Here is a 144,179-nt window from a genome sequence, read left to right on the forward strand (position 1 = left end):
GGAAAGTAGAATTACGAAGTGGGGCAGTGTCGTGTGAAACTGGGATAAATATTAATTGAAGTGGGAAAGCTGAAAGTGATAATGTTGTGACTATTCTCTGTGTAGTATTTCATGTCGTAGTGTGGTGTATGTCATGTAATTTGGGTATGTGTGGTTTGCATGGGAGAGTAGCAAGGTAGTTTCAAAAGATTAGTGGGTTATGCTTGTTCCTTCGGTACTGCTCGGTCTGGAGGAAAGTTTCGTGATGATGATTGTGAGAGTCGAAGTGTGAGAAATAATAAAAGATCCACCATCCTATCCAGAAAGTGCACTGTAGCGTTAAATAATTACGAGACCATAATATAGAGATTCACCAATGTAAAGCCATGCCCACTGGACGGAATTTCTCATGTGTTATTGTTGTAGGTTATAGAATTTGTGTGTTTAGGTTAGAGAATTTATCGGAATAAATAAGATAGTGAAAAGAAAAAGATTGGTGGACTTTTCCTTCGAATTGTATGTTGTCATAATGTCCCGAATTTATAATGTGTGGGCCATTCGTATTCAGTGCGGTGGCCACGTGTTGACGAAAGCCGTTAAATAAAAAAGAAAGAAAATGTGGTATTGCCAGTGCGTAGTGTACAGTCAGAGTTCTGTAAATTACTGATAGTCAGATGCGTGTTTCCGTTGCGTATTAATCATATAGGAGGATAACTTGTAACTTAAGTGTGAGTACTAGAGTTCATGTTACTCGATAAATAAGAATGAATCCACTCGCTTGGCAGACCACTCATCTTGCAGGCCTGACTGCTTGATGCCACAGTATGAGCAAGGCATGTGGGTGCCTCTCATTTGAAATGAAAGTTTTGGCAACTGCACGTCGCACGAGTTGTGATGGAGTTAAAGCTTGTTGCGTGGAATCGCTGCATAAGAAAAAAAAAAGAAACAAGTTTCGATTCGTGACAGGATGAAGAAAAGACGTCAGCTCAGTTGCTCAGCATCTTTGCTGAAATAATTTATAACGGAAAATCCAAGAAGTTCTTTTAATTATCTTAGAATGTAACCAGAACTGTTCAGGTTTCTTCTAAATAGAGTTAATTACTCCATAAGGAATAAAGGTACTGTAATGCATGAAGCCCTATCGCCAGAACTGACGTTACATATCATATTACGTGCATTACAATCGAGAACACTAGGCATGCTATAGGGTAAGGTTTTAGTTGGTGATGACGCTATTTCATTAACACATATTGTTATTAACATTAACAGTAATAATTATTAACATCAGCAACAATAATTATTCGAAGCAGACCGCATTAAGAAGAGAATGGTCTGCAAACTAATCTCATGAAGATAGATCTGTACAGTGGCAAAATTTCAAAATTCTAACATATGTGAATGGGGAGCACTGCAGTAACGTTTTAAACAGATGAATATTGAATAAAGAATGCAGCTTCTTCAATTGGTATAGCCTTCCGTCCTGTCAACAATATTCCTTAACAAAGAGTTGGCCAACTTGGCCGTCTTGTAGACGAGAGCATTGCCACAGCTAGAATTACACTTGCTTGTATTTCTCTTAATTCAGTTGTATATGTGCTGCTAACTCAATAACTTTTGCCCTACACTTCAGATATTGTCAACGCATCTATGTTATGATCGCACATGACGGTCCCAGCGGCAGCAATATGTTGCTTATTTTTTGTAATCGGCGTCACTGAAATCCCACAAACACCTATGCAAAACATAGATATCCAAAAAGCGAACATTATTCTCCGTTCCCCACTTCATATTTCAGTTTGGCTACACTCTACGAACACACATAACCTCAAAACTCATGCAACTAGTGTCGCCAAAGTTGTTTAGTTTCACCAACGAGTTGCACAAACGCGTGGCGCGCATGCGCAGTGGCCGGTAGCGCAGTTGCCTGCAAGCTAGTGTCGTCGTGTAAACTAGGCTTTACGTCTCTTCACGGACAACGCAATGGCCGACGGCCTACACTTAGCGACCGAGGAGCAGCAGCGTTTGCGTAGAGTTGTCAGAGCTAACAGACAAGCGACACTGTGTGAAATAACTGCAGAAATCTATTTCGGACGCAACGCGAACGTGGCCGTTATGACAGTGCGACGAAATTTTCCGTTAATGGTCTTCGGCAGCAGACGACTGACGCGGGTACTTTTGCGAACAGCACGGCATCGCCTGCAGCCCCTCTCCTGGTCTCGTGTCCGTATCAGGTGCACCCTAGGCGACTAGAAAACTGTGGCCGGGTCAGATGAGTCCCGATTTCACTCGGTAACAGCTGACGGTAGGTTTCGAGTGTAGCGCAGATCCCACGAAGCCATGGACACTGGTAGTCAACGAGGCACTGTTAACGCGGCGTGGACTGGATCCTCTGGCCCACTTAAAACAATCATTGGCTGGGAATGGTTATTTTCGACTTCTTGGGGAACATTTGCAGCCATTCATGGACTTCATGTTTTCAAACAGCGAAGAAATTTTTATGGATGGCAATCCGCCATGTCACCGGGCCACAACTGTTCGCAATTGCTTTGAAGAATATTCCGGATAATTCGAGCGAATCAACAGGCCGCCTTCATCACCTGACATGCGTCCCATCGAACATCTATAGGACATAATCTAGAGGTCAGTTCATGAACAAAAACCTGCACCGACAACTCTTTCGCTGTTGTGGATGGCTGTAGAGGCAGCTCGCCTCAATATTTCTGCAGGGAAATACCAGCGACTTGTTGAGCCCATGCCACGTCGAGTTGCTGCACTGCACCGGTCAAAAGGAGGTCCGACACGATATTCGGAGATATCCCATGACTTTTGTCACCTCATCGTTTGTGGATATTGTCTGCGCCGGCCGGGGTGGCCGAGCGGTTCTAGGCGCTACAGTCTGGAACCGCGCGACCGCTACGGTCGCAGGTTCGAATCCTGCCTCGGGCATGTATGTGTCTGATGTCCTTAGGTTAGTTAGGTTTAAGTAGTTCTAAGTTCTAGGGGACTGATGACCTCAGAAGTTAAGTCCCATAGTGCTCAGAGCCATTTGAACGATTTGATATTGTCTGCAAAATGTGTTGCAAATAGAATTAGTAGCAAAGAAGTTATAATGCTGATTTTTTACTGGATAAACATCGAAAATATACACTGCACAACATAATTAAAGGTTCATCTTTTCGTAACCGCGTAATTGTCTCCCTCGCGACCCATAAGTTTGGTTCAAAATGGCTCTAAGCACTATGGGACTTAACATCTGAGGCCATCAATCCCCTAAGCTTAGAACTACTTCAACCTAACTAACCTAAGGACATGACACACAACTTTGCCCGAAGCAGGATTCGAACCTTAGACGGTAGCAGCCGCGTGGTTCCGAACTGAAGCACCTAGAACCGCTCGGCCACAGCGGCCAGCCATTGGTTTTTAATTTCGCTCAAGATGTCAACAACATCCCTCTGTAATGGTGCAAAAGCATGGGGCCCTGGAAAGCCGCCCTAGGGCTAGATAACGCCTCAAACAAGGTGTCGATACATGCGAGGAAAGACCACAGCTGAGAAGTTCCTGTGAACTGTACATTCGTACGAATCTTACCACAGTTCTCTCGCAAAGCCCTTGTGAACGTATCGCACTGTGGCGGGTGGGCAACCCCTTCGACGCCCCGGTCCGGCACAAATTTTTATTGTCGTCATTCCATTCTACAGCTGATGGTAGTCTTTATTCGCAATTGCGAATTGATCTGATGTGCCCCTTATATGGGATATGCCTTCCTTCAGGCGCTATAGCAGCTACGAGGCTGAAACTTCGTCGGCGTTTCTGACAGATTCATTTTTAACTGCTCAACAAAGGAGCGTTGGTGGCACCGAGGGTGTTGTCGAATTGGAGGCTCTTAGGGGGACCCTTTGCCATTTTATTCACGCACATGTTAATATTGTACCTCTCCGTGATCACGCCACGGGAGGGTGTGAAACAGGCCCGAAAAAGCTTAAAACACTTTGCTGCTTCGAATCATTTTGAGGTTTTAGTCGAATGGTTTTGACCGTTCCCTGGTGGCTCCACCCTCTATACCGGAGCAAAAACTGCGGTCGCACTACACTGCAAAGTGTAATGGTACTTGAATCTCGATACCAGCTATATTCTACTGTGTTTCTGTGAAGTAGTTAACATATTTCTGAGACAACATTCAGATTTGATTTGATTAATGTAGAGGTACTATGATACATCGATGTGTTTATATTGCAATGATATTATTCGTATGTGTATTCTTTCTTTTGTCACTATGATCTTTGATATACTTGTAACTCTGATTTTTGGGCGCGTAAGCGGTTATTAGTTAGAGAGTCGGACCTTGAGAAAGTCAAGTCGTGGGCGTCATGTTGAAAAGACGCATATTGTAGTTAGCTTATAAAATGTGAGGAAGATGTTTTCAAGTATGTTTTATAATGTGATGTTTTGTGTGTTACGTGACATTGCAGCAAAAGCAATTCGAAGTGCTGATTATTTTTTACATCACCATTGTGCTAACTTTGAAGAATGGTTTGTGAAGCGCATCAACAAAACTTTTGAATATAGCGGAATAAAACCTAGGCCTCTCTGCATCCGAGCTTGGAATCATAACCACCTAGATTTTCGACGATTGAGCCATGATTTTACAACGAGACCAGCGTGGGAAACACGAAAAGATGAGTGCCTAGTTTATTCATTATTACATGAAATGACTTTATTAACTGTGCTCTAATGACACCTGCCACATAATAACTTTGTTGTTGCCCGAAAATGCAGTATTTAGCAGCGTGAGCAACACCGTAATCATTATTAAATTTTGACCTTTGTTGTGGCAGGGTTGTTAGAAAAGGGATGCGATCACGTTCAGTGGGTCTACTGTCCCACGATGTACTTAGAGCTGGGTTGAACCGACTATGAGATGGCACCATTGTCGAATGTTATCGAGAACGTCGTCGTATTGCTCATGTGTGTGTGTGTGTTGGGGCTTATGGGCGCTCAACATCGAGGTCATCAGCGCCCGTATTGCTCATGTAAGAGCGAACTCTCGTTTTCGACCGCGAAATGTGTGGGACTGAAGGCCCCAAGGGATGGGATGGTTTCATCGACACCCTTAATGCCACCCCTTCATGCCTTTTCGTGTCGATTCTGAGCGGCTGTGGCTTTTAAACGTTTTCCTCGGCCACCCACAAGAAAACCGTGTGACTTGAACGCTGGGTGTCGCGGTTCTGACCTCCACCGCAGAGGCGTCGAAAGGATGGTTGAAATACGACCTTCCCGTAGTGTGACGCGTCCGCGACAGCGTTCGGCAGAATAGTGGTGAAATTTGCTGACAATGTGAAATGATTAACGCGCTTTACACATAACATGAACGTCTGAGCTCCGGTATTTTCTTCGCCTGTGTCGACATCTTGCTGTTTGTAGCGTCGTCAAAGCCGAGGACGAAGTCACAGGGTGGCACACCTCAGTACCATTACAGAGAAAAGCTGTAGGTACCAAATTTCAAGCTTATGAGTCGCAAATGAAGACAATTACGGGGTTTCGAAAAAGTGATTATTTGTGTTGCGCAGTGTAGTAAACGATAAACTTTTTTCCTTTCATTATTTTGTGTGTGTGGGGGGGGGGGGGGGGAGGGATGTCAGGGAGAAATTTTTTTTGTAAAGGTTTGAAATTATGTGTTAAGTTTATTGGAAGTTGCTACTTGCTCTCAGTCTGAAAAACTGGATGAATACAGTCTCGTTAATTTGCGCGTCGTGAGTTACACTTCCTCAAGGCGTATCTGTAACTGATGTCTTATTGTGTTCAACCTTTAATATGACCGTGCACCATGAACCATGTACCATAAACCGCATCTGCCGTTTACTAATAAAGGTTGGTCCAACGTCTGTTTTGTTAGTTATTTCCTTTGCTGACGGACTACAATTCCTGAGGATTCTTCCCACGGGGTTCTCAGTCTGGAATCTGTCTCACCTCCAATTAACAGCTCCGAACGTGTGCTTCAGGGTATTTGATGGATGTGACTGCTTCCAGTGACTGTTCTACAATCGTGTAACCATACAATGAAGGGTAGTTTTGTCTATTTATGCGCATTGCGTTACATCTATTTATTTTGAGGGTCAATTGCGAATTCCTGCGCATTTCGCTACAATTTGCTAGGGTCGCGACTTCTCTGTGTACAACAGCATCACCTGCGAAAAGTATCATGGAACATTATCTACTAGGTCATTTATTTACATTGTGAAAAGCAAGTGTCCTACCAACCCGAATGGCCACCCGCGTTAGTACGGTGCTTCCAAGATCGCTGGCTCCGAATCTAATGCGTCCAATAGATTAACGACGAGGGCCGGTCTGCTGGCCAGCCCAGATGTGGTTTTTAGGCGGTTTTCAACATCCGGTTAGGTGAATACACGGCTGGTAAACATGTCCTGGCTCAGCTAGGAGAAATGTTTACAAAATATAGAACAAGGGGGAGTAGGACTCGCGCTCTGTGGGTCAAGTTTAATACATAGATGATAATAATAATAATTTCGTTTGGCTCAAAGGCCTGGTGCAAGCCTCTGTATTGGACGCCACTTCGGTCACTTTTGCGTCCCTAACTTAGCCCAGATATCCAAGTGGATAAAGAGAACCCATGGAATATTAGGTAAGTGTTGTGTCTGGTGGCTCCTCGCATCGTCGAGAGGTGAAGGCTAGGTAAAAACGAAGACTGAGAAATCCATGGTTCGACCAAGATTCGAGCCAGCGACGTCTCGGGTTCGAGAGTTTCGCTTTATCGCTGAAAACAATGATAGTTTGTTAACGGCGCAGAGGGAGTTTCGATGTTTTTGTAATTTAGGACGTCATTATACCGTTCCGTCGAAACACGCGATAAGATGTTGGATTAATAACGTTGAAGAGACTGAATCTGCCCTCAAGAAGAAACCAACGGGACGACCAAGTGTGCGTTCTCCAGCGAACATTGATGTTGTACGCGAGTCTGTCTTACGGAGCCCTCGGCGTTCAATCCGTAAGCAAGCAGCAGCGGTTGGAATGTCCCGGGAGAGTGTTCGCAGAATTCTTCATCTTGACTTAAAATTTCATCTGTACAAACTACAGACGGTGCAACAATTGAAGAACAACGATTACCGGCTACCATTAGGATTCTGTTAGCAAATGATAACAAAAATAAACAAAGACGATGAATTTCTAAACAAGTTGTGGATGTCAGATGAGGCATATTTTAATCTCACAGGTTGTGTGAATAAACAGATCACCGTTAAAAGGCAAACACAAATCCTAATGATGTTCAATGAGGAATCTCTACAGCAGGTATCACGAATGTATTCGTACAGAAGGACGCCATCTAAAGGACGTAATTTTTTAAAAATGATAAATGCATCAATGTTTCGTAAATGGCAAAGTTGTAAGGTTTCAATTACTATGAATGCAATTTCTTTCCTTCATCACTTCTAGTTTTATTGGATTGTGGAAATGTTCCGTTTTTCTGTGTCACTCTGTATGTACATCGTTCATATATAGGTTCTGCTGAGAGAGTTTGCGAGTATCAAAATATTTCGTCCTGACTTGGCATCGACATATCTTCTTTACTGATGCACCTGTTTTTGCTCCTGTACTCTTTATCGGTGCTACGGATATTTTATTTAGCAAGTTTCACAAATCTGACAAACGAGTGTGGAGTTGTATTATTATAATTGGAACAGTTCTCAGTATGTCCATGAGACCGATGTTTAATTATTTTTATGGGAGATCTGAGAATCAGACGATGACAGTTAGTTACTGTCGAAAGTGGCCATGAGATAAACTATTTCACATCATGCGATTTTGGCTACTAATAGTATAATTACAATATTAGACTGCCCCAACGACATGTGTAAGTTGTACAAAGTATGTGACATATATGGTCATATCTTTTGATTGCATTGACTTAGAAGCTTGCTTTTCTTATATCGCCTAGGGACCGTAGACCTCAGTACCTGACATAAATTTAAATTTGATACCTGTAACCACTCTCGAGAAAAAGAGGTCTTCACAGTTGGACAGACAGGTAGACTGACAACAAAGTGATCCTATATGGATGCCGCTTTCACCGAACGAGGTACAGCACCCTTAAAAGGTTCGAACTCTTTCACATGGAATAACACGACGCAGATAGGGTTGGTACACTAAATCCGGGAGGATGACGGGACGTAGGACATCCGGCCACCCTCTACTACTAACACTGCCAAATCCGTAAATTAACTTTTATTTATTTATTGTCAAATTATAGACCTGTTACCTGATGTTTAAAACAGGTCGTACATATTACAATTTTAGTTTTTCATCTTTAAATGTTGTAGATGTAAATTAACATGTTGGCACCTTGAAGATACGGGACAAAAGCAATAAAATAAGATGAAAGGGGCAGATGAGAAGTAATGGTCCTGTAGGCCCGCCCGGATAGCCGCGCGGTCTAACGCGCTGCTTCCCGAGCGGGAAGGCGTGCCGGTCCCCGGCACAAATCCGCCTGTCGGATTAGTGTCGAGTTCCAGTGTGCCAGCCAGCCTGTGGATGGTGTTTAAGGTAGTTTTCCATCTACCTCGGCGAATGCGGGCTGGTTCTCCTTATTCCGCCTCAGTTACACTATGTTGGCGATTGTTGCACAAACACTGTCTCCACATACACGTACACCTGTACACCATAATTACTCTACCACGCAAACATCTGGGGTTATTCAAATAACTTACGGGTGACGTCGTCGACCACCGCCGATATTTTGACAAGAGCACAACCTGCCATTCTCAAGGCACAACTGCAAGGAGGAAGCAATGTGCAAGGGAATTTAATACCTCGGTTCACAGAGGAGAAACAAGGAAGATACCACACACAGAACAAGTAACCGCAGAGTCAACACACAACCGAAGATAACCAACATCGGAAATATCGATAGTGACTATTAATCAACAGGTGAGGTAGCACTAATTCTGTCCCTCTGTTTTTTGATGAGAGACGGATCCGGATTCAAAGCAACATTTAAACAAAATCCACCATCTCTGTTTATAAGGTTGCTTGACAGTTTTATTTCAACAGCTTCCTTAATGACTCTATCCCAATAGCTGGACGTGCAAGCCAGAATCTACGTGTTGTTGTATTCCATAGGATGACCGGTGCCAAGGCAATGTTCTGCAATAGCTTATGTTCAATACGCCCGTCTTCCACAGTCCTGATTGTCTGACCAATATATGACATGCCACAACTGCAAGGAATATAATAGACACCAGCCTTACGCAAACCAAGATCATCTTTTACGGACGCCAACAGGGCCTTAATCTTAGAAGGTGGTCGAAAAACACATTTCACATCATATTTCCGCAAAATACGGCCAATCCTGTTGGAAATGCTTACTGCGTAAGGCAAAAAGGCCGTAGACTCAGGTGCCACTTCGTTGCTATCGTCACTCACCCGTTGCACAGAAGGCTGATAGTGCAACGCACGTTTGATCTGCTAACCGAGGTGAACCGAGGTATTAAAATCCCTTGCACATTGCTTCCTCCTTGCAGTTGTGCCTTGAGAATGGCAGGGTGTGCTTCTGTCGTAATATCGGCGGTGGTCGACGACGTAACCTGGAAGCAAACCCGTAAGTTAAAACCTTCCTGGCAGATTAAAACTGTGTGCCGGACCGAGACTCGAACTCGAGACCTTTGCTTTCGCGGGCAAGTGCTCTACCAAATGAGCTACCGAAGCACGACTCACGCCCCGTCCTCACAGCTTTACTTCTGCCAGTATCTCGTGTCCTACCTACCAGGCAAAGGTCCCGAGTTCGAATCTCGGTCCGGCACACAGTTTTAATCTGTCAGGAAGTTTCATATCAGCGCACACTCCGCTGCAGAGTGAAAAATCTCATTCTGGAAACATATCCCAGGCTGTGGCTAAGTCATGTCTCCGCAATATCCTTTCTTTGAGGAGTGCTAGTTCTGCAAGGTTCGCAGGAGAGCTTCTATAAAGTTTGGAAGGTAAGAGACGAGATACTGGCAGAAGTAAAGCTGTGAGGACGGGGCGTGAGTCGTGCTTGGGTAGCTCAGTTGGTAGAGCACTTGCCAGCGAAAGGCAAAGGTCCCGAGTTAGAGTCTCGGTCCCTCACACAGTTTTAATCTGCCAGGAAGTTTCATATCAGCGCACACACTGCTGCAGAGCGAAAATCTCATTCTGGAAACCCGTAAGTTATTTGAACATTCAATTCGCCGAGAAAAGTTAAGGTCTCACATCTGGGGTTATACTTGTCTGGTATGAGACTTTCCCGGGGGGAGGGGGGTTCCACTGGGGACCGAATCGCACAATAATCATGGGTTCGGTGTGGGGCGGCGGTGGGGTGGGTGGACTGCTGTGGCCTGTTGTCGAGTTGTGAACCGCTGAGGGCTACGGCGGGACGAAGCCTCTCCGTCGTTTCTAGGTCCCCGGTTTAAATGCACAACACACACAATGGTCCTTTAATACTCCCTTGAATTGGTGCACAACCGAAGTTACTTTTAATCTGAAGACTTCTCTTCGTTAAGAATGACAAGCTGTGTTGTGCTTGCTAGAAACTGTTCAATCAAACAGCTGGTCTCTGATATCCTGTACGCCCGTATTTTGTTATTTATGTAGCAGTGCGGTTGTTGGTCTCTTGAATGAATGGAACACACTGTGCTTTGCACGATCATTGGTTTCGGAACACTTGTAGCTTCCTACAGAGAGAATTTTCGGTCTGCAGCAATGTCGTAGGTCAATAGCTAGGTAGTCTTTAACTATATATACGAACTCTATATATAGTTAAACTATATATAAAGTTCACGACGAAGGCCAATGGCTGGGTAGCCATTAACTATATATATATATATATAGTTCAATATATAGTTTAACTATATATATATATATATATATATATATATATATATATATATATATATATATAGTTTAACTATATGTTGAGTTCATATATATAGTTAAAGACTACCCAGCCATTGACCTTCGTCTGTGCGAATGCGCACAGGTTGCCCGAACTCTTACGGGAATCGCCAAAGTGTGCACGAGTAATGAGTGGATGGGCAAAAATCTATTAGGTACATTACATATGTAGAATTGTGGACAGTTGGGAATGTGGTTGTCACGGGAAGCGTGCAAGGGATAAGTCCCTGCAGTCGCGCTATTCATCTGTCTCCTCGGTAGCTCAGATGGATAGAGCGTCTACCATGTAAGCAGGAGATCCCGGGTTCGAGTCCCGATCGGGCCACACATTTTCAGCTGTCTCCATTGAGGTATATCAACAACACCTATCGGCAGCTGAGGGTTTCAATTAATTATCATTTATTCTAGAGAAGCTGCACGGTCATCAATGGTATTTGTTCTTCATATATAATGTCGTATGTATTTGCGTGATGCCTGAGTGGGGTTGAGTAATTTTGTGTCCGCTGTGCTTACCTTAGAGGCAGCTGCCGTGTGCTGGGCTCTCACGGCTGGTGGCCCATTATGCCGCAGGCTGTGCTGGGTGGTTTCGGTGGCGGCGTGCGCCGCGACGGCCGGCCTGCTGGTGTCTGCCACGTGGCGCCGCTACGGCGACTCTCCCACCGTGACGCAGGTGGCCGACACCGGCTACCCGCTGCACCTCGTGCCCTTCCCGGCCGTCACCGTATGCCCGCCAACCAGCGCCTTCAAGGGCGCCGGCGAGGAGCTGCTGGCCAGGTTGGTACAGAGCACTGAAGGCTGAACCACAGGCTAAATCAACAACAAAAACATAGTTGTCACCATCCGAGTCAGTGTGACTTACAAGGGGAGGCCACGACGTTTGGATTTACTGCAAACTTCGTACACTCGTAGTACTCCATTAGGACAACAAAATGTGTAAGCAGTAGCGCGTACTTCTCAAGCGTTATTGAGAAGATCGCAAGATAATTTCGGTCGTCAAATATATACCTGTGCGTGGCAATTTTTACCATGAAGCGGCGGCAGACGAGTGGTTAGCGTTCAAGCCCCTGTAATCGCTGGGTCGCTGGATCGAGTCCCGTTCGTCAGTTTTTTTTATTCCTAACAGTCATTTTGCCAGCCGGAGTGGTCGAACGGTTCTAGGCGCTACAGTCTGGAACCGCGCGACCGCTACGGTCGCAGGTTCGAATCCTGCCTCGGGCATGGCTGTGTGTGATGTCCTTAGGTTAGTTACGTTTAAGTAGTTCTTAGTTCTAGGGGATTTATGACCTCAGAAGTTGAGTCCCATAGTGCTCAGAGCCACTTTTTGAACAGTCATTTTCTTTATTATTTACATTACAATTGATATAATGGGAAAAATACGTGTAATCGGATGAACTTTTATTAAATTTACAATTTTATTTGGCAGTCTACAAACTTTTACTATTACAAATAATATAATATTCATAACTATTGACTAGTGAACAAACAAACGCATAAAAGTGATACTGAAAATGTATGCTTGTTCGTGTCTTCAAAGTTGATCGTATTTAATCGAAAGAGAACGAGAAATTGCTTCTCGTGAATACGCTATTAAAATACAGTCGATACTACATGACCAACTATCAGCGCCGATATTTAAGGAAATGCTGCGTTATGCATGGTTTGCTTCCAAATTATCGTCTGAAAGAGATGTTTTTGAAAATGGCTCTGAGCACTATGGGACTTAACATCTATGGTCATCAGTCCCCTAGAACTTAGAACTACTTAAACCTAACTAACCTAAGGCCATCACACAACACCCAGCCATCACGAGGCAGAGAAAATCCCTGACCCCGCCGGGAATCGAACCCGGAAACCCGGGCGTGGGAAGCGAGAACGCTACCGCACGACCACGAGATGCGGGCATTTTTGAAAATATTAACGAGGTTTGTTTTTCCACGGAAAAACCTGAAAAGACCTTGCGTATGCAGAAACATAGCATTTATTCAATGCAAAAATGGTTCAAATGGCTCTGAGCAGTATGGGACTTAACATCTGTGGTCATCAGTCCCCTACAACTTAGAACTACTTAAACCTAACTAACCTAAGGACATCACACACATCCATGCCCGAGGCAGGATTCGAACCTGCGACGGCAGCGGTCACGCGGTTCCAGACTGAAGCGCCTAGAACCGCACGGCCACACCGGCCGACTATTCAATGCAGCTGGTGCCGTTTAACTTCATGTTTTCCCTGTTTTTACGAAAAATACCATCCTGCAACTTGTAATGTCGAAAGCGACGATTAATACTACATCTTTCGAAAGCCGTCTGTGCCGCTCAAAACTTGGGGGTAACAAGTCGTTTCGGGCTCCTTCCAGGTATAATGGATTTCTCAAATTACGAACAAGCACACATTTTCAGTATCACTTTTGAGTTTGGTCGTTTACAAGTCGATAGTTATGAATATTATATTATTAGTAATGGTAAAAATTTATACACTGCCGAATAACATTGTAAATTTAATAAAAGTTCATCCGATTACACGTATTTTTCCCATTATATCAATTGTAATATAAATAGTAAACAAAATGACTGTTGAAAAAAAAAACTGATGAACGGGACTCGATCCAGCGACCCAATGATTACAGGGGCTTCAACGCTAACCACTCGTCTGCCGCCGCTTCAGGGTAAAATTGGCCACACAGATATATATTTGACGACCGAAATTATCTTGCGATTTTCTCAATAACGCCTGAGAAGTACGCGCTACTGCTTACACATTTTGTTGTCCTCATGGAGTACTACGAGTGTACGAAGTTTGCAGTAAATCCGCGTTCCACACTTCGTGGTCTCCCCTTGTCAGTTCCACGTAATATCAGATTCTGAGAGTTTGTCAGCTTATTTAGATTACATTAGATATACTTTTCGCTCCAGTAGTCTCCATACGCTCTATTCACGAACAGATGAACGAATGCTCCCGAGTTTTGGATCGGGAGAAGTCGATCGACCTCAGCCCGCTCATGTATTGTGTCTCGCTGTTGCCAGTCTCAGGGATCTAATGCAGAACCTTCCGTATGTATCCATTGTGAAACGACTGTTGTTGTGTGTAGGGTCGCAAATTTATACCTCTCTTGATGAGTGACGAAGTGATTCGTAGCCAACACGGGCAGCGCCAGATACTCTTTCCACTCCTCGGTGAAGGGCAAAAGGTAGTACTTTACGGAATGGAGCTAAATAATTGCTCCACCCCCTCTCTTTCAGCTGATGAGATGAATAGTGACTGCAAAAAAAGGATAAATTTTAATTCCAGTTTTTCAGTTCGACTGTGTTTTGAAATCGCCCTCACCTTTGTCTGAATTAAAGTCGTAATATTGTTTGTGTATTTATAGGCACAGTTATTTATTGCAGAATCTCCTGATAGTGTTTCCCTGTCAAAGAGACGTTGCAAGAGGTGGGACTGACACTTTGAAACCAAATAGGCGGTTCCCAGGATGAGATTTCCACTCTGCGCTGATATGAAACTTAATGGCAGATTAAAACTGTGCCGGTCCGACTCTCCAACTCCGGACCTCTGCCTTTCGCGGGTAAATGCTCTACCATATGAGCTACCCAAGCACGACTCACGCCCCGTCCTCACAGCTTTACTTCCGCCAGTACCTCGTCTCCTACTTTCCAAATTTCACTGGCGGAGGTAAAGCTGTGAGGACGGGGCGTGAGTCGTGCTTGGGTAGCTCAGATGGTAGAGCGCTTGCCCGCGAAAGGCAGAGGTCCCGTGTTCGAGTCTCGGTCCGGCACACAGGTTTAATCTGCCAGGAAGTTTTAAATGGACGGTTGTGTAGGTTAGGGTCCAAAGTATTATATCACTCCCTGCAGTCATTTACCCTGACCCTCATTTGCAAGTAATCAACAAAAATGAATTTATTCCGATCAGCTGGATGACTAATAGATGAAATCATTATCGATATTCGTGGAGCGGACAGTAGCAAAGATGCACAGACGAAAAAGATGAGCGATTTGACTCCACTTATAGTTCAGCATTACGTATGTGAATAAATGTTCAAAATTTTAATCATCCTTTTTGTTGCGGCAGTGTAAATTTCACTACTGGCTGCTTTAAATTCGAACTGTCAGTCAGAACTGATACAGAACGACCAGTAACAAACACCATAACTCAACAAGAAACTATCAATTTCGATTTCACGAATCCTGTAAGGTTTGTTACTACCGTGTTTCACTTTTTGCTTTGGTAGAAGAGCAATGTGTAACAGCTGACAGATGGTACGGCGGCCAGCAGATCGGCAGATGGCACTCTCAACGCCTCCGGGAGCTTGCAACGGGCGCCCAATACGTAATGCAAAACATTATTTTTCACGCCCGATTTCGGTTAAAAAAACGCAGAATTTGTTGTGGGACATCGTGGTATACTCCCGATTCAGTCGCTATAGTTTCATGAAGTTGCAGTAGGCTCTATACATAGCCTTCAAAATGGGGACTGTAATGGAGGTGCGTTCCAAGCAGAGAGCTGTCACTGAGTTTCTTTTGTCGGAAAATCAGAGCATTGCAGATATTCACAGGCGCTTGCACAATGTTTACGGAGACCTGGCAGTGAGCAAAAGCACATTGAGTCGTTGGGCGAGGCGTCTGTCAACATCGCAACAAGATCACGCAAACCTGCCTGATCTCCGACTTGCCGGCCGACCGCACACAACTGTGATTCCTGCAGTGTTGGAACGTGCGGACACTCTCATTCAGCTACATCTACATGATTACTCTGCAATTCACATTTAAGTGCTTGGCAGAGGGTTCATCGAACCACAATCATACTATCTCTCTACCATTCCACTCCCAAACAGCGCGCGGGAAAAACGAATATCTAAACCTTTATGTTCGAGCTCTGATTTCTCTTATTTTATTTTGATGATCATTCCTACCTATGTAGGTTGGGCTCAACAAAATATCTTCGCATTCGGAAGAGAAAGTTGGTGACTGAAATTTCGTAAATAGATCTTGCCGTGACGAAAAACGTCTTTGCTTTAATGACTTCCATCCCAACTCGCGTATCATATCTGCCACACTCTCTCCCCTATTACGTGATAATACAGAACGAGCAGCCCTTTTTTGCACCCTTTCGATGTCCTCCGTCAATCCCACCTGGTAAGGATCCCACACCGCGCAGCAATATTCTAACATAGGACGAACGAGTGTAGTGTAAGCTGTCTCTTTAGTGGACTTGTTGCATCTTCTAAGTGTCCTGCCAATGAAACGCAACCTTTGGCTCGCCTTCCCCACAATGTTATCTATGTGGTCTTTCCAACCTTGAGAATTGTACTATTTATCGAGTAATCGAATTCCAACGGATTTCTTTTGGAACTCACGTGGATCACCTCACACTTTTCGTTATTTAGCGTCAACTGCCACCTACCACACAGTACAGCAATCTTTTCTAAATCGCTTTGAGACTGATACTGGTCTTCGGATGACCTTACTAGACGGTAAATTACAGCATCATCTGCGAACAACCTAAGAGAACTGCTCAGATTGTCACCCAGGTCATTTATATAGATCAGGAACAGCAGAGATCCCAGGACGATTCCCTGGGGAACACCTGATATCACTTCAGTTTTATTCGATGATTTGCCGTCTATTACTACGAACTGCGACCTTCCTGACAGGAAATCACGAATCCAGTCGCACAACTGAGACAATACCCCATAGGCCCGCAGCTTGATTAGAAGTCGCTTGTGAGGAACGGTGTCAAAAGCTTTCCGGAAATCTAGAAATACGGAATCAACTTGAGATCCCCTCTCGATAGCGGCCATTACTTCGTGCGAATAAAGAGCTAGCTGCGTTGCACAAGAACGATGTTTTCTGAAACCATGCTGATAACGTATCAATAGATCGTTCCCTTCGAGGTGATTCATAATGTTTGAATACAGTATATGCTCCATAACCGTACTGCAAACCGACGTCAATGATATGGGTCTGTAGTTCGATGGATTACTCCTACTACCCTTCTTAAACACTGGTGCGACCTGCGCAATTTTCCAATCTGTAGGTACAGATCTATCGGTGAGCGAGCGGTTGTATATGATTGCTAAATAGGGATCTATTGTATCAGCGTAATCTGAAAGGAACCTAATCGGTATACAATCTGGACCTGAAGACTTGCCCATATCAAGCGATTTGAGTTGCTTCGCAACCCCTAAGGTATCTACTTCTAAGAAACTCATGCTAGCAGCTGTTCGTGTTTCAAATTCTGGAATATTCCATTCGTCTTCCCTGGTGAAGGAATTTCGGAAAACTGCGTTCAATAACTCCGCTTTAGCGGCACAGTCGTCGGTAACAGTACCATCGGCACTGCGCAGCGAAGGTATTGACTGCGTCTTGCCGCTTGTGTACTTTACATACGACCAGAATTTCTTCGGATTTTCTACCAAATTTCGAGACAATGTTTCGTTGTGGAGCCTATTAAAGGCATCTCGCATTGAAGTCCGTGCCAAATTTCTCGAGTCTGTAAAATTTAGCCAATCTTCGGGATTTCGCGTTCTTCTGAACTTCGCATGCTTTTTCCGTTGCCTCTGCAACAGCGTTCTGACCTGTTTTGTGTACCATGGGGGATCAGTTCCATCTCTTACCAATTTATGAGGTATGAATCTCTCAATTGCTGTTGCTACTATATCTCTGAGCCACATCTCGTCTACATTTGCATAGTCAGTTCGGAAGGAATGGAGATTGTCTCTTAGGAAGGCTTCTAGTGACACTTTATCCGCTTTTTTAAATAAAATTATTTTGCGCTTGTTTCTGGTGGATTTGGAAGAAACGGCATTGAGCCTAGCTACAACGACCTTGTGATCACTAATCCCTGCATCAGTCATGATGCTCTCTATTAGCTCTGGATTGTTTGTGGCTAAGAGGTCGAGTGTGTTTTCGCAACCATTTACAATTCGCGTGGGTTCGTGGACTAACTGCTCGAAATAATTTTCGGACAAAGCATTTAGGACAATCTCGGAAGATGTTTTCTGCCTACCACCGGTTTTGAACAAGTATTTTTGCCAACATATCGAGGGAAGGTTGAAGTCCCCACCAACTATAACCGTATGAGTGGGGTAGTTATTTGTTACGAGACTCAAATTTTCTCTGAACTGTTCAGCAACTAAATCATCGGAGTCTGGGGGTCCGTAGAAGGAGCCAATTATTAACTTAGTTCGGCTGTTAAGTATAACCTCCACCCATACCAATTCGCACGGAGTATCTACTTCGACTTCACTACAAGATAAACCACTACTGACAGACACAAACACTCCACCACCAATTCTGCCTAATCTATCTTTCCTGAACACCGTCTGAGACTTCGTAAAAATTTCAGGCTTTAGCCAGCTTTCTATACCTATAACGATTTCAGCTTCTGTGCTTTCTATTAGCGCTTGAAGCTCAGGGATTTTCCCAGCACAACTACAACAATTTACAACTACAATTCCGTCTGTTCCTTGATCCAAGCATGTCCTGTATTTGCCATGCACCCTTTGAGATTGCAGCCCACCCCGTACTTTCCCGAGGCCTTCTAACCTAAAAAATTGCCCAGTCCACGCCACACAGCCTCCGCTACCCGTGTAGCCGCCAGCTGAGTGTAGTGCACTCCTGACCTATTCAGCGGAACCCGAAATCCCACCACCTTATGGCGCAAGTCAAGGAATCTGCAGCCAACACGGTCGCAAAACCGTCTGAACCTCTGATTCAGACCCTCCACCCGGCTCTGCCCCAAAGGTCCGCAGTCGGTTCTGTCAACGATGCTGCAGATGGTGAGCTCTGCCTTCATCTCGTAAGCAAGACCGGCAGCCTTCACCAAATCAGATAGCCGCTGGAATCCAGAGAGAATTTCCTCAGATCCAAAGCTACACACATCATTAGTGCCGACATGTGCCACCACCACCTGCAGCTGGCTGCACCCTGTGCTCTTCATGGCATCCGGAAGGACCCTTTCCACATCAGGAATGACTCCACCCGGAATGCACACGGAGTGCACACTGGATTTCTTCCCCTCCTTAGCTGCCATATCCCTAAGGGGCCCCATTACGTGTCTAACATTGGAGCTCCCAACTACCAATAAGCCCACCAGAGCTTGAAGGCTGAGAATCATCCTCTGAAACAGGGCAGGCAGCTGCATCTGGCTCAACCAGAAACAGTACCTGAAACCTGTTTGTCAGACGCACCGGGGAGGCTTTCTGATCAGCCTCCGGGGACGTCTTTCGCTGCCTGCCACGCCTTGGAACGACTTCCCAATCAACCACAGGCGAGGGCTCAGCCCCACTGCGGGCAGCAACTGGGGCAACCACAGCGGCAGACCGATCTGGGGACAGACGGGACGAGGTTGACATCCCCGTGATACCCAAGTCCGGCTCCCCACAGTGGTGCCCATTGGCAACAGCCTCAAGCTACGCGACCGAAGTCAGCGCCGCCTGCAGCTGTGAGTGAAGGGATGCCAACTCAGCCCTCATCTGAACACAGCAATCACAGTCCCTGTCCATTCTAATCGAGGAGAGTGACGGATCGTAGTCAAACAGCTCGCTGTACAACTGGTCTTCTCTGTTAGTAGTGCTGACACACACGTCTGCCAGTTGGGGTTCTCAAAGGCATGTGGCTACTTGGTCCATAACATTGTCACAAGTGGTGAAACATGGGTTCATCGCTTCGAACTGGAAACAAAACGGCAGTGTGTGGAGTGGCGCCACACCATCACTCCTCCGAAGAAAAAATTCAAAGCCGCACCCTCACATTAATGGTGACAGTCTTCTGGGAATCTGAACGGGTTTTTCTGTTTGAAGTCCTCCCTCACAACTCTAAAGTGTGTAGTGCTACCCCTAGGAAACTGAAGAAACGACTTCAGCGCGTCCCCACAAAAATTCAAACGAACTTCTTCCCCATAACAATTCAAGGCCTCACCCAAATCTGCGCACCCAAGAGGTACTCACAAAACTTCGTCATCCACATTACAGTCCAGATCTCGCACCTTTCGATTTCCATCTGTTTGGCCAGATGAAGGATGCACTCCACGAGAAATAGCACTTGGATGATGGGGAGGTTATTGATGCAGCAAGACGTTGTCTTCGACGTCAACTAGTAATGTGGCATAAGGCCATCGCATTGAACAGAGGTTAGGCTGAAAAATTGGATTTTGTAGCCAAAAGAGTGGGAAATAACATGGTGTATTGGAATCCTGAATAAAACCAAATTGCTTTCAGAAAAAAGTCTCGCATTACGTTTTGAACACCCCTTGTAAACCGATATATGAGCCCAAGTCTAGTGCCGGTACTGTGTGACGTAAGCAACGCTTCTTCTCCCCGCACGCCCGTCTACCACGGTCAACCAATGTGTTGGCAGTCAGTGGGAGGAACCTGATTCTTCCGCTCCCTGCATCCCGCCTCAGAATTCGTTCTTAACCTTGCAAATAAACTGCAGTAGGGGAATCCTCAGGATGTAGAAAATGATAGAAAACAAGGATACGAAAGAAATATTTACAAAGAAAAGATGTACTAATATATCTTCAATAAATACCATCTAAAGCCGTCCTCAGTAATATGGAATAAGTCAAAAAATCTTAAACATATTTTCATTTAAAAGACAAAAACAAACTTCTCACAAAACATGTAAATGTTCAATACACTGTGGTGCGTGTAATAATTCTTAGGCTGTTGCAGCCACGCAGCATGAAATAGCAAACTCGTTTTACAACACTTATTTACGTTGAGCACATTATTCCACTGAATTTGTACAATAGTAACACTGTATGTAATACTCGAATTATTTGATATTAATGATAACATACATATATCAGCCAGTTCTGTTAAGAAATGGAGTAGAAGGAGTTGGCCACCATTAAATCCTTTAGGTTTCCCTTAAAGTGAACTTTATTAGTAGTTAATCTTTTTATGTCTGCTGGAAAGTTATCAGAAATGTGTATTCCTGAATAATGAACACCTTTCTGGACAAAAGTAACTGTTTTTAAATCTATGTGAAAGTTGTTTCCATAACTAGTGTTGATTCCATAAAGTGAACTATTGGTTTTAAAAAGAGATGTGTTTTTAACGATGAATTTCACTATCTGACGTTGTCCTAAGAAGCTGAAAGCCAGTTCGTGACCAAATAAACATCAATATAATTTTGCTGAACATTTGGTAAGTGCTTCATATTTATATTATATTAGGAAGCAGTAGTCAGTATCCAGAGTTCCCTGAACAGGACTCTGCACGACTTTTCTTGCGTTCACACCAAAAGTAAGGTGTATTATACGTTTATAGATTCAGAAAACTTTAGTTGATGAGCTACCTCGAGAAAAATGTTTGTGTATGACTTTATGGACTGAAAGTAAGCAAAATAATCTATCTTTTTTATATGTATGTTAACAGTGTCACCTACCTCTAAGTCACCCTTAAGCGAGAATGGTTATGGTGAAAGATAGATCAGATTCTCATTGCACTATCGACGAACCGTGAATCGTATGAGTGACGAAAATAACGAGGTGACACCAGAGTATACGGCCTTTTGGTCTTACGCAGGTAGCATTTCCAAGAGGATTGGTCGCAGTCTGCGCAGGCACGGTGTGAAGTGTGTTTTTCGACCACACTCTGAGATAGCGCTCGTTTAGCGTCTGCCAAGGACGATCTTGGTTTGTGTAAAGCGGATGTCTACCAAAAATGTAAACGTCGTGTGACTAGGGCCTCCCGTCGGGTAGACCGTTCGCCGGGTGTAAGTCTTTCGATTTGACGCCACTTCGGCGACTTGCGCGTTGATGGAGATGAAATGATGATGATTAAGACAACACCCAGTCCCTGAGCGAAGAAAATCTCCGACGCAGCCGGGAATCGAACCCGGGCCTTTAGGATTGACATTCTGTTGCGCTGACCTCTTTTTTTTTAATTTTTTATTTTTTTTATTTTATTTTTTTAAACACTCAGCTACCGGTTGCGGACGGATGTCTACTGCATCCCATATAGTAGTGGCACGCCATACTTTCGACAGACCATCAGGACCGTGAGGGATCGGTTATGAAGCGTAAGTGTTCCATACCCTTGCAACAGCCGATAAAATCTGTTGTTGCAGAACATTGCCTTTATACCGGTCATCCTACGAAATATAGCGACATGGAGATTGTGATGTTCGCTTACAGCTATTAGGATATTGTTACTAAGGAAACAGTTGAGATTAAATTAGGTGATGACCACACAATTAATAGAGACGAGGGTTTCTGCTTAAATTCTATTTGGCATCCGGCTCTTTCCCTGGTCAAACATAAGAGGGACAGAATTAATGCTACTGCCCTCCAACTGGTAATTAATATTCGCTATTAACAACTTTTGACATTGGTCACCTTGGCTGTATGGTAGCTCCAGTTGTTTACGGTGTGTGTGTGTTGTCTTTCTGTAAATGTCTTATTATGTTTCTTGGTTGGCGTAGCCCCGCCTACCCAGGCGGTACTCTCTAGTTGCATTTGTGCCTTGAAAATTACGGGAGTTAAGCTGTCAAAATATCTGCAGTTGCCGAAGACGTCACCCGCCTGCATTCCCGTAACTTGTTTCAACAACAACAAAAATTATTTACTATCAGTTTTCATCACAAAGGCCATTGTCAGGTACCATAAAATATTAACCAAATGCTGTGTTTGTCACAAAAGACGCTCATATGCCTATCATAGCTGCGATCTAGTATGTTCTTTCATCAGTGGTTATGACTGTTATATCCTAGCCAGTAATGGCAACCGAGCCCGCTGCCAAAAAGGTTGGCAGCATCAAAGTCCGGACGCCGTCCGCGTAAGCAGCGCCAGCGATACAGGAAATCGCCGCAAGTCTGCGCGCGCCACCGCTGGCTTCTGGTTTCTTAAGCGCTGGAGTCGCGAGCGCTAGGACAGTTCTGGATTCGCCGCTCAGTTGTAGACTCGCCACCGAATTGTGTACTTGCTAGTCAGTTGTGTGTTCATCGCAGCAGAGTTGTTGTTTGTCGTCAGCCGACGCTGACCTAGCCGCTCCGACTCGAACTAGACAGATATCTGTAGACCATGTTCACCACTGTGTTCTGTATCGTCGTTAATAAAGATAAGTACCGACTTTCATTTAATCCAAGTGTTTGGGTTTTCATCTTTCTGTTCACTGTTCCAGCGGACCGGTCGGCCCGCTATTAAAAGTGTGGCGGTGACTTCGTAGGCCGTTTCTACAGCGAAGTGTTGTCGCTACGAAGGCCGTCACAAAACTGGCGACGAGGACTTCCGAACTCGTGTGCAGGGCTGGTTCAACTGGTTTCTTGAGATAGAATTTTGGGGGCTGGTTTAATTTGTGTTCACTATGTCTGCCGAATTACAACAGTTGATCTTGTTACAGAGTCGGCAAATACAAAATCTGGTGGAAGCAATCGCCAAACAAGCGGCTAATCCACCACCACACAAGGAACAAGCACAGGCAGCACCGCCTTTTCGTGCTTTTGAGGCATCACGAGAAGAATGGCAAGAATATTTCGCGCAGTTGCAGGCGCACATGTCAGTCTACAAAATCACAGGTAATGAGCGGCAGCTTTATTTAATTTCCACTGCAGGCGTGGAAGTCTATAGACTACTTTGTAATTTGTTCCCGGAATCCAAGCCAGAAGCTTTAGACTATGACGTTGTTGTTAACAAGCTTGCTGAGTATTTCGAGTCGCGAGTTCATGTGGCAGCAGCTAGATTCAAGTTCTTCAGATTAAAGAAACTGCCACATCAATCTAATAAACAGTGGTTAACAGATTTACGGGGCCTCACCCGTCAGTGCCGATTTAATTGTGTGTGTGGAGCTTCCTACAGTGATGTCATGTTACGCGACGCTATTACTCAAAACATTGCAGATTCTCGTATTCGTGCTGCTATCTTAAAGTTGCCTGACCCGTCATTAGAGACTGTGATGAACATTATTGAAGCCCAAGATACTTTTGACTATGCTGAGTGTGAGTTAGATCAGGCATGTACACTCCTGGAAATTGAAATAAGAACACCGTGAATTCATTGTCCCAGGAAGGGGAAACTTTATTGACACATTCCTGGGGTCAGATACATCACATGATCACACTGACAGAACCACAGGCACATAGACACAGGCAACAGAGCATGCACAATGTCGGCACTAGTACAGTGTATATCCACCTTTCGCAGCAATGCAGGCTGCTATTCTCCCATGGAGACGATCGTAGAGATGCTGGATGTAGTCCTGTGGAACGGCTTGCCATGCCATTTCCACCTGGCGCCTCAGTTGGACCAGCGTTCGTGCTGGACGTGCAGACCGCGTGAGACGACGCTTCATCCAGTCCCAAACATGCTCAATGGGGGACAGATCCGGAGATCTTGCTGGCCAGGGTAGTTGACGTACACCTTCTAGAGCACGTTGGGTGGCACGGGATACATGCGGACGTGCATTGTCCTGTTGGAACAGCAAGTTCCCTTGCCGGTCTAGGAATGGTAGAACGATGGGTTCGATGACGGTTTGGATGTACCGTGCACTATTCAGTGTCCCCTCGACGATCACCAGTGGTGTACGGCCAGTGTAGGAGATCGCTCCCCACACCATGATGCCGGGTGTTGGCCCTGTGTGCCTCGGTCGTATGCAGTCCTGATTGTGGCGCTCACCTGTACGGCGCCAAACACGCATACGACCATCATTGGCACCAAGGCAGAAGCGACTCTCATCGCTGAAGACGACACGTCTCCATTCGTCCCTCCATTCACGCCTGTCGCGACACCACTGGAGGCGGGCTGCACGATGTTGGGGCGTGAGCGGAAGACGGCCTAACGGTGTGCGGTACCGTAGCCCAGCTTCATGGAGACGGTTGCGAATGGTCCTCGCCGATACCCCAGGAGCAACAGTGTCCCTAATTTGCTGGGAAGTGGCGGTGCGGTCCCCTACGGCACTGCGTAGGATCCTACGGTCTTGGCGTGCATCCGTGCGTCGCTGCGGTCCGGTCCCAGGTCGACGGGCACGTGCACCTTCCGCCGACCACTGGCGACAACATCGATGTACTATGGAGACCTCACGCCCCACGTGTTGAGCAATTCGGCGGTACGTCCACCCGGCCTCCCGCATGCCCACTATACGCCCTCGCTCAAAGTCCGTCAACTGCACATACGGTTCACGTCCACGCTGTCGCGGCATGCTACCAGTGTTAAAGACTGCGATGGAGCTCCGTATGCTACGGCAAACTGGTTGACACTGACGGCGGCGGTGCACAAATGCTGCGCAGCTAGCGCCATTCGACGGCCAACACCGCGGTTCCTGGTGTGTCCGCTGTGCCGTGCGTGTGATCATTGCTTGTACAGCCCTCTCGCAGTGTCCGGAGCAAGTATGGTGGGTCTGACACACCGGTGTTAATGTGTTCTTTTTTCCATTTCCAGGAGTGTATTTCTCAAATTGCCTGTGCTAAGCAAGTTATGTCACGCCCGCGGCCCCACCGGCAGAGTCAGACTGTAAACACTAGCCCGCCGTCATTGTACATGGATCGGCATTGATAAGCAGATTACGCAGATGTCTACAGATTGTTCGACGTGTGCCGAACACCAAGCTGCTCCGCCTCAACGCTATTTTGAGTGGGCACGCCCTGCCGGTCCCTGGCAGCGAGTACATATTGATTTCGCTGGTCCATATTGGAATTCTCGTTGGCTCATCGTGATAGATGCATTTAGTAATTTTCCGTTTGTTGTGCCCATGCAGTCTACAACGTCTGCACAAACTATACAGGCGTTGACTTCAATTTTTTGTATTGAGGGTCTTCCAGAAGTTTTAGTGCTGAATTTGAAAGTTTTTGTTCTGCCAATGGCATTCGCCATGTTCTTACTCCGCCGTTCCACCCTCAATCGAATGGTGCAGCGGAACGTTTTGTACGCACGTTCAAGGATCATATGGGCCGCCTTCGTGCTAAGCACTCTCGTCAGCAGGCCCTCATCACGTTCCTGTCGTCGTACCGGACCACGCCACGCGACGACCCTTCGCCTGCGGAGCTTCTCCACGGCCGTCGTCATCGCACCCTACTACGGTTGTTGCACCCCCCGGATCGACCCGCCGCTTCTGAGCATCGCACGCGTTTTCAGCGCAACGACGCCGTTTTTTTCAGAGTTTATCACGGTCGCCGTCGTTGGGAACGTGGTACCGTGATAAGTGTCCAGGGTCGCGGTTTTTATACTGTTCAAGGTGCTACTGGGGTGCACAGGAGGCATCAGAACCAGTTGCGCCGCGCTGGCCGCCCGGATTCTGCCGCTCGTTCTTTGTCCACAGATTTGGTCCGCGGCGGGTTCCAGCCGCGCCTTCCAACTTCGCTGCCGCACCCAGGGCAGCAGCAGCAGCCGTCGCCGCTACCACGCCGACAGCCCGTCCCGTTGATGCCTCCCGCGCAGCTTCATACGGGAGCGCCCCGGGTGGTCGCTCCGGCGCCTGCGGTCCCTCTTCAGTCGCCACCGCCTTCGGAGCTGATGGACGTCGACCCCTCAGCCGGGCCGCCTTCCCAAGCGGTGGCTGTGCAGCCTGTACTGCAGCCGCTTTCCTTGGGCACCCCCAAGGAGTCTGACACCGCAGCGCCTTGTCCGGCGCCCACTCAGCAGCCGTCGACGCAGCGTCAGGAGACGCTGCCTCTCTTCGTGGGTCCCGACGCCCCGTCGCGTCCAGTACCAGAAGCTGCGCCCGTGGTCACAGGCGTGCACCCTGACCTCGGTTTTCAGTCGGTGTTTCCCGAGGCCCCGCGCAGCCAATGCTGGGGTGCGGACCGGGGACTGCCACCGACAACATTCTCCGCCCCGGTCTCTTCTGCTACGTCTGCGGCCAGACCCCTCCCCCGCCGTCGACGCTCGCCACGTCATTATTCAACGACGGTGCGGCGATTTGGGGGGGGAGGAGTGTTATATCCTAGCCAGTAATGCCAACCGAGCCCGCTGCCAAAAAGGTTGGCAGCATCAAAGTCCGGACGTCGTCCGCGTAAGCAGCGCCAGCGATACAGGAAATCGCCGCAAGTCTGCGCGCGCCACCGCTGGCTTCTGGTTTCTTAAGCGCTGGAGTCGCGAGCGCTAGGACAGTTCTGGATTCGCCGCTCAGTTGTAGACTCGCCACCGAATTGTGTACTTGCTAGTCAGTTGTGTGTTCATCGCAGCAGAGTTGTTGTTTGTCGTCAGCCGACGCTGACCTAGCCGCTCCGACTCGAACTAGACAGATTTCTGTAGACCATGTTCACCACTGTGTTCTGTATCGTCGTTAATAAAGATAAGTACCGACTTTCATTTAATCTGAGTGTTTGGGTTTTCATCTTTCTGTTCACTGTTCCAGCGGACCGGTCGGCCCGCTATTAAAAGTGTGGCGGTGACTTCGTAGGCCGTTTCTACAGCGAAGTGTTGTCGCTACGAAGGCCGTCACAAAAATGACTATAATAGAACCCCACATGCCATACTTTAAAAGCAGGAAAATGCTCCTGTCAAAGTACAAAAAAAGGCGAATAGGCTCCTGTATAAAAGATTGCCTGAAAAATGGAGTACCAGCTGCCTCACTCTATCTTCCTCAGCGCCTTTAAAAATTTTCCCAAAAATTTTGGCATGCGAACATATTCGTGCTATTTTTAACATGCAGTTCACCTCTTACACCCACAAGCTCCCCTAACTGTAGCTCACTCACACCCACTATTCCATCGCTGTAAGTCGCTCGTACCCATCCATTCCCATTTGCCCATTCTCACTCACTCATACAGTCCAACTCTTGTCATTAATTCTTTGTGTCTCTCTGTCACTCTCTCCTGTTTCACAGCCAAAGTCTCCTTCGTTCTGTACTACTACTACTACTACTACTACTACTACTACTATTATTACTACTGTCTCCTCTCACTGTTACTATCTCCTTCTTACTCTCTCTTACTGCTACTACCTCATTCATTCCTTCCCACTGCTGTTCTCTCTTCTTACTGTCACTATCTCTCTCTTTCTTGTTGTCATTGTCATAAATTCTGTCTCTCATTATCACTGGCTCTCACTCACTTCCAGTTTCTCATTCCCTTTACTCCTTTCCCACTGGCAGTATCTCCTTCACTCTTTTTCTGACAGTTTTCTATCACTATCAACTACGTTCCACTACGACTGTGTCCCTCTCTTTCTCACACACTACCATTGTCTTCTTCGCTGCTTCTACACCACAACATCTGTCTACTATCTATTAATCAATTATTTATTACTTTCCCGTCTCTTCCCCATTGCCACTACGAGGTGCGGCTAGAAAAAAACCGGACTGATGCTGGAAAAAACATTTATTTACAATTATTTACAATTTCATGTTATCTCCTTCAATGTACTCTCCTCCTCGGTCTCTACACCGCTCCATACGAATTTTCCACTGTTCATAGCAATGCTGCAGATCATTTTCGGTATGTCCATACATTACTTCCGTCGCTTTTTCTTTTACTGCTTCAACAGTCTCAAATCTAGTTCCTTTCAAAGCTGACTTGACTTTAGGGAAAAGAAAAAAGTCACAGGGGGCCAAATCAGGTGAGTAGGGTGGATGATCTAAGATGGGAATGTTGTGTTTTGCCAAAAACGTCTTCACTGACAACGCACTGTGAGCTGGGGCATTGTCTTGGTGAAGGATCCATGACTTTTTTCTCCACAAATCGTTCCGTTTTCTCCGTACTCGCTCACGTAGGGTAGCCAGGACGCTAATGTAGTAATGCTGATTCACTGTTTGTCCCTCTGGTACCCAATCAATGTGCACAATCCCTTTGATGTCAAAAAAAACAATCATCGTTGCCTTGAATTTCGATTTTGACATTCGTGCTTTTTTTTGTCGTGGAGAACCAGGAGTTTTCCAATGCATCGATTGGCGTTTAGTTTCGGGATCGTAAGTAAAAAACCACGATTCATCGCAAGTAATAACATTTTGTAAGAAGGTGGGATCACTTTCAATGTTTTCCAGGATGTCAGAACAAATCATTCTTCGGCGTTCCTTCTGTTCAGTTGTGAGACACTTTGGAACCATTTTTGAACACACTTTGTTCATGTTGAAACTTTCATGAAGAATCTGCCTAACACTTTCCTTGTCAACTCCTGTTAACTCAGACACTGCTCTGATTGTTAAACGGCGATCTTGTCGAACAAGTTTACCGATTTTTTCAATGTTTGCATCAGTTTTTGCTGACAATGGTCTGCCAGTGCGAGTGTCATCACTGGTGTCTTCGCGGCCATCTTTAAATCGTTTAAACCACTCAAACACTTGTGTTCGCGATAAACAATCATCGCCGTACACTTGTTGTAACATTACAAACGTTTCACTTGCAGATTTTCTTAGTTTGAAACAAAATTTGATGTTAACACGCTGTTCTTTCTGTACACTCAACATTTTCCGACGCACAGACAAAACGTCAACCACTTAAAACAGACGCCACGGGCAGACTGAGTGCAGGAGGCAGATGAAACTCGAGCAGTAGGCGGAGCGAGAGTCACGTGACAGGCCACGCGACTTTCAGCCTTATTGCATTCGTTTTATTGTTTCATCAGTACTAGTCCGGTTTTTTTCTAGCCACACCTCGTATATCCTCTCTCAAAACAAAAAATTGCAAATCGCATGTCCGCCTGCTTAGCTGGGTGGTAACGTACTCGCCTCCCATGCAAGCGGGCACGGGTTGCAGATTTTCTCCGCTCGGGGACTGGGTGTTGTGTTGTCGTCATCATCATTTCATCCTCATCACCGGCGCGCAAGTCGCCCAATGTGGCGTCACCTGAAATAAGACTTGCACTTGGTGGCCGAATTTCTCCGGATGGGGCCTCCCGACCACCGATACTATACGCTCATTTCATTTCATGTTTGCATGCCAAATTTTTTGCGAACTTTTTAAAGACGCTGAGGAAGGTAGAATGAGGCATCTGGTACTCCATTTTTCAGTCAGAGTCTTTTAAACAAGAGTGTATTCGCCTTTTTTTGTGCTCCTATTGGAGCATTTTTCCGCTGGTTCCCTTCTTTTCCCTGCCACATAAGGGCATGTCACTCATATGAAAAGAACATTGTGGGTCAGTGAAATTTTGATAGTTTACTTTTGTGAAATTGAAATACCACAAAATTAATTTTACACGTCAGACCGGATTTTACGTGTACAAAAATTTTGCATGTGCTTCAGTTCTAGAACATAGGGTTGATGATAATGGAGACACATTACAGCATTTTCTCCGTGCCTGTCACTTTATAAACTACGTTTCCGCCTCACACCGATTTTACGTGCTATTTTAAGTGTACAAGCAGGGTAACTGTGAACCTCTATATCCTGCAAACGGATAAAGATAGTAAGAAAATTTTCAAGGCCGTTCGATATCGGGATCTTAGGAATATATCGTAAAAATTTCAGGCAATTTGCTTTGCGTAGCCGTCTTGGAATCAGCAGCTCAGTTTTGGTATGAAAAAATGGTAACAAACCCATTTTTGGGGGTTTTCTAAGGAACCAACCATGAAATAATGGTGCGTCCATAAGCCTATTAAGGTTAACAATGCTGAACTTGTATTTTGTGATGCGCGATGATGATTTATTCCATGGAAAGTGGCAGTAAATATATTTTTTAGTCGCTCAATCCGTTAATTTGTGAAAAGGCCTTTCTTTAATTTCGTGTCTGATTTTTAAATTTCCTTACAAATTACTTAGTTCTTGGTCCCTTTTTTGTTCAGTTTGCAGGTCGTCTTGTTAACGATGACGTTCGTCAAATATTTACCACCTTTGGGGCACCAACTGAATAAAATACACTGAAAACACTCGTTGCTTTCGTGCACTGTTTTTCCAGGCAGAAAATTGACGTTTGCATGTGCGTCACAGAACGGTGCGCAAGCATGTTTATCCTTCTGCTTGTTTATTCAAAAAGCATCTCATTCAGCCTTACTAGGCCTAGTGGATTCCGTTCCAGATCACCCCGCCCCAGAAGGCTATGACGTGCTCTACACTTGCACTTCGGCAGTCATTCATGCTAACCATTAGACGACGAAGAAAGCTTCTTACGTAGTAATATTCTAGTGCAACAATACGCATAACGTCTTTTATTTTTATTTTTTCGCACCTTAAATTATCGGCTTACAGTGGTTTGTTACCATTCTTGATCAGTTCCTACACTCTGTTAATATTTTTATTCCAACACAGAAACCACGACAACACCAAGTGTAATTGCTTCTGCATATTCTGAACCTTTCAGCGTCAGTTAAACTGTTCTTGCATACCATAATACATGCCACGCTACTTTGTCTTTTTTGTGGTAAACGTCTTCCATGGATTTCGCCAGTACCAATTCAATAGCCGGCCGCTGTGGTCTAGCGGTTCTAGCCGCTCAGTCCCGAAGCGCGCGACTGCTACGGTCGTAGGTTCGAATCCTGCCTCGGGCATGGATGTGTGTGATGTCCTTAGGTTAGTTAGGTTTAAGTAGTTCTAAGTCGTAGGGGACTGATGACCACAGATGTTAAGTCCCATAGTGCTCAGAGCCATTTGAACCATTTGAACCAATTCAATAGCCGTTATTTTGCATGGTGCCTGGAAAACTTTAATTATAACGTTCTATTTGAACATATTCCTTCCTTCGAACATACAGTACGTCGTAATATTTTTTCCTGAATAGCGGAATTCTTTCACTTCTGCTAGCACTGCGTCATTCCACATTTTTATGTGTGTAGGAAGTAACCGTTCTCCTGTCTACTAATTTTCATTGCCGTCTCCATACATTTGTTCAGTCTTACTCCACATTCTATGATAAAAGTGCTGTCCATTTGTTTCAGTAAGACTTCTAAGCTTTCATTATTTCCGGCTAGATGGGTTACATCGTCTACTAACGTTAGCACTTTGTCTATTTCCGTAGCACATCCAATTTTTCCTAAAATTTTTCTTCATTTATTCAGTTTCTTCTTCGAGGTACACTTTAAAGAATAATATTGGCGAACAGCAATCCTTCTTTCTTAACGTAACCTTCTCGTTCTTGCATTAAGCTTTTGTATAGCTTATTTACGCTGATAATGAATACCACTTTTAGGTTTCATGTACGTGCAGGCTACTGGGTCAGAAGAAACTGGATAAGTCAGAAATTTTAATTTTTTCCAATCGATTCACTACTTGATCACAGTGTCAGTGTAAAACAATGTACAAAGATTATAAGAAAGAAAATAGCATTTAAAATGCGAGCAGTTGCACTGCATTATTTTAGAAGAGTAGAAAATGACGTGGAAGACGTATATTGGCATTCCAAAAATATACATCTTTTTTTTACATTTCTTCTCTTTCACGTTTCTAGATTTCGAAGTCTTTTATTACGACTGAATGTTGTAATTTCGTAATTCAGTCTGAAAGTGGAATTCGCTTGTGACGTAGGGACTGAGAAGATTTCATTATCACAGACAGACGAAACTGGCTAATATGTTGGTTAAAATTGAATGAATATTTAACAGAAGAGATGTACACAATGTCGATAGTTTGTTTCCAGGTCTAAATTCGGGTAAAGAGTTGTGATAACAGACAGCCTATCAAAGAAAGTGAGACGCCAAGAAGACACGGTCATATACCAGTGTAACTTGGGCATGTAAATGATTAGAGTTGCTGTTCTCTGCGGCAGGTAGAACGGTCCCCAGAAGGCATTAGTGTTGCTACCATGCTCGATAGGACATACGAGGGGCGTGAACAGTGTTAGGTGTTGAGTGATCTCTGTGAAAGACAGAGGTGCAGTGTCCTCATGTGAGGCAGTGTTTTCGGCGGTTGACAGTTTGAAAGGGATCTCATTGTAGGCCTCTGTATGGACAACTGGCCAAATCGTGAAATTTCCCAATTTGTGGGGCATTCGGATGTGGCAATGGCCCAATGTTGGGCTGCATGGGAATGTAAGGGCAGTCATACTCGTCGCCAAAGTTCCATTCAATCATGTCTAGCTTTCACAAGAGAAGATCGCCATGTTATGTACCAGCCCCTTCACATCTGAACCTGACAAATAAGAACAAATAATGGACTTTCTGCAGTGTTCTCGATACTCCTGGTGCCGTAGTGCGGGGAACTGCCTGGGATAGAGGGAACTCCGACGGAGCGACGATACGTCACGGATATGCGACAGTGTTGTGGAGCCATTTTTCAGCAGAACAATGCGCGTCTACACAGGGCACGTGTCTCTATGATCTGCCTGCGTGACGTTGAGGTACTCCCGTGACAAGCAAGGTCCCCAGGTCTGTCCGAGATATAACACGTTTGGGACCAGCTGCTCCAGTGCCAGTATTCAAAATAAAGAGGAGCAGCTAAAACAGTCGTGAACGACCTTGCCTCGGGAGAGGCTACAAAGGCTGTGCGACACTCTTCACAATCGATTCAATGCGTGCATCCAGGCCACAGTTGTGCGGCGGCATACTAATACATGCGCTCATACTACCAAGTGCTTTGTAAATCTGACTATTTTGTATTCACTGAAATATCAACACACTTCCTGAGAGGAAGTGTGATGATATTTCAGTGAATACGAAATAGTCAGATTTACGAAGCACTTGGTAGTATGAGCACATGTATTACTATGCCACTAATCGATTGGGAAGAGTGTCGCACAGCCTTTGTACCTCTCCCGAGGCAAGGTCGTGCACGACTGTAAAGTTTCATTTCGTTTCCTTCCCCCCCCCCCCCCCCCCCCCCTCCTTCCTGGCTGCTTCACTTCTTTTTGTCAGACAGTGTAAAGTTTAAATGATGCAGCGAGTAACTAAACACATTTCGTAGGAGTTGATGTCCATTCCGTATGACTAACTGATTCTAAACCACTCAAAATGCTTCGAAAATAATTGCCGGCCGCGGTGGTCTCGCGGTTCTAGGCGCGCAGTCCGGAGCCGTGCGACTGCTACGGTCGCAGGTTCGAATCCTGCCTCGGGCATGGATGTGTGTGATGTTCTTAGGTTAGTTAGGTTTAAGCAGTTCTAAGTTCTAGGGGACTGATAACCACAGCAGTTGAGTCCCATAGTGCTCAGAGCCATTTGAACCATTTTTTTTTTTTTTGCTTCGAAAATAATTGAAAAAAAGTCCTTTCTTCAAAATATGAAATCAGTCTAGTGGCCATGGAGAAATCAGCGGAACACAGAGGCGGCTGCAGTAATTGATGATCGTTATTTTGACAACTTACCAGAAATGTCACAGTGAATTTCATAAACTTGAAGTTTTTTGTAGACCCTGTGACGAGCGATTTGTATAATTGTCGAAGAAATTCCATCAATTACGGCAGTGAGATAATGAGCTAGAAACTAACGAAAATTGTTATCGAACTTCCGGCTAACGAGTCACTAATTCTTAAATCGTTATCATATTTCAGTAATTGCTCTTCATGGAATCCTGTGTCACGATTTTGTTGCGCTAACTGACTGTCCATCGCACCGGGATAGTTATCGATCTACAAAAATTTCTCTTATTTTACTGTCAAATATCGCGATATTTATAGAAATGTGCAACTGTTAGTTCCCGCTCGGCGAGGTTTTTCTTGTCTTCAAGACAAGATTCTTCTTCTTCTTCTTCTTCTTCTTCTTCGCGGATGGATCACTTAGGGCAACGCATAATCAACCTTTGTTGGCCTTCCTTTTCGCCCAGTATTCCTTCATAAGCAACGAATGGGCTAGCTTTCGTTGCGTAGATCACGTATGTGGGTTAGTGTTTCTCTCTTCTTCCTCAAAACCCCGTGTGTTTGTGATTTTTCTGATCTCATTTTTGTCATGTAGATTTGGAGACCCTAATTCTCCCAAGTCTTTTTCCGTCTGTTTGTACCAGTTCGGTCTTGTAGTTTTGTTCTTTAAAAATGTATGGATTTTGTGCGTTAAGATTTAGTGTCTCAGATGCGTAGAGAGCTTCGGGTTTAATTACTGTTGTGTTTTGTCGTATTTTGCAGTACCACGAGAGACTCTTTTTGTTGTAAACGTTTTTTGTTAACTGAAAGGCCGTCTCCATTTTCTGGACTCTTGATCTGACAGATTTCTTTTCATTACAATTTTCTGCAATCCATTCTCCTAAATATTTAAATTCTTTTACTCGAGAGATGTAGTTATTACCAATTTTGAGATCAGAAGGTGCATCTTTGATGTCAGTCACAAATTTTGTTTTTTCAAATGAAATTTGTGATCCTATTTTTGCTGCCTGCTCTTGTAATAATTCTAGCTGTTTCTGTGCATCGGTAATGTCTTGGGCGATCAGTGCCATGTCGTCAGCAAATGCTAAACAGTCTAATTCTATGCCCTTACTTTTTATTGTTATTTTGTATAACATACTAGTACGGTAACATAGCTTTGAACAATATATAATCTTGATGCTATTACAGACCGTTCATTTCTAAGCATTATAGAATGTTAATATTTTCAGACTTTATCTCTGTCTGTTCATCTAGAAATTTTTTTCGTCCGGTTTTCAGTAAACATCCCTCCTGATTCCGGAGAGCTTTGATCTGACTGCCTCTCAATTATGTAATTTTTATATCCAAATGAAGGGTGGCGTGTTAGTAAAGGCACTGGGGTTGTATTCAGAAGGACCAGGGTTAAATACCCCATCCGAGAATCCAGATGACAGTCTCCTATTGCTTCTTTCAATCAGAGTGAATGCTGGCGTAGTTCTATCCCTATCTCGGCCCTATTTGATCTCTAATGACCTCGCCACCGACGGGCCATTAAACATTAACTTCCCTTTCTGCTTCAGATATGTCTCCATCAGATAGACTTTTTCTCGTCTCATCACAAGTTTACTGTCGCAAAGAAGGATGGGGACAGCAAACATTTAAACATCAAAGACGAAGAATTTCTTTGAGAAGAAATCTAATTTAACATGTTTTATGTCCGAAGCTTGGACGGTAGTCTGTATTGCACGCAATAAGTGATGGTTTCACAGTTAGTTTGACAAATAATATTTATAGCAGTCTCACCAGTGGAAAGTTAAGTTCCACGTAAGAAAATGATAACAGAAATGATCGTCCTTGATCAACATGAACGTAGCAACATCAAGAGTTTGTCGTGATCTGGATCGTGATGTAGACCGTGACAAAATCACTGCTGCGCGACTATACTGAATCCCCGGGGTCCAAGGCAGAGTGCTGATAGCTTCTGGGAGGCGTAGCGGAGCGACGCGGCGCGGTGCAGAGTCGGCTGTACACCAACCGATGAGACGCCGAAGGCGAAAGGCGGGAGTGGTTCAAAATGGTTCTGAGCACTATGGGACTCAACTGCTGAGGTCATTAGTCCCCTAGAACTTAGAACTAGTTAAACCTAACTAACCTAATGACATCACAAACATCCATGCCCGAGGCAGGATTCGAACCTGCGACCGTAGCGGTCTCGCGGTTTCAGGCTGCAGCGCCTTTAACCGCACGGCCACTTCGGCCGGCAAAGGCGGGAGTGGCCTGGAACGAAGCTACGACTGCAACTCGCCGCTGGGGCCAAGCAAGCATCTTCTCTAGGCGAAATTGCCCTGTACTGATGGTGCACTGTTTACCGGGTGGGTATTGCCTGCTATTCCGTGTGATATTGTTTAGTTGTTGCTTCTCATGTTTGAATATGTCTGCGTCGTGCCAGGAATTATATTTCACTGGAAGGTCAGCTTCTTGTGGCGCCAATGTCTCTCAAACCGGGCAACGGGTTGCTTGTAGCAGTCGGCAGCGCCGTTCAAATGGTTCAAATGGCTCTGAGCACTATGGGACTCAACTGCTGAGGTCATTAGTCCCCTAGAACTTAGAACTAGTTAAACCTAACTAACCTAAGGACATCACAAACATCCATGCCCGAGGCAGGATTCGAACCTGCGACCGTAGAGGTCTTGCGGTTCCAGACTGCAGCGCCTTTAACCGCACGGCCACTTCGGCCGGCTGCAGCGCCGTTGCACCTTCCGAGCGAGGGAAGTTCTCGTCTTTCGTAGAGTCCCACTACATGCTCTTTAAATCTGTCAAGCACGATTTCCTTACCAGCTGCATCGTGTAAGTACGCCACTGGGAAGTTTTTCTGGACTTTTGTAAGACGTCGTGGTCTCCTGACCTTCATTGCTTACATATTCCGCCCTCACAATTATATTCCGCACATCAAGACGCTTCATTCGAACCGGAACTCGATAAGATAGTCAATGTTGTATGAATTCATGTAAACGATACGCAAATAACAAGTGCACACCGGGGTTGAAATACTCGAGGCTGGCGTCCACACATACATTCCAGACACGACGGTCACAGGAGCCTTTAGTTCGAGAGAGGCAGACCACACACCGGGAGGCCGGTCCCTTCAGAGGACGAGTCAACCTCGGCCGCCCGTGGAGCAGACACCGTCTGCCCGAGTAAAAGGGGGAATGACCCCGTGTTCGGCTTAAAAGCAAATTCCGCTACATTGTGTGGGAGCGTCCAACCTACGCATTCTTTACACATAGCACGCAGTTTCAGAGATTTTCACACGGATACAGCAATCGCCAAACGCTGATACTACAGATTTCCAGCTAGTCGCCTTAAACGAAACGTCATTCTCCCGTTTTAGAAGAGCAATGCTAATTGGCAGACGATATTTCTGACGCCTTGAGCTGAAGGAGTAATGGAAGAGACCAAAAGATATACCACTTCACCTCTGGCGTGGAGACGCGCTGTTCCGTTGTCGCTCTTGGAGTGAGGAACAAGTCTCTCCTCAGTACTTCACTGGGAGAGCACCTCTGTCGAGAGCGAATCGAAGTGCTACTCTATATTGAGTCCTTGCGATTAAGTGTTGTTCACTGTGTTGGCCGACACACTTATTGTGCGGTGTGAACGGACAGAGTTATAGTTGAACGCCTATGAGCGAATTTTTGAGTGGCATCGTGGTGGACTGGTTATCTGACCGGTGTACCACGCCAAAAGTTAGACTAGGGGCGAATAGGAATCCTTGACTTCATCAAGGCGTAGGGAGAGTTTGATTTGCGAAGGTCAATCCAGATAGAACGAGAGTTATCTTATTTGTCAGCAGCGAGCAGCGCAGACAGCAGTCATGGCAGCTTACGGTATTGTGCTCTACAGCCATTTCGAGCCCCATATTTCCTCCACAACAGTACACTTCACTGCATTTCACACACGACAGCTTTGACCGTACCTAGCAACATTCTAAAGGATAACTATTCAAGTTGAGTAGGCGTGCCTCTCAGCCATTCTGCCAAGTCAATAACAATCTTAAACTTTGTATAGAAATTTCATTAGCGAATCCTATCCTTGAGAGGTAACTTTACATTCCGAAATGAACCAGGATATAACTTGTTCAATTTATAACTAAAAGTGCCATTGTGATTTCTCAGAATTTTTGCAAAATAAATAATAATTTTCGTTAGTTTCATGTTCTTCTTCACTAACTAGCACTACTCCAATACCCAAGTATCCCACTAGTTACGTAAGAAATTTTGTGACTTTTTGTGTCATTTCCTTACATCGGACGACTCCAGAAGATATTTATTGCTGAAAGTTTTTCAGGCATTTCTCTTTAGAACGTTAGGAGCGTCTGTCTGACTTCTGTAGTAGTGTGGGGGTGGAAATTCCATCTTGCAGGAGCCACAAGGTAAAGGATACAGCTCAGATTAATCCGATGGGCAGAGTAACAGAATAGCAGATCAACATCCCACACACTGACTCTTTGGACTTTGTTTTGGAGGCGTTTGAGTTTGGTAATGTGAGTCCTCGCAGCTGTTCCCCAGAGGTGGCAGGCAAAGTCCATTATCGGCCAGATGTAAGACCTATAAATCTGAAGGCCACTTGCAATGGAGAGAGATGAACGCTCCTTGATGTGCGTGGTGCTTCTATTGGAGTTGGCGGTCCAAAGTCACACCAAGGTACTTCACAGTTGGTTTCCATGGAATTAGCTAGTTGAAGAGCGTAATGTGGGGGATGAAGTAGAGACTGACTTTTTGCAGCATTAAAAACCATGCACTAGTCTGTTGCCCGTCGTTCGATGTCAGAGCATGTAACATTATGTGATTACCCTATCATTTTAAATCATCCACTAATCGAGCAGTCGCTCGGCAACAGCTACAGTTAGCAAATAATGTTGCGAGAATGTAAAAGGTGAACGACCTGTGACGTAACTTGTTTATTGTCGAAGCGCCGTCAGAGATGCAGTGAGTTATTGACTTTGAAAGCCGCGGCGCGAAAAACGGACAGAAGAAGAATACTTTTACACTTTTTTTTTTTATGTACGAGATATTCTCGATGAACAGTTACTCATTCTTCTCTTGTCTCTTGTAACTTGTGTCGGACGCGCATGTCTTGCCGCCGTATTATCATCGTTAAAAATAATATTGTTTTAGTGTAAAGTAAATGTGTAATACTAAAAGTGCCTAGCAGTAGATTTATTGTGCGGCGTGTATGTGAAAACGTCAAAGGAATTGTTTTCATTACGAGAAGTGCCAGTCAAAACGGCATCCATGTTATATCCTTCATTGCAGTGTAAGTTCGTCTATTAATTGCCATAAATTCAGAGTTAAATGGAACTGGTGTATGGACTATTTACTTAATATAGAATCTATGTCTCACTCCTTCATGAAGTTATTTAATTTTCTTTATGTTTCTGCCAAATAGAGAGTTCACAGTCACGAATTCTTTCGTCGAAATCGGACGGAAGTTGTATGCGGCGAAATATTTTCTCCGCGCCATATTCTACTGGTAAATGCATGATAAACTACGGTCCCTTAGGAAATTCATGTTGAGCTATCCAAAAATTATTATATTTTGAATAGGCATTTACTCTCCTCTGCAATGCAACTTCCGACTGATCAGACGATCAAACAAGAAACAGCCGCACACGGTCGGCGTTCGCAAATATGTTTCCACCGCTGATTATAGCTATATGTTACAGCACAAAAGTAAACATATTGTTATAATTAGCGACTACGAACGGGAACATTTATAACTGTATGTTTATGTATACACATTATGTAAACATATCGTTATAAGCAGACAGTCTTTAATCTTCACTGGACAGCTACTGGCCACCGATTCCGGAAGGTGAGTGAGGCGTCATTAGCGTAGACGTATCTGATGACACTTGGCGGCGTTGGGAGGTCAGTGATATAGGCATCAACCAAGACACGGCCTGTTATCCACCCCCATGGTACTCCTGCACGTAATTCTCGAGGCGTTGATTCACCGAGAAGAGTTGCGAGGACGAAAGTCTTGTCTTCGAGGTAATCAGTGAGTAACTTCACCAGAGATCCAGCAGGCCTCGTGTATAAAGCTTGTACAAGACCTCAAGATGCCAGACACTGTCAAATGCGCGCGTGAAATCTAAAAATATCGTGTCACAATATTCCTTGTGGTTGAAGGCTTGTATGGTTTCTTCTGTTACCCAGAGTAGCTGCTGCGATGTATAATGTCCAAGCCTGAAACAAAATTACTCTGCAGGTAGCACGTCGTCTTGGTTAAGGTGGCTGTTCAGTCAGTGAAGGAGAATGCGCTCAAACGCCTTGCTCAGTGTTGGCAGTAAGCTTATCGGCCGGTAGCTCTTTGGATCTGTTCGATTTCCGTCGGTTCTGGGAACCGTGACAACGACCGCTCCATTGCACGCCGTGGGGTAGACTCTATACTACAGTATGTTGGAGAATGTGCAGGAAAGATAGCCGATGGCTTCTGGGGGCAATTCTTTTAGCATATTTGTGTCGATTTCATCACGCCCTGCGGCTTTATTGTGGAGGGGGGGAGGGGGCGCTTTCCGACATTGCTTTACTTTGGGTACTGTGATTTCTTCCTGTTTCCTGTTGTCTTACGTTTTCTCTACCAACAGAAGGAAAAACTTTAAGTCATTGTTCAACCATCTGGACATGGGCGTGGTTTGTTGGGTCCTGCAGAGGAAGGAAGTTCACTTCAGGTACTTCAGCCAGATACCTTGTCTGTAGCTGCGTACATCTGACCAGCTGGCGTTGTCAGTGGCGGCAGTCGCGGCCTTCTCTTGTTAAAAATGCGGACGGCGTCCCACGTCGTGACGTCCCTACGAAGCGTGACAAGTTTATCGGACCAGTATCTGTTGCGGTGTCCCGTTATGGCCGCTTTCACCTGGCGCTGGAGGAAATTAATGCGGGCTTTAGTCTCTCGCGGTCTCATGCGGCGCCATTCCTTGGCTAGCTGGTTTTTCCGTAGGATGATTTGTAAAATTTATGGAGGGAGTGTTTGCTGCTTTCACCCTCCCCCCTGTTTCGGTGGTGGAGTGGCGTTGTGAACTGCCCTCCTGCCTGCGTCGGTGAAGTGATTTACTGCTTCATTGACGTTCGCATTAATCCCAACTGGCTGTTCTTCAGATCTATTGCGAACGTGTTGTCAGTAACGGTCCCAGTTGGTCCTGGCAGTGCTGAATCTTCGTGTGCTGCCGGTGGTATGGAGTGTCACTGGAAACACCACTGGAAGATGATCCAAGGAGAGGAGAAGAGGACATGGATAATCTCTGCTGAGGTGAAACCTGGGAACTCTTTAAAGATGCCAATATCCAGGACATCTGGTGCACCTCTTCCATCCGGGTAGATAGTGGGTTCAAGTGATCTAGCACACGAGCGTTGGCTCTCCGATAGTTCGTCAGAGGACTTTGGCCGCTGGAGCGTGCGCCACGGCTTAAGCACATCACGGCGGAGGAATATCTGGGGACGTAACATAGTCCGGGGTAGCAACGTCGCCGTTGTTGCTTCGCGGGCTGTATGTGGACGATGGTAGCGGTCCCTGGTGGTGCTTGGTCGCTGGTGATGCTTGTTAGAACTGAGCCTGTAAGCAGAATGTTTACAATCAGCACCGAATACTAACACAGGGAGTACTGGCGAGAGGCAAAACTGTATGACTCCGCAAGAGGAGCGCCTGAGGGAGTAAGTAGTGGCAACCCGCAAGGCGTAAACGTCGTGCCAGAACAGGTGTGGCAGGGGCCAATCACGCGTATACTCCAACTTAGTTCAGAAAGAATTGTGTTAACGAACGTACTTCTGCCCTCAGTCTAATTTAGTCTTCGGAGATTCTTTGCTGCTCTCTATTTTGATGAATAACTCAATTACAAGTTCCACAAATTAGCAAGAACACAGAAGAGTTCCAAGTAGCGAGCCAGAGTATATAAATGTGCTGACAGTGGAATCAGCTCAACCCTATAAGGAGAAGAAAAATAAAGCAGAAACGTCAAGACTGAATTATTCGCTCCATTCTGAAATGGTATTAATAATAATAATAAAATAACAATAATAACTGAAGTATTTTTCACTCGGATTAGTTCCACAAGATCAGAAGTAGATGTAATTTAACTGTAACGAAAGAAAATGAAGGTTCTCCAGAAATTCTTCTTAGTAATGTAAAGGAAAAATTCGTCACAAACAAATGTACTACAATGAAACGAAAACAGATTCTTGAGAGCGTAGATGACGTTCTCTTGACCAATCAGAAGTCTATCTTCAAAACTAAATACGTATTCAAAGTCGTATCTCACGAGTGGCCTGACTTGTCCACGATGCAGAACACCGAGGCTCGGAACACACAGGTCGCGGGATCGCAGCGTCCGGGTGACGAAGGCGACGTCCGATCCGAGGCGGTGTCCAAACGGTGATGATGCATCAATCTCTGACTGGCCGAGATGGAACTCGCTCTAGTCGGCTCCGCTCTGGCAGAAATACTCACGCGGCGGCAGGTTACAATTTTCCTATTGGCTATCGAAGTTGCGGCGGATGCAGCATGTTGTGCATGTCTGGAGCGACGCTTGTCGCTATCTTCTGCGCCCTCTGACCGGTTACGGGAGACCCTCTGGAGGATGAGCCTGATACCGCAGAAACCAGCCTGAACGCAAGAGTCGATCTTACGACAACCCGCTAAGTATAGATGCGTTGCCGGTCGGCAGTGTCGAAGGCGAAACCAAGAGACACGCCATTAATAATAATACACTCCTGGAAATTGAAATAAGAACACCGTGAATTCATTGTCCCAGGAAGGGGAAACTTTATTGACACATTCCTGGGGTCAGATACATCACATGATCACACTGACAGAACCACATTCACATAGACACAGGCAACAGAGCATGCACAATGTCGGCACTAGTACAGTATATATCCACCTTTCGCAGCAATGCAGGCTGCTATTCTCCCATGGAGACGATCGTAGAGATGCTGGATGTAGTCCTGTGGAACGGCTTGCCATGCCATTTCCACCTGGCGCCTCAGTTGGACCAGCGTTCGTGCTGGACGTGCAGACCGCGTGAGACGACGCTTCATCCAGTCCCAAACATGCTCAATGGGGGACAGATCCGGAGATCTTGCTGGCCAGGGTAGTTGACTTACACCTTCTAGAGCACGTTGGGTGGCACGGGATACATGCGGACGTGCATTGTCCTGTTGGAACAGCAAGTTCCCTTGCCGGTCTAGGAATGGTAGAACGATGGGTTCGATGACGGTTTGGATGTACCGTGCACTATTCAGTGTCCCCTCGACGATCACCAGTGGTGTACGGCCAGTGTAGGAGATCGCTCCCCACACCATGATGCCGGGTGTTGGCCCTGTGTGCCTCGGTCGTATGCAGTCCTGATTGTGGCGCTCACCTGCACGGCGCCAAACACGCATACGACCATCATTGGCACCAAGGCAGAAGCGACTCTCATCGCTGAAGACGACACGTCTCCGTTCGTCCGTCCATTCACGCCTGTCGCGACACCACTGGAGGCGGGCTGCACGATGTTGGGGCGTGAGCGGAAGACGGCCTAACGGTGTGCGGGACCGTAGCCCAGCTTCATGGAGACGGTTGCGAATGGTCCTCGCCGATACCCCAGGAGCAACAGTGTCCCTAATTTGCTGGGAAGTGGCGGTGCGGTCCCCTACGGCACTGCGTAGGATCCTACGGTCTTGGCGTGCATCCGTGCGTCGCTGCGGTCCGGTCCCAGGTCGACGAGCACGTGCAATTTCCGCCGACCACTGGCGACAACATCGATGTACTGTGGAGACCTCACGCCCCACGTGTTGAGCAATTCGGCGGTACGTCCACCCGGCCTCCCGCATGCCCACTATACGCCCTCGCTCAAAGTCCGTCAACTGCACATACGGTTCACGTCCACGCTGTCGCGGCATGCTACCAGTGTTAAAGACTGCGATGGAGCTCCGTATGCCACGGCAGACTGGTTGACACTGACGGCGGCGGTGCACAAATGCTGCGCAGCTAGCGCCATTCGACGGCCAACACCGCGGTTCCTGGTGTGTCCGCTGTGCCGTGCGTGTGATCATTGCTTGTACAGCCCTCTCGCAGTGTCCGGAGCAAGTATGGTGGGTCTGACACACCGGTGTCAATGTGTTCTTTTTTCCATTTCCAGGAGTGTAATAATAGTAACGACATGCTCCCTGACACACGTCTTACACGAAGCAACTTGGTTTTCACTGGGATTTCACCAAAGAACGTGCATCCTAGAACTCTGCAGGCTTCGAAAGCTTCCTGCTTGGTTTACACTCAGCTTGGCTTAGTGGATCTGATTCCTAAGCAGCCAGTGAGTACCGTGACAAAGAAAAATAAACTCTCATTAGTTACTTACAAGGGAAGTGCGTGACTCTGAACGCTCAGAACTGCTTTGAATATAAATTGCTCCTCACTATAACAGTGATATGAGCGATTTGCATGTGAAACTGCGCGTCTTAATACGAAAAACATCTGAATAACCACTTATTCGAGGTCTAACCTTGGTAACGTGAAGAAACAAAATGTCGGTATAATAGGATGAAAATAAGCATGTTCTTAATGTCTTCACTCATTCATAAATTTGCCTCTGTTTGAAACAATTACGCTGTCTCAACAGTAAACTTTTCTGCTGACCTGATAGTGTTGCACAGGTATTCAGTCGTCAAATTACAGGATGAAACCCGGAGCTGTTATTTGGAATACAGATCAGTGTGCCAATGAGACTTTATTTAGAAGTTGTGCTAGGGCTCGGCAGTTCTGTGTGCTGTCTACCTACCAGACTTACGACTTCAACATCAAAATGCTATACGAGTGAGTGCAATGCTGGTACACTAATTAAACAAATTGACAATAATATCCGGAGTATGGCCACATGTAACACCGTCGCAGTGAGACAGCCAATTAGATTTGCAAATAATTGACTATATTTGTTAACTAACGGTCGCCTAGTCAGGCTGAGTTGTAGGAGAATAGGGATTACAACTGAAAAGCAAGTGTGCGCTTGACAATGTCGATTTATTTTCATCAAAATTCCGCATAAATCAATGAAAATGACTTAAGCAATTAATATCGTGCGAACATCAGTTCTCTGAACATTAACAGTGAACAGTGGCTCGCTAAAAGCTTAACTGCATCTGAATGTACCGCTAACACACTGCAGAATACGTCAAATGTAACGGGAAGAGTGCTTCGAAAGCTCCCCCAGCTTTCATAATCTGCACAGCTAACGAAAGTAAAGTAACCGAGCGCAAGACTTGCGGAATAAGACAAGTAATCAGCTAACCCAAGTTGTCCAGCAAATCCAACAAATTGTAAGCTGCTCAGATAATGTACAGCGCTAATTACAAAATGTGAAACTTACTTCTAACACAGCGAACGTGCGTCAGAACGCACAACTCAGCACCGAGTGCAAACGGCAGAGACAGCAGCAGAGAAAAGCTGGTACTGAAGTCAGGAAAGGCCCAAATGGGTTCTCCGCGGCAAGTCCCGAAGCATAATCTGCTCTCCACCTAACTATCTGCTTCTTGACAAAGTCATCCTGAAGGGGAGGACCTCCAGCTATTTCCACAGCGATCAGCAAGAACTTCGCTTTCTTTTTTCAGAATGCAGAGCAATCTCGCACAGATTTCCCATTCTTGGACCACTGAATGAATTTTGTTTTGACGCCTAGCCAAGTTCCAATCATTGGACGATCCCTTCACACCAAAGCTTGGCGTCAGACATGATTCACACTATTGGATAACGAGATTTTGGAGGAAATCCAAAGAATTTTTTCGTAGTGGGCTAGCGGCGCTGTGTCGTCCTCTTCTGCGATCTGTGTACAGGATGGTCAATTCCCGGTGCACAGCTATCCCCTAGGGGCTTGTCGGCAATTTCTTTTCAAAGGAAAGAGCCGCGTTCGTAGCTGAAATGGACGGCCAGGGGCTTACTGCAGGCTTTTCTGCGAAAAGGAGTGCCCTTGAAGCCTACGCCCTTTCATCATAGTCTTTGAGATAAATTTCCTGTGGTCAACCCAGAACCGTTAGCCAACCACTTTACATACTCGCTTCCTACTGGAACTGTGACTGAGGAAGTCGGGATGAGGGGTACACTTAGCATGGAGGGTCAAGGCCCCTATAATGTCACTCCTTAAACACAACTACCAAATCAATAAATTAATAATTTATTCAAAGACAATATTTATAAAACAGCTAAGAGACAATCAACACGAAGCCATCCTTAAAACAATACCAAAATATCACAGATAGCTTGCTTCTCAAGCAAGGCAACAAATTACATTTTAGAAAACTGACTTATAGAGATGAGCCACAGAGATTTGAATACTTAAAGGATCAATAAATTACAGTCAGAAATTGATGTAAAGAAATGTGGTACAGATAATTTATTTAAAGGAGCAATAATTTGCAATGTGAAAGTGGTTTATGAAACGCACACCAGTTCGTTAAGAACCCAAATAACACAAGCAGCACAAAAGTTACAATTTAATACAATTCATTCTCAAACAAATAAAATAACATATTTTTTAAAATATACATGAAATGAAATGTCGTGTGACGAGGGCCTCCCGTCGGGTAGACCGTTCGCCTAGTGCAAGTCTTTCGATTTGACGCCACTTCGGCGACTTGCGCGTCGATGGGGATGAAATGGTGATGATTAGGACAACACAACACCCAGTCCCTGAGCGGAGAAAATCTCCGACCCAGCCGGGAATCGAATCCGGGCCCTTTGGATTGACAGTCTGTCGCGCTGACCACTCAGCTACCGGGGGCGGACTAAATATACATGAAAGACGTTAAATGTTTACCAAACGGGCAATGACGCCAAGCTGCCCTGGGCAAAAGGTGACTTAACTTAAAATGCCGAGCCCGCATCTCGTGGTCGTGCGGTAGCTTTCTCGCTTCCCACGCCCGGGTTCCCGGGTTCGATTCCCGGCGGGGTCAGGGATTTTCTCTGCCTCGTGATGGCTGGGTGTTGTGTGCTGTCCTTAGGTTAGTTAGGTTTAAGTAGTTCTAAGTTCTAGGGGACTTATGACCACAGCAGTTGAGTCCCATAGTGCTCAGAGCCATTTGAACCATTTTTTAAAATGCCGGAAGCAGCAGACCAGCCACCCAAAACAACACTTAAACCCCGGGGACCAACCGGGAGTCATTTCCCATTAGACGGCACGTCACAGCTTCTGTGCACCGAAGCGGAACGTGGCGCCGCTCCCACACATCCCAACTCACAGAAAACTGGAACTCAAACAGAAGACACGACAAACACCAACCAAACATCAATTAATATAAGTTAAGAGATCAATAAGCAACAAATAAATGAAGAACCAATTGCTCATATTAATACTGAGTGAGTGCATTCAAATAAATGCACGCGTATAAAATTCTACGTACAAATGATTGCCTTTTACAGAAAACGAGCCTTTACAAATAACTGAGTAAGTGCTTTCAAAAGAGGTGGCCCAAATTTTACATCAATATACAAGATACGTCGAGTTGATGGCAATCAAAATACACTGAAAATCTCTTACAGACAATACATAAACTTCTGGAACTGTCCCAAAAAAAAAAAAAAAAAAATATAACGCACACATCTTCGAGCTAATCAGCTTCCTAATAGTGATCCAACCAGCGGATTTTTAAAACGAAATAGTAGCTGCTGGTCTCCATGCGGTTACACACTTTGCCGGCTGCTCTTACTTCAACAACACGTACATTAGGGCAACCAAGCAACAAGTACACTCGCTGCAACGCAAATCGTTCAACGAAACGAAGGCACCAAAATCACTTGCACCTTCGATGGAGAGGGTTGTTCGAGATGGTCTCCAGGGATGGGTCTCTCCCAGAAAACAGGCACGAGCAGCAGCCGGAGTTGACATCAGGCAGGTCCACCACAAACTCGCCACCGCCTTGCGAGGTAGACCCGCCGTGCCGCTGCTGGCCGAGCACGCGTGTTTTCCTCTTTCATCCACGGAAGCACATCCTTGCGCCTCGTAGCGAGTCCAACACCAACTGCCCCGAGCTCGAAAACACCAGCAAGATCACAACAGGGGCAAAGATCCTAGTGCAGCCGGGTAATCGACAGTGTCGCCCCAAAGAGCCGGTGTGCCACAAAAGGCGCACAGTTAGCTAGTTATGCTCTTTCTTCAAATATAGCCAAAAATCAGCAAATAAAATTATTGAACATCGCATAGCGTTATGTGAGTGCAGTGTCAATCACCCCAATACTTTCCTTTTGAAAAGAAAAAAAAAACTCACATAATCGCCACGGTTTCGGAAAACGGTATCATTCAACAACTGCCTATTTTCTGTGTGTAATCGCCAACCCTCCTCACTTGTTTGTCCGTGTTCTCGCTTCCGCTAATAACTTCGAATTCCTTGCAAATAAACTGATGTGAAAAAACTGCAACACCAAAACATAATTCATGTAGATTAATATATTTTTGGGAATACATTTGTCTAGGTAACATTTTAAGTGATTAACGTAACAAAATCACAGATTAATGCAAGCCCGAGATAAGCTATTGCAAATGTGAAATTCTGGTACATTAATAAGAGGTGTAACCGCCATAATGTCGAATACAAGCATACAAACTTTTATGCATTCCCCCGTACAGGTGTCGGATGTCAGTTCGTGAGATGAAATTCCAGACTTGTTGCAATTGGTCGGACAATATAGGGATGGTTAATGCTGTTTATGGATGACGCTTGAGTTGTCGTCCGATGATATCCCATTTACACTCCACTAGAGACAGATCTGGTGATCGAGCAGGCCGAGGCAACGTGTCGACACTCTGAAGAGCACGTTGGGTTACAACAGCGGTGTCCGAGCGTTCTACTGCCGAAAAACACCCCTTGGAATGCTGCCCGTGAATGGCAGTGTAACGGGTCGAAACACCATATTGACATACAGGGTGCATGGGATAACCGCGAGAGTGCTCCTGCTGTCGTACGAAATCGCACCCCAAACCATAACTCCAGTTGTAGGTGCAGTGTGTCTAGCATGCAAACTGGCTTCCTTCTAACCAACACTTGGCCATCACTGGCACCTAGCCAGAACCAGCTTTCATCAGAAAACACAACAGAACTCCACCTTGCCTTCCAATAATCTCTCGCTTGACACCACTGTAGCGGCAATTGGCGGTGTATTGGGGTCAGAGGAATGCACGCTACAGGTCGTCTGGCTCGGAGCCTTCCTTGAAGTAACCAATCTGTAACAGTTCGTTGTGTCACTGTGGTGCCAACTACCGCAGATACATATGCAGTACGATGGGCCAGAGCCCTACCTCGAACACGACGGCCTTACCTCTGGTTAGTGCCACCTAAACGTCCGGAGCATGGTCTTCTTGCAACTGCACGTCCTCGCGACTACAGCTGCCAGCAGTCACGTACAGTGGCTACATTCCTGAGAAGTCTTCCTGCAATATCTCAGAAGGAACAACCAGCTTCTCGTAGCCACACTTCGTTCAAGCTCAGTGAGGTGTTGAAAATAGTGTCTTCGTCGCTATAAAGGCATTCTTGACTAATATCAACACACCACGTCTAGTCTCGAAGGTAACTAACGCTCACGATATTTCCAGCGTGTATTTAAAGCAAACCTGATTTGCATCTTCATAGTAGCACTACTAGCGCCACTCTTACACGACTAGCATGAAATTTAAATAGAGATCATCTTTCAAATGTAGAAACACGCCTACCAACTTTCGTTTATGTCGTGCAACTGCTTCTTGGCATTGCGGTTTGTTTTCCGTCAGTGTACACTGACGAAACTTCATCGACTATTACAGACCTGCTTCCTCCGTTTACTGTACTGCTCCAAATCTTAATCATGCTAATATGTCTTCAAACCAGCATAACCGTTCTGACACTGTGACCGCAATCCAACTATCATCACTGGCCGCTCAACCCAGAGTGAACTATTTTCCCGACGTTTGCTCAAGCCTTTGAGATCAATGGGTGGACTCCCGCATGTTGGCGCAAGCCGTTATGTACTGGAAACTTCCAGAAGGCCAGCGATATAATACCCGGAGGAAGTAGGTGTTTATAATCGATTATTTAGTGGGGTAGTCTGTGGCGTCGATAGTTACGATGGCAGAACGTACGTGCACGCTCTCTAAAGTTGGCACTACGAGAGAAGACTATCTACGCTGACCACAGCGCCCTCCGGCCGACGCTAATAGAGCTCAAGGAGTGCCGTCTTATTTCACCCGAGCAGACGGTCTGGAAATATCGCTTCTACTACCGAGTGGGCTAGCTTGCTATTGAGACTTTGTATTAGTTACGTTCAGTTAAAGTTTGGATAGCAATGAGTATTTGTTAGTTTTGAGATTATACAGAACAGTCATCATAACTTTACAGGATCAGACATGGACTACCGCTTCACATCTACGTGCTCATTCTAGCAAAAGCTATGTATGCATTTGATATTTACTTGTGTTTCTGACTTTATTAAAAGTGTGAAAGTTACATGCAGTACCGAAGTGCTTTACCTCTCCTGCTCCTACTCGCTTCCTTCACTCTCGGCCTATACTACAGAAGCAGTTCACAGGAACAGACCCACGCACGGCCTATCCAGGCGGGATACAAAAGTGTCAACAATCGTACCCTTACATGTGGAAGCGACAAACTCTCAGTAATTCAGTGTTATGCCACCAGACGAGGTGAACTTTAGTCCCCATGAGGTCATTATGGTGAAGGTTTGCCGTGGTCTTCAAAAATTGCTTTGTATGGACGTCAGGTCAATTTCATGATTTTAAGTATCGCATCAACTTTTTCATTTGCTCTAATTTTTCTTTGTATCATTCTTTTACCACTTGGAAACTTTGTTGAAGTGATTTTAATTAATTTTGATTTAATTTCTTTCGCTTTATCATCCTATATTTTCGTCCACGCCACTGCCTTCGTTATTTATATTCCTTGTTTTGCTTGAATTCCTTTCTTTCGTTTAAATCTTCATTTGCAATACTTTGTCAATACTGCAAGAGGAATTTATGTTTTAAATGTTTGTAAGATGATTATCAGCCAAAAAAATGCAGTATTCTCTAACGAAAAATACATTTTTGACACCATTGCATAGTCAATGCCAACGGGCTTGCCACAGTGGTGACGCTGGTTCCTGTCAGATCACTGAAGTTAAGCGCTTTCGGGCTGAGCTAATACTTGGACGGGTGACCGTCCGTGTCTGCAGAGAGCTTTTGACAAAACGGGGAGCACTCAGCTCTTGTGAGGCCGATTTAGGAGCTGCCCCATTGAGAAGTAGCGGCTCCGGTCATGAAAGCTGACAACGGCCTCGAGAGCGGTGTGCTGACTACATGTCCCTGCTTAACCGCAACCAGTGATGCCTATCGGCTGACACGGCAACCTCTCGGTACCTTTGGACCTTCCGAGGCCTGTCTGAACGGAGAGAAAGAGAGAGAGAGAGAGAGACTGAGATTGTACAGTCAATAGAAATAGATTATCTCGTCTTCTGTTTTTTAACCGATAGATCGGCATTTTGAAAAGTTTAAACATTAGATAAATAAATATAATTAAATTCACATCCACATTAGAAAAAGACTGATATCAACAAAAAAATTAGAACAAATAAAAAAGTTCAAACCGTGATTAAAATGATGAGACAAAAGAAATGAAAAAAATTACATTCAAACCATGTAGCTCAATAAAAACAGTAATCAAAATCATTCGATAAATATTTAAAAATAAAAGAAATGTTAAGCAGCAAACGAAATGGGAATTCACAACCTTCTGATGCGCTACCGAAACAGTTTATAGGACAATGCCTTTTCAAAGCTAATGAGAACCACGCAAAACTCCGAAATTATTTTTCGTCGATTACTCGCAAACGAGGGCCCAACGGGGTGAGTAGCTGCAGACATTACTATACAGATGTTTTCAAAATGTCGATCCCACCACAGAGGAACTCTCCTTGTCAGCCTTGGATGTGGCTTTAGCAGAAACGCGCCTTACTCTCTGACGTGAAAACAGCGTTGGAGAGGGCGTAGTAGACGACAAGCAGCCCCAGGTCGCGACGCCCAGACCTCCATTCCCCGCCAGCCTCCCCCACCCCACCCCTCCACCACCAACCCCACCTCACCACGCCCTGACTACCATCCCCCGACCACCAGCAGCCGCGACTGATACACCCGCTGGGCCTTCGGCAGAGGGGTCTGCGGTACAGCTGCAGTAATGGAACAACACAACGCCACCTCTCGGTTGACAACCCGAGAAAATTTCAGCAATGAAGTTCATTGAAAAATTGTACATTTCTTTATACATCTGCATGTACATCATACTCCACGAGCCACCTAACGATGTGTGGTGGTGGGTACTTCTGGTACTAAAACTGACTCCCCTTCCCTGCTCCAGTCGCGAATGGCGCGTGATGTGATGCCGGTAAGCCACTGTATTAGCTCTAATTTCTCGAATTTTCTCGTAGTAGTCATTTCGCGAAAGCATGTGGGAGGAGCTAATATGTTGTCCGGCTCTTCCCGGAAAGCGTCTCTTAAGATTTTACCAGCAGGCGTCTCCGTCATGAACAGCGCCTCCCTCGTAGCGTTTGCCACTGGAATATATTGAGCATCTCTGTAACGCTCTCGCGCGGATTAAGCGATCTTGTGAGGAAACGCGCCGCTCTTCATTAAATATTCTCTACCTCTTCTATCAATCCTACTGGTATGGATCCCAGACTGATGAAGAGTATTCGAGAAATGACCGAACAAGCACCTTGTAACCCACTTCCTTCGTGAACTAGTTACATTTCCTTAAGATCCTTCTTACGAAACTCATTCTGGCAACGGCTTTTTCTACTATTTGTTTTATACGGACGTTCCACTAAAGGTCGCCCTGGATAGTTACTTCAGATATTTTGCGGCATTTACTGTTTTCAGCAATCTGTCGTCAATAGTACAGGGTGATTCAAAAAGAATACCACAACTTTAAAAATGTGTATTTAATGAAAGAAACATAATATAACCTTCTGTTATACATCATTACAAAGAGTATTTAAAAAGGTTTTTTTTCACTCAAAAACAAGTTCAGAGATGTTCAATATGGCCCCCTCCAGACACACGAGCAGTATCAACCCGATACTCCAACTCGTTCCACACTCTCTGTAGCATATCAGGCGTAACAGTTTGGATAGCTGCTGTTATTTCTCGTTTCAAATCATCAATGGTGGCTGGGAGAGGTGGCCGAAACACCATATCCTTAACATACCCCCATAAGAAAAAATCGCAGGGGGTAAGATCAGGGCTTCTTGGAGGCCAGTGATGAAGTGCTCTGTCACGGGCTGCCTGGCGGCCGATCCATCGCCTCGGGTAGTTGACGTTCAGGTTTCATAACTAACCTTTTTCGTAGGACTCTCCATACAGTTGATTGTGGAATTTGCAGCTCTCTGCTAGCTCTGCGAGTCGATTTTCCTGGGCTGCGAACAAATGCTTGCTGGATGCGTGCTACATTTTCATCACTCGTTCTCGGCCGTCCAGAACTTTTCGCTTTGCACAAACACCCATTCTCTGTAAACTGTTTATACCAACGTTTAATACACCACCTATCAGGAGGTTTAACACCATACTTCGTTCGAAATGCACGCTGAACAACTGTCGTCGATTCACTTCTGCCGCACTCAATAACACAAAAAGCTTTCTGTTGAGCGGTCGCCATCTTAGCATCAACTGACGCTGACGCCTAGTCAACAGCGCCTCAAGCGAACAAATGTACAACTAAATGAAACTTTATAGCTCCCTTAATTCGCCGACAGATAGTGCTTAGCTCTGCCTTTTGTCGTTGCAGAGTTTTAAATTCCTAAAGTTGTGGTATTCTTTTTGAATCACCCTGTATAATGTACAGTAGTGGATTTCTTTTCCAGTGTGTGCGCAATGTGTTATATTTATTTACGTTCAGGATCCGTGGCCAGAGCCTGCACCATTCATCAATCCTCTATAGGTCAGTCTGCAAATTGATACTGTCTTCTGGCGTTGCTACTTTCTTATAGGCAAATGCATCATCTTCGAACAGTCTTAAACAGCTTCCGACATTACCACTAGATCATTTGTATGCATTGTAAACAGTAACGGTCCTCACACACTCCCTTGGGGCATTCCGGAAATTACCGCCGAATGGGAAAACGCAGTGGTTAGCATACTGACTCGCATTCCGAAAGGCAATGGTTCAAACCTTCAAACGGCCATCCTGATTTAGGTTTTCCGTGATTTCCCTAAATCGCTCAAGGTTAATGCTGGGATGGTTCCTCCGAGAGGGTGCGGCCGCTTTCCTTCTATCCCAATCCCAGCTTGTGCTCTCTCTCTAATGACCTCATTGTAGACGACGGAACGTTAAACAGTAATCTGTCCTCCTCCTCAGGAAATTACTTTTACATCATTCGGTTTTGTTGCGCTAAGGCGAACGCGTTCAGTTTTATCTATAACCCCACTCACAAACCTGGTCCGTTACTCGGTAACACGTATTTTTCTCACCAACAGCAGTGTGAGAGGATGTTAAATGCCTTCCTGAAGTCAAGAAACATGGCATCAACCTGAGGGCAATTGTCTGCAGTGCTATGGATCTCACGGAGGAGCAGGGCGAGCTGTATTTCACCAAATCTCTGTTTGCCGAATAATCTATGTTGATTTTTAAAGAGGAGAGTTTAGTTCTCCAAAAACTTCGAAATAGGTGAGAACAAAACGTGTTCCGTAATTCCACAACAATAATTATTGATGTCAAAGATACAGGCCTATAATTATGTGCATCTGCTCTATAACCCGTCTTCAAAACGGGAATGATGTGCGGTTTGTTCCAGTCGATAGGTATCCTTGGATGCGCAGGCGATCCACGATAAACTGCTGCTGAAAGGGGAGCAAGTTCTTTCGCACTATCATTGTCGAATCTTATAGGTATCTCATCTGCGCCTGATGCCATTCCATTATTAAGAGACTGTAGTTGCTTTTCTGTTCCGCGATCGGTTATCTCAATATCTTCCGTTTCGGGAATTCGTATGATGATTACGAGCAGTGACCTTGTTATGATCTTCTGCTGTGAAACAATTATGGAAGACCAAATTCACTATTTCGGCCTTCTCTCTGTTCTCTTCCGGTTCGGTCCCAGTATGGTCACTGATGAATGAATAGAGGATATCTAACCGCTTACTGATTATACGTAAGACCAAAACCTCTTAGAGGTTTTACTCAGATCGGTTGACAAAATTTTACTTTCAGAGTCATTAAACGCTTTACTCATTACTGTCCTTACGCTATTTTTCGCTTCGTTTAGCTTTCGTTTGTCAGCTAGGTTTTGACTTGTCTTTAATCTGTGGTGAAGCTCTCTTTGTTTACGAAGAAGTTATCTAAGACGGCTATTAAACCACGGTGGGTCTTTCCCAACCCATAAGACCTTTCTCGGACAATTCGTGTCTGAGGCATATTGAAAGATGCTTACCAATTTTTCACATTTGTGCTCCACGTCTACGTCGTCAGCACTGAATATTTTATGTCGACTACTCAGATACTCTGCAATTTGTATCCTGCGACGATTGCTGAGGAAAAATGTTTTCCTGTCCCTCTTAACATTGCCGGCCGGTGTGGCCGAGCGGTTCTAGGCGCTACAGTCTGGAACCGCGCGACCGCTACGGTCGCAGGTTCGAATCCTGCCTCGGGCATGGATGTGCGTGATGTTCTTAGGTTAGCTAGGTCTCAGTAGTTCTAAGTTCTAGGGGACTGATGACCTCAGAAGTTAAGTCCCATAGTGCTCAGAGCCATTTGAACCTTTCTTAACATTCCTTGTAACACCTGCAGTCACAGTTGCTATCACAGTTTTATGATCACTGGTACCTTCGTCTACGTTAACTGATTCGGTAAGTTCAGGTGTGCTTGCCTAGGATGTTGAAGACGCTACCTTCACGAGTTGGTTCTTTAATTATACGCCCGAAGAAATTTTCGGACAAGAATAATATCACACGAATCCCTGAGTCTGGCACCAGTTTTGATAGCACGATTCTCTCAATCTATATCCGGCAAGTTAAATCACCCCCTCCCACAACGGCATGGTCAGGAAAGTTACTAACGATATTTCGCACTTTCTCTTTCAAGCTCTCTACCACAATAGCTGTTAATCCAGGCGATCTGTAAAAGCATCCAACCACCATTTTTGACTGACCTTTGATGCTTAACCTCACCCAGATGAATTCACATTTGGAATAAGTGATCACTTCTGCTAGATATTATCAGATACGTTACTGCAATAAATACGCCGCCATTGATGACTAACCTATCCTTATGATAAATATTCCAGTCTTAACGTAGGATTTTGTTGCTATTCACTTTCTTTCTTAATCAAAGTTCTGTTCCTAATACTATCTGGACATTATAAGCTTCAATAAGCGATACTAATTCGGGGACTTTTCATTGGATGCTCCTGCAGTTTACTAATACCAAATTAACCTTTTCTATAACCGATCTGCAAGGACGAGCACTATTTGAGTGCATTATAGATAATGTATATTCGATTTTGACAGGAAATTCGTCTCTGTTCCGAAGAGGGGGATCCTCTGACATATAGGAAACCCCAATTGCACGCCAACGGCATTGTCAGCTACGATTGCAGTGGGCAGGGTGTCATCGAGATTGGACCATGGCTCAATGGAACTGTGGCACCTCGTCGAATGAATCACGTTTCTTCATAGACCAAGTCGATGGTCATGTCCGCATACGCCGCCATCCAGGCGAACGATTGCTCAAACCGTGCACCGCGCTACCTACGCAGGAATGTTGAGTCAGTATTATACAGGGTGATTCAAAAAGAATACCACAACTTTAGGAATTTAAAACTCTGCAACGACAAAAGGCAGAGCTAAGCACTATCTGTCGGCGAATTAAGGGAGCTATAAAGTTTCATTTAGTTGTACATTTGTTCGCTTGAGGCGCTGTTGACTAGGCGTCAGCGTCAGTTGATGCTAAGATGGCGACCGCTCAACAGAAAGCTTTTTGTGTTATTGAGTACGGCAGAAGTGAATCGACGACAGTTGTTCAGCGTGCATTTCGAACGAAGTATGGTGTTAAACCTCCTGATAGGTGGTGTATTAAACGTTGGTATAAACAGTTTACAGAGAATGGGTGTTTGTGCAAAGGGAAAAGTTCTGGACGGCCGAGAACGAGTGATGAAAATGTAGCACGCATCCAGCAAGCATTTGTTCGCAGCCCAGGAAAATCGACTCGCAGAGCTAGCAGAGAGCTGCAAATTCCACAATCAACTGTATGGAGAGTCCTACGAAAAAGGTTAGTTATGAAACCTTATCGTCTGAAATTGGTTCAAGCACTGTCAACTACCCGAGGCGATGGATCGGCCGCCAGGCAGCCCGTGACAGAGCACTTCATCACTGGCCTCCAAGAATCCCTGATCTTACCCCCTGCGATTTTTTCTTATGGGGGTATGTTAAGGATATGGTGTTTCGGCCACCTCTCCCAGCCACCATTGATGATTTGAAACGAGAAATAACAGCAGCTATCCAAACTGTTACGCCTGATATGCTACAGAGAGTGTGGAACGAGTTGGAGTATCGGGTTGATATTGCTCGTGTGTCTGGAGGGGGCCATATTGAACATCTCTGAACTTGTTTTTGAGTGAAAAAAAAACCTTTTTAAATACTCTTTGTAATGATGTATAACAGAAGGTTATATTATGTTTCTTTCATTAAATACACATTTTTAAAGTTGTGGTATTCTTTTTGAATCACCCTGTACAATAACGGACATTTACCTTGGCTTCATTGAACTTGCATCCCTTCACAGGTTATGTCTTCCCCGACGACGATGCCACCTTCCAGCAACATAACTGTCCATATTACAAGGCCAGGATCGTGCTGTAATGGTTTGAGGAGTGTGATAGTGAGCTCACGTTGATATCAAGGCCAGCAAGTTCCTCTGATCTGAACTCAGTGGAAGACATCTGGGCCGTTATCAGGCACCAGCCCGGTACTCGCAAGACACGGGCCCGTAACTGACGGGAATTGCATGACCTGCGTGTAGGCATCTGGTGCTATATAGCTCCAGAAACTTACCAAGCACTTGTCGAACCCAAGCCAAGCAGAACTGCTGCTATATTGCGGTTCAAAGGTGGATTAAGCAGAGGTCATAATGTTTTGGCTTATCAGTGGATGGTATGCTCGTAATAGCTTAACGCTCAGTGTGATAGGTTGCGAGAAACAGCCAAGGATCACCGCGCGGGATTAGCCGAGCGGTTTAAGGCGCTGTGGTTATGGACTGTGTGGCTGGTCCCGGCGGAGGTTCGAGTCCTCCCTCGGGCGTGGGTGAGTGTGTTTGTCCTTAGGATAATTTAGGCTAAGTAGTGTGTAAGCTTAGGGACTGGTGACCTTAGCCGTTAAGTCCCATAAGATTTCACACACATTTGAACATTTTTGAGCCACGGATCGATCCCCACTGCGGTTAACCTGTCCTTGGTCTGGCCTCTTGGTCAGTCTGTATGTGTTTTATAGGGCGTATTCCATTCATCTAACCAAATGCTGGGCTGGTCTGCAATCTGCTCCTCAAAAATACGGTATACAAACGGTTAAAATACGGTACACACAAGGTCCCAGCGGAGGTTCGAGTCCTCCCTCGGGCATGGGCGTGCGTGTTTGTCCTTAGGATAATTTAGGTTAAGTAGTGTGTAAGCTTCGGGACTGGTGACCTTAGCAGTTATGTCCAATTAGATTTCACACACATTTTTTGGTACACACAACAATGGTTACACAATTCACAGATGGACGGCGCACACGAATTCTCTCCCTTACATTTAGTGGCTACTGAGGACACAGGAAGAATATCCTACCAGAAATTTAAAACAGTAATAAAAACGCATCATGCGCGAACTCTGTACGACGGTATAAACACTGGAAAAGAGAGAGATGGCGGGTTTGTTACAACAGCCTCTGAGCTGGCCCTACTTCGTTTTCTAAGTAAAAAACCCTTTATTCAGTAACCACAAATCTGACTGTAAAAGCAGCCATTTACTACAATGAATGTGATTTATTATCTTGCGGGCAACCAGTACAAATCTGAAGAAGTCGTCTAGCAGCTGAAACCAATAATGATCACACCAATTACTTCCCAAATGCGACCCGAGTAAATATAGGGTTTTACCACGGTGGACAAGGATTTCAACCAGACATTGTCTTTTGCAGGCATCTTGGAGTGTCACAGGTTAACAGCACATTAGGAGGCCAGCTTTCTGCCATCATGTCTGCAATCTGCCTCATTCAGTACCCATACTACCATCGAATACAGGACGCCTTGGATGAAGCAGGCACTGCCGTACACCTGTTCGAAGACCTCAACATCACCTGGTTAATGCTGCAGGTGGGTCCAACAACATTTGGTAACATTGGGCACTGCTTGCATTCTTTATAATTTATATGATTGTTCCAATCTTATAGAATGAATGTATTACTCAGGGAACAGTCGATATCATTCAGTCTCTCCTGTTAAGAGAGTTCGTGCCGAGAGGGGGGATATAGTTGTTACATCCCACTCCTGACACCAATTGTAAAAGAGTACGCTGTTTGGGGAAGGGGAGAGAAACTTCTGACACCAGTGTTAATGTATAAAATGGCAGGGGAGGTGGAAGAAGGTTGTAAAATACGCCTCGTGGTGGTAGTGTGCAGGGCGTCGAGCGGTCAGGATTTGATAGTGGGCATCCAGGGCTGCCGTTAAATGACAAAACGGGCAATTAAGTACAATAAAGAGGATATATTTCAATATACGGCGCGCCTAGGGTCGGAAGTTAGCAGGTTTAGGCCAGTCTAGGAGGTCGAACAATTAATTACAATGGGCAACGGAAGGGGAAGCGGTTCATGTTAACTTACGTTGGTAGCCGCTCGCGTAAAGCAGAGCCAGAGGCTCTGCCTTCCAAAAAGACGCCTGTTCTGCTCGAGGTCTGGATTACGAGACAGAGAAGCAAGTGTGTTCTGCTCCGCAGGATGCTCCGGCGTCCATAAACGTGATCGGTATCCCGCGCACGCTATTGGCTAAAATCAATGGCGTGAATTCGCTAGCAGTTTCAGCAGAGGGCTCAGGGCGCCTCCTGTCAGCAGCTTTAACTGGACAGAAAGGCAAGCGACTTGTGTCACGTAGACGCGGCGTGAATTACTCTGGGAGAAAACTTGTAAAGATTCCACTGGGCCTTTGAAATAAATTTTTTAAACTAATCCCTTAAAATATTCCTTGACTGGCTGCCATCCTGTACACTTCCTACCTTAACGGTACCGGCTATTGTTTGATAAACAACATAAAAGACATTAGCAAAACCTATTTTAGGGAGTAAAAATCAAATAAAAACAGCCTCGCTCGCGTTTTCAGATTTTTTATTTGTTAGCAATCGGTTTCGGCCCTTTCCACAGACCGTCTTCAGGCTTTTCCCCGCCATCATAGTAGCTGATGTTTGGGTTGCTTGTCAAGGAGGTATGACAGCAGACAGCGAAAAATTACAGCCACACTGCTAGGGTCATGAAAAGGTCAATACAGCCCATGCGAAAGCGTAACGATGATATTCAGGTATTTAAGTGGAACTTTTTGGAAGAAAATTAATGTTGTTCTTGTAAAACCCTCTTCGATAAGTTTATTAAATCAGTATCCTAGATAGACTGTGCAACAGTCTCAATGTCTTAGTTGCATTGCTGGTGCAGGATATATACAGAGTGGTCCACTGATAGTGACTGGGCCAAATATCTCACGAAATGAGCATCAAACGAAAAAACTACAGAGAACGAAACTCGTCTAGCTTGAAGGGGGAAACAAGATGGCGCTATGGTTGGCCCGCTAGATGGCGCTGCCATAGGTCAAACGGATATCAACTGCCTTTTTTTTAAAAATAGGAACCCCCATTTTTTATTACATATTCGTGTAGTACGTAAAGAAATATAGATCTTTTAGTTGGACCACTTCTTTCGCTTTTTGATAGATGGCGCTGTAATAGTCACAAACGTGTAAGTGCGTGGTATCACGTAATATTCCGCCAGTGCGGACGGTATTTGCTTCGTGATACATTACCCGTTTTAAAATGGACCGTTTGCCAATTGCGAAAAAGGTCGATATCGTATTGATGTGTGGCTATTGTGATCAAAATGCCCAATGGGCGTGTGCTATGTATGCTGCTCGGTATCCTGGACGACATCATCCAAGTGTCCGGACCGTTTGCCGGATAGTTACGTTATTTACGGAAACAGGGAGTGTTCAGCCACATGTGAAACGTCAACCACGACCTGCAACAAATGCTGATGCCTAAGTAGTTGTTTTAGCTGCTGTCGCGGCTAATCCGCACATCAGTAGCAGACAAACTGCGCGAGAATCGGGAATCTCAAAAACGCCGGTGTTGAGAATGCTACATCAACGTCGATTGCACCCTTACAATATTTCTGTGCACCAGGAATAGCATGGCGACGACTTTGAACGTCGTGTACAGTTCTGCCACTGCGCACAAGAGATATTACGGGACGATGACAGATTTTTTGCACGCGTTCTATTTAGCGACGAAGCGTCATTCACCAACAGCGGTAACGTAAACCGGCATAATATGCACCATTGGGCAACGGAAAATCCACGATGGCTGCGACAAGTGGAACATCAGCGATCTTGGCGGGTTAATGTACGGTGCGGCATTATGGGAGGAAGGACAATTGGCCCCCATGTTATCGAGGGCAGTCTAAATGCTGCAATGTATGCTGATTTCCTACGTAATGTTCTACCGATGTTACTACAAGATGTTCACAGCATCACAGAATGGCGATGTACTTCCAGCATGATGGATGTCCGGCACATAGGTCGCGTGCTGTTGAATCGGTATTGAATAGCAAATTTCATGACAGGTGGATTGGTCGTCGAAGCACCATACCATGGCCCGCACGTTCACCGGATCTGACGTCCCCGGATTTCTTTCTGTGGGGAAAGTTGAAGGATATTCCCTGTCGTGATCTTCCGACAACACCTGACAACATGCGTCAGCGCATTGTCAATGCATGTGCGAACATTACGGAAGGCGAACTACTCGCTGTTGAGAGGAATGTCGTTACACGTATTGCCAAATGCATTGAGGTTGACGGACATCATTTTGAGCATTCATTGCATTAATGTGTTATTTACAGGTAATCACTCTGTAACAGAATGCGTTCTCAGAAATGGTAAGTTCACAAAGGTACATGTGTCACATTGGAACAACCGAAATAAAATGTTCAAACGTATCTACGTTCTGTATTTTAATTTAAAAAACCTACCTGTTACCAACTGTTCGCCTAAAATTGTCAGCCATATGTTTGTGACTATTACAGCGCCATCTATCACAAAGCGAAAAACGTGGTCCAACTAAAACATTCATATTTCTTTACGTACTACACGAATATGTAATAAAAATGGGGGTTCCTATTTTAAAAAACGCTGTTGATATCAGTTTGACCTATGGCAGCGCCATCTAGCGGGCCAACCAGAGCGCCATCTGGTTTCCCCCTTCAAGCTAGACAAGTTTGGTTTTTTGTAGTTTTTTTCGTTTGACGCTTATTGCGTGAGATATTTGGCCCGGTCACGATCAATGGACCACCCTGTATAGGATAGCATAAGAGGAATTAGAGCGCTTACCAGGGCACATAAAAGGAGGTGACAAAAGTCGTGTGATGTCTCCTAATATCGTGTTGGATCCCCTTTTGCTTGGCGTAGTGCAGCAACTCGACGTGACATGGACTCACCAATTCACCGAATGTCCTCTGTAGAACTACTGAGCCATGCTGCCCCCTATAGCCGTCCACAACTGCGAAAGCGTGGTCGGTGCAGGATGTTGTGCACGCACTGACCTCTCGATTACATCTACATCTACATCTACATGACTAATCTGCTATTCACATTTCAGTGAACCACCTTCAAGCTGTCTCTCTACCGTTTCACTCTCGAACGGCGCGCGGGAAAAACGAGCACTTAAATATCTCTGTGTGAGCCCTTATTTCTCTTATTTTTTCTTGATGATCATTTCTCCCTATGTAGGTGGGTGCCAACAGAATGTTTTCGCAATCGGAGAAGACAACTGATGATCGAAATTTCATGAGAAGATCCCGTCGCAACGAAAAACGGCTTTGTTTTAATGATTGCCACTCCAATTCACGTATCATGTATGTGTCAATATCTCCCCTATTTCGCAATAATACAAAACGAGCCGCCCTTCTTTGTACTTTTTCGATCTCGTCGGTCAGTCTCACCTTATGCGGATCCCACACCGCACAGCAATAGTCCATAATAAGGCGGACAAGCGTGGTATAAGCAGTCTCATTAGTAGACCTGTTGCACCTTCTAAGTGTTCTGCCAATGAATCGCAGTCTTTGGTTTGCTCTACCCAAGACATTATCTATGTGATCCAATTTATAGGTTATTTGTGATTGTAATCCCTAAGTACTTAGCTGAATTTACAGCCTTCAGATTTGTGTCACTTATCGCGTAGTCGAAATTTAGTGGATTTCTTTTAGTACTCATGTGAATAACTTCACACTTTCCTTTACTCAGGGGCAATTACCACTTTTTGTATCGTACAGTTATCTTATCTAAATCATTTTGCAATTCGTTTTCGTCATCTGATGACTTTATAAGACAATGACTGCATCATCTGCAAACAATCTAAGACGGCTACTAAGATTGTCTCCTATATCGTTAACATAGATCAGGAGGGCCTATGACACTTCCTTGGGGAACGCCGGATATTACTGTTGTTTTACTCGATGACTTCCCGTCTATTACTACGAACTGTGACCCTTCTGACAGGAAATCACGAATCCAGTCTCATAACTGAGGTGATATTCCAAAGGCACGCAGTTTCGTTAGAAGACGCTTGTGAGGAACGGTGTCGAAAGCCTGGAAATCTAAAAATATGGAATCAATTTGACATCACCTGTCGAAAGCACTCATTACCTCATGAATATAAAGAGCTAGTTGTGTTTCGCAAGAACGATATTTTCTGAGTATGTGCTGACTATATCTCAATAAATCGTTTTCTTCGAGGTACTTCATAATGTTCTAACACAGTATATGTTCCAAAACCCTACAGCAAATCGACGTTAGTGATATGGGCCTGTAATTCAACGGATTACTCCTACTTCCGTTTTTGGGTATTGTTGTGACTTGAACAATTTTCCAGTCTTTAGGTACGGATCTTTCCGTGAGCGAGCGGTTCTATATAATTGCTAAATATGGAGCTATTGTATCAGCATACTCTGAGAGGAACCTGACTGGTGTACAATCTGGACCAGAAGCCTTGCCTTGTGAGTTAAGCTGCTTTGCGATACCCAGGATATCTACTACTGTGTTTCTCATCTTGGCAATTGTTTTGACTGGAATTCAGAGATATTTACTTCGTTTCCTTTGGTGAAGGAGTTTCGATTCAAAATGGCTCTGAGCACTATGCGACTCAACTTCTGAGGTCATCAGTCGCCTAGAACTTAGAACTAATTAAACCTACCTAACCTAAGGACATCACACACATCCATGCCCGAGGCAGGATTCGAACCTGCGACCGTAGCGGTCGCTCGGTTCCAGACTGCAGCGCCTAGAACAGCACGGCCACTCCGGCCGGCGAAGGAGTTTCGGAAAATCGTGTTTAATAACTCTGTTTTAGTCGTACTGTCATCAGTTACTTCACCGTTGTTATCGCGCATTGAAGGTATAGATTGCGTCCTGCCACTGGTGTGATTTATGTATGACCAGGGTTTTCTGCCAGATTTCGAGACAAAGTTTCGTTGTGGGAATTATTAAAAGCATCTCACATTGAAGTACGCGCTATATTTCGAACTTCTGCAAAACTTTGCCCGCCTTGGGGATTTTGCGTTCTTTTAAATTTGTCATGCTTGTTTCGCTGCTTGTGCAACAGCGATCTGACCCGTTTTGTATACCATGGGGGGTCAGTATCATCATTTATTAATTTATGTGGTATATATATTTCAATTGCTGTCGATACTATCTCTTTGAAATCATCCCACAACTTTTCTACGCTTACATGACCATATCGGAAGGAGCGAAGACTGTCTCTTAAAGCGGCGTTAAGAGCATTTTTATCAGTTTTTAAAAATATTTATACTTTGCGTTTCCTTTTGATGGTTGTAAGTGTTACGGCATTCAGCCTAGCAGCAACTGCCTTGCGGTCGCTAATCCCTGTATTCGTCACGATACTCACTATTTGTCCAGGAATATTTGTTACTAAGAGGTCAAGTATGCTTTCGCAACCGTTTACGCTTCGAGTGGGCTCATGAACTAATTGTTCAAAATAATTTTCTGAGAAAGGATTCAGTACAATTTGGGATGACGTTTTATGCCTGCCGCCAGCTTTAAACGTATAATTTTTGCAGCATATCGAGGGTAGATTGAAGTCATCACTGTATGAGTGGGGTACCCATTTCAAATGAGACTCAAGTTTTCTTTGAACTTTTCAGCAACTGTCTCTTCTGAGTCGGGGGGTCGGTAAAACGATCCAATTAATAGTTTAGCCCGATTTTCAAGTATAACCTCCACCCATACTATTTCGCAGGAACTATCTACTTCAGTTTCACTACAAGGCAAACTACTTCTGACAGCAATAAATACTCCACCAACAACTGTATTTAATTTATCCTTTCCGAACACTGTTAGATCGTTTGAAAAAATTTCGGCTGAACTTATTACGTCCCAACTCGACCCATCTGGGTGGCCACATTATTCGCTCGAATTGTCCAGACTGTTGTTCAAACCAGTCGCGAACAACTGTGGCCCACTGACACGGCAAATTGTCACCCATAAAAATTCCAGCGTTGTTTGGGAACATGAAGTCCACGAATGGATGCAAATGAAGTAGCCGAACATAACCGTTTCCAGTCAATAGTTGGTTCAGTTGGACCAGAGGACCCGGTCCACTCCATGTAAAGACAGACACAACATTACGGAGTGACCACCAGCTTGCTCAGTGCCTTGTTGACAAAATGGGTCCATGGCTTCGTGGGGTCTGTGCCACACTACAGCCCTATCATCTGCTCTTACCAACTGAAATAGGGACTCATCTGACCAGGCCACGGCTTTCCAGTCGTCTTGTGTCCAATTGATATGGTCGCTCACCAGCCCAGGAGAAACGCTGCAGGCGATGTCGTGTTTTTAGTAAAGGCAGCCACGTCGGTCGTCTGTGGCCACATCCCGTTAAAATCAAATTTCGCCGGGCTGTTCTAACGGATACGTTCATCGTACGTCCCACATTGATTTCAGAGATTATTTCACACCGTGTTGCTTGTCTGTTAGCACTGACAGCTCTACGTAAAGGCCGGCCAAAGTGGCCGAGCGGTTCTGGACGCTACAGTCTGGAACCGCGCGACCGCTACGGTCGCAGGTTCGAATCCGGCCTCGGGCATGGATGTGTGTGATGTCCTTAGGTTAGTTAGGATTAAGTAGTTCTAAGTTCTAGGGGACTGATGACCTCAGCAGTTGAGTCCCACAGTGCACAGAGCCATTTGAATCTACGTAAAGGCCGCTGCTTTCAGTCGTTAAGTGAAGGCCGCCAGCCACTGCATTTTAAGTGTTCTCAGCACATTGTTTAAGCTGTGGATCTCAGAATGTTGAATTCTCTGTCTATTTCCGAATTGGAATGTCCCAAGCGTCTAGCTCAAACTGCCATTCTACGTTCAAAGTCTGTTAATTCCCGTTGTGTGGCCAGAATCACGTCGGAAACCTTTTCCCATGAATCACCTGACTACGAATGATAGTTCTGACAACACACTGCCCTTTTATACCTTATGTAAGCGATACTAGCGCCCTTATACATGTGCATATCGCTATCCCATGACAATTTGTCACCCCAATGTGAACAGGCACTTTTCCCTCCCTCCCACTCAAATGCGCCAGTCAAGTGAAGGACGGCCACGTCTGATGTATTACTGCTGTTGATTCAATTAATGATAATCCGTATCATGTTAAGAGCGATTCTGCTGGTAATACGGCTGATATCGGCGATTGCAGAGATCAAGCCACTATTACATGCCTTTATTTCCCTCTGTCTGTGTGGTTAATTGCACGTCCCATATTTGTTGTGTTGTAAGAATATGATGGAGTTTCCGGTGGGCCTCATGTTAGGAGTGGACAGGGGCCGCTAGGGATCGGGCCCGAGCGCACCTTGGGGGGGGGGGGGGGGGGGGGGGAGACAGATTAGCAGACTTCTAAAGATTAGCTACTTGTAGTAGGGAATGGTGACCAGGACCACTGACAAAGATACGTATGTTACTCTGCGCCCATGCAGTGACAGCCAGATAGGTGTTTCCAGCTCCCATATTGTCTGCCTCGGCATCAGCAAGGCATGTGCAGTCAAGATTTCGCGAAGTGTCTTCATGGGACGGGCAGCGCTGGACGCTGGTTATAACGCCCAGCATAATGAACCGTGTTGCATGTTCAGCGGGTGCAAAATAAAATATTGTTATAAGTCTGCCTCTCTGTTCAAAGAACATCTTGGCGAAATGTTGTGTTTGCTGGCAACGGTTTTCGCTGGCTGAGAGATACTTAACTCTGCTTTTCTGTGGGAAGTTTGGCAGCCGTTGGTTGCTGAAAGTTTTTTTTTCTTCTCCCCTTGTGGGGGGAGGCACTGCGACAGCTGGAACCAACTCCGCGTGGACTGAGAATTTTTCTCTCCTGCAAGGCAGGAAAGAAGTTCACTAGCAAAACTAGAATAAATATGTCCGAAAATGTGAGTTTAGGTGGCTGTTTTCTAGAAATTTCCAATGTGGGAAAACAGCCCACTGGTCAACGTAAAATGATAGCTTAGAAGGGGGAGTTTGGAACTCTGTTTTCTCAGAACTGTATAAGTGGGAGGGCAGCTTAAGCATAGCTTATAAAACATTTGCTAGATAGGGTGCTGGACCGCTGTTTAAAGACAAAGTGTGATTGCCCCAAGCTTAGAGGAGCCTTACAATTGGCGAAGTACTTTTACTTGGTTTTTGTGCAGGGCAGAAAGGAAAGATAGCGTTTCTTGGGCACTCTGGATGTAGACGTGAAAGCTGATACACGAAGTTTGGGAACATGGAGAAGGAGACGCTCTGAGGATATTCTGACTTTGAAGAAGCGGCAGAAGGCAAGCTTGCATTTCTGTGGACCAGCCTATACACAGTGGCTGATGAGTAGTTAGCAGCAGGCCTGACCGTGGAGGATTCGACTCACAGATTTGTTAACTATGGCGAGAATATCTGGTAGCGAGGGCTATCCAGGAAGCACTTAGGAGCTTTTGGGCTATTGCTTTTAAACTTGGTTAGGTCCTGTAATTTTAAATTTGGTAAGTTACTCAGGAGCTCACCCATGACTACGCCGGCTTTTTCATTATCATGTACATTTCATTCATCTTTCTGACATGATCAGGGCAATACACGTCTATGCTTTTTCGAGTGTGTCGAGTTGAGACGATGGTCACTCCTATCTCACCTCTTCTTTGCGAGCTTGGCTAAGTTAAACTAGCAGGTTGAATTGTTTTCTATTTTCATAGCTGGCAGTTTCTCTCATGTATGTCCTAAGTAATAATGAATCGTACTTCAGGACAACGCTAGCACTGCAATATCGTATTTATCTGCCGATACCGAGCATATGACTTTCAGTTAAAAAGTCTTCCCTGTTCGGCAGTGTATATAATGGATGGACGACTACAGGTTGTAGATAGATGGTTGACGGCGTATCGAGGCTTGGCTCTGGCCGTGAGTCGTACTCAAATACCCTAATGATAAGGCGACAGCTCGCAATAAGCGGGAAATCCGGGTTCGAGTCCCAGTCCGGCACAAATTTTCATTGTCGTCACCCCATTGTACAGCACTTGGTTGGCCATATTCCCAACTGCGTTTGTTGTTGTTGTGGTCTTCAGTCCAGAGACTGGTTTGATGCAGCTCTCCATGCTACTCTATCCTGTGCTAGCTTCTTCATCTCCCAGTACTTACTGCAACCTACATCCTTCTGAATCTGTTTAGTGTATTCATCTCTTGGTCTCCCTCTACGATTTTTACCTCCACGCTGCCCTCCAATACTAAATTGGTGATCCCTTTGTGCCTCAGAATATGTCCTACCAAGCGATCCTTCTTCTAATCAAATTGTGCCACAAATTTCTCTTCTCCCGAATTCTATTCAATACCTCCTCATTAGTTATGTGATCTACCCATCTAATCTTCAGTATTCTTCTGTAGCACCACATTTCGAAATCTATTCTCTTCTTGTCTAAACTAGCTATCGTCCACATTTCACTTCCATATATGGCTACACTCCATACAAATACTTTCAGAAACAACTTCCCGACACTTAAATCCATACTCGATGTTAACAAATTTCTCTTCTTCAGAAACGATTTCCTTACCATTGCCAGTATACATTTCATATCCTTTCTACTTCGACCATCATCAGTTATTTTGCTACCCAAATAGCAAAACTCATTTACTACTTTAAGCATCTCATTTCCTAATATAATTCCCTCAGCATCACCGGATTTAATTTGACTACATTCCATTATCTTTGTTTTGCTTTTGTTTATATTCATCTTACATTCTCCTTTCAAGACACTGTCCATTCCGTTCAACTACTCTTCAAAGTCTTTTGCTGTCTCTGACAGAATTACAATGTCATCGGCGAACCTCAAAGTTTTAATTTCTTCTCCATGGATTTTAATTCCTACTTCGAATTTTTCTTTTGTTTCCTTTACTGCTTGCTCAATATACAGATTGAATAACATTGGGGATGGGCTACAACCCTGCCTCACTCCCTTCCCACCCACTGATTCCCTTTCATGTCCCTCAACTCTTATAACTGCCATCTGGGTTCTGTAAAAATTGTAAATAGCCTTTCGCTCCCTGTATTGTACCCCTGTCACCTACAGAATTTGAAAGACAGTATTCCAGTCAACATTGTCAAAAGCTTTCTCTAAGTCTACAAATGCTAGAAACGTAGGTTTGCCTTTTCTTAACCTATTTTCTAAGATAAGTCGTAGGGTCAGTATTGCCTCACGTGTTCCAACATTTCTACGGAATCCAAACTGATCTTCCCCGAGGTCGGCTTCTACCAGTTTTTCCATTCGTATTTCAAGAACTCAGGTATTTCATAACGGCTGATGCCGGCCGCGGTGGTCTCGCGGTTCTAGGCGCGCAGTCCGGAACCGTGCGACTGCTACGGTCACAGGTTCGAATCCTGCCTCGGACATGGCTGTGTGTGATGTCCTTAGGTTAGTTAGGTTTAAGTAGTTCTAAGTTCTAGGGGACTGATGACCACAGCAGTTGAGTCCCATAGTGCTCAGAGCCATTTGAACCATAACGGCTGCAGTCGGTGCAGTGCCCTTAGAAATATTGCATCGTACTTCGGAACAACACAGGCACAGCTTTAATGGCGTTCTCTCACTTCGTCTTTTGTCAATCACATTAATGTGTAATTTATTTCTTTCGTATCTATGTATGTGACCGTGACGAGTAATTACAATAAAATGGGCTCAAATTGGGCCAAGACTTTTAATTCTGCAGTTAGATGAAGCCCCTTCTAATTAATTAAACCTATTTTTTTTTAAGAACGTACACCAGGAAATACTTTACAAGGGCCATTCTATTCATATGCATCAATCCATTATATGGCAGACTCATGTGCGTTTCTGCGTGCATGTTGAGCAACATATCTCTTAGTCGGCCTAACTGGTGCAGATCATTGTAGCAATCAAAAGGCTTGTTAGCTCGGTTTGCGTCACACTAACCAAAACTGCCTTGCTGTGTTGGTACTGCGAACGGCTGAAAGCAAGGGGAAACTACAGCCGTAATTTTTCCTGAGGGCATGCAGCTTTACTGTGTGGTTTAATGATGATGGCGTCCACTTGGGTAAAATATTCCGGAGGTAAAATAGTCCCCCATTCGGATCTCCGGGCGGGGACTACTCAGGAGGACGTTGTTATCAGGAGAAAGAAAACTGGCGTTCTGCGGATCGGAGCGTGGACTGTCAGATCTCTTACGCGGGCAGGTACGTTAGAAAATTTAAAAAGAGAAATGGATAGGTTAAAGTTAGATACAGTGGGAATTAGTGAAGTTCGGTGGCAGGAGGAACAAGACTTCTGGTCAGGTGAATACAGGGTTATGAACACAAAATCTAATAGGGGTAATGCAGGAGTAGTTTTAATAATGAATAAAAAAAATAGGAATGCAGGTAAGCTACTACAAATAGCTTAGTGAACGCATTATTGTGGCCACGATAGATACGAAGCCCACACCTACCACAGTAGTACAAGTTTATATGCCGACTAGCTCCGCAGATGACGAAGAGATTGATGAGATGTACGATGAGATAAAAGAAATTATTCAGATAGTGAAGGGAGACGAAAATTTAATAGTCATGAGTGACTGGAATTCGATAGTAGGAAAAGGAAGAGAAGGAAACGTAGTAGGTGAATACGGAATGGGGGTAAGGAATGAAAGAGGAAACCACCTGGTAGAATTTTGCACAGAGCATAACTTAATCATAGCTAACACTTGGTTCAAGAATCATAAAAGAAGGTTGTATACATGGAAGAAGCCTGGAGATACTGACAGGTTTCAGATACACTCCTGGAAATTGAAATAAGAACACCGTGAATTCATTGTCCCAGGAAGGGGAAACTTTATTGACACATTCCTGGGGTCAGATACATCACATGATCACACTGACAGAACCACAGGCACATAGGCACAGGCAACAGAGCATGCACAATGTCGGCACTAGTACAGTGTATATCCACCTTTCGCAGCAATGCAGGCTGCTATTCTCCCATGGAGACGATCGTAGAGATGCTGGATGTAGTCCTGTGGAACGGCTTGCCATGCCATTTCCACCTGGCGCCTCAGTTGGACCAGCGTTCGTGCTGGACGTGCAGACCGCGTGAGACGACGCTTCATCCAGTCCCAAACATGCTCAATGGGGGACAGATCCGGAGATCTTGCTGGCCAGGGTAGTTGACTTACACCTTCTAGAGCACGTTGGATGGCACGGGATACATGCGGACGTGCATTGTCCTGTTGGAACAGCAAGTTCCCTTGCCGGTCTAGGAATGGTAGAACGATGGGTTCGATGACGGTTTGGATGTACCGTGCACTATTCAGTGTCCCCTCGACGATCACCAGTGGTGTACGGCCAGTGTAGGAGATCGCTCCCCACACCATGATGCCGGGTGTTGGCCCTGTGTGCCTCGGTCGTATGCAGTCCTGATTGTGGCGCTCACCTGCACGGCGCCAAACACGCATACGACCATCATTGGCACCAAGGCAGAAGCGACTCTCATCGCTGAAGACGACACGTCTCCATTCGTCCCTCCATTCACGCCTGTCGCGACACCACTGGAGGCGGGCTGCACGATGTTGGTGCGTGAGCGGAAGACGGCCTAACGGTGTGCGGGACCGTAGCCCAGCTTCATGGAGACGGTTGCGAATGGTCCTCGCCGATACCCCAGGAGCAACAGTGTCCCTAATTTGCTGGGAAGTGGCGGTGCGGTCCCCTACGGCACTGCGTAGGATCCTACGGTCTTGGCGTGCATCCGTGCGTCGCTGCGGTCCGGTCCCAGGTCGACGGGCACGTGCACCTTCCGCCGACCACTGGCGACAACATCGATGTACTGTGGAGACCTCACGCCCCACGTGTTGAGCAATTCGGCGGTACGTCCACCCGGCCTCCCGCATGCCCACTATACGCCCTCGCTCAAAGTCCGTCAACTGCACATACGGTTCACGTCCACGCTGTCGCGGCATGCTACCAGTGTTAAAGACTGCGATGGAGCTCCGTATGCCACGGCAAACTGGCTGACACTGACGGCGGCGGTGCACAAATGCTGCGCAGCTAGTGCCATTCGACGGCCAACACCGCGGTTCCTGGTGTGTCCGCTGTGCCGTGCGTGTGATCATTGCTTGTACAGCCCTCTCGCAATGTCCGGAGCAAGTATGGTGGGTCTGACACACCGGTGTCAATGTGTTCTTTTTTCCATTTCCAGGAGTGTAGATTATATAATGGTAAGACAGAGATTTAGGAACCAGGTTTTAAATTGTAAGACATTTCCAGTGGCAAATGTGGACTCTGACCACAATCTATTGGTTATGAACTGTAGATTAAAACTAAAGAAACTGCAAAAAGGTGGGAATTTAAGGATATGGGACCTGGATAAACTGACAGAACCAGAGGTTGTAGGGAGTTTCAGGGAGAGCATTAGGGAACGATTGACAAGAATGGGGGAAAGAAATACAGTAGAAGAAGAATGGGTAGCTTTGAGAGATGAAATAGTGAAGGCAGCAGAGGTTCAAGTAGGTAAAAGGACGAGGGCTAATAGAAATCATTAGGTAACAGAAGAGATACTGAATTTAACTGATAAAAGGAGAAAATACAAAAAGGCAGTAAATGAAGCAGACAAAAAGGAATAAAAACGTCTCAAAAATGAGATCGACAGGAAGTGCAAAATGGCTAAGCAGGGATGGCTAGAGGACAAATGTAAGGATGTAGAGGCGTATATCACTAGGGGTAAGATAGATACTGCCTACAGGAAAATTAAAGAGACCTTTGGAGAAAAGAGAATCACTTGCATGAATATCAAGAGCTCAGATGGAAACCCAGTTCTAAGCAAAGAAGAGAATGCAGAAAGGTAGAAGGAGTATATAGAGGGTCAATACAAGGGCGATGTTCTTGAGGACAATATTATGGAAATGGAAGAGGATGTAGATGAAGATGCAATGGGAGGATACTGCGTGAATAGTTTGACAGAGCAATGAAAGACCTAAGTCGAAACAAGGCCCCGGGAGTAGACAACATTCCATTAGAACTACTGATAGCCTTGGGAGAGCCAGCCCTGACTAAATTCTACCATCTGGTGAGCAAGATATATGAGACAGGCGAAATACCCTCAGACTTCAAGAAGAATATAATAATACCAATCTCAAAGAAAGCAGGGGTCGACAGATCTGAAAATTATCGAACTACCAATTTAATAAGCCACGGTTGCAAAATACTAACACGAATTCTTTACAGACGAATGGAAAAACTGGTAGAGGCTGACCTCGGGGATGATCAGTTTGGATTCCGCAGAAATGTTGGAACACGTGAGGCAATACTGACCCTACGACTTATCTTAGAAGCTAGATTAAGAAAAGACAAACCTACGTTTCTAGCATTTGTAGACTTAGAGAAAGCTTTTGACAATGTTGACTGGAATACTCTCTTTCAAATTCTGAAGGTGGCAGGGGTAAAATACAGGTAGCGAAGGGCTATTTACGATTTGTCAGAAACCAGATGGCAGTTATAAGAGTGGAGGGGCATGAAAGGGAAGCAATGGTCGGGAAGAGAGTGCGACAGGGTTGTAGCCCATCCCCGATGTTATTCAATCTGTATATTGAGCAAGCAGTAAAGGAAACAAAAGAAAAATTCGAAGTAGGAATTAAAATCCATGGAGAAGAAATTAAAACTTTGAGGTTCGCCGATGACATTGTAATTCTGTGAGACAGCAAAGGACCTGGAAGAGCAGCTGAACGGAACGGACAGTGTCTTGAAAGGAGGATATAAGATGAACATCAACAAAAACAAAACGAGGATAATGGAATGTAGTCGAATTAAATCGGGTGATGCTGAGGGAATTAGATTAGGAAATGGGACACTTAAAGTAGTAAAGGAGTTTTGCTATTTGGGGAGCAAAATAAGTGATGATGGTCGAAGTAGAGAGGATGTAAAATGTAGACTGGCAATGGTAAGGAAAGCGTTTCTGAAGAACAGAAATTTGTTAACATCGAGTATAGATTTAAACGTCAGGAAATCTTTTCTGAAAGTATTTGTATGAAGTGTAGCCATGTATGGAAGTGAAATGTGGACGATAAATAGTTTAGACAAGAAGAGAATAGATTTCGAAATGTGGTGCTACAGAAGGATGCTGAAAATTAGATGGGTAGATCATATAACTAATGAGGAGGTATTGAATAGAATTGGGGAGAAGAGAAATTTGTGGCACAACTTGACTAGAAGAAGGGATCGCTTGGTAGGACATATTCTGAGGCATCAAGGGATCACCAATTTAGCATTGGAGGGCAGTGTGGAGGGTAAAAATCATAGAGGGAGACCAAGAGATGAATACACTAAACCGATTCAGAAGGATGTAGGTTGCAGTAGGTACTGGGGGATGAAGAAGCTTGCACAGGATAGAGTAGCATGGAGAGCTGCATCATCATCAACAACAACAACAGCTCTACTTCATCTCTCAAGGCTGCAGTTTTTGTCTGTAGCAGTAACGAGAGTTGCACCCTTACCTTGTACGGTAGAATTTGACTTGCTGAGTATTTAAATAAATCAGAAACGAAACCTAGTTTTGTGATGCAGAGCTCGTCTTTTAATGCATCCACAAACTAGGTTTCGTTTTCTTTCTCATATAACTACAGCATTGCATCCTTAAGTTCATGCACATGACTTAGTTTTCTCTCTCTGGATAGCCAGTGGACTTGGTCTAAGGAAGAGATTACAATTCTGTGCTCCTAGCGCGTCACTTATCTGAGAGAAGATAATGGCTTTCTCTGTCACTACATGGGGTAGAGTGTTTCTTGCAATAATCTCTACAGGATAAATAGCTTCTTGAGCTTTATCAGAAGTCATAAATTTCTTAGTAAACAAAGAACTCTGCTGATTCTTCTGGCTTAGGATTTCCTTGAAATATTCAAAACTTTTTCCTAGTAAATGTTTGTGTTTTGTTGAAATACGGCGCAGCAAATTATTCAGTACCATGCTCCCAATCGAAAGGTTTTCTCCACATTTCACACGTGATTCGGAACAACTGAGTTTTGACGGCTGAAACGCAGTTTTTGATTTTTGTTCTTTATCCGCTTAAGTTTCAATTTATTCACTATTGCTCAGTATCTGATGTTTTATAACGTGCCAGACGTCTCTTTCTCGCCCTATATTTATCCATTTTTGATGGCTTCTGTAAACATAGGCTTTGCGCCCAACGTCTCTTTCGCACACTAATTTATCCATTTTTGATGGCTTCTGTAAATCATAGGCTTTGTGCGTAGCGCCTCTTTCCCACACTACATTTATCCATTTTTGATGACTTCTGTAAATCATATCGCTCTGAAAGAAGGAGAAGTGTACATCGCCTACTATCGTCACTCGAAGAGTTCTTTACGACACGGACCGATAGAGACAAAGAGAGACATCTAGTGCCATACTTGAGAGTTACATGCACAAATTATGGAATTCAATATTCCGCTCACTCGTGTAATGTGGGGTCTATGGTTACTGTGAACGAAGGGTGTTTTGTATTATTTTGTCACAAGTATTTCGTTAACTTGCACATACTCAGTTTTTTATTATTTAGCGTATGATACATGAAAAATCACAATAACACATAAAATATACTACCACAGACACATTAAAATACAATTTCGATCTCTATATCTAAGCCATTGTTCCAATCCACAACTTCGGAAGTAACCAGGTTCTGATCCATTAGATTTCCAGGGAAGGCATGGAGTGGGCAGTCCACTCCTATATGCTTCATTGTTTGTGGAACGTCAGCACAGTCACAGTATTGGGTGTCCACCCAACCCCATTTATGAAGAATCGAAGCATTTATTCCTACACCACATCTGAACCGGTTAAGCCTGCTCCAAGTGTATCTTGGCAAGCTAAAACCATTGAGCATTACTGTTGGATCTTCAACTTTCAAGATGCCCTGTGGAGTAGATGTCCATTCTTTCCTCCAGCTGAGATCTAAATGGTTGCTCAACAATTCAATGGTCGTTTTACATGCAGGTTTACGAGACTTCAACCTGGATGATTCTAGCTGTCTCACATCTTCGTCAATTGGGAGTGACGAGTTAATCAGTATTCATGACCACAGATGATCAAGATGTTTTTGTCTTCTGATGTGAGGAGGTGGTATGTTACACAACACTCGCAGCCACTGGACTGGAATAGCAAGTAATGTTCCAGATTTGATGCACATAGTGTGACGAAGTTGAATGTCCACAAGGTGAGTATGGCAGCTGTTAAGCCATACTGCAGAGCAGTACTCTGCTGAGGAATAGACCAGTGCTAGGGCAGATGTTCTCAATGTGTCGGCGTCAGCTCCCCATGATGTACCAGCTAGACGCCGAAGAAGGTTATTACGGCTCTTCAGTTTTGCAGCAGATTTATATAATTGGGCTTTATATGTTAGGGTCCTTTCCAAAGTCATACCCAGATATGTAGGCGTGCCATTGAACCGTAATGCTTCCCCTCTGAAATTGACTCTTGGTTGGTAATTTGAGAGCCTATTGTCCAGGTGAAAAGTAGATACTCAGTAATAAGGGGCGATCTGTAAATACTCAACTTGAAGGAAGACAATTTATCACCCAAGATCGTATAATGGTTTTACAAATGCGATCTTACAAGTAGCTGAGAAGTTGCCTTTCTTGGCATTGTGTCAGTATTTCTTCATTTGTTTTACGTTCTGACCCTTGAAGCTACTACTCGACTCTCTGGGGTGTCGGGACACCCAGTTTGGAAAGTTGTACCGTATTGAAAAGACTGGGGACATCTGGCATAAGACAGAGGCAGTGAGAGGCGCGGGGACGGGAGGGATGGGCACACAAAAAACCTGATACCCGTGGAGTGTTTCTGAAACCAGTCGGACAGGTCCTTTTGTGTGTTTCCTGACTCCTCAGTCACTATAGTGAACCGGTTAACAGTTCTACTGATTCTTTAAAAAAATTTATTGTATAGAGAGGCTAAATAAGGCATTGGTACACAGGCCCACAAGGGTAAATAACCAGCCACAACAAAGATTTAATGAAGGTCAGGACAAGCCAGCAGGGTATATAATGAACACGGCAGAAATAGGATTTTTTTTTTTTTTTGTATTTGGTAAGCGAGATATTCTTATCATACCTGAAACAATTTGGGAGCAATGGGCGATGCAGTATCTGTGGGATGATGTAGGGGAACAAAGAGACGCTCACGATCATATGGTCGGTTGCAGTGTCATTCACTGGCGAGAGATGGCAGACGTATTAGGGATGCTATTTCCTCCAAACGGAAGTACTAAACCATCTGTCCAGATCGTGCCTGACGGCAAGTTTTCTTCAGTGTACTCATACCCAGCAATCAGGGAGTACCAATGTGTACAGCGACCTATCTTTCCAGGCGACTGCTAATTGCGCACTATAGCAAGGCGCTCGGGGCGATGGCTAATGGTAGTTGCAGAGTCTTGGGAAGATTTTGCCTTATTTAGGATAGCTACAAACCTTAGCCGAGCAGTCAATACACCATATACCGACACTGTCGCTTCTCTGTACCGGGTTTTGCTTTCCATGTCATTAACTCTGCATGACATGCTAAATCTCGTTGTTGTCTGCTAATGAAGGCACCCTGGCTGCGAGGGAAACCTGTCACTGGCGGTCGAGTACGTTTGATTTGTATCGTTTCACCTAAACTCCATTATCCACGGCGTCTTGTGTCTTCAAGGAGTGTGCCGATAATAGTCATATGCTTCGTGTACACAATCAGTACTAAAACCATATAGTGTGACGTTCTATGAGCGGATGTACACGTGTACGAAGCTTGAATCTGTACTCCAACAGCGACAAAGGTGATTTCGTATAGCACAGCTGCTCAACAGATGTTGCAAAACAGCTTTCAATGGACAATGAGTTTTTGTACTAGAATGAGATTTTCACTCTGCAGCGGAGTGTGCGCTGATATGAAACTTCCTGGCAGATTAAAACTGTGTGCCCGACCGAGACTCGAACTCGGGACCTTTGCCTTTCGCGGGTAAGTGCTCTACCATCTGAGCTACCGAAGCACGACTCACGCCCGGTACTCACAGCTATACTTCTGCCAGTATCTCGTCTCCTACCTTCCAAACTTTACAGAAGCTCTCCTGCGAACCTCGCTTGCTTGGGACGCTTGGTAGTAATCGAAGACATGCTGACAGCTGCGAACCACCTGCATCTCTTCGTGCTTGATCTCTTTCCCGACGGCGGTGTTATCTTTCAGCAGGATAATCGTCCGTGTCTCGAAGCCAGAACCGTGCTACAGTAGTTTGAGGAGCATTATAGTGAACTCATGTTGATGACTCGGTGACCACATTCTCCTGACGTAAATCCTATGGAACACATCTGGGTCGCTATCGGGCGCCATCACCGCGTGCGGAAATCAGCAGCCCGTTGTTTATTACATGACTTGTGCGCAGACATTTAATGGAACATATGGAACATACCTCCAAAAACCTACCCACACGCTGCCGGATCCATGCTACACAGAATGAGTGACGTATTTCGTTGCAAAGAGGGACGAACAAGCTATTAAGTAGGTGGTCATAATGTCTTGGCCTATCAGTGTAATCTTGTGAAATCGGATGAATGTTTTTGAGACACCCTGTAGTTTCACTGAATGCAGTTTATTAAACAAGCACAATGTTTCTTCTCGCAGGCAATGCCGCCAGTTGATGAAGTCTTCGAGAAATGCTACTGGCAGGGCCACCGTTTCAACTGCTCGAGTCTGTTCTTCCTGCAGCGGACAGAGATCGGCTTTTGCTACGCATTTAACTCACTCACATCGGAAAACAGGAGACACTGGTAAGATCTGTGTGATACACGCAACATGATATTGTGTGTCAGTTTTTGTCTTATTAAAATGCTTAACAATAAGTTCTCCTCACAGCATTAAGAGTTGTCTGCATGTAAGAAAAACACTTCGCTTCAAAAAGTCAACTGTGTTCGATAGGGTATTTTAGAATTAATATGAAATGAATCAGTACCATATGGAGACTTGCACACGTCACGTCATGAGACAGATGGTCTCAGAGCGTGAGAATGGTCTGATGGGTAAGAGCCGTATCGTTCTGGAACCTATACAGCAGGGGCGGGCAAACGTTGCACGCGGCTCGTGAGCACACAGCGCTGCACGTGTGCTGCTCGCGTGCAATCGTCGACCGGGGCAGTGGCGGCAGCCGGCAGGTTGCGGCAGTGTACTGTCAGGCTAAACTGCTGACGTTGATGCGAAGCGACCACTACGTAGTGGACGTTGTATTTCAAGAACCGGAAAATGCAGAGTGAAACAAGGAAACGGAGAAGTGGAGATTTGCTATCTTTTAAAAAGTAATGGGAGAATCATTTTTTCTTTGTGCAAAAACGTGAAAATTAGAAATGTTTAATACGTGGCAGTATTCTCGCTGGTCAGCGGAAGTTCAGTATTGAAGGCCATTATAACAAATTTCACAAGGCCGAGTACAATTTATTGTCGGATTCTGAGCGGATGGGGAAATTGACTGAGCTTAAGAAGAGCGATCTGACGATAGTAAATGAATCTGTCGTAGTTGCTGTGGTCACGAGAGATCTGCAACTTTCTTTCGTCATGCCTCTCATCTAACTGATTTAACATTTTATGGAGCACTGTTTTCAATTTTTCAGGACGACAACAATAACAGCCCAGCGGTACGTGCAAGTTATAAGATTGCGCTTAATATAGCGAGAGCTGGAAAAGCATTTGCTGAATTAGTAAGTCTCGGTTAAGAGCAAACATCAGTGATGAAAATTTACGTAACCGTTTGTGTTTGTCTGTATGTAGAAATTTTGTTCCACTCCACCTATGATAATTAAATAAAACGTATAGTAGGTAATAGGTACTCTTTCTAACCACGATATCTTTCAAGCGCTCCTACTAACCTTATTCCTTCTTTCAATAAAGCAAGCTAGGAAACAAGACGCATTGCAGAGGAAGGAGCGGGCAGAAGGTATCGAGGGAAGGGGAGATAAGCGGGTGGCCAGCTTGCCCCTGTGTGCACGCAGAACACCTGTTAACTGCACGCGTGCAAGTGCACCGCACACGTACAGGATTCCTGCCCGCCCCTGCTATACAGCATGCGAAGGAGCATAACTTCCGTATTTTATAATTACTGTTTGAATATTGACATACAGCTCGAACCGCGCTTCTGAAGTTACTTGCACTGACAGTTCCATGCGTAAAAACTAAATACAGATTCCAGTTAAAGTCGATTGTCATTGTTGAAGACTACGGACTAATCACAGGTGCACTCTGAGTGAACAGGCGCCAAACTGTTTAGCTGCTCCTACGAATCTACAATCAGTTTCCGAAAAGGCAACACGTACTTTAATGTGTCGATTGCGATTTCGAGCAAAAACGAAATGAACTGTCAAAAGTGTGGTCTCGTGCAAACTATAAGGTCAAACATTTTGATGTAACTTTTGCAGTGCTCTAGAGATATCTAGCTCCTGTAAACTCTGCCATGAGCATTGAAAGTAGAATGCCTCTCAGAACCAATTTCTTGATTCTTTTGGCTCCATAATAGAAACAAAAATCAGGGGGCATCGTAATATTCCTATTTTCGTTTTTAATAGCACTGAATTCTTTCCCACTTGACATTTCGTTGTGTATTGTCTACCGCATGAACATTAGAGCCTACGTCCAGGGGAGAAGAAACCAACAGGGACAATGGCTACGAATTATTCCAGTTGGGGTAGGAAAAGAGAGTGCTGACATTATTTACTAAAAGCCGCGGTGTTTCTTGATATCCTGGCAAATCTTTTTGGTGGTAAGTGCTGTATTCATGAACCCATTATGTAGCATATGAGAGTTAACTGCTAATAGTACGAACATTGATGGCATTAATTATTGCACGTAGCATTTCCTCCATTACCCTCGTATACTTCACAACAGGACCTCTTGTATTCAAAAACCATATCGCTTTTTTAAATGTTTCCCAAGGTGACAAAAATGTGCCCCGTCAACTCCTTTCTCCTAACGCTGGCCGTATAGCCTAAATTATGATTTAATTTCTGCCATAATTTCCTGTGTCACAGAGAATGCTGTGTTGGTTCAAGAACTCTGTCGGTCATGCCCCGGAAATCTGTCAAACTTGGAACACTCGCCATCTACTCTTGTGCGTAGATATTATTCGCTCCATAATGATTTCACTCTCAGCCGCCTCACCTCTGCTAAAAATGTCACTATACAGTCATCAAAAAGGAAAGAAAGGCTTCATGGGCGGATTAGCTCTATGAAAGCGTTCAGCTTAAATTTAAACCTACACAATTATTTTGCTAAGTCCTTTAAGACTTCAATATGATCTTCAACGCTTGGCACAGGCTCATTTTCTCCACTTTATTATATTTTCATCTAGTGTCATCGACAGAAAATTACGGTTTCAAAGTTCAAATATACTCAGTGGTCCCCACCACTATGTTGCAAGCCCTACCAGAGGGAAATCCTGTGTTAACTAACTCGCAAGGAACATTTTAGTCATTTTAGAATTAAAAGCCTACAACGTAGCATTTAAATTTTATTATTTCAAATTGTATAAAATTTTACTATACGACTTATTGTTTAATGATCTCATAAGAATTTTAAAAAATGACAAAAATTAAAATAATTAATATATTCAATGTAAATTAGTAACATTACTATAATGAAATATTTAAATAAAGAAAAAATTGTGAGAGTAATGTTCATGTAAAAACCAGTATTTTAATTATGAAAAATAACATAATGTAACTGTAAGTAGACAAGTTTGTTAGGCAAATTTAAAACGACAAATATATACAACAACCAAGCAAATTCTGCAAGCGGCAAAATACTCCTGTCGAAGCACAAAAAAGATGAATACGTTCCTCTTTAATAGACTCTGACAGAAAAATGGGGAACCACCTGTCTCAATCCCCATTCTGCGTTCCTCACCAAAAATTTTAGCATGTGAACGTATTCGCTCTCTTTTAACACAGGACTTTCTAAACCCTTTTCACCAGCATCTGTTTGTAGTTGAGCCTTCATATTCAGCATCTCTCTCACTGCTTCTGTCTATATGTGTCTGACTCTCTCTCTCTCTCTCTCACACACACACACACACACAATCTCCATTTTCTCCCTCTGACATTTCCTCCTGTCTCTCCAGTTATATCTTCATCCCTTTCTCTCGCTCTTTCTTACCACTGTCTCCTTCTCTGCCACTTTACTGTCGCACTGTCTCATACTATTGTCTTTGTTGCATTCATTTTCTCTCACATTGCCACTGTATCTCTCTTTTTGCTTACAGTCTGCTGTCTTTGTCTTTAGCCACCGTTGTATTTTTTCAACTCATGCGCTTGGGGAGTGTATGCTCGGGGTTTTGACGCCTAGACCTGGGAAGTGTAATGTGTGGTAGTAAGATCTTATGGGGCCAAACTACTTAGGTCATCGGTCCCTAAGCTTACATACTAGTTAATCTAACTTAAACTAACTTACGCTATGGACAACACACGCACCCATGCCCGAGGGAGGACTCGAACCTCCGACGGGGGAGCCGCGCGGACCGTGACAAGACGCCTTAGGTCGCGCAGTTATCCAGCGCAGCACTAATATGTGGATAGAGGAAATAGACCAACGTTTTTTAATAAGTATGCTAGGACGATGAGGGAAAATTGACAAATGTCGACCTCACCACCCCCATCCCCAACCGTGACTGGCTTACACACGGACTCCTCTTTTTCGCTGCCACTGTCTTCTCTCCCAATGACACTGTCTCTCCTATAGTTACATTGGCTCGTTCTACCTTCCTCTCCCACTACCACTGTCTCCTGATTTTCTGACTGCTGTGACTGATCTTCAACTGAACTGCCTATTGAGCTATTCCTTATAGCAATATCTACAACCTCAGAGAACTTCAGGCATATCTCCTCACTCCCTAGTACTTCTGTATCCCACATCTTAGTTCATTGATTCTTCCTGACTAATCTCTTAAACTTCAGCCTACTCTTCATCACTACTAACTTGTGATCCGAGTTCATACCTGCTCCTGGGTAAGCCATTCAATTCAGTATCAGATTTAAGAAACTCTGCCTGACCATGATGTAATCCTGTATCTCCTGGCCTTTTCCAACTATACCTCCTTTTGTGATTCTTGACAGAGTATTCCTATTACTAGCTGTAATTTAGTGCAGAACTCAATTGGTCTTTCTCCTTTCTCATTCCTAGTACTAAAGTCATATTATCCCATAATCCTTTCTTCTACTCCTTCCCCACACCTGCATTCCAATTCCAATGTTAACGTATTTCCTACTGTCTGTGCTTTTTAATCGTCTTTTTTGGATTGTTGTGTCGCCTATGAACGTCAGTCATACGTAATATTTTATCATATAATCTCTTGTCTTTCGGCAAATACTTTTGAGGGTTCGATGTTTTTAGAAACATTAGCACCACTAAACCATGCATCCGTTCAAACTCCTTGTTTCCAACATGGATGGTAATAAATCTACGGAGCAAGAACCAACTCGTTTGCCAACCTTTTTATCAAGGAAACTACAATAAACCATCACCAGTAACACACCGTTCAAAACCAAAAAAACAAAAAAGATCCGTTCTGTGGATCAAGCAAATAGCAACTAATTCCTATAATCAGAGTTCCCTTCGACTCTATGCCCCTACAACTGTTCCACGTCGAAGTCGGCTGTTAGCAGCTGGCAGATAGCCTAACACGATGGAAGCGACGTCTCACATCCTTTGTGGAAGAGAGGATGATCGAGGTGGCACACCGCTGGACTGGCCGATCTTCTCCGCACTCGGCCCGATGAATGCCCGGCCGCTGGCTTATCTAGCCCCAGACGGAAGGATAGTTCCGGGACTATTTGCACACACGTGATCGCCAGGAAATAGGTCGTTGGTCGTCGCGCCCCCTTCCTCTGCTGCTGATTGGTGCCCTCTGATGGACGTTGGTCGCACCTACATGTTTGTTGTCAACTTTGGTACTTGCCTGTATACAGTCTTGCGTCAGCCGGACTTCGCAGCAGAGTCAGCAACCCGCATCGCAGGTCTGTTTGCTGTGTTGCCTCTGCAGTAGGCGCCTGTGGCGACTGCAGCCGATGGTGTCCTTTGTTAAGTGTATAGGTAGCTTTTACAACATTTATGGCTCATCTCTACTGATGCCATACGTCTATCTAATTCGCTACCACTGTGATGTTTGATGAAAATCTCATCATCATCATCTTCTTCTCTTTTTCTACCACCATCAGACACTGCCACCCAGAGCTGGGTGATACTTTCTGTTATGGACCTAAACGCTTTAATGCTTTAGGTAGAGACAATTCGCGATCCAGCTGGCCCAGTTTTAAGAGCTGTAGTCTGTGACAAAAAGCTTTCCATGCCTCTATGACCTCGAGTTTTATCAACATTCTGATTGCACTTTGAGATAGTACACGTCTTATATACTCAGGGGGGTGATGGATTGTTTGTGTTCTTAAATCATCTATCTGAAATTCATGTTGATGGACTCTCTCATTCGTATCCTGCATCAGGGATTCACACATAGCTATTCCCTTAACAATCCCATCCATTTCCATTAATCGTGCACTGACACTTCACTGACTGTTTCAGTTTTTCCCTCTACATATGCCTCATGCTACTGGATTGTGTCATTAAGTTCTCGACTTTCATAGAAAAAAAAAGAAAAAAACACCATCCGGCCTTGAAGGACCAATGGGTCTGACAGGCCGCCATGTCATCCTCAGCCCATAGGTATAACCTGATGTGGATACAGATTGGCACATGATCAGCACACTGCTCTCTCAGCTGTTGTCAGCTTTCGTGGGTGGTGCCACTACTTCTCAGTCAAATAGCTCCTCAATTGACCTCACAAGGGCTGAGATGGTGCATTGATAATGCTTTACAATTCCGTTAGCCTTGTGTTGATTGCTTGCTCACTTCGCTGCATTCCATCGTTCATCTGAGATTAACATTTTCCAGCCGCTGCCTTGACGCCTGTATCCAATTCCGTTAATCTTGTGTTGATGGTCTTGATTCTCCTGCTGACGTCTAATCGTATGTTTGGCTTAACATTCATCCTGTCAGGATGAGCACATTGCATTCCTACGAATTTCTCTGTAGCCTACAATATATAGACAGGTTTAAGTTTTGGTGCGGTGCCTTTTATGCAGAATCTCACCGAAGTTTCGTCTACATCGCCTCTCATTCAGTTTCTGCGTTTTATCAATAAACTGCAAATTATTCCAGCAGTCCGCGCATATTGAAGGATCGCAGCATATTGACTGCAATAGTTTTAATCAAATTCATTTCAGATCTGAGATTTTCACTAGAAAGGGGGATGCAGGTGGCTCTATTGATAGCTGAGTGAAAAAAGGCTTTCTTATGAGAATGTGGGTGCACTGAAGTGATAGGTAAAATCTGATTAGAACTGGTTTCTTTACGAAAGATATTGAAGCTAATTTGGTCGTCTACTATCGTAAGACTGAGATCTAGAAAGTTTAACTGTCGGAACTCATTTTCAAATTCACAAGTGAAAGAAATATTTTCGTGAAACTTGTTAAAAATACTGAAAAGCCAATCAATACCGTCGCAGGCTCTTTGTACATGATCAAGATGTCGTCAACGTTTCTTGCGTATGAAAGAATGCCTACAGCTGATGCTGAGAAATTATTGAAAAGTTGTACTTATAAGGAATTAATGAACACATCTGCAAGGATCTTGCTGTCTTACATCATGGAATCTGGCACATTCTGGTGTGCACCATGCATGTTTCCTTCGCTGTTCAAGGAAGCTAGATTCTCGGCTTGTTTTTTTCAGTCTTCATACCAGTCCTTAATTTAATGGTATGTGTTACTTATTACGCAGACCCTGTGGACGATTATCTCGAAAACGGTGAAGCTCCCCTCTGACAACCATGCCTTCATCCTTGCTACCCTCCCTGTTTTCCTTTCCCTGTTGCTTCATAACCTGGGTTGTGAGTAACTGAATCCACTTTCCCTTCTTCCCTTTCTTTCCCCTCTCTCCTCCCTGATGAAGGAACTAAGTTCCGAAAGCTAGGAACGTAAATTTTCTGTTGTGTTTTGAGTATCTATCGGCTGTACTGAGCTGAGGTAAGTACTGGCCAGCCCCTCTATCTCTTTGTTAGTATTTGTTTCACATCTTTATATGAGATTTTCCATTAATCATATATATATATATATATATATATATATATATATATATATATATATATATATATATATATATATATTCAGACCATGACACAGGAATTTCAAACTGCATCATATATATGTTAATAGTAATAGTAAATAGTTCAAAATGGCGACTCCAGCCGGCTAGTAAATAATAATAATTATATTAGGTACTTATTCCTCTTATGCCTGGGGGAGCAGGCTGTGTCCTGCTGATGCTGCTGGCACTTCATCGTTCTGTCACTATGAAGTTCAGACCCAGAATGACAGTGGGGCTCATACTGCTGGCATCGCATTGTCTTAAACGGAGGAGAGGAGAGCTCAGTTCCTATTGGTCACTGGGTTTTATTGTGCTCCCATTGTCTGAGAGCGGTTCCCAAATTTTTTATATCACATGACCGGTTACGTCATGACCTTGAATATAAGTAGAACAATTGTCTGGGTGATTCCCCAGGGATCAATTCCCAGTGGTTCCCAGGGAAGAGGGAGTGTGGGCACCAAACACGAAGAAGCCAACCAGATGTAGTAAGATCGTTAGCTGGGCTTGAAGCAGCCCTGGATGACTACTAATTTATAAGATAAGCTCGTGTCTGTTGCTAGGCGGTCCAAGACATTACCTTCAAGAGTTGGTTCTTTAATTATCTTCTCGAAGTATCGTGAAGGTGAATCCTTTAAAAAAATTAAGAAATGTACGATAACCTCAAATACACCCTGGCCCAGTAACCATCTCACATTGCTGAGACTTAAGTGGCCCAGCTTATGCCTTCACTAGCTGCCACTGTACAAAAGGCCGCCGCCCTACAGAAATGAAGCGTAACAAGTAGAAAATACGGTTTATGATACAGAGAAACACCAGTCAGTTTCAAGGCTGACAGCACTCTTAAAAGGCGTGAACCAACAGTTAACATAATCCTTTAGTGCATGGTGAAAATTATTGCACAGTTACATTTACTAATTTGCTAAGTTACATTTACAGATTCGCTTTGAATGAGAACATTAATTGGATAAGTACAACTATTGAGTGCACGAAAAAACAAATTCTGCACACTTAATTTTGCAGGCGGTGAGCCTCTTCCTTTACAAAACAACGGCATTGATTACCACCAAAAACTGTCATTCACGGCACAAAAGGCACCGTGCACTAAATTGATTACCAGCAAACAACTTGCCTTACTAACATTAACCTTCAATGAGAAAATCAATATAGTATTCAATGACCCAGTGAGAAGATGTTTGATGTTGATGTTTGGTTTGTGGGACGCTCAACTGCGCGGTCATCAGCGCCTGTACAAAGTCCCAATTTTTTTTACGCAGTCCAATTTTTTACACAGTCCATTCTAGCCAGTGTCACGAATAATGATGATGATGATGATGAAATGGCGAGGACAGCACTAACACCTAGTCCCTGGGCAGAAAAAATCCCCAACCCGACCCGGAATCGAAGCCAGGACCCCATGATCCAGAGGCAGCAATGCTATCCACTAGACCACGAGCTGCAGACACCCGATGAGAAGCACTGCACCTTTAAAAACGCAGGAAACAACGCCAGTGGATGGACATCGTGGAAGAACCGCCTTTAGAAGTCTAAACCATTAATAAGCTGCAGTAGTTCGTAATCCAGGCTTAGCACACTTTGACTGCCGGCAACGACGGAATAACAGAAACGTCATTTAGCACAATGGCTCACAATGACACATCGTTGTTAACAAGTTATCACACTGTCAAGATATTCGGAGCTCAATTTAACAAGGAAGCTCACCGTTTCTAAAACTGAAGTCCACATGTGCTGGCGCACCCATAGATGAGCAACAGGGAATACGCACACACTCACTCACACACACACACACACACACACACACACACACACACACACACATACTCGATCGCGCACAGACACACCACCGTTGGCGATAATCGTCCGTGTCTGCTCCGGTTACATACATTTGTTACCGCGTCACGTGCATGCAACGCCACATCGCGGTGGGCAGTGGTTATAATGTTTTGGCTTGTCAGTGTATATCTTTTACATGAATGCAGATGGGGAGCTTGGAGTAGATTTTAACGTACTCAACGAAAGCAAAAGTTTACTTTGGAGCCAGTTGTAAGTCACCGGTTCACGAGGTTGGGAGTAGAGGAATCCCTACTGCAACTTTGTGTATTTTTTCGAGAGTCAGTGATAGAATCTGAGCGCCAGTCAGTACTTTAAGTGGATCTTTGACTTGGAGCAGATCGGGACTTTTAATTTTATACCGCTGTATCGATACTCGCTCTTACGGGGCCTCTATACACAGCGCTGAGTTTGGGGTTCCGTAAGCGAGGGCGCCTTGCGCGCAAGTGAGGAAATTAAAGGCCGGCCGATGTGGCCGAACGGTTCTAGGCGCTTCAGTCTGGAACCGCGTGGCACTGATGTCTGTAGAAGAACGCCTGACAACATCTGAAATATAAACTTGCACAGACGATTAGCCGCCAAAATCAGTCACCCAAAGTTTACATCCACTAGCGCAGCTCTTCAGATGTGTGTGAAATCTTATGGGACTTAACTGCTAAGGTCATCAGTCCCTAAGCTTACACACTACTTAACCTAAATTATCCTAAGGACAAACACACACACCCATGCCCGAGAGAGGACTCGAGCCTCCGCCGGGACCAGTCGCACAGTCCATGACTGCAGCGCCTGAGACCGCTCGGCTAATACCGCGCGGCGCGCAGCTCTTACCACTCCAAGCGTCTCACAGTGACAAACCACAAGTGCATGAGACCTTGTTCTTCCATATTTCTAGTCCCTCGTCAGATTTTAACGAGTCCAGTGAAATCAAACTGTAAAATGTAAATGTCGTGTGACTAGGGCCTCCCGTCGGGTAGACCGTTCGCCAGGTGCAAGTCTTCCGATTTGACGCCACTTCGGTGACTTATGCGTCGATGGGGATGAAATGATGATGATTAGGACAACACAACACCCAGTCCCTGAGCGGAGAAAGTCGCCGACCCAGCCGGAAATCGAACTCGGGCCCCTGAGGATTGACTTTCTGTCGCGCTGACCACTCAGCTATCAGAGACGGACAATTCCAAAAGAATTATTACCATTCACCTTTAAAGCTAGTTAAGTATACAAACAATATGTCAAGAGAAGTGCCTATCTTTACTGGTCACTTATGATCATGCATGATATTTTTAGTAGACATAAATGAAATATTGATAGCTATCCTTTACCCCACCACTCCACCCATGTAAGCGTTTCACAAATACACCTTCTCTTTCTCCTGTCTGTGTCCATCTCTTCCTCTCTCTGTCTGTCCACCTCAACCTCCCAGCTCTATCTATCTCCACCCCCCCCCCCCTATTCTCTCTGTCCCTTCATCTCCTCTTCTGCCTCGCTTTGTCCATTTCCTCCACCCCCTCTCTCTGACTATATCTTCCTCCCCATCCCTCTGACCGTATCCTTCTCCCCACCCCTTTGTCCATCTCAACCTCTCCCTCTTCCTTATCCTTTTATAACCTGTCTCCTTGCCCACTACACCTCTACACCTTCCACCTGGCTCATGCATCTTCCCCTACTCCTCTCTCTCTGACCATTTCCTGATTCCCCCCCCCCCCTCACTCTGGCCATCGCAGCCTCCACCTACCTCACCCCATCGCCAGTCCTGCTCATCAGCACATTTAGCCCCTGCAGTCCAGTTCAATAAAGTAGGCCAATACTTCTGCTACAACATGCCTGACATGTAGGGCAGATTACACATCAGGGGTCTGAAAACATTAATTTGATCGTGATGTACACACCCCCATACAAAGTAGGTCGGTAAAGCAGGCTGATACTACTCCAACACAACACGAATGTCATGCCAGCCTACATGTCAGGTTCCGGAAGACTGTTTCTTGCCCTTAACATGTACACTGCCGTGCAGAACAGATTGGTTTAGCAGACCAGTACCTTTCTCAGACAACACCCTTACCGCGCAGGGCAACCTATATGCCAGAGGCTGGAAAAAACACGTTATTGCCCGTATCCCTGCTCGTATTGGAGTTAGGAGGTTATAAACTGCACAATGCTGTATTCATGAGGCCTGCTGTTTCTGTGCCAAATTTCACTGACATTGATCCAGGGGTTTGGGTGGACACACCGGATATACACACATACTCTCTGCTTTAAATTTATGTAACAGATGGATGACATATTGTCATGAAAGACACCTCAAATTTATAAATCTTTAAAACCATTATTGTAACAGTCTGAGCTGCAATTAGTCACACTTGATAACTAGTTTCAATCACATGTAGTGATCATCTTCTGATCTGATTCATCAAAGGTTGTGAAACGGCAAATTTGTTTTAAAAAATCAGATCTGAAGATGATAATTAAATGTTCAAAGCTGATTATCATGTGCCATTAATTGCTACAGAGACTTTTACAATAAATATCTTTCAAAAACAGATGACATATTAGTAAAACATAAATTATAAACACAAATGATTTTCATATTAAACAATATAAACCATAATAAACTAACATTGCAAGATGACAGGTTAATTTAAATGCGGAATGAGCTATTGAAAATTTGAAACGTTGGTACATTAATAACCTATGTAACCGCCAAAATGTTGAATGCAAACATTAAAATGTTGTAAGAAGTCCATGACTAAGGAATTTATTGCTAGCGCACTCGAACAGATGTAGCTTCGATGGATTGCTCATGCGCTGCCTGCGATATGTAAGCTACAATAGAATCGCAGACCAGAGAGCAGTGTTGGCAGTAGTTGTAGCTCGCAGTCGGGCGGTTGGGTCGGTGGTGGAGAGCGATGGCGGTGCATGAACGATGTAGTATAAGGTAAAACGAAGAATTACTGTTCACAGTACGCGCATATGTAATTTGTAACAACTAATGTTGTACTATTGTTATATCAAGTCCCATGTAAATGTCTTTAAAAAATCTTTTAATAATAATCTTTCTTTTAAAAACAACTTTTGACAATCATTCATCTGAATTTAAAGATTTTACTAATTTCTCCTATCCATGGTCATCCCGATTATCGTAGAGAAAAATTACAGGGCTATTACAAATGATTGAAGCGATTGCATAAATTCACTGTAGCTCCATTCATTGACATATGGTCACGACACACTACAGATACGTAGAAAAACTCATTAAGTTTTGTTCGGCTGAAGCCGCACTTCAGGTTTCTGCCGCCAGAGCGCTCGAGAGCGCAGTGAGACAAATTGGCGACAGGAGCCGAGAAAGCGTATGTCGTGCTTGAAATGCACTCACATCAGTCAGTCATAACAGTGCAACGACACTTCAGGACGAAGTTCAACAAAGATCCACCAACTGCTAACTCCATTCGGCGATGGTATGCGCAGTTGAAAGCTTCTGGATGCCTCTGTAAGGGGAAATCAACGGGTCGGCCTGCAGTGAGCGAAGAAACGGTTGAACGCGTGCGGGCAAGTTTCACGCGTAGCCGCGGAAGTCGACGAATAAAGCAAGCAGGGAGCTAAACGTACCACAGCCGACGGTTTGGAAAATCTTACGGAAAAGGCTAAAGCAGAAGCATTTCTTAAACAGCAGATTGGAAAACTGATGGATCGGTCGTGGTGGAGATCATGATCAACAATTGATGTCATGGCCTCCACGCTCTCCCGACTTAACCCCATGCGATTTCTTTCTGTGGGGTTATGTGAAAGATTCAGTGTTTAAACCTCCTCTACCAAGAAACGTGCCAGAACTGCGAGCTCGCATCAACGGTGCTTTCGAACTCATTGATGGGGACACGCTGCGTCGAGTGTGGGAGGAACTTGATTATCGGCTTGATGTCTGCCGAATCACTAAAGGGGCACATATCGAACATTTGTGAATGCCTAAAAAAACTTTTTGAGTTTTTGTATGTGTGTGCAAAGCATTGTGAAAATATCTCAAATAATAGAGTTATTGTAGAGCTGTGATATCGCTTCAATCATTTGTAATAATCCTGTAGTTGTTTCTTTTATACATGAAAAAATTAGCGGCCAGCATTGCAATGGGCTGTGCCAGAATAATTTCTCATAGGAGCAGATATATACGCGTTATCCGGAGACATAATTGAGGTAAGAATTTTCAATTTATTCAGAATGATTTTTCAGGGCCATGATGCAGCATTGCTGACATCCAGATTTACCAATTTAGGTTCACAGTCAGTTAATTATTGAAAGGTTATATATGAGTCACATTTTCATTGGGAGGTTAGTCACATTTTTTTCCGAGGTTACGAAAGCAGACTGTTGAGAGGTTACAATGTGAATGTCGTGTACTGTACAGGTACCGGATGTCAGCTTGTGGGATGGAATTCCGTGTCTGTTGCACTTGGTCTGTCAATACAGTGATGGTTAATGCTGGTTGTGGATGATGCTGGAGTTGTCGTCCGATGATGTCCCGTATGTGCTCGATTGGAGACAGATCTGATGATCATGTCAACACTCTGAAGATCGTGTTAGGTTACAACAGTGGTAGTAGGCGAGCAGTATTGTGTTGGAAAGCACCCTCTAGACTGCTGTTCACGAATAGCAGCGCAAGAAGTCGAATCTAAAAAAAATTAAGAGAACAAAAATGAGGTATGACCCACATCAGTTAATTAAAAATGACAAATAGCAACAAGTAACACATACCATTAAATTAAGGACTGGTATGAAGTCTGAAAAAAAAACAAGCCGAGAATCTAGCTTACTTGAACAGCGAAGGAAACATGCATGGTGCACGCCAGAATGTGCCAAATTCCATGATGTAAGACAGAAAGATCCTTGCAGATGTGTTCATTAATTCCTTATAAGTAAAACTTTTCAATAATTTCTCAGCATCAGCTGTAGGCATTCTTTCATACGCAAGAAACGTTGACGACATCTTGATCATGTACAAAGAGCCTGCGACGGTATTGATTGGCTTTTCAGTATTTTTAACAAGTTTCACGAAAATATTTCTTTCACTTGTGAATTTGAAAATGAGTTCCGACAGTTAAACTTTCTAGATCTCAGTCTTACGATAGTAGACGACAAAATTAGCTTCAATATTTTTCGTAAAGAAACCAGTTCTAATCAGATTTTACCTTTCACTTCAGTGCTCCCACATTCTCATAAGAAAGCCTTTTTTCACTCAGCTATCAATAGAGCCACCTTCATCTCCCTTTCTAGTGAAAATCTCAGATCTGAAATGAATTTGATTAAAACTATTGCAGTCAATATGCTGCGATCCTTCAATAGTAGACAATATTTTTAGTAGTAAAACCAATAAGAAAATTAGCACCTTAGGCATTTCTAATAATGAACCCAATGAAAAGAAATTTTTCTCTATACCATTTTTATGTCCACTTTCTTGTAGAATATAGCGTCTGCTTCAAAATAAGTATAATTGTAGAGTAGCCTTTTACACTAATAATTCTTTAAAAAATAACTTCATACAGAACCTGAAGCCCACGCTTTCCGCTTTGCAAAATTCGGGTGTTTATAAAATTATTTGCGACAATTGTCCCGCCTATTACATAGGGCAAACACACCGAGCTATTTCAATAAGATTCAAGGAACACCTTCTGGAGGAAAAAGGCTCCAATGTTCATAATTCAACTTTCGCTGATCATTTATTAATCGCAGGGCATAATCCTAAAGATGTAAAAGAGGTACAGATCTTGCACTCAGAGAAAAAAGGCTTCACGCTTAACATCTTAGAAGAGCTAGAAATTTTTAAACACCTATCTCTGAAGGACGGTCTCATTCTTAACGAACAGTTGCAATTACGCAACAAAATTTTTTTTCAGGGTATAGAGCCATGAATTAAAACAGTCTGAATGGCGATATTCTCCTCAGTGTAGTCTCCTAAACATTTCTTTTCAATCAATTTTGTGTTTTCTCTGTTTATTACCTGAACAGTATTTTCTTTTGTAAAAAAGACTGTTGCGTTATGTTGTAACTTTAATACACTGGTTCCTTATTTGTTACCAGTAATGTTTTAAAATTGTCCTTGCAATGCCTCATTTGCTCTTAAGTTGTTTGTATGTCAATTACTTCCTGCTAGATGGCGCGAATCCGTTTACGTGTCCACCCCGTGGCTACCTCGGCGTGATATCCGTTTAGTCTGACGGTAGCGGCTATGTTATGCCGTATTTCACCCTAAGCGACCTTGCAGCTGTCATTATATTCCATGTAGTGTTTTATGTAGTAGACAATCGTATTATACTTTTACATTTTAGATTTTATACCTATGACATTTCTGTTTGACGAGAGCACTTTTGCTCAGACGCTTTCAACCATAGTGTAATTATATGTTTTAAGTTCATTGTTTGTACGTAATTTATGGAAGTATTCCTAGTAAGTCTATTTTATCTCAAGTTTTCTTATTTTTAGGTATCCTATGTAACTCTTTATTATGATGAAGATTGCCCTAGTGCAGTCGAAACCATGGTCAATTTGACAAAAATTTTGTGCAAACAAAGCGGCTGTATACAGGGTGTTACAAAAAGGTACGGCCAAACTTTCAGGAAACATTCCTCACACACAAAGAAAGAAAATATGTTATGTGGACATGTGTCCGGAAACGCTTACTTTCCATGTTAGAGCTCATTTTATTACTTCTCTTCAAATCACATTAATCATGAAATGGAAACACACAGCAACAGAACGTACCAGCGTGACTTCAAACACTATGTTACAGGAAATGTTCAAAATGTCCTCCGTTAGTGAGGATACATGCATCCACCCTCCGTCGCATGGAATCCCTGATGCGCTGATGCAGCCCTGGAGAATGGCGTATTGTATCACAGCCGTCCACAATACGAGCACGAAGAGTCTCTACATTTAGAATTTTTCTGTATTTTTCTTACTTGTCACTTCTTCTTCCGTGTGTTTTTGCTTTTAGGAAGCTTTAATTCGTGTTTGTTTTGAATACAGTCAGAGAGAGTCCCTTTAGTCAACCATAGTGCCAGTAGTGCTAGTGTTTGTTTTCAATACAGTCCAGAGACAGGTAGTGCTATTTTCATTGTTTTCTACAAGAAGTGGCTAGCAACCACAGTTTAGTCAGTTTAGTCAGCCGCCTTTAGTGAATTAGCAGTCCAGTTAAAAGTTGATTAACTCTCTACAGTAAATTGATTTCTTAGGATGGATAGGATGTGTGACTGCTGTGTACGGACGCAGGAGGAGCTGGCCACTGTTCGCGAACAGCTGAACGTGTTGATGGCCGCAGTCAGCCGTCTTCAGGCTGCTGCCTCGTGTAGCGGCAGTGGGGAGTCTGGTGCGTCGCATGGTACACCCCAGGTGTTACATGCTTCACCCACTGTCCCTGCTGTCGAGACATCTTCGCGGGTACCGGGCGCGGTTGGGCCACCCTCTCCCCAAGGGGAGTGGCGGGTTCAGCGGCGTTCACGGCGCACGAGGCGGAGGGTCAATGTGGAGGCTGGCCGTGTGGCATCGCCCGCTCTGCCTGTGAGTGGACATGTGGCCGCTCCTTCAGCAAGGTCCGAGCAGGCACACGGAGGGAGGGGTTTATTAGTTATTGGGAGCTCCAATGTTAGGCGGGTGATGGAGCCCCTTAGGGAAATAGCGGAAAGGTCGGGGAAGAAGGCCAGTGTTCACTCTGTCTGCTTGCCGGGGGGTCTCATCCGAGATGTGGAGGAGGCCCTGCCGGCGGCGATAGAGAGCACTGGGTGCACCCGACTCCAAATTTTTGCTCATGTCGGCACCAATGACTCCTGCCGTCTGGGTTCAGAGGTCATCCTCAGTTCGTACAGGCGGTTGGCGGAATTGGTGAAGGCGGAAAGCCTCGCTCGCGGGGTGAAATCAGAGGTAACTATTTGTAGTATCGTTCCCAGAACCGATCGCGGTCCTCTGGTTTGGAGCCGAGTGGAGGGCTTAAACCAGAGGCTCAGACGATTCTGCGGAGATCTGGGGTGCAAATTTCTCGACCTCCGCTACCGGATGGAGAAATGTAGGGTCCCCCTGAATAGGTCAGGCGTGCACTACTCGCCGGAAGCGGCTACAAGGGTAGCGGAGTACGTGTGGAGTGCACATGTAGGTTTTTTAGGTTAGAGAATTCCCTCCCTAGGCCCGACAAGACGCCTCCTGAGACGCAGCAAGGTAGGAGTAGGCAAACTGCAGGAGCGTCTATAGAAAGGTCCCAGAACTGCTCTCATTAATAAACGGTCACAACGCCCATATAGTACTAGGGACAGAAAGTTGGCTGAAACCAGACGTAAACAGTAATGAAATCCTAAACTCAGATTGGAATGTATACCGCAGAGACAGGCTGGACAGTGAAGGGGGAGGCGTGTTTATAGCGATAAGAAGTGCAATAGTATCAAAGGAAATTGACGGAGATCCGAAATGTGAAATAATTTGGGTGAAGGTCACGGTTAAAGCAGGCCCAGACATGGTAACTGGATGTCTCTATAGGCCCCCTGGCTCAGCAGCTGTTGTGGCTGAGCACCTGAAGGATAATTTGGATAATATTTCGAGTAGATTTCCCCACCATGTTATAGTTCTGGGTGGAGATTTTAATTTGCCAGATATAGACTGGGAGACTCAAACGTTCATAACGGGTGGCAGGGACAAAGAATCCAGTGAAATTTTTTTAAGTGCTTTATCTGAAAACTACCTGGAGCAGTTAAACAGAGAACCGACTCGTGGCGATAACATATTAGACCTTCTGGTGACAAACAGACCGAACTATTTGAAACAGTTAACGCAGAACAGGGAATCAGCGATCATAAAGCGGTTACTGCATCGATGATTTCAGCCGTAAATAGAAATATTAAAAAAGGTAGGAAGATTTTTCTGTTTAGCAAAAGTGACAAAAGGCAGATTACAGAGTACCTGACGGCACAACACAAAAGTTTTGTCTCAAGTACAGATAGTGTTGAGGATCGGTGGACAAAGTTCAAAACCATAGTACAATATGCGTTAGATGAGTATGTGCCAAGCAAGATCGTAAGAGATGGAAAAGAGCCACCGTGGTACAACAACCGAGTTGGGAAACTGCTGCGGAAGCAAAGGGAACTTCACAGCAAACATAAACATAGCCAAAGCCTTGCAGACAAACAAAAATTACGCGAAGCGAAATGTAGTGTGAGGAGGGCTATGCGAGAGGCGTTCAATGAATTCGAAAGTAAAGTTCTATGTACTGACTTGGCAGAAAATCCTAAGAAATTTTGGTCTTATGTCAAAGCGGTAGGTGGATCAAAACAAAATGTCCAGACACTCTGTGACCAAAATGGTACTGAAACAGAGGATGACACACTAAAGGTCGAAATACTAAATGTCTTTTTCCAAAGCTGTTTCACAGAGGAAGACTGCACTGTAGTTCCTTCTCTAGATTGTCGCACAGATGACAAAATGGTAGATATCGAAATAGACGACAGAGGGATAGAGAAACAATTAAAATCGCTCAAAAGAGGAAAGGCCGCTGGACCTGATGGGATACCAGTTCGATTTTACACAGAGTACTTGAAGGAACTTGCCCCTCTTCTTGCAGCGGTGTACCGTAGGTCTCTAGAAGAGCGTAGCGTTCCAAAGGATTGGAAAAGGGCACAGGTCATCCCCGTTTTCAAGAAGGGACGTCGAACAGATGTGCAGAACTATAGACCTACATCTCTAACGTCGATTAGTTGTAGAATTTTGGAACACGTATTATGTTCGAGTATAATGACTTTTCTGGAGACTAGAAATCTACTCTGCAGGAATCAGCATGGGTTTCGAAAAAGACGGTCGTGTGAAACCCAGCTCGCGCTATTCGTCCACGAGACTCAGAGAGCCATAGACACGGGTTCACAGGTAGATGCCGTGTTTCTTGACTTCCGCAAGGCGTTCGATACAGTTCCCCACAGTCGTTTAATCAACAAAGTAAGAGCATATGGACTATCAGACCAATTGTGTGATTGGATTGAAGAGTTCCTAGATAACAGAACGCAGCATGTCATTCTCAATGCAGAGAAGTCTTCCGAAGTAAGAGTGATTTCAGGTGTGCCGCAGGGGAGTGTCATAGGACCGTTGCTATTCACAATATACATAAATGACCTTGTGGATGACATCGGCAGTTCACTGAGGCTTTTTGCAGATGATGCTGTGATGTATCGAGAGGTTGTAACAATGGAAAATTGTACTGAAATGCAGGAGGATCTGCAGCGAATAGACGCATGGTGCAGGGAGTGGCAATTGAGTATCAATGTAGACAAGTGTAATGTGCTGCGAATACATAGAAAGATAGATCCCTTATCATTTAACTACAAAATAGCAGGTCAGCAACTGGAAGCAGTTAATTCCATAAATTATCTGGGAGTACGCATTAGGAGTGATTTAAAATGGAATGATCATATAAAGTTAATCGTCGGTAAATCGGATGCCAGACTGAGATTCATTGGAAGAATCCTAAGGAAATGCAATCCGAAAACAAAAGAAGTATGTTACAGTACGCTTGTTCGCCCACTGCTTGAATACTGCTCAATAGTGTGGGATCCGCACCAGATAGGATTGATAGAAGAGATAGAGAAGATCCAACGGGGAGCAGCGCGCTTCGTTACAGGATCATTTAATAATCGCGAAAGCGTTACGGAGATGATAAATAAACTCCAGTGGAAGACTCTGCAGGAGAGACGCTCAGTAGCTCGGTACGGGCTTTTGTTAAAGTTTCGAGAACATACCTTCCCTCCTACGTATATCTCGCGAAGAGACCATGAGGATAAAATCAGAGAGATTAGAGCCCACACAGAAGCATACCGACAATCCTTCTTTCCACGAACAATACGAGACTGGAATAGAAGGGAGAACCGATAGAGGTACTCAGGGTACCCTCCGCCACACACCGTCAGGTGGCTTGCGGAGTATGGATGTAGATGTAGATGTAGATGTAGTACCGGGATTGCGTAGACAAGAGCTTTCGAATGCCCCCATAAATGAAAGTCAAGAGGGTTGAGGTCAGGAGAGCGTGGAGGCCATGGAATTGGTCCGCCTCTACCAATCCATCGGTCACCGAATCTGTTGTTGAGAAGCGTACGAACACTTCGACTGAAATGTGCAGGAGCTCCGTCGTGCATGAACCACATGTTGTGTCGTACTTATAAAGGCACATGTTCCAGCAGCACAGGTAGAGTATCCCGTATGAAATCATGATAACGTGCTCCATTGAGCGTAGGTGGAAGAACATGGGGCCCAATCAAGACATCACCAACAATGCCTGCCCAAACATTCACAGAAAATCTGTGTTGATGACGTGATTGCAAAATTTCGTGCGGATTCTCGTCAGCCCACACATGTTGATTGTGAAAATTTACAATTTGATCACGTTGGAATGAAGCCTCATCCGTAAAGAGAACATTTGCACTGAAATGAGGATTGACACATTTTTGGATGAACCATTCGCAGAAGTGTACCCGTGGAGGCCAATCAGCTGCTGATAGTGCCTGCACACGCTGTACATGGTACGGAAGCAACTGGTTCTCCCGTAGCACTCTCCATACAGTGACGTGGCCAACGTTACCTTGTACAGCAGCAACTTCTCTGACGCTGACATTAGGGTTATCGTCAACTGCAGGAAGAATTGCCTCGTCCATTGCAGGTGTCCTCGTCGTTCTAGGTCTTCCCCAGTCGCGAGTCATAGGCTGGAATGTTCCGTGCTCCCTAAGACGCCGATCAATTGCTTCGAACGTCTTCCTGTCGGGACACCTTCGTTCTGGAAATCTGTCTCGATACAAACGTACCGCACCACGGCTATTGCCCCGTGCTAATCCATACATCAAATGGGCATCTGCCAACTCCGCATTTGTAAACATTGCACTGACTGCAAAACCACGTTCGTGATGAACACTAACCTGTTGATTCTACGTACTGATGTGCTTGATGCTAGTACTGTAGAGCAATGAGTCGCATGTCAACACAAGCTCCGAAGTCAACAATACCTTCCTTCAATTGGGCCAACTGGCGGTGAATCGAGGAAGTACAGTACATACTGACGAAACTAAAATGAGCTCTAACATGGAAATTAAGCGTTTCCGGACACATGCCCACATAACATCTATTCTTCATTTGTGTGTGAGGAATGTTTCCTGAAAGTATGGCCGTACCTTTTTGTAACACCCTGTATACGTCCAGTAGTTAAACACCGATCATGGTTAATGTTTCACACATGTAAAACAAAAGAAATATCAACCTCGCCCGCCAGGGTGGCCGAGCGGTTCTAGGCGCTACAGTCTGGAACCGCGCCACCGCTACGGTCGCAGGTTCGAATCCTGCCTCGGGCATGGATGTGTGTGATGTCCTTAGGTTGGTTAGATTTAAGTAGTTCTAAGTTCTAGGGGACTGATGTCCTTAGAAGGTGAGTCCCATAGTGCTCAGAGCCATTTGAACCATTTTGAATATCAACCTCAAAAACGAATGGAAAAATTCACGCAGAACATTAGAAGAAGTAAGAGGGGATTCCATAAAGATGTAATGAACTATATATAGGATAATTACCACAAAACCAATTACACGAACTACTACAAAATCTTTGGGAAACAACTACAGCCATATGAGTCCCTCATGGTAGTACTGAAAGATGAAAATATAAGAATGGCACATAGTACCAAAGAATATACTGAAATCATGGAAAAAGAATTTAATAAACTTTTGAACTGCGAAAACCCAAAAAACTTTTACAAATCAACGTAAATATCAAAAAAAAAATCTAACAAACTAGACCCTCGAACTACCCAAGAAGTAGAAACAGCGCTCAAAGGACAAAAAGTTATTAGGCATGTGGAGAAAAACAGGTTTTTGTTGAAATGTGGAAATATTCAAATGACACAGTCAAGGTCTCGTTAAACACAACTCTAATAAAAAATTGGATAATACAATTCCCTGAACATCGAACCACAGTTATCATCCTCCCACTACACAAAACAGGGATAAGAAAATTTCGGACAACTACAGAGGAAACTCTCTCGTACACATACAAGATTTTATCCACGATACTATATGGAAGAATCAAGGAACAATTAGGAGAGGAGTTAGGCAAATATCAGGGATGTTTCAGGCCATGCAGAAACTGTGCAAAACAGATCATTAGTTTCAAATAGATTATGGCAAACTTCAGGAAACGGAATAAACCTCTGGTGGTAACATTTTTAGACTTCCATAGGTCTTCTGTTTCAAAAATATTGAGGGATCTAGGACTCCATTCAAAACTAATAGCAATATTAGAACTCACTCTAACACACACCAAATTAAAGTGATGTTTAGATGAGAAATTTCTGAATGATTCTTCATAAACAAAGGCTTCAGACGAGGTGACTTCCTATCACGATTACTGTTCAACAGTGCACTGAAATACATAATGAGAGAATGGTACATGGAAAGATAATGCAAAGAGCGTAAGAATTGGAAGCACGAAAAATTAGACAAGTTTAAACTGTTTGGGATTTGCTGATGATCTTGCTTTCCTAGCCAACAACGTTAAAGAAACCAGACAACAAGGTAAATCACTACAAGAAGTAGTACAAAAAATTGGCCATAGAATATCATCTCTATAAAAAATAAAAAACAGAGATTGTACTAACTGATCCACCTTATGCAAACAAAATTTCAATAGAAAAATAAGAATTTAAAATCCTCAATAAATTTAAATATTTAGGTGAAATCATAACATACAGTCTAAAAGAGAAAACCAGCACAGCAAAGAAACCAGAATAACAAAGGGAACAAAATAAATTACTTTACCAAAAACACATACAACAAAAAAGCCTATATATAGCTGCAAAAATAAATTCTTATAAAAGTGTTACATAACCAGAAATGACGTACACATGGGAAACCATCTCCAAAACAACTATTACCGCATAAATTGGCAAAATACTGAAGATAAAAAGAAGAATAATTACAACAAGCATAAACAGAAAATATCAAGTAAATGGGCATTGGAGAATAGCTTCAAATGAAAGAGTATTCAAGAAAATAGAACACGTAATGAGCACAATCAGGAAGAAATGTATCTCATTCTCTAACATGCAGTGATAACACCAGAAAACGGAATTAATAAGAGAACAGTTGAAAAATTGTGGAATAGTAACAGCAATGTCAAATGGAACATAAAAATTAAGGGAGACATAATGGAATTCGAAATTCAGTAAATGATCCAAAAAAACAAACAGAGAAAAGCAAAATACTGCAAGACACACAAACTAAACTACAAATAAAGATCAACAAAAGGACTACAGGAAGCTTGATCTCAGACAAAGAAAGAAAGAAAACATCTGAAAGTATGAAGGAATATTGGGCAGACAGACAAGCGAAATACCCTTTATATAATAATCCTTGTATTGCCACTATATTATTAAACTGTCTTATTGAATTATTATTGAACTGAAGTAAACTGCATTACTGAATAACAGTAATTTGTTTAAACCTTTGTATAATTGACTGGATCAGTCCAATGAAAGCCTAAAAATAAATAAAAATACTCTTAATACAAGATGTTAACAATATTGGTGTATTACTCAAAAACAATCAACAAATATATATTACTAAAAATTAATGTATTATTGTTGGTGAGAGGAGTAAGCTTGCTGTCGCACTAAGTTGTCGACATTTTGTATTCTATTTATCATCATCTTTCTTAAACCGTCACATTCCACTACTGACACTGTTGCTCTTCTTTGTCAGTACACCGCTGACTGTAGTAAACCCACTTTCAGCTAAATATTATGGTGGGAATGCAATAAAAATTTCACTGCTGTTGTGTGTAAAGATGGATATTATACTGGAACTTGCCTTTGAACCCAAAATTCTAGATATCCATTATTAATTTCAATTTTAGCTCTTCGTTTCTGGCACTTCTGACAGTTTATCCTGAGTGATAATTCTTTATGGTCTGAGAAAGGTTTTAGTAACCATTGGAAAGATCATTAAAGACATGCTGAAATCTATTTCTAAAGTCTGCCTGATGTGATTCCACATGATGACAGTATACCAGAATGCCATTATCATTTCTTTCCACAGAGGAAGATCCGAGAAATGGTAAAAATTTTTCTGATCTAAATTTTGTATGTACAGGACAAGTTTTGATACAAATGCAAAAGGACTAATTTGCTTTCATCAAATTCGAATCATCCCCTTACAGCTGTAGATTCATTTCATTAAATTTGCTATAAATGTCAGTTAAATGTGCTCTATCATCCTGAAAATTCAAAAATTCCCTTTTAAGGAATCATCTTTGCTTCCAATAAATTTCATAAGTGAGTCAAACAAATCATGTAATCTTTTCGGGCAGGTACCCTTCGATGACTAACAGACTTCTGCATGGAATAGTAAATGGCTGTAATATCCGTCATTTCAATCCCAATGCCCCGCCACTCCCAAATTTGCCAAGAACCAGGAAAGTCCCTTTAGATCTTTTCAGTGCCCACCAGTGGGAGGTTACACCCTCGATAGCGACCACCATTTTACATCTTGAAACGTTTTCCGTTCCAGTATTTAGGTGAGAACCAGATGAGGCATTACTCAAAGGAGCGCCAAGAATTTAACAGTTTGGAAATGGGGCAGTTTAGAACAATCTAACTGTCGCGATGTAGAGGGAACGTTCATTGAGAATGGATGATTTTACTGAGAAGTGCATAATGTAGTGCGTCACAGGAAAATTCCCTATTTTAAGGTAACATTTTTCTTTACTGAACTCCACCCTCATTATTATTATCTGCACATCTGCGTAGTATTAGGTCATTGAGTCGGCTGGCAGACGTCATTGTTTGGAAACGTAACCCGATCAAGACCGCGCAGTTTTAACTGCAAAATATTGCAAACAGCCGACAAACGATGGGAATGAATATCTTAGAGGGGTTCGGACACTTAGTTGAAAACTAATTAACGAAAGGGCACTATTTATGTCCGATTCTTCGTGTCCGAATAATCCGCTGCCAGCCTCGCGTATTTTGCCTGTAACACGTGAATAAAACAGTATAAATGATTAGAAGGCAAGGTAATGGCTTGAAATAGTGACGGAGCTGACACATCAGATAGATTTAAATAACTTTTATCACACAAATATGATATATAAGAAGCATTCAAATGAAACCCGGTCACTAGTGTAAAGTAACGGTAACGATTTTATTAACTCAAAAATGTAGTTATAAACAGTACACATACTCAAAAATAGTTGCCAAAACTGTTGGCACATTTATCCCTTTGTGAACTAGCCGGTCGATTCCATCCTTGAAGAAGCTAGTAGGTTGCTGTCGGATCCAGGCCTGGTCCCAGTCAAACACTTCGTCGTCGGTTGCGAATCGATGTCCGCGAATACTTGTTTTAGAGGTCCAAACGCTTGAAAGTCACACGGCGAAGGGTCGAGACCGTACGATGGATATTCCAGTGTTTCCCATGGAAATTGCTGCAATGTCGTCTTCACCTCATTGGCCGTGTATGGTCGGGCATTATCATGCAGGAGAATAACGCTGTAAGTAGGCTGTTTAGGTTTTTATGTTGGTAACGCCACGTAGTGCTCTGTATGAAAATCGCTGACTGCGCTGTGTGCAGTCTGTGGATGGTTGGACTCATTGTTGGAATATTCGCTTGTTTAGCGTTGGGCAGTTGGATGTGAACAGCGCGTAGCGTTGGGAAGTTGGAGGTAAGCCGCTAGCAGCGGTGGATGTGGGGAGAGAGATGTCAGAGTTTTTAGAGGTTACTATGAGCGGACGATCTAGACGTGCGTCCTTCGGAAAAAGGAAATTTAGAAGACTGGATGTCATTAATTGATATATATATATATATATATATATATATATATATATATATATATATATATATATATATATATATATATATAATGAATTTTGAACATTATTAAGGTAAATACATTGTTTGTTCTCTATCAAAATCTTTCATTTGCTAACTATACCTATCAGTAGTTAGTGCCTTCAGTGGTTATAATCTTTTATTTAGCTGGCAGTATTGGCACTCGCTGTATTGCAGTAGTTCGAGTAACGAAGATTTTTGTGAGGTAAGTGATTCATGAATGGTATAGGTTATTGTTATTCAGGGCCATTCTTTTGTAGGAATTATTGAAAGTCAGATTGCGTTGCGCTAAAAATATTGTGTGTCAGTTTAGTGATGATCTGAATAAGTAGAGAGAAAACTGTCTCAGTATGTTGAGTTTTGTTCAGCTGTTTGAAACTCAAATAACTTAAGAGTTTTCCCAGCACTGTCATTCTTTACAAACAAAGGGGAAGTGTCAACGCCATTGGGCAACATGCCTCGGCATTTCGACTTGATGGCTCGTCTAAGGTTTTGTAAAGTGGCTTGATAACACTGGACATTGACGGTGGTTCTCCGTTCCAGGAACTCGACAAACCGTGGGTCCTTGTGGTCAAAAAAGAAGAACATCATGACCTTACCAGAACTGTTATGCACGGCCTCTGATTTCTTTGGAGGTGGTGAAGTCGCATGTCTCCACTGCTTGCTCTGGCGCTTGCCTTCCGGTTCTAAATGGTGACACCATGTTTCGTCATTTGTGACAATACCCGACAGAATGCCGTATTCCTCCTCACGATAACGTTGCAGATGCCTCAAAGACAGTGCCATTCGCGTATTGCGCTGTTCGGCGGTCAGTTGGTGGGGAACCCACTGCGCACAGATTTTTCGAAAGATCAAGTGTTGATGCATAATGGTGTAGGCGGTGCCCATGCTAATAACCAGTAACCGATGAATCTCGTCCACGGTGATTCTGCAGTTGTCCAAGAATAAATCATTCACTTCTGCAACCATTTCCGGTGTGATGACACGATGGGCCCCTCCAGGACGAGCATCGTCAGAGACTCGCACCTCTCAAGGAATCGTTTGCGCGTTTTAATCTGCCAGAGTCTGACAGCTGTGCCAGCCATGCTCCAGCACTTAACATCCTCTGCCGTTGCAGCCGGGCAGTCAGCGTTGCCTCATACACTGAAAACACTCTGCTTATTTGCACTGCTTTCAGTTGCCTGTCTTAACAGACTTTCTCTGCACTTTAATCTGTTCTTCTCTCTCGATAATTATGGAATATGTTCCCGTGAGTAACTGGTCCGATCTTTAACAGCGTCGGTGAACCTCGCTTGACGTCAGGCAATAGCGATTCGTGCCAGGTGTGGCGCAATGTGGCGTGGGGTGCCCTCTCCGGCTTGGAACTCTTCCTGAGGACACCGCCCGCCGCTCAAGGACATCGATGGGACAATCGCTATAGGGTAAGGGCACACACAGCTGCATACCGAGATTTCACCTTCCTTGTGCCTTAAGCAGACCGTACAACGACGTTTGTGATAATTGCAACACCCAGAGGAACAGCCCGTACGGTCAAACTTGGAGATTGTGTTCTGGAAATAGGTAGTTATGGTTGCAGATAAGTTGTGAATATGTACAAAAAGCAATGAGACCAGAAAAGTCATTGTTATGCAACGTCGTCAAAATAACTTGAAACATGAAATAAACTGATAGTATGCCTTGTGAATGTCAAAAGTCCACAATATCAGCTTGCATGGTAGTCCGACTGGGACCAGATGACACATATCAGGGAGTGAATTTGTCATATCTCGGCATTTTATCTTCTAAAGGGTATTCTATTACGTAAGGGACGAGTGTATGCAGATGCTGGTAAGGAGAATGGTGTTAATGGTAGTACCCTGTCAGTCCAAAAAGTTCCAAGGCTGGATTAATAAAAAATAGAGAAAAGTTAAGATGGCGTTTTTAATTCTGCACCTGTTCTATATAGTCTCCTCCCACTTGAGTACAATGCACAGAACGTTCATACAATCCTGTGAAACAGTCGGAGAAATCCTTCTCGTTCAGCTCCCACATCACGTTGGCTTCAATGCCAGTTATGTTGTTAGAGTGTTGACCCTTAATGTGTTACGCACTTTGCCATTTTGCGGTATGTTCCTACTGATAACACCAAGTTTTTTCCAGAAAAAAATGTCCCTGATTTACATTTCAGTCAAGTCATGGCAGGTCTCCACGGGTCGCTGTTTTTGTCTGGGAGTCAAGGTGTGTGGGGCAAACATTCTACGGAATGTCTTGAACACTTGATTTAGCGATGTTGCTCCATTGCGATTTGTGACACAACATTGATACACTACGATCGCACGTCCACTACCTAACAGTGCCTGCTCACAACTAATTGATCGAATGCACATCTGTTATTAACAGTTCTTAGTTCAAGCCGCCTCATATGCCACAAATAAAATCAGTCTCGAAACTTTTTGGATGGACAGGTTCTGAAGTGTCGGACAGGCTCTAGAACAAGCAAAATGATCACTGAGTGCATCAATTTCCATCCTCTCTTTATCGCTACACAGGGACTGAAAAGATTAATCTATAATGTTGGCTCGAATCAAGACCACTGTCTGCGTCCACGGTGTTTGCTTCAGGGTAAACTGATGGCATACATGCTACATCATTGACTCAGAGACCATATGCGCTTCAAAACGCAAAATGTGCGTGAACACTGCTTTGGCCAAACTGCAAGCAAAATATTGTCTTCGAAAGTGTGTCACTTCAATTTCCCCTATGGTGAAGATTTCATAGGCGTTAGCTACTCAAGTGGTGGTCACAATCTGACAGACTGTTATGTTAAGAGGCACAGCAGACAAACAACAAGTGCTATGGTTCGGAACAGCACCGCATTCTATACGCGATTTCGAATTGATTGTACTGGGACAGCATTAGCAATAACCACTACATCAGGGAGCTCTTAAGACTCCAGTTGTCAGTACTTCATTAACCTGCAATTTTGCCTGACATGTCGGCCTATGAATATCTCTGACATATGAATTTTACACAATAGTTTATCATAGTCGTAGGAAAACCACTGTTGACACTTCGTGAACTCGTGTAGAACCGGCTTGGGTGGGGTTTTCACGAGAACGTACCCAGACACTCTATGCTAAAATGTTTTAAAGGCTCTGGCTGTGGCACGTGTGTACTTCATCTTACGTTGAATTCCCCAAGTCAAAGGTCATGAACAGTCATGTAATCTTAACCATAAGCGTGGTGTCACATGCTTAGCTGTGGTGTAAAGCTCATTTCAGCCACATGAATCGTTCGTGGTGTTGCAGTTTTCGCTAACTTATAAAGATGAAATTGACCTGTTTATTTATTATTACATAAGACTATTGTAAAACCACTGCACGGTAGTGGAGCATGTCACTACATTAACAGCACAAGTATTAAACAGAATGAATAATAATAATATTACAACAATAAAATAGTAATATATAACAATTATTATTATCGTTATTATTGTTCTTGGTGGGCAAATTAGTTTGCAGAAACTGCGGGATTTCTCCCATCGATTCAAGATGAGGTCTCTGATCAGCAACTACCGGAAGTACTCGTATACTAAAGAGACTGCCTACACTACACTTGTGCTAGAGTACTGCTGTGCTGCACAGGATCCTCACCAGATAGGATTGTCAGAGGTCGAAAAAGTTTAAAGAAGGTCAGCTTGTTTTGTATTACTGCGAAGTAGGGGAGAGAGAGTTCCACGGATATATGCCAGCTGGAAGAGTAATCAATAAAACAAATGCATTTTTCAATGCTCCGAGACATTCTCACGAAATTTCAATCTCCAGCGTCTGCCTCCTAGTGCGCAAATATATTGTTGACACCCACCTACATAGGAGAATATATCATGGTCATAAAATAAGACAAAAATCACCGTTCGAGTAGAAAGATTTACAGGTTCATTTTTCCCATGCGCTGTTAGAGAGTGGAATTGTACAGAAATAGTGTGATAGTGCTTCTATGAATTCTCTGCCAGGCACCTAATTGTCAATTGCAGAGTTGTCAATTGCAGAGTTGTCAATTGCAGAGTAGTCATGCAGTTGTAGATATAGATATCCTGAAACACAAAGGAATAGATGATGCTGCACAAAGTGTAGGAATCAAAAGAAGATGATATTGTACATTACATCTGGATGTAAAACTTTGGCTCACACAGAATATCTGCAAAGGCATGATGATGCCTCCAAAATAATCAACCAGAAGCTAGAACAGCATTTTAATCAATGAAATACTTTCCTCCTTATGGTACATTTAGTATCCGATAACGAATCGGATTACCCAACAAGATTCAATATCGATATGGAGGACAGGTTTTAAACAAAGGATGGAGCCCCTCCACACCCACACCCATGTGGTGACCATCTCAAAAGATCTACTGTCACCTGCGTATGTGTTGGTCACTAATCGACGACTTCACGGGATGTGGGGCCGTCAGGTTATCCGTGCATTTCTTTCAAATTTCACGTCAATCTGAGTGCGTTCTGTTTTACAGTGTTTTGAATTATAATCATCCTGTATAATGACTTGTTGATTCTATGTTCTACTTTGCATTTGAGAATTATTGCATTAGACTCTGAAGAACATTGTCACGCTGTTCATATATGGATTTCTTTTTGCTTACTTATTTACAACATGCTCCATTACAAAATTTGTAATACTACATGTACGTATTGTGTGTGTGTGTGTGTGTGTGTGTGTGTGAGAGAGAGAGAGAGAGAGAGAGAGAGAGGAATGTAGTGTAGTATTTCTGTTGTACGATGACGATAATGATGATGGTGAGAGAAGGGAGAGAGTGAAACCCTATACAGTCACATAGCATACTCCTTATGAATAGTAAGAAAGGTGCCGTCAAGCTTGACGTCCACGTCCAACGGACAGATCGTCAACAGAGTCACATGCCCTCATTTCATGAGACACAGCAGATAGATTTGGTACTTACAGCAGAGAGATTTGGTCTTTAAACCAGGACATTGGCGCAAAGTCCGGAGATCAATAACTTTACGCCATTTGCCGGCCAAATATAGGCAGTGAAAATTTTTTCTACCACCAGAATTCGAACCGGCTTACCCCCAGATCGAGCACCACAGCATAAGCGTTCATTACCTATAAGTACTTTTGATAAAATGTACAAAAAACTTTGCGTTCATTTTACAACCTCTTAATAAAGTCACTTATGCGTTATTTCAACCACTTTAGACAAATTTCAGATATACACACACGAAAAAAAAGTTTTGCATCACCTCTGTTCCCGGAACTCCTGAAGATAGACGTTGACTGTGTATATTGTATCACAGACACAATCCCTTTGACTGTTCAGAGATGTCACTAAACCTGCCCAAAGATGTAAACGACCGTGCATGAGCAGCGCCTATTAGACAGAGGGAGTCCAAATGGTTCAAATGGCTCTGAGCACTATGGGACTTAACATCTGAGGTCATCAGTCCCCTAGAACTTAGAACTACTTAAACCTAACTAACCTAAGGACATCTCACACATCCATGCCCGAGGCAGGATTCGAACCTGCGACTATAGCGGTCGCGCGATTCCAGACTGAAGCGCCTAGAACCGCTCGGCCACTCCAGCCGGACTGCCGATCACTTCCAGTCATTCCACCAGGAAGGAGGTACTTGGATCATGTTGTCTGTAGTTCAACCATGCCTATCCGTCAATACAGCGGTTCGATCGCGTCCGCATTGTTACTTTGTGCCAGGAAGGGCTCTCAACAAGGGAAGTGTCCAGGCATCTTCGAGTGAACCAAAGCGATGTTGTTCGGACATGGAGGAGATACAGAGAGACAGGAACTGTCGATGACATGCGTCGCCCAGGCCGCCAAAGGGCTGCTACTACAGTGGATGACAGCTACTTAAGGTTTATGTATGTACAGCAATCCGGACCACCACCTCTGAAGGTCTCACTGTTTGGTGGTACAACATTCAATGTGTGGTTCTCATGAGCAATAAAAAGGTCAGAAATGATGCTTATGTCAATCTCTACACCAATTTTCTGTACAGGTTCCGGAACTCTCGGAATCGAGATGATGCAAATTTTTCTTGATGTGTGTATTAATCGCCACGACAAGCACTCGATTCAAAACACTAACATGACCTACTTTATGAATCGCAACTGTAATTAAATACGCATCGAAAGCTATTGAAATATTAAAGAAGGAAACTCATGCTGGCAAGATCATTTGTGTCTCTGTGCAGGATTCCATAATTATGGCGCTACTCACGTAAATAAATTAAACTGTTTATGACATTTTCTATATTTGTTTAATTAAAAAAATAATTGCTCATTATAATACATACTAATTACTGCAATAGAAAATCTATTCACAAAATACAGCGTGTTGTTAACAGACATCTACAATTCTCGATACCGCTACTTCTATACAGTACTCTATTGAGCCATGTACGCTCTCAGCTGCGGGCGTTAAAAATCCCCACCTCGTGCTCGTCACCATAAACTGCGTAGGCATTCGGTGTTATTACCTGTCGCACCGAGTATGGCCCTCGTTCAGCTGGATGAACTTGGCTATCTTTTTCTGTTCGGCGTCCGACAGCTATGCATTCTTACGAGGACTCGGTCCCCGATCTCGTAAGTCTTCGTCCTTTTTCGCTGCTCCTTTTCGATTCTTTCCGTCGCTTTCTCCATCATGAACTCTCGGGCTCGATTCAAGCGTTACGCTTTGCTGGTTTGCTCTGCCTCTCCTCCCGTCGGAGGTTTGATAATCCTCTCAGCCACGGACTTCTCTCGTTTCTGGAACTGTAGATCTATTAGTCTGTATCCTGCACTGCAATACACGGCTTCAGTAAAGCACCTCTCTATCTTTGGTTGGTTCTGTGACCAGGCATTGTGTCTGTCAGAAACCAATATTCTATAGAATACTCCCAGCTGTCGCATCTATCGTCCTGCGGGATTTGATTGAGGGTTTCTAATTGCGAAGAATGTCACTTTGATCACTTCCTTTTCTAATCCTGCCTTCCATCTCGGAGATGTGAAAATTGTGGCATGGTCTGAGAGGACTGTCTTGGGCCTACCACATGTGTGCTCGTAATCGTCCATCAAAATTTTTACACAGCTTTTCACTGTGGTGCGGTTTGTGGCGCAAAGTCTGACGTGCTTAGTAAATGCGTCCAACAACTACGAAAACAAACTGCCGCCCGACCCATTCCTTCGGCAGAGGGCCGTAATTATCAACACACATCAGGTCATTTGGTGCTTTTGGTGTGATGGCATACAATTCACCTCGCAAAATCGTGTTTGGAAGTTTTACACGCTGGCACATGTCACACTTCCTAATTATCGCCGCAACTTTCCGTCTGAGAATGGCATGTTCCCAGTCCTTAGGAACTGTCGCATACAACTTCATCACTCCGCAGTGGCCAATGTGCTTGTTATAGCGTTCAATTAAATCTTCCAATAGTGCGTCAGGGAGCCAAGTTTTTCATCTTTGTTCTTTCACATTCTACCTGAAACATAGCCTCCGGTCGATCGTGCACAAGTATTTCTATTTCGGACATCCTCTCCACCGACGCCATACATCTGAAAGTCCTTTACTCTCCGGATTTCTGCCTGCTGGTCTTGTGCTGTCACTCTCTCTGCTGTACTGTAGGATGCACTCATGGTCCCATTGTTGTAACATTGTCATTATGACCTCATTAATTTCGTCGCCTTCTCCCGTAAAGGACTTCGGCTTAACCAATCGGCAAATTTGTTGTGTTTACCCCGGCAGTAAATGATTTCCAGATCGAATTCCTGAAACGCCAGGGGCCAACCTATCACTCTGTTACTCGTGTATCTGACGGTTCTTGGGAATGTTAGAGCATGGTGTTCTATATATAAATGAGTTTTCCGGTCGAGCAGGTAACTCCTAAACTGTTTCATTGCATAGACAATGGCCAGCATGTCTAATTCTTTTGTGAATTACCGTGTCTCTGCGTCCAGTAGCTTCCGGCTAGTTGCGGCCACAATGTGAACATTCCCATCCTTGTCTTCCTGTTGTAGACATCCCGTAATGCCTTATGCACTTGCGTCTGTGAAGACATGGAAAGGTGCCGAGATGTCAGGATGTTCCAAACAAATACTATCATGAAATGCACTCTAAAGCTTCTCGAAACCATTTTCCTGCTCGTTTCTGGGGAAGAGCGCCACCTCTTGCCCTTCTTCAGCAGCATGTATAGGGGACTCAATATCTGCGAGAAGTTGACAATGTGCCATCTGTCAAATGAAATCAGCCCTAAGAATTGTCGTAATTCTCGCACTCGAGGTGGCGTTTCATTTTCATGATTTCCACCAATTTTCACTTTGCATGGGGGCTTAATTAGTAAGAAAGGACTAATATTAATGAATAAACGCAATAATTTTAGTAGCTGTGTGACCGGTTACGAAGTCTCCTAACCGGTTGGCCCTGACTAGTATTAGAACGCAATCTGACTGCATAAAATAAAAATAAAGAATGACAAGGAATTTCCATTAACACAATTGATTAATTAAGTCCCCTGCAACTATAAAAGCTACGAAACAACAAAGCACAAGTGTAACTGTTCTGTGTGTGGCAGTGTGACTCAACGTACTTGTATCTGGCTCGGTTCTTTCTCAATACGACAAAATATTTTAAACACCATTTACAATGAACTAATTGAAAAACCAGAAACACTATAACTGCACATAGAAACCAGAATTACAAGTCTAATAAATTAACACGAGCCAGATGCTTTGTTGACTGTCCCTGTGAGCAAGAGGGATTGCCATTAAAGAAAACTGTAATACCTTTTTACCTCATTATATATTGACAAAAATATTCCATTATACCAGCATCATAAATCAAAAGCCCATCTCCTTTCTCAAATATATTCTGACAATTGCAACTTCTTCCATCTATACATTACACCAACCGAACAGCGTCTACTCTCTCCCCCAACAGAACAACAACTGGCCTCGACATCCCTGAACTACTACTGTCCAGTGGAGGCGGCGGAATAACAATCTTTGGCGCAATCTCTGGCGCTGTGACTCAGTGTAGCCACCTTTCAACTTTTCCGGACGGATACCTTCCAACGAGATCTCGAACCCGAGATATACACTGCAGAGCCAAAGAAACTGGTATAGGTATGAGTACTCAAATACAGAGATCTGTAAACAAGCAGAATACGGCGGTGCGGTCGGCATCGCCTGTATAAGGCAACAAGTGTCTGGCGCACTTGTTAGATCAGTTACTGCTGCTGCAATGGCAGGTTATCAAACTGTGAGTGAGTTTGAAAGTGGTGTTATAGTCGGTGCACGAGAGATGGGACACAGCATCTCCGAAATAGCAACGAAGTGTGGATTTTCCCGTACGGCCATTTCACGAGTGTTCCGTGAATATCAGGAATCGGGCAAAACTTAATATCTCCGACATCGCTGCGGCCGGAAAAAGATCCTGCAAGAACGGGACCAGTGACGACTGAAGGGAATCGTTAACCGTGGCAGAAGTGCGACCCTTCCGCATCATGCTGCAGGTTTCAATGCCAGCCCATCAACAAGTGTCAGTGTGCGAACCATTCAACGAAGTATCATCGATATGGGTTTTCGGAGCCGAAGGCACACTCCTGTACCCTTGACGACCGTACGACGCAAAACTGTATGCCTCGCCTGGGCCCGTCAACACCGACATTGGACTGTTGATGACTGAAAACATTGTATCGAGCGGATGGACGTGTACGGGGTATGGAGACAACCACATGAATCCATGGACCCTGCATGTCAGCAGGGGACTGTTCAAGCTGGTGGAGGCTCTGTAATTGTGTGAAGCGTGTGCTGTTGGAGTGACATGGGACCCCTGAGACCTCTAAATACGACTCTGACAAGTGACACGTAGATAAAGATCCTGTCTGATCACCTGCATCCATTCATGTCCATTGTACGTTCTGACTGACTTTGGCAATTCCAGCAGGATAATGCGACACCCCACACGGCCAAAATTTCTACAGAGTGGCTCCAGGAACACTGTTTTGAGTGTAAACGCTTCCACTGGCCGCCAAACTCTCCAGACATGAACAGTATTGAGTATATGGTTCAAATGGCTCTGAGCACTATGGGACTTAACATCTATGGTCACCAGTCCCCTAGAACTTAGAACTACTTAAACTTAACTAACCTAAGGACAGCACACAACACCCAGTCATCACGAGGCAGAGAAAATCCCTGACCCCGCCGGGAATCGAACCCGGGAACCCGGGCGCGGGAAGCGAGAACGCTACCGCACAGTATTGAGTACATCTGGGATGCCTTGTAACGTACTGTTCTGAAGAGATCTTCACCCCCTCGTACCCTTACTGATTTATGAGCAGCCCCGCAGGATTCATGGTGTCATTTCCCTTCAGCACTACTTCAGACACTAGTCGAATCCATGCCAGGTTGTATTGTGGCACTTCTGTGTGCTCGCGAGGGCCCTACATGATTTAGCAAGGTGTATCAGTTTCTTTGGCTCTTCAGTGTACCACCCTGTTTGCGCACAGGTTCGCTTTGTCAGGTTGAGCGTCATGCCATATCTCTGGAGTACCGCCAGCAGCTGCTTTATGCGGCACATACGTTCTTCAAATGTTGCAGACGCGACAATTATGTCTTCGACGTAGGCAACACAAAATTCCCTCATCTCTGGTGTGATTATACCATTCAGGGCCCTCACGAATGCCGAACTTGAGTCCTTAAGCTCGACTAGTACTCGGTTGTACACGTACTGTTCCCCTTCGAATAGGATGCCAGTGTATTGTCGGCAGGATGGATCGAGCTCAGATTGATTGAAACCGGCTGTAACGTCGAAGATTGACAGCCAAATTTTTCCTGAGAAATGGCGCAGTATGTACTGGATAGGTTCCGGTCTTATTCCGTCTGCCTCAATGTGATCATTTAACACCCTCTCATCGAGGCAACGATCAGTCTTTCTTAGGCACTATTCAAAGCGGTTTCACATCTTCCGATGCGGCCCACGATATGATTCCGGCTGCCGCCATCGCCTGTATCGCTTCCCTGGTGACTTTTCCGTGCTTCCAGGCCACTTTCCTTGTCGGTGGCCGCTCACATGTTACTCTAACCTTGTCGACTGCTCCCCGAAATCTTCCCGGTAGGAACGAGAATGTATCCCTCAATTCCATGGCAGATTTCTCCACCTCCTGTCTCTGCTGCAGTCTCAACCATGGGTTAGTTTGAATACTCTTTCTAATTCGCCTCTGATGAACCTCTGCATTATCCACGGACACTTCTGGCTTAACGTCTGTACACAGGCCATCTACCATGTACCTTGTTTCTGAGTGAAACGTGATCAATTTATCTCGCCACTTCGAAAACACCTGCAGTCCTCCGAAGGCCATCTTTCTTTTGCAAATTTTGCGACCGTGGAGGGAACAACATTTCCTCCTACTGCTCGCTAGTAGGCGTTAGTACTTCTGTAGCGCACTTCACGTGCTCCTCTGCCACTCTGCAATCGCTATCGCATTCTACACTCCACATGAGCTTCTCTGTTACTGTGGGGCTTCACCTTCAACGTTTCTCAATGTTTCGACGCACTTGTCGTCATGTATTTGACTTCGGTTTCTCTCTGCGGATTTTAATGTTCCTTTTGAATTGTGACTTTCGTACTTGCATGAACGGCTGGTGTTATCACGGGAACGTACTCATTAATGGCCTCTGGCCCTCTAAGTCGTAATAGTACATATGCGAGGGTCTCTAACCCAAGATCAGTCGCATTATGTCCGTAAGATTCTCGTCGGCTGTGTATGTGGAATTCTCACCACGACTTGTGGACGGCAAACTTACTTCATCAGTTCCCTCTAATAAATCACCTTTTAGCTTCCGTGGCCCACCTATGAATATTTCCTTGTCATCCTTACATTTTCCTATATTACTTGTGCCCTTCGTGCCCTCTACACACCATACGATCAGATCTTCGAACAAACTGACCACGGTTTTAGAGATCCAATCCATGATCACTGCTCTACTCGAGAGTGTGCCATTAACGATGATAAAATCGAGCGACAACCCATAGATGACAGTTGCATTCACCTAGAACCTACTTCTTCCGTCGCTTAGCGACACCAAGGCCTGTTTCTCTACCTTCTTCCTTTTCGCCCCAAAAGCGAGAAATAGTGCGATCCCTTTCACGGTTATCTCAGATGATTTACTACCACATCCTACCAGTTTTTTGTAAGAAGACATCGAAAGTGCTGTCACTTCCGACCCGGAATCCAGACATGCCCTCATCTTCATTCCTCCCATGGCTATTTCAATGAAGGGACACCGGTTGTCCCCTTTTTCCGGCAACTCTGGGTCATCACAATACTGGTCAATATCGTCTTGCTCTTGTGATTCAAATGGTTCTGAGCACTATGGGACTTAACATCTATGGTCATCAGTCCCCTAGAACTTAGAACTACTTAAACCTAACTAACCTAAGGACATCACACAACACCCAGTCGTCACGAGGCAGAGAAAATCCCTGACCGCGCCGGGAATCGAACCCGGGCGCGGGAAGTGAGATCGCTACCGCACGACCACGAGCTGCGGACACTTGTGATTGCCAGTACCGCACATTTCATATGTGATGGCCCTTCTCTACTGCCACCCGGTGTGGCCGAGCAGTTCTAGGCACTACAGTCTGGAATCGCGCGACCGCTACGGTCGCAGGTTCGAATCCTGCCTCGGGCATGGATGTGTGTGATGTCCTTAGGTTAGTTAGGTTTAAGTAGTTCTAAGTTCTAGGGGACTGATGATCTCAGAAGTTAAGTCCCATAGCGCTCAGAGCCATTTTGAACCTTCTCTACTGTGGCGTCCCCTGCAATATCTCATTATCTCATTGTCTTTGGCCATTCAGTTGTGTGATCTCACGATCCTCTGCCTGACGAGGGTCCAGATTATTCTCACAGTCTCTCCCAGTATGTAACGCTTGCACGCAGTTCATGTGCAGTTTGCAGTTTGGCACTGTTGCGGGGTCGGTGGATCGACCCCATGACTCCAGTTGGCAGAGCTGAAGCCGGGACCCACTGTGCATATTTTGTCAGGCTGAGCAAGTTCAAGAGCGTCAAGGGCCAATGCAGAGTTATACAGCGGTATTCGGTAACATTTATTTATTCAGCTAATTTACAGTACTCGATGGGTGAAGCATAGTGTTGGCGTGCCACCCGCTCGCTGTCCCGCGAGTCCAGCTGGCTCAGCAGCTCCTGTTATGCTGACGCCGCTGCTGTCATCATCAAGACCGCCCGCTGATGGCAGTCAGCCGCGCTCCCCCAGTCACCGCCCGCCGATGCGTTGCGACTTGTGCCACTCTGCTGCCCGCGATTCTGGAGACTGCTACAGTCGCTGGACCTTGCCGCGCTCCGCCCCGTTTCGCCTGCTCCGTCCGACCGGGGACGAAGATGGGTGTACTGGTCACCCACGGCCGTCGGGCTGCTGCTGCTCCCAGGACAGGATTGGACTCGAACCCGCGCCCTCCTGGATGCTGTGCTGCAACTTGCTGCTAGTGGTGCTTGCCAGATGGCAACGCCCGCCGCTGTCTCTGACACTGTCGCAGCACTGCTGCGCCTCCCGCAGCATACGCCTCACACGGACCCCGGTACGCGAGGTGGAAAGTGAATGTGGCCCAAAGACTGGAGTGGAACCGAGCCCCTCCTTGACCTGCTGCAGACCACTGTCACTGCCCTCTATCAGGCAGACAATGCGATCTCCAAGTTTCAGGCTGCCTATCCATCCCGCCCCAGTGTTGTGTCCCCGGAGGTGGAATATAGCCCAAACAGGTACATAGAAACCAAGTACAAGTTTATGCAGAATACTTATAACATTGCTGCCAGACTGGCCCCTATAAGCATAGACCAGCACAGGTCCGTCCTGACGCTCGACTGACCTGGCACACACTGTCCCAAGCTAAAATTGCCCGTCTATTTATACTGGTTTTTTCCTCACTTCTGACGTAGTGTCAGCGAGAGTCAGTAACTATGGCAGGGATAAATTCCCACACGTCAACCATTTACAAATCGCCACTCTTGGTTCTGGCCTAGTGCCCTCCGTCATACATTGCAATAACTTAAAGCAACGCTGCAGTTTCCTGCCTCGTTGTTGTTCCACTCAAAACAAATCGTGCGTGCAATATCGCTGTCGCAGCTCTGCACCCAGACTAAAACTAACGATAACAACAAAACATTAACCCTACTCCTATACACTGTTTACACTGGTTACCCATGCTGTAGGCAACTGATGTGTAGGCACCCCCTCCATTGGTGCACGTTTCCACTTTCTCCACAAAGCTATACTCAAGAAAAATAGAAAAACGGCACACCCTGTAGCTGACATGCTTACTGTCATTATCCTGTTACTCCAATGTTGTTGTAACGTTGGAACGTGTTCAAAAACTTTATTAACCGTGATAGATCCTTCCTGTGCATTACTAAAGGAATGCAACGTTTCCGGAAAGCGGGCCGAAGTGGCCGTGCGGTTCTAAGCGCTGCAGTTTGGAACCGCGAGACCGCTACGGTCGCAGGTTCGAATCCTGCCTCGCGCATGGATGTGTGTGATGTCCTTAGGTTAGTTAGGTTTAACTAGTTCTAAGTTCTAGGGGACTAATGACCTCAGAAGTTGAGTCCCATAGTGCTCAGAGCCATTTGAACAATTTGTTTCCGAAAACTCTGGGTTTAATGTGGAGTTCAAATATGTCAAATTCTGCCCTGGTAATATCTCCATGTGACAAAGTTAAAGCTGATTCAGCTGTAAGTGATGCTGGAAGACGGAAATCCTCCCCCACAATCCCACAAACTGTACCATTTATAATTATTCCACTCTCCCACAGTTGCAACCTCCTTATTTCATCCGCTCTCTGATTGGTATAACAAGTGACCATCACCCATATCTGCGTAAATACCGATTATAACCAATGCCTCCCTACCTTCTGGAAGTAGGAATGTGTTGATTACACCTCTTTCTCATAATCTGAGCCATTCGTAATCCCCAGGAACAATCCAACTTCGCATGTACTACTATCCGAAAAAAGTGGTCGATTAGGGCAAATCATCACTTGTCCCTGCGAAGTAAAGGAACGAAACATACCTGTACCACCCCTTTCCACTACAAGTTACTACAACATCGTACGATATCCTCAAAAATTCCCAATAGTTCACCCTGCCCTTATCGAATTCTCTGAACGAAAAAAAAGTCTCCCCATAAAATGTCAAAAAACTAAAACAACAAACAAAAGAACGCAACTATTATCGGACCAACCAAAACGTGAGAAGAGAGAGAGAGAAAACACACACAAAAACAAAATGCAAACTATCCCTTGATACAAAAAGACAAAATGTAAACATGCCATACAATATTACACATACAATAACTTACTCCCTTCGTGACCGTAATGCAATCGGAACGTTATGCGTCCGTTGTTGTTCTTCCGCCGAAACCTTCTTCTTCCGTTTCCTTTGCCTAGCCTCTGTAATCGGGTCACTTCCTTGTAATTGAGGTAATCCGTCCACCATTCCTTTAAAACGCTTTACTCTACTCACGTGGATAATGGATGCTTTTGAAATTTCCTGGCAGATTAAAACTGTGTGCCGGACCGAGACTCGGACTCGGGACCTTTGCCTTTCGCGTACAAGTGCTCTACCGTCTGAGCTACCCAAGCACGACTCACGCCCCGTCCTCACAGCTTAAATTCTGCCAGTACCTCGTCTCCTACCTTCCATGTTTTAATCTGCCAGGAAAGTTTCATATCAGCGCACACTCCGCTGTAGAGTGAAAATCTCATAATGGATGCTTTTGTTGGCAGCTGCACCTTAACATTCACAGGCGAAGTCGTCTCCACGACCTGGTATGGTCCGTGGTACTTCGTCAAGAATTTTTTCGTCTTTCCCTTAGGTGCATATGGATTCGTGATTAATACCCATTGACCTACCCTGTACTTGGTAAAGGTTCCAACCGCTTATTCGGTTCTTCCTGCCTCTCCAACGCTTTCGTATTGGCCTTCTGTAGTCTCTTCCAGACTTCCCGTATTCTCCGTGCAAATTCCCTCATTGCGTCCCCTTTAGCTCCCGATTTCGGACATAGAACGTCAAATGGCGATGGGTCTTTCTTCCATATATCACCTCGAACGGTGACATTCCGTCCCCCGAATATATTTTAGTGTTATAACTCCAAACCACGTATGGAAGATAAACGTCCCAGTTATCATGGTTTCCATTCACATAATAATCGTCTCATCATTATTTGAAATCATTCATCGTGTAGTTCTGTCGGTGGCAGGCGCTGCGTCGGTATGGCACGTCGCCTCGGAGCTGTGCAGCCTGAATCGGCTGCCCTCATCAGAAATCGAGGCTTTGAGGCGAGGCCACTTCTGCATTGTCTGCTCGTTGACGGTCGCGTGGTCAGGGCTGTGATACCACGGTGTCGGAAGGCGAAAGTTAGCAGAGGATGGAAGAGACCTCATGTCCTCTCACTCTCGCGCTGTCTCACCGACTCCTCACTTCGCTCCTCATCCATCTCTCAGCTAACTCCTCTTCGAAATTTTCTTCCTTTCAGCTTTGTCATTGGCGGACAAAATTTTCCATGCATCCCAATGATAGATCCCGTTTCATGGCGACGCCTCTCCGCGTAGGATGGAAATTCCTATCCGTGGCCTGGTATGTGCCTCGGGAATTGGCATCTCTCTCACGGTTTCACATTCTTACGACGTTTTTCTGCATTCCGAAGCTGTTGCGAAAGTAGCTACACAGCACCTCATCTATGAATATTAGTGTAATAAAAACAGCATATTTGCAAAACTTATACACTGTGTGATCGAAAGTATCCGGAAACATGGCTGAAAATGACTTACAAGTTCGTGGTGCACTCCATCGGTAGTGGTGGAATTCAGTATGGTGTTGGCCCACCTTTAGCATTGATGACAGCTTCCACTCTCGCAGCCATACATTCAATCAGGTGTTGTGAGTGCTGAGGAGAGGTATCGATGTCAGTCGGTGAGACCTGGCACGAAGTCGGTGTTCCAAAACATCCCAAAGGTGTTCTATAGGATTCAAGTCGCGACTCTGTGCAGGTCAGTCCATTACAAGAATGTTATTGTCGTGTAACCACTCCGCCACAGGCCGTGCATTATGAACAGGTGCTCGATCGTGTTGGAAGATGCAATCGCCATCCCCGAATTGCTCTTCAACAGTGGGAAGCATGAAGGTGCCTAAAACATCAATGTAGGTCTGTGCTGCGATAGTGCCACACAACACAACAAGGGGCGGAAGCCCCCTCCATGAAAAACACGTCCACACCATAACACCACCGCCTCCGAATTTTACTGTTGGCACTACACTCGCTGGGAGATGACGTTCACCGGGCATTCGCCATACCCACACCCTGCCATCGAATCGCCACATTCTGTACGGTGATTCGTCACTCCACACAACGTTTTTATTCGTCCAATGTTTACGCTCCTTACACCAAGCGAGGTGTCATTTGGCATTTACCGGAGTGATGTGTGACTTATGAGCACCCGCTCGACAATGAAATCCATGTTTTCTCACCTTCCGCCTAACTGTCATAGTATTTGCAGTGGATCCTGATACAGTTTGGAATTCCTGTGCCCTTACACATACGACCCTCTTCAACTGTCGGCGGTCTCTGTCAGTCAACAGACGAGATCGGCCTGCACGTTTTGTGCTGTACGTGTCCCTTCACTATCACCTCGGAAACAGTGGACCTAGGGATGTTTAGGAGTTCGGAAATCTCGCGTAGAGACGTATGACACAAGTGACACCCAATCACCTGACACGTTCGAAGTCCGTGAATCCGCGGAGCGCCCCATTCTGCTCTCTCACGATGTCTAACGACTACTGAGGTCGCTGATATGGAGTACCTGGCAGTAGGTGGCAGCACAATGCACCTTATACGAAAAACGTATGTTTTTGGGTGTGTCCGGATACTTTTCATCACATAGTGTACATGGAACTGAACTGCCTGCAGAATCCACGGAAGCGGCTCATTTATCAAACCCTTTACCTGACTCGTTTAGCAATCTTTGTAAATTTTTGAAAGAGATGTTAAGCTCGAATTTAGAGCATATTGCTCAAAAGCAAATAACGCAATAAACACAAACTTTGAGTGTCTGAAGTGCACGATTGAGTAAATGCACTGTGAAGTTCAGATATGAACACGAATTTTGAACTTGTAGTATCTGAACTAGAAACAAGAATTGAGCGTGTAGCTTCTGAACTAGAAACAAGAATTAACTCTCAGTTAAAAGAAAACGTTCAGAGTATCAGGATGGAAATTTCCAAACTTAAGAAAACCTATAAAGACTTGCCTGGGGCTGTGACTAACCTGTCTAGGCAAGTCGATCAAATAAAAACAGCACAGGAAGCTTTAGAAGGAACCGTTCAGCAGCTCGCTGGACACGTACAGAGTCTTGTCATTGATTAAGAAAAACAAATACAGGAGAAATTCGATGAAAAGAGTAAAAAGTCACCAGTTAAATCAAAAGGATGATCAGCTTAAAGGGTGCTTGCAGAAAACACTACCTGTAGAAATGGTTCAAATGGCTCTGAGCACTATGGGACTTAACATCTATGGTCATCAGTCCCCTAGAACTTAGAACTACTTAAACCTAACTAACCTAAGGACATCACACAACACCCAATCATCACGAGGCAGAGAAAATCCCTGACCCACTACCTGTAGAAGTGCAGCAAGCTACTAATTAGGCTTTCTTAGGATAGACCAACTCTATTGAAGCGAATGATGCTAAACAATGACAATAGCTTCATGACATGACTGGAGAAGTGAATAAACTCAGCGGTAAAGGATGTTAAAGACGCAACACCTATTACTATTTGACCCACTCAAGCGTACACTGCTCCGCCACAAGTTACGGATGTAAACAGATGTGACACAGGAAATGTTACATTGTCACCAAGTCACCTACCTTGTCATGTAGAGGCAGCTAATAGCTTGTCCTCTATGCTCATAAAGCAGTCTTCTGAAATATGGACAACTTCAGATATTCATCCCCGATAAGAAAAACCCACACCCTCTTATTTTCATTAAAAGTTTTCGGTGTGTGAGGCCAAATATGTGGACAGATGTTCAGGAAACCCCATTTATGTCCAGACACATTTAAGGAGATCGCGCCTTGTGGGCCAGTGAAACAGTTGATTTCTGTCATACTTATGCACAATTCGAGAAGGCCTTCCAAAACAGTTACTGGTCTACTAAAATTCAGGAGTGCCTTTGGAGAGAAATAGAGTGCGCACAGAATAACGTAGCCAGTAGATGCACAATCAGCAGAGAATGGGTGGAGCGAGCAGCAGTTGAAGGGATTACAACAGACGCTGAAGGGGAGATGCTGAGTGCTGCAGGTAAAGTGCCTTTCTAAACTGAAACCTACACTCTCATTTTTTTTCTAAATATTAAGTGGAGCCCCTCTACACCCAGACTTGCAAGGTGATCACTCAGAAAGATCTATCAACTCTGCATTGGTTAGTATCTAAAAAGAATTCCCCTGAAAATGCAACAAAACAAGCGATTAATTTTCGCCTGGCTTGTTAACCATTTGTAACTTTCAGAGAAGCGTCATGAGAGGCGAATTTTGAATAAAACCTACACATTTCTCTTGTTGCCATGTTAATATCTGCTTCTTTTGCCAAAACACACAGGAGTTTACACAGTGTCATCTCACTAACACATTGTGCAAACGGAACTGCAAGAGAGTTCAGAGACTGGTTTATTGGCTTTATTAAGTGAGTAACTGAGGGAAAGAAAGATCAGTGGCTTATGAAAAAGCAAATCGTCACAAGAAAATTAAACGAGTATCTTCACTTATGTTGTTCCAAAACCTACAGCATTTTTCATTTCACCGGCTATCGATGGCTCTTAAAAGTTACATCCATCAATGAAAAAGTCTGTAGTTAATGGAATAAAGCGGTGGATAATGAGGATTTACTTAATAACCATATAGCAAAATACTCTCCTCTTTGTTTTCTATCATTTATCAAAATCTTATTTAGCTACCTCGGACTGTTTACGAAATACAGGGTGTTTCAAAAAGGACTTAACAAGTTTAAAAATTCATATACCGAGCGAGGTGGCGCAGTGGTTAGACACTGGACTCGCATTCGGGAGGACGACGGTTCAATCCCGCGTCCGGCCATCCTGATTTAGGTTTTCCGTGATTTCCCTAAATCGCTCCAGGCAAATGCTGGGATGATTCCTTTCAAAGGGCACGGCCGACTTCCTTCCCTAATCCGATGAGACCGATGACCTCGCTGTCTGGTCTCCTTCCCCAAACCAACCAACCAATTCATATAAATTTATTGAAAGAAGAGATAGAGCTGTGTTTAGTATTGCTTTGTAGGGAAAGACCTAAAGTGTTTTTTTTTACTATAAACTAAAGATGTTGTATGTCGCTTCCGTTGGCTATCCAGCACATATCGCATCGGAACTCAATTTCTTCCCTAATTCGCTGTAGCATTGTGGGTGTAACTTGCTCAGTGGCAGCATAAATTCTTGCTCTAAGTTCAGGTAGGGAAGCCGGCACAGGACGTACAAACACGATATCCTTGATGAATCCTCATTAAAAAAAAAAAAAAAACAAATCGAGGGTTGCCAGGTCTGGGGAACTTTGGGCCCATGCAGTTGGCGCATCACGGCTCACGGCCAATCCATTGACCTGGAAAGCGGTCAGTGAGAAAATCCCGGACGTCAGCCAGGTAGTGGGGTGGTGCACCATCTTGCATGAAGTAAACATTTCGTTCTTGGTCATCCTAATCGATCTGCGGTATCAAAAATTGTTGTAACATATCCAGATACACTATCCCATTCTCTCACGCTCGGGTCCAGTGAAGGCAGCCATCTATAAAGCAACTGCTGCTAGCGCTCCTTACGGTGCGATTCGGAACTAGCGAACTACGCGAAACAAAACTTGATGTATTTCCCTACAAATTGACAATACAGTCTCCTCTATAAGTACTAGGAATTAATTTATGTAAGTTTTCAAATTTGTAAAGTCCTTTTTGAAACACCCTGTATGAGGAATATTCTGGATATTTCACTCTGGTTTTATCATTGGTGCGTCCGATTCCAAATGAGTGTGCCACGTCAGATCAATTTTCTCGATATTGGACAGATAGAGGCCTACACCCAAGCCTAAAGAAAAATTCAATATGCTAGCTAAATTTCATATGCAACAACATATTATGTAATAAGCACCAAATGAAAAATCATGGCGACCCCTATCTTTCATTGCAACTTTTTTCAAATTTCGTGCAGTGTCTTACTTCCGCGCAAATATCACAATAACTATGACCATTAACGAAATGATGAGCATTTTATCATGAAGCTGACATATAAAGCTACAAGGAACGCAAAATGAATTTCTTTTACCGAACAGTTCCTGTAAAATCGTTCGAGAAAGACTGCATGGCGTGCGCCTCGATTCTTTTATCGCCGATTGGCGAAAGGGTGCATACACTGTCAGCCTCCCCTCCTGAACAAACGAATTAACTCGCCCAACACTTAAAATGAAAACTGGTGACTGTGCATCCACCACCGTATCCTGTGCGGACTCTATAATCCCGAGTCTTATAACAGTAAGCAGGACACCCTCTGAAAGTATTTTAAAAAATATATAAACAACACTCGTTACTAGAATGACCCTATGTCACAATAGGAGGTGATATGGTTGCTAAATTCCAAATTTTCTGTTCATATTAACGAAAGAAAGCTGAAAGGCGTACCTCACACTGACGTGGATCGTTCGCGTCTACCCTTGATTCTAACGACCTCTTACATAAAGAGACTAAGTAAAACTGTTGTGTCTAGACAAGACAGCCTAGACACAATGAGAGGAAGCCGAAAGGCACGCGCTTAAACTCACGCAGGCTGGCGTGAGGTCTGAAACAGGATACGTAATGAATGCTATAAAGAAAAGTACGTAGCTTCTGGAATACTTAACTTTAATCCACATTTGTAGAACATCGCTCTTGACGATACATTAATAGAATCTCAATATCAATTGAATACGGCGCCTTGCTAGGTCGTAGCAAATGTAGCTGAAGGCTATGCTAACTATCGTCTCGGCAAATGAGAGCGTATTTGTCAGTAATCCATCTCAGGCAAAGTCGGCTGTACAACTGGGGCGAGTGCCAGGACGTGTCTCTAGACCTGCCGTGTGATGGCGCTCGGTCTGCAATTACTGACAGTGGCGACACGCGGGTCCGGCATATACTAATGGACCGCGGCCGATTTAAAGGCTACCACCTAGCAAGTGTGGTGTCTGGCGGTGACACCACAAAAACAACATGTAAAACAACGGTGACAGTAATAGTGTTTCTGTTAGAAACGGTAACAATCAGTATGGTAACTAAAAAAGAAATGGAAATGGAAGAAATAATAGCGCGTCGCCACCTAGCAAAATAGTGCAAATTAGCTGCCGAATGATAGTGTAAACTCGTCACTTTTCAACAAGCACAGGCGACATGATGTGCGGCGAAACTCTGGGTATTTTCAAAGTGGAAATAAACCGCAACATTATTGAAATAACAGTCAGCGGAATAAATGGCATTCATACATCGGAAATGCGAGACAACTAACTGGTAACGAAAACCAGTAATAAAGCGCTCCTGCACCTAATAATACGGCAGAGAAAAGCTGGCGGCAACGCCCGCCTGTTAGACAAACTGAAGTCATGTCGATGGGAAACGATCTGGTACCTCAGGTGCGTCAAACTAAATGCAGCCGTACTTTGCTCTCGAACGACGGGCGCGGCGGGAATAAGAGGCAAGTCGAGTAAACATATAAATCTACTCCGATATAACGGTGGTACAGCTATCAGGGATGAGCTTTGTACGGAGCACGGAGCCTGTGCCGTGTGTGTGTAAATAAATAAATAAATAAATAAATAAAAAATAAAAACAGAATAATGATGCCATGCCATACAAGCTGCCTTTTATGCAGGAGACATACCTACTACTGTGGTAATCGACACAGGGGTACCCACGATGTCATGCCTTTTGAGTTGTTTCAAAAGATTTGTGAATCATTCACACATCATACCCTCCTTGTCCAAAACAGTAGAATATAGGTGCTGCTGGCACTAAATCAAAGATCGTCTGTATGTAGACTCAGGCGGACGTTGAGACAGGAAATGGAGCCTTGATGAGAGTATTCTCCGATGCAGAAAATTTATTGGGGAACTGCATATGGCGAATAGGATTCCTACAGAAGAGGAATGCATTAATCGACTTTTCCCGTGGGAAATGTTTGATTTCTCATTTTTCCACTAAATAATGGTTAAAAATTTACACCATGACATGCTTAGAGCAAAGTGAACACATGTGTTCCAAAGAAGTTTAAGCCATGCACATATTCACAGAATAAAAAAAAAACAATGAATTGCTTGCAGAGACACGAACCGTATTGTATGCAATCAAAATAGGAACGAACTTCTGCCATGTCTTTGGTGGTTTTATAAATTATGTTTGCCGCCAGAATATTCTCTAACCCTCTGTTATGTTAATTGTAGTAATAACGTCGGGTTTTTATTAACAATGGTAATTTAGATGAAACCGTTGTTTTTATGAATAGACAACTTGAAGAACCAAAACAGTTATAAAAGATATGTAAAATACCACAAATTAAAAATCGAAGTTTCCAGAATATGACACATGAAAAAGTTTGTTTATAGTATGTGATACTGAGGTTTCGTGTCAAATGAAATTGTTTTAGTGAAGTAAATTACGCTTTTGTAAATTAACTATTGTGTAATGAATAATAAATTACATTGGTACAACTTAAATAACATTTGGAATTAAGTACACATGATATTTTTTATTACTTGAGTGGGTTAAATGAACGTAAATTCACAGACACCAATTCTCTTCAAAATTATGTTTCTGTTTACTTTTAAAGTAAAATCTATAGGATGACTATTTCTCTGGGATTTCATACTTGCAGAAATGATTTCGTATTTTATAAACAAACAAATAAAATACAAAACCCGAAAATGGTCCAGGGTTTCTGGAACTTCAATGAAATTCATTATTCTGTATTTCAAGACTGAGATGGTATAACAAACTACGCAAGTGAAAGTGATATCGAACGATTCGTATTGTCTACTTAGCCTTAATCTTGGTATGTTACAATGCCTATCCTCAGGCATCTGTCAATTTATGTTTTTCACCATTTTCGTTACTCTCTCCTGTGGGTCAAACATACCAGTGACCACTCATATTGTCGTTCTTGTATGCATGCGATATCCACAATTAGTTCTACTTGAGCAAAGCAATATTCTATGATGTGATTGTAAGCAACCTCATTTGTATTGTGGCTGCATTTTCCCATTGTACTACATATTCAAATCTGATACATTCTTTTCCTGTGACTGAGCCTGTGTGTTCATTCCATTACATATCACTACAAACTGTTACACCCAGGTAATTTTATGAGTACACTTATTCCAATTAGGGCTGATTCATATTATTTGGTCGTATGAAACCATGTTTTCGCATTTTGAGAATTTTTATTTCTTGCTTTAAAGCAAGTTTCCAATCTCAGTACAATTGCCTCAATCTTATCAAGATCTGACTTAATATTTGTGCAACTTTTTCAGACAGTACTTCATTTTAGGTAACTGCTTCTTTAGTAAAAATCCGAGTTGTTATTAATACTGTCTGCAAGATCAATAATCTACAACATGAACAGCAGGGGTCTCAACAACTTCCCTGAGGCACACTTACAGTTACTATACTTCTACATGTGTCAATGATTCTCCATCCAGGTTAATAAGATTCATCTCACCTATCAATAAATCCTTAATTCAGTCACAGTTTTGTTGGTACTCCGTATGATCATATATTTGTTGAGTGTTGGTGTCCTACTGAGTCAAATACTTCATGGAAATCAAGAAATACTGTACCTCTGGGATTGCCAATTCATGGCTTTCAGGATGTCAAATAAGAAGTTCGGTTTGCATGACCAAAGTTTTTGGAATCAATGCTTGTTGGCATGCTGGGTATAATTCTGCTCAAGATACCTCTTTATGTTTGAGCTCAGAATGCGTTCTAAGATTCAACAACAGATGGATAGCAAAAATACTAGACAGTATATTCATGGAACTCTTCTGCTATTGTTTGTGTAAACAGGTGTGATATGCACTTTCATCCAAGCAATGGCAACATGTTTGGTTTATGGGATTTATGGCATACTATGGCTAACTCAGATTTAATTTCTATCTAAATTTTGACAGAGAGCCCATTGGGTGCTGAAGCTTTGCACAGTTTTAGTGATTTCAGACATTTTTCAACACCAATGACAGTAATGTCAATGTAACTTACCTTTGCAGGAGTGTGCGAATTAAGCAGGGACCGGTATCTTGTCCTTTCTTGTTTAGACAAACATCAGAAAACATATATAATTTTGGTTAAGTCTCACCATAAATTTACACAAAAGTTGCAAGAGATCACTTTAGTTAATTCTTATTTAAAGGCTCCAAACTTTACCTGTAATTGAAGTAGTAATCGCCGGCCGAGCGGTTCTAGGCACTACAGTCTGGAACCGCGAGACCGCTACGGTCACAGGTTCGAAGCCTGCCTCGGGATTGTGATGTGTGTGATGTCCTTAGGTTAGTTAGGTTTAAGTAGTTCTAAGTTCTAGAGGACTGATGACCTCAGAAGTTGAGTCCGATAGTGCTCAGAGCCATTTGAACCATTTTTAGAAGTAGTAATCAAACTGTGGAAACATGCATTGAAACCCAAACTGATTGTCTGAGTAATGCTGTAGTTGTAGATTTCAAACCCGCCCTATATATTTTTGTGATCACAGGAAACAAGGCAGTATTTAATAAAGGAGAGTAGTTGTTTACATCAATGGCTACTCTGTACTGCAAGTTTTCATCATTCAGGAAGCTCAGCCTCCCCACATCATTAATAACTAGACATTCTTAGTCGTTTTCAAAGCAGTTCAATGATATGTTTCTGAAAACCTTAAAAAACCAAGTAAATTAAAAATATCTTGCACTTTTCTCCTCACAGCTAATGATCAATGGAGTATCATCTGTGCCAAACTCACTGAGGAGCCACTTGATACCTTCGAGCACTCATCACGTCACCATGGTCGAGCTGGATGTCTCTGTAACTGAGAGCGGTCCACAAATAGAACAGCTGCCAACAGAGAAGCGGCGCTGCTTGTTTGCCAATGAGCACCACCTAATTCTTAGTCGCTACTCTGAAGTAGCATGCACAGTGGAATGTAGACTTGAGTACATGCTGCGACTCTGTAATTGTACTACATATTTCTTCAACCAGATATCAGGTGAGTAATTCTGCACGTGATTGCAAAGAATTCATATATACTAGTCAAAGCACTTAGGGAATCAGCGAAGACATCATGATATATCCTTTGGAGAGATGTTGTGTCAGGCACAGCTTGGAACCAAACCAGCAAATATTACCACACAAAAAATAATGAAGACGTGCCTGTCATCTGAGACATCAGATAAACAAGTAAATGTCAAGAAGAGCATTGCTCTCAAGTTCTACAGCTACAAGAGTTATCAGTGTTCTGTGTTAATACTCACTTTGAGAGGAGTGAGACTGGTGCAATGTTTCAGCAACAACATGAGGCAGCAACTAACTATGGAGTATCTATAATGTCATGGTTGTGTAAGCGATTTCAACTAATGAGAGAACCTGGAAGAAGATCAGAGTTCTGTCACACATAAGCAACTACAGCCATGAACAGCTATTATGTTTTCTTCGAAATCAGCTATAATATGCAAAAGAATGCAGGTCATCTGTAACAAGCACTGCAAACTAAAACAGGATGCAAAATATCAATCTAGAATTTTCCTAATAGTCATTATTTCATTTGTGTTGCAAGACATAAGTACGTGATAAGTGTCTTATTAACAATGCAGACCTAATGGGACAGACCGCAGCTCGTGGTCGTGCGGTAGCGTTCTCGCTTCCCGCGCCCGGGATCCCGGGTTCGATTCCCGGCGGGGTCAGGGATTTTCTCTGCCTCGTGATGACTGGGTGTTGTGTGATGTCCTTAGGTTAGCTAGGTTTAAGTAGTTCTAAGTTCTAGGGGAGTGATGACCTTAGAAGTTAAGTCCCATAGTGCTCAGAGCCATTTGAACCATTTTTTGAACCTAATGGGACAGACATTTATTCTCCAACAAATCTTTATTTAGGACTGAATATGATAACCAGTCCAGCACCAGGTAGAGAGATAATTACTTTTTTCCTTTTTTGTCACCATTTCACTGACTGGCTTGGTTCACCCCACCAAAACTTCCTCACCTGTGCCAATCTCTTCATCTCAGAGAAGCAGTTACAGCACATGTTCTAAACTATTTGTTCTGTGTATTCCAGCCTCAGTATTTCCCATCAATTTTTAGCCTCTACAGCTCTCTCTAGTACACAACATCAATGCAAATTTTTCCAAAGGGGGGAAAGATACTAAAACTTATTTTTATATAAATGATTTGATTACTTTGAGAATAAACGGTGCCCATGGAACTAAACTTGTCAAGCTTTTCACAAAAATTACTGTATCTGTCGGTTACTTTGATGCCTACATGGCATGCATACTTCCTTAGTGCATACTAAGTTCAGTGATCTGATATTATATCCTTTTTATGATAAAGCCAGTGTATCCAATGGGTCACCAACAAAAATATTTTTATTCTTACAGCTACCAATAATGTTAGGCTTACATAGAAAATTGAAAACCTGAACAGAAAAAAATCAGAATAACAGAAAATTGTTTTGGACAGCAACATAAGTAATCAAAAAAATGAAAGATTAAGTGTCTTCAGATTGGGGAAATATGAAACAAAATCACTAATTCACCTTTGATGTCATCTATCACAATTTGTTTGCTTATAAAACTTCACATTTGGTTATGTAAATGGATTTATTGCATTATTTGCATGTTTTATATTTCTTATTGTTGGCTAGCTATTAAACATTGGGAAAAATATGTTTTCAAAGCAACATTTTTCTGGGTTATTTCTATTAAGTGTAACACAGGGGCAGCATTCAACTAGATAATAGTGGGAAACTTCTCAAAATCATTCCGAAACAGCTGCTATAATCAACTTTTAACAGGCCAGGATTGAACCAAAGTTGTCCTCGTCTACCCAGTTTATTTTGAAACCATGCAACAGGATTGCAGGATTCTTGATTCTGTGACTGCATGTTGCATTCTCTTGAACGCTATGGAGTTTGAGAAGATCCCAGCTCTCGGAGAGTCTGAATAGCCAGCGACCATTGCAGACAGCTTAGTCGGGCACTAGCCTCTGTTCATGACCCAAGAGGAGAAAAATAAGTTATATACATAGTTTTATCTGTGTGGTTTTATGGTTTGTTTAAACTCCATGTGTATTTGTGCATTTAAGAAGCGTAGTCTCTCATTTTAGTAATTGTGTAGTGTAGATTAACGCCGTCTGCACTGCAGCCAGCGACCATTATAAACAGCTCAGTCAGGCCTCGGCTTCCGTTTGTATACCTCCGGAAGATTTAATCGTTTGTTTGTGTCTTCCAATGTGCAGTGAAATAGTGTCAGTGACAGTCTCAGTGTGTTCCAGTAGCTTTTGTTTCTGTTTTTAACAAGTTTGCTAGGGCAAATCCTTGTCTAAGACAACAGGGCTCATTTTCTTCTTTTTATAGCTAGCGTTTTCATTTGAATATTAGTTGTACAATGGATAGGGTGCGTCCATGCTCATTGGGGAATCAGGTAGAGCAGGCTGCAGTTCGCTAACAGCTAAAGACACAATTGGTCGCGGTCAGACATATGCAGGCCACACAGGGAGAAAGGTTTACTAATTATCAGCAGCTCTAATTTTACGCGTGAGTTTGGGCCTCAGAGAAAGAGCATCTGAGGCTAGAAAGAATCTGTTGCGTGTTCGGAATGAGTAATAGGGGTCTCATGTGAGATGTTGAGGCGGCCTTGCCTTCGGCTGTCGACAGTATAGGGTGCAGACATAGCAGGTTGTGCTAAACGTCAGCACCAATGGCATATGTCGCTTGGGTTCTGAGGCCGTCCTCTGTTCGTGCGAGCAGCTAGAGAAAGAGGTGAAGACTGCTGGCCTCCTACAGGGTGCAAACAGAGTTTATAACCTGCAGTATCGAAACCAGAACAGAGTGACAACTTTGATATGGATCCGAGCGTAGGGTCTCAATCAGATGCTCTGTCAACTCCGTGATAATCGTGACTGCAGATTTCTAGATCTGCATTATGGGGTGGAAAATTGTAGGACTCCTGTTGACAGAGCAGAGGTCTAGTGTACAGAGGAAGCAGCTACTTGAGTAGCAGAGCAATTGTGGACATGTTTTTTTTTAGGCAAGGCGCTATTTTGAAGTCCTCTGGAGAACACTTGCCAGTTGACACGCAGAAACTGAAATCAGATCACGTACAAGGTAAACAAACTTCATTTGTCAAGTTATACAAGCACTTGTAGCACAATATCTGATTTTACTGTCCTCCAGAGAGATTGTCGTACTCAAATAATAATTGTTTATGAGGTATGGAAGGTACATCAAAAAGAAAGATCTGATGCCATAGGACAAGAAATGTTCATTGAACTCGGCAAAAATGTCGTGTCTATCGAAATTGAAAATGAGTCTGATTGCGAAGTTCTTGGGACATGAGTAACCAGCCTGCGAGAACTCTAGTTACTCATCAGATGTTTTTGCCAGCTCACTGATTCCACCATAACAACCGTAGAATCAATAAAGAAAGTATATGCTAATTGCATGAAAGTACCACAATCAAGTAATATTAGTTGAAAGCAATTTTAATCAAGTGGGTGTAGCTGAGGATTTCCTTGGCTTCATTCCAGGAAGTACAGGCAGACAGTACTGTGAAACAGTTCTGAACACATTTTCTGAAAACGGTCTTGAGCAGCAAGTTCGACAACTCACACAAGATCGATATACAGTGCTTACTAAAGTTATTAAATCCACCAAGAAGGCTTAGAGATTATGCTGGAAAGAGAAGATAAGCAGTTGTTAGCATCCGGCTTACACAGTGAATGGCCATCATTTAGTTCCGCTATGATGGACGTAGAAGAATTATGGGCAAAATTTAAACTGATTTTACATCGCTCTCTGGACAAGTATGTGCTGAATAAGTAGATTAAAGATGGAAAAGTCCCACTGAGGTTTAATGGCAAAATTCAGGCAATGCTGAGGAAGCAGAGATTGTTGCACTATCTGCTCGAAAAATAGCGCAGAAATGTCGACAAGCGGAAATTAGTAGAAATTTGGGTATCTATTAAAAGATCGACACACGAGGCACACAACAACTTCCACTACCATCAACAAAATTCTTGACCTCCATGTTATTATTAAGCGGGTCGAAGGCTTCTATCCAGTCACTCATTGACCAAACTGGTGTGGCAATAGAAAACAGCAAAACGGAAACTGAAGTCTTAAATTTTGCATTTAAGAAATCATTCATGAAGGGGAACATAGTAAGCATTCCTGGTGAAGAGTCGCCACTAAAATAGTTGAAAACAAGGACAACAGGCAGAGTCAATATTCCTACATGTCCATAAAATCTGCCGGCCGCGGTGGTCTAGCGGTTCTAGGCGCTCAGTCAGGAACCGCGCGACTGCTACGGTCGCAGGTTCGAATCCTGCCTCGGGCATGGATGTGTGTGATGTCCTTAGGTTAGTTAGGTTTAAGTAGTTCTAAGTTCTAGGGGACTTATGACCACAGATGTTGAGTCCCATAGTGCTCAGAGCCATTTGAACCATTTTGAACCAGAAAATCTTTGACACAGTATCCTACTGCAGACTGTTAACAAAGTAAGTCCGAGCAGACTCTGTAGATCCAAAACATTATGACCATCTGCTTAATAGCTTGTCTGTCCGTCTTTGGAATGAAATAGATCACCAGTTCTGTGCATCAGAAATCCGAAGGTTTGTTGGTAAGTTTGTGGCATTAGATGTCTACGTGCATGTCATACAACTCGCGTAAATAACGGGCCACTGATTTGCGTACGCGGTGATGGCGACCAATGCGACCCAGACGTGTTTCATAGGATTTACACCCACCGAGACATCAATGTGAGTTCATTATAATGCTCTCAAACCACTGTAGCATGGTTCTCGCTCCGAGACACCAACAATTATACTGCTGAAGGTAGACATCAAGCATGAAGGGATGCAGGTAGTTCGCAGCGGACAGAATTTTCGAGTAGTACCACAGGTCCCATGCAAGCTCAGGAGAATAATACTGCTCCTACACAGCCTCCGCCCGTGGCGCGCTGCGCGTTTCGCGCTGCCATTCACCTCGATGACGGTGATTGTGGAGACGCTCGTCGACCTAGTATAGCAAAAATATATTCACTCGAAGAGCCGACGTGTTTTCATTGATCGACAGTCGAATCCCGATGGTCCGTGCCCACTACAATCGTAATTGACGATGTCGTTTGGTCAACATGTGAACATGTAGGGGTGGACTGCTGCACAGCTCCATGTTCAACACGAACGTTGCGCGTGCACCAGCATTGTGATCTTTCGGTAGAGACGTCACGAATCACCATCTATCCTACTTTACAGAGCAGACAAGCCTCCAAACCCAAATTCTGTGAAGAGTCGTGGACGTCCAACCACTCAGCGCCTTGTGGTAGTTTCACATTCCTCCTACCTTCTTCCCTAGATGCGCACGACAGTAGCACGTGAACATTCGAGCAGCTTCGCCTCGTTCACAGGCTCTGCGTACTAATAATCTGCCCTTTGTCATAGTCGATTACCTCAATGGATTTCCTCTGTTGCAGCTCATATCTTCGCTAGGGTGATCCCCCGTCCGTGTCTGCACCGTTTACAAACTTTTTTTACTACTTCACATGCCCGCAACGCCGCCAGGCGACATCCAACGTCGCGGTGGGCACTGTTCACAATGTTTTAGCTGATTGGTGTACAGAGTAAGTGTCTCAAAGACTTCTTAAGTAATAGGATCCAATACGTTGTCCTGTGTGGTAAGTGTTCATAAGAAACAAGGATATCGTCAGGATTGCCCCAGGGAATCGTGGCAGGACTGTTGTTGTTCTCTGTATACACAAATTAGCTGACTGATACGGTGAGCAGCAGTCTGTGACTGTTTGCTGATAATGCTGTAGTATGCAGGAAAATACAGTCATTGAGTGACTGTTGGAGGATTCAGGTGTGATGGATGGCAGCTTGCTCTAAATGTAGAACAATAACGAGTAGGAAAAGAAATCATGTAATGTTCGAACACAGTATTTGTGGTGCGCTGCTTGACACAGTTACTTCGATTATATATCTAAGAGTAAGGTTGTACAGCCATATGAAATGGAACGAGCATATAAGATATCTGTAGGGAAAACAAATGGTCGGCTTCGGCTTATTGGAATAATTTTAGGAAAGAGTAGCTCATTTATAAAGGGGAGCAGGTATAAAACACTGGCACAACCCAGTGTTGAATACTGCTCAAATGTTTGAGATTGCTGATAGATCAGATTAAAGAAAGACATCGAAGCAATTTAGAGGCTTGCCGCTATATTTTTTTACCGGCAGGTTGGATCACCAGGTGAGTATTATACATATGTGTCATGAATTCGAATGGGAATCCCTGAAGGTAAGACGATGTTCTTTTCGTGAAGCACTATTGAGAAAATTTAGACAACCAGCATTTGCGGCTGACTGCAGAATGATTCTACTGCTGAGAACGCACATTTCACCCAAGGACTGCAAAGACAAGGAAGAGAAATTAGGGCTCATATGGAAGCATAGAGATAGTTCCATTTACGAATGGAACAGGAAAGGAGATGATTGTAGCTGTGATGGGTGGCAATTAGCGTGCTGTTGACAGACCATGAGTCACATGCACTTCACAGTCACATGCACGTCTATTACTCGTTGTGATAGTTTCTGCATTGGTAAAAATTAAATATAATTACGTTTCTGCAGTGAAATATTGATTTAGGCTGTGTCTGTTACTTCGTTATGCAAGCAATTTAATTGTATATTATTTGAATTCAACAACATTTTAAAAACCTTTTCATTCAATTCCTTATTTGCTGTCTACAATGTGTAATATTACTATAGGCAGCATCAGGTATTCTATGTTTATATGAAGTGGAATAGTACGAAAATCTGTGACAAAAATGCATATCACAATTAAAACAGAACTATCGGAATATGAAGCTAATTAGCTCGCTAACGAAAATGCATAATTGATCTATATGATATATTCTAAACGCAGTAATGTTCGCTGTAAGACAACTGAAATCTAGATGTGCAATAAAACCAGATTGCTGTAAATGTCTACCTTGTTTTCCAAATCCTTGGACAGTCGCTGAGCACATCAGTTCCCTGTCCTTAAGGCCCCCACTTTGGCTAGAATTCTGCCAGATGTACTATAGTGAACGGTTGCGAGTAACCCAATTTTCGCCCAAATAGAATACAGGTAGCATGTCACCTGAAATATGCAGCGAATTCATCGTCAGCAAAAATTTAATTCTGGAGGTCACTATGTCATTGCGATGAAGTAAAAATTGTCTACCATCATTCTGACTATTATATTTAAATCCTTTATCGGTTAATACGCGTATCACAGATCTAGCACATACAGAAAAATTTATTTTTTCAATTAACTTTTCTCTCAATTTTTCTGATATTTGGTACTTGCCATTGTAAAATTCACAGACTGTCCGCCTGACAACGTCTTTGTTAAATTCGTTTAGTTTGGTTATAAAATGTGTCGCTTAATATTTTTCCTGAGAGAAACGAGCGTTGGGGATTTTCCCTCACGACACACGCGCTGAATGGCTCTTAAACCAGCGCCACAAGCTGCAGCACAAATAGCTTGCACATTATCATGGTCTTTTCTTACAATAGTTGTTGGTTGGTTGATTGATTCGGGGGAGGGGACCAAACAGCGAGGTCATCGGTCCCATCGAATTAGGGAAAGAAATCGACCGTGTCCTTTCAAAGGAACCATCCTGGCATTTACCTGAAGTGATTTAGGGAAATCACGGAAAACCTAAATGTGGATGGCCGGACGCGGGTTTGAACCGTCGTCCTCCCGAATGCGAGTCCAGTGTGCTAATCACTGCGCCACCTCGCTCGGTACAATGGTTGTTTTTTTCCGGTACTATACCACTGCATTTTTTTATGTCATCGCTACTGATTACGTCTACTTTCTGCAAATCTTCCCAACGAGCCTGCATATACAGGGTGTTTCAAAAATGACCGGTATATTTGAAACGGCAATAAAAACTAAACGAGCAGCGATAGAAATACACCGTTTGTTGCAATATGCTTGGGACAACAGTACATTTTCAGGCAGACAAACTTTCGAAATTACAGTAGTTACAATTTTCAACAACAGATGGCGCTGCGGTCTGGGAAACTCTATAGTACGATATTTTCCACATATCCACCATGCGTAGCAATAATATGGCGTAGTCTCTGAATGAAATTACCCGAAACCTTTAACAACGTGTCTGGCGGAATGGCTTCACATGCAGATGAGATGTACTGCTTCAGCTGTTCAATTGTTTCCGGATTCTGGCGGTACACCTGGTCTTTCAAGTGTCCCCACAGAAAGAAGTCACAGGGGTTCATGTCTGGCGAATAGGGAGGCCAATCCACGCCGCCTCCTGTATGTTTCGGATAGCCCAAAGCAATCACACGATCATCGAAATATTCATTCAGGAAATTAAAGACGTCGGCCGTGCGATGTGGCCGGGCACCATCTTGCATAAACCACGAGGTGTTCGCAGTGTCGTCTAAGGCAGTTTGTACCGCCACAAATTCATGAAGAATGTCCAGATAGTGTGATGCAGTAATCGTTTCGGATCTGAAAAATGGGCCAATGATTCCTTTGGAAGAAATGGCGGCCCAGACCAGTACTTTTTGAGGATGGAGGGACGATGGGACTGCAACATGGGGCTTTTCGGTTCCCCATATGCGCCAGTTCTGTTTATTGACGAAGCCATCCAGGTAAAAATAAGCTTCGTCAGTAAAGCAAATGCTGCCCACATGCATATCGCCGTCATCAATCCTGTGCACTATATCGTTAGCGAATGTCTCTCGTGCAGCAATGGTAGCGGCGCTGAGGGGTTGCCGCGTTTGAATTTTGTATGGATAGAGGTGTAAACTCTGGCGCATGAGACGATACGTGGACGTTGGCGTCATTTGGACCGCAGCTGCAACACGGCGAACGGAAACCCGAGGCCGCTGTTGGATCACCTGCTGCACTAGCTGCGCGTTGCCCTCTGTGGTTGCCGTACGCGGTCGCCCTACCTTTCCAGCATGTTCATCCGTCACGTTCCCAGTCCGTTGAAATTTTTCAAACAGATCCTTTATTGTATCGCTTTTCGGTCCTTTGGTTACATTAAACCTCCGTTGAAAACTTCGTCTTGTTGCAACAACACTGTGTTCTAGGCGGTGGAATTCCAACACCAGAAAAATCCTCTGTTCCAAGGAATAAACCATGTTGTCTACAGCACACTTGCACGTTGTGAACAGCACACGCTTACAGCAGAAAGACGACGTACAGAATGGCGCACCCACAGACTGCGTTGTCTTCTATATCTTTCACATCACTTGCAGCGCCATCTGTTGTTGAAAATTGTAACTACTGTAATTTCGAAAGTTTGTCCGCCTGAAAATGTACTGTTGTCCCAAGCATATTGCAACAAACGGTGTATTTCTATCGCTGCTCGTTTAGTTTTTATTGCCGTTTCAAATATACCGGTCATTTTTGAAACACCCTGTAGATGCTAACACTTCACCATCATTTTCTACAATATGTTTTAAATATCTATAGACATTGTGGATTATGGATTTGCTTTGCAGCCAAAACGCAGTTGCCTTTTTCAGTCGCATTCTTCCTGCTGTCAAAGTGCGCCTTGTTGGAGTTGTTTTTATACCCAACCTACATGGCACACGGTAAATCTCTCTTTCTTCCTGCTCTTCCATTTTCATCTTACTCGAACACTTGCACTCAGTAAATAAATGACACAGATAATAACATAAAATACACCTATTTACATCGAGTCAAATTGCTGAAACTAATAACTCAATAAGTAATCGAAAACGAAAACTGCATGAAATCAGCACACCATCTCGCTACTGACGCTCAACTGGAGCTCGGAAGAGAACTACGGACGCTCAGCGTTGCCATTTTCGAATGAGAGAGCGAGCGCTTCGCGAGACCAGGCGTTATATGGGGCATCAGCGTGCTTGCAATCAGCATTCAGTACGCCTGCCCAAAGTTAGAGTAGTGATACCCTCTGATTATGCTCTACAGGATGGCTTTCGGAGTAACAGTGTGTGTGTGTGTGTGTGTGTGTGTGTGTGTGTGTGTGTGTGTGTACATGTATTTCGTATTTCACAGTTTTTCCTCCCTTCGCGACTGATGCATCTGTACCCACAGATGAAACATGTTGTGTTGGCAGAAGAGCCAACACCGTGTAACTATTGGAGGCCGAAATGCACGCATTTAGCTCACGCAGGCTAGCGTGAGGAGGGAAGGATTATACTGACGTGAGGTCTGGAACATGACAAGGAATTAGAATTCAGAAAGCGGACGTAATTAGTTTCATACTTAACTTTAATCCATTAATGATGAACGTCGCTCTTGAAGGTACATGATTCACAATATCAATCTCAATAGTAACTGAATATGGCGCCCTGCTAGGTCGCATCAAATGACGTAGCTGAAGGCTATGCTAAACTGTCGTCTCGGCAAATGAGAGCGTATGTAGACAGTGAACCATCGCTAGCAAAGTCGGCTGTACAACTGGGGCGAGTGCTAGGGAGTCTCTCTAGACTAGACCTGCCGTGTGGCGGCGCTCGGTCTGCAGTCACTGATGGCGACACGCTGGTCCGACGTATACTAACGGACCGCGGCCGATTTAAAGGCTACCACCTAGCAAGTGTGGTGTCTGGCGGTGACACCACAAAACCCACCTCCACAATCATCAAGTCATTATACAGGGCGATTATAATTTAAAACACCGTAAAAACAGAACAACTGCTCAGAATGACAAATTTGAAAGGAATATTACCGAAAAAGAGGGAAACATTATGGAAGCAAACAAAAATTAACGTGTTACCACTAGATGGTGCTGTAAGCAGCAGAATATGCTAAATTAAAGACGCAGCGGAGTACATGGTTTTTCCTGAGTATGCATCTGAGATATTCAATATGACTGCCTCCATGCAGGATTGCATGTTGCTGTTGAAGCTCTTTTACAAGAATGGTGACTGTACGCCATTAACTCTGCAGAAGTTCCGGACACACAAGGCTATCAAAAAAGGCAATGGTCCAATGTCTGCCAAGGGCCTGAAGAAAGTGGTTACGAAATCAGAAAACACAGCTTCTTTTGAAATGCAACGTGTCAGAGGGAGGAAAACAACTGATCTGACATCAGTAGAAGATACGGCCACAGCATTGCAGGAGTCGAGTGGTGGTGTACAAAGATGCAGTTCAGCTACGGAATACCACAAGTCTCTTGTGTGAATATATTTGCAAAATTTGTTCTTATTATCCTGAGAATAAATAAGAGATAAAGTCATAAGTTGTCGATTGATGGAGGAAGTGATAGTGTCAAATGGTTCAAATGGCTCGAAGCACTGTGGGACTTATCTGAGGTCATCAGTCTCCTAGACTTAGAACTACTTAAACCTAACTAACCTAAGGACATCACACACATCCATGCCCGAAGCAGGATTCGAACCTGCGACCGTAGCGGCCGCGCGGTTCCAGACTGAAGCGCCTAGAACCGCTCGGCCACACCGGCCGGCGAAGCGCCTAGAACCGCTCGGCCACAGCTGCCGGGGAAGTGATAGTGTCGCGCAAACAGAGATCTACAGACATCAGTTATATAATATTGGCTTCTGTTATGACTGCAGACAAGACTGGATAGCTCCCAATTTACGTTGGTCAAGGGTTGTGAAGAAGACGTAATGGAAAACCGAAACAGGTTGCATAAATAAATTAAATGGAAAAGAGACGGCTGCAGGTATTTTAATTTTCACTTCATATTGAGCAGTCGAAGTCCCTGTAATCACCTACTACAAGCGTGGACATAAAGAAGTAGATATCTAGGTTCCAATTTTTTCAATGTACGTTATTAAATGAAAGGTAACAGGCCATTTTCTGCAATTGCTCACATTTTATTAGTAATCTTCTATGATAATCACATCCATTTAACATAAGCTCCAGAATACGGCAGAATACGAACATGCTCTACGCAGCTCTACTGTACTACACTGCTACTACTACTACTACTACGTCAAAAACATGCCGAACACAATCCCACCTCATCCTGCATAGAAATATATTCATCGAAAGATGTTATTTAAAATATTTAGATCATATTATCCATTCCATAATGACAGACCTCTGACTTGGAGCTCATAGGCTAGTCATATCGCATGACGAACATCTATGTCTTATACCTTGCCCGAATTGTGGAAAAGTCTACTTTTATAAGGTGT

This window comes from Schistocerca nitens, chromosome 5 (genome assembly GCF_023898315.1).
Source record: "Schistocerca nitens isolate TAMUIC-IGC-003100 chromosome 5, iqSchNite1.1, whole genome shotgun sequence".
NCBI lineage: Eukaryota > Metazoa > Arthropoda > Insecta > Orthoptera > Acrididae > Schistocerca > Schistocerca nitens.